This window comes from Pan troglodytes, chromosome 18 (assembly GCF_028858775.2).
Source record: "Pan troglodytes isolate AG18354 chromosome 18, NHGRI_mPanTro3-v2.0_pri, whole genome shotgun sequence".
In the NCBI taxonomy this organism is placed as follows: Eukaryota; Metazoa; Chordata; class Mammalia; order Primates; family Hominidae; genus Pan; species Pan troglodytes.
This window is the reverse complement of record NC_072416.2, coordinates 56106751-56228646: the sequence shown is the minus strand read 5'-3', so window position 1 is coordinate 56228646 and position 121896 is coordinate 56106751. Positions and strand designations below refer to the sequence as shown.

The following is a 121896-nucleotide window of genomic DNA, read 5'->3' as shown; positions in this document are numbered from 1 at the left end:
TTCAAAAACTGAGCGCACCGTGTAACCTGCACGTGGTTGAAGAAACAGAACATTGCCGGTGCCTCAGAAGCCCCTCAAATACTCCTTCACTGTCACCACCACCCCCAAGGGTGAACGCTACCCTGACTTCCGAAGCGGACATTAGTGTTGCCTGCCTTTCTTTCTTTTTTTTTTTTTTTTGAGACGGAGTCTCGCTCTGTCGCCCAGGCTGGAGTGCAGTGGCACGATCTCGGCTCACTGCAAGCTCCGCCTCCCGGGTTCACGCCATTCTCCTGCCTCAGCCTCCCGAGTAGCTGGGACTACAGGCGCCCGCTACCACGCCCGGCTAATTTTTTTGTATTTTTAGTAGAGACGGGGTTTCACCGTGTTAGCCAGGATGGTCTCGATCTCCTGACCTCGTGATCCGCCCGCCTCGGCCTCCCAAAGTGCTGGGATTACAGGCGTGAGCCACCGCGCCCGGCCTGTTGCCTGCCTTTCTATTTATGATACCTAGAATCATGCAGTGCATTCTCCTTTGTCACTGGCTTCGTTCATTCAACATCATGTTAATGAGAGTTATCCACTTTGATGAAGGTTAATTATAGATCGTTCATGCTTGTTGCTGTACAGTATTCCATTTTGTTTATCCGTTCCACTCTTGATGAGTATCTGGGGAGTTCCCAGTTTGGGGCTATTGCAGTAAGCACTGCTATGATCACTCCAGTGTGTGTGTGTGTGTATGTCTTTCAGTGAGCACACAGACACGTCTCTGCTAGGTATACACTTAGGAGTAGAATTGCTAGGTCATAAAATGTTCCACTTTAGTAGCTGCTGCCAAATAGTTGTCCAGGGTGATTATACCAGGCACTCACCTAAAAAAAAAAAAAAAAAAAAAATCAGTGACGGGAGGTACTGTGCCCTCTTTCCCCAACAGTCAATCATTTGTTCAACCCATTTATGGAACTCAAATCTGGGCCAGGCCCAGGCCAGGGTGGGTAATTGGAATGCTCAGGTGGAAAGGCCAGGGGCTGGTGCTGGCCTCATGTGCCCTGAGATCTATTCCTCACCCTTCTCCTCCCCTGTGTCCGTGAGTGTTGTGGTAGTGGGTGGATGGGTGGATCAGGGGTCGAGGTTGGCGCCGAGCCCTTCAGGCTAGGTTTCCCAGGCCCCTGGGTCAGCTGGACGGTGCTGCCTAGAGCCCAGCAGTAGGAGAATGGAAGAAGCTTACAGGCTGTAGCTGCGTCTCTTCCATGGGGTGCAGTAGCATCACCTGTCTCCTTGTTCCTGCAGCCAGGCGCAGGAAAGTGGGGGAGGGGAAGGCAGCAGTGGCTTCCTACTGTCATGCCTCTTTGGTTTCCCCACTCTTCCATCACCTGAGTATCCAATTTCCTACAATCACCGCCAGTTTTAGATGCTTTTAGAAAAGTTTCTCTCTTTCTGGTTAGATGCTCACTGATCCTGGCAGGGACCACCAGGGCCAGTGGGGAGATCTCCAGGCAAAAGGCCAAGTCTCATTCACTAAGACCATTCCACTGGTGGTGGCAGACCCAGGGGGATGATGGAGGGCCTAGATAAGCTCTAGATTGCCTGGGGAGTCACCAAAAGGATGGCTGCCAAATAAGTGCAGTAGCTCCTCTCAGACCAAGGAGCAATACGGGGAGGCCGCCTTCTGTCCTGCTGGCTAAGGCTGCTCCCTCCAAGGCATCCCTCTGTTTGGTTCTGTGGACCGGAGATCCACGGGCCAGTCCTCAGTGTGAATTGCCTGGGATGGCTTCCTGGATAGACAGTAGCCCCAGGAGTGGAGAATGGCATCTTGGACCTCATGGTATTCCCAGTGCCTTATGCACAGTAGGTGATAATAATAACTCACATGTGAGCATTTACTATATGTAGGCACTGTTCTGAGCACTTCGCATGTCTTAACTTATTAAGCATGTATTGTTGTGATCCCATTTTACAAATCAAAAAACTGGGGCACAGGGACTTAAAGTAACTGATACCCAGTCAATATTGGTTGATGACAATAGCATCAATAATTAGTGTAGCAGAGTGCTTTAAAACACTGGCTTTGGAATTCCAAGGATAATGGTTCAAATCTGAGTTCTGTCCCTTGCTAGTGTGGAAACTTCTTTAGTTTCCTTCATTCTTGTAAAATAAAAATAATGATGCCCACCTGACCAGGTTCCTGGGAGGATTAAATAATGAATGAGCATCAGTCAAGTAGTATGTGTGTGCGTGTGTGTGTACATACATATATACATGCACACACATAACACAAAATTGTCCTTTACCACATGTACATTACACTTCAATTTTTTTCAGTTGTATACTTATTTGTTTATAATTAGTAATAACCCGAAAACAAGTCATAACCTTCAGCTTTAACAAATTAACAATTAGCTCAATTTATCTGATAAAATAATGTATATGATGAATTTGCCTATGATAATCTAGACCTTTGCCTCTAGTCATAAATTGCCCCTTTGGGGATCATATTAATAATCCCAGTGTATGAAATATATTTTTAACACTGCATTATTTTTAACTTTTTATGTTGAAATAGTTTCAGGTGCAAAATAGAATAAAGAATTGCCATACACCCTTTACCCAGATTCTCCAAATTCCCCAAATGTTAACATTTCACTACCTTCGTTTTATCATTCTTTCTCTGCTTCTCTCTCTCTGTTTTTTTCTGAAACATTGAAGAGTAACTTACAAATCCAATGACTTTTTATTCCTAAATACTTTGGTGTATATTTCCTAGAAATGAGGATATTTTCTTAAAAGATTATAGAAACCCAAAATATTAACATTGATATAATAGCATTATCTAATGAGATAACTTACTTAAATTTTGTCAGCTGGGCGCGGTGGCTCACGCCTGTAATCTCAACACTTTGGGAGGCCGAAGCAGGTGGATCACCTGAGGTCAGGAGTTTGAGACCAGCCTAGCCAACATGGTGAAACCGTGTCTCTACTAAAAAAAAAAAAAAAATAGCCGGATGTGGTGGCACATGCCTGTAATCCCACCTACTCATCTACTGGGGAGGCTGAGACAGGAGAATCGCTTGCACCTGGGAAGCGGAGGTTGCAGTGAGCTGAGATCGCGCCATTGCATTCCAGCCTGTGCAACGAGAGGACAAAACTCCATCTCAAAAAAAAAAAAAATTGTCAATTGTCCTACTAATATCCTTTAGAGTACAATAAATGAATGGATTTTTCTGTTCCAGGATTTTGTTTCGTGGTCATGTCTTTTTAGCATTCTTTGATCTGGAGCAGTTCATTGGTCTTTGTCTTGTGACCTTGACATTTTTGAAGAGTAAAGGCCAGTTATTTTTGAACAGTGCTTCTCAATTTGGGCTTGTCTGATGCTTCCTCGTGACCTGAGTCAGGTTGTGCATTGTGGGCAGGAATACCACCAAAGTGAAGCATCATTTTCAGTGCAGTGCATCAGGAGGCATTTGATATCTATGTGGTGATTTTCACTTTGATCACTTGGTTAGATGGTGCCTGCCAGATTTCTCTACTGTAAAATTACTGTTTTTCCTTGTAATTTATAAATATCTTGTGGGAAGACACTTTGAGTCTATGTAAATATCCTGTTTCTCATTGTACTTTCACCCACCTGTTTCAGCATTCATTGGTGATGCTTGCTTAAATACACTATGACAGCTGTCAAATGATGATTTTTCTAATTCCATCATTCTTTTACATTTCGTAGTCAGGATTCTACACTTATTTTTATCAGTATCGATAAAAAATTTTATGCTATAAGCTGTAATCTCTTACTACCATTATTCCATTTGATGCTCAAATTGTGCCAAATTGGGCCAATGGGAGCCCCTTCAAGCTGGGTCCTGTGTCCTTTTGACATGTTCCCATCATTTTTTGTGTACTCACTTACTTTTGGCAAGCTAGATGTGCATCTGTATTTCCCTCGTCCAAATCTGGAATCAGCCATTTCTCCAAACATTCCTGGTTCTTTTTGGTAGAGAATTTATACCTCAACTTTTAAAAAAGGAAGAAGCATGAGGAGGAGGAGGAGGAAGAGGAGGAGGAGGACTAGGAGGAGGAGGAGAACGAGGAGGACAAGGAGGAAGAAGAGAAATGCCCAAATTAAGAATTATACACATTGCAGTATATTTTAAGTGTTTACATTTTATAAAACCAATGGTTTTTAACCACCCCCCACAAAAAGTGATGCAAGTATAATTGTGTTCCCCCATAAGATAGTTAAAACAAAAGCCTATGTTTGAGGTTCTTCTTGAATGTGGGTTTGAATAACTTCTCTTCTTCCCTGTCACACTCCATGATGGGCCTATCCTAGGGATACTCAAATGGGGAGGTATAGGGAATTCCACAGTGTCACGGTGAACCTCAGGGAGCTCTGCTTGAGTTCTCTGAACCCTGACTTTGACTTCCAAACCCAGGCCAGCTTTAAAAAGGTATCTGTTTTATATACTGGTATATTGGGATTTTGAATTTTATTTTATTTTATTTATTTTTTGAGACAGGGTCTCACTGTGTCACCCCAGCTGGAGTGCAGTGGCAGAATCATAGCTCACTTCAACCTCGGACTCTTGGGCTCAAGCAATTCCTCCACTGTGGCCTCCTGAGTAGCTGGAACTATAGGCACGTGCCACCACTCCCAGCCAATTTTTTAATTTTTATTTTGTAGAGATGGGGTCTTGCTATGTTGCCCAGCCTGGTCTCAAGGGAACTTCCTGGCCTCCTGGCCTCAAGGGAACCTCCACCTCAGCCTTTCAGTCACTGGGATTATGGTCATGAGCCACCATGTCTGACCTGGTGTATTGGGATTTTACTTTGTTTTGCTTGGGGAAGTTTGCAGGGAGCGGGGTGGGGAAGGTGGTTAAGAAGGGCCAAGACATCTGATTTCAAATCTTGGCTCTGGCAAGTGACTTAACATCTCTATGGATCAGCCTCCTCATCTGTAAAATGGGGATGTGGTGCCTCTGGAGGATCTTGCAGAGGGTGACATTATTCAATGCAGCCACTGGCACGTAAGAGCTGTAGATATGATGTTGGTGGTTGTCATGACTTCACATAAAGGCTGTGGCCTTTGGAGACGTCTACCCATTCTTAGATTCATCGCTTAAAATGATCCCTGAGAACCCCCACTACCCCCAGGGATTGTTGTTCACAAGTATCTCTCATGGCCCAGACCTGCAAGACCTCCATGCTGACCTGACGTTAGTCAAGCACTTGTATGCGTCTGTGCATCAGGCATCTGTGTCAGTCAGGACACTTTCTGGTGCAAATGACAGAATTCCAACGCCTGTCAAGTTAAACAAAACAAGGATCTATAGGCTCTTCCTCCACCTTCAGGCATGGCTGAATCCAGGGACACAATTAATGATGTCACCAAGTTACCAACTCTCTTCGTCTCTTCTGGGACTCAGTTTTCCTCTGTGTTGGCTTCACCTTGAGGCAGGCTCTTGTGCAGCAGCAAGATGTTCGATGGCCACGGGCTCATATCCCACCAGCTGTGCAACCCCCAAAAGGAGAGAGTGGCTTTTTCCCAGTCTGCAACTGTCTCAGGACTGATGCTTATTGGTCTGCTTGGGTCACGTGCCATCTCTGAACCAATCCCAGGTCATGTTCTGTGCTGGATCACTTCTGTTTGCCTCTCGATAGCCACTCTCCACCTTTTCCACCCTGCTCTGTGCCTTGGGAGGGCGACCCTTAGAGATGACAAAAACAAGCTCCCCTGCCTTCTGGGTTAAGTTGGGTTGAGCAAATGGGAGGCACAAGAAGGAGACTGGAGGGCAAGAAGAGTAAGGTCAGAGTGTGCATTTTCCAGCTACTTCTCTCCCATGTCTCCATGCGCTGGCTGTGTGTGTCCACTGAAGGTCGCAGCTCCTGCTAAGGTGCTTTCTTCATACAGCACCATTCTTCATGGGTCCAGTAATCCCTCCCTCCTTGCCCCTTCAGATATGGGAGGTGATGGCTTCCTGCTATTATTGCAAGACCCAAGACAGTGCACCAACTCTTGTTTGTTTCCCTAAATCCTGCCTTCACCTTAGTAAAGGACCCTATATAACACTCTCCTCAGTGACAGAGTTGAATGTGCCACCTATGTCCTGCTAATACAAACGCTCGCTTCTGGAACACAGGTGAGGTCTGCCTTAACGGACCACAAAAAGAAGAGACAGAACAGTGCTACCGGAAAGAGAGCATCAAAGTGCTTTGTAAACCTCCAAGCATCAGACCATGTTGTGGGTCAGTATGGAAAGTCAGAGTCCTTTTTTTTTTTTTCTGAAACAGAGTCTTACTCTGTCGCCCAGGCTGGAGTGCAGTGGCGTGATCTGGGCTCACTGCAACCTCTGCCTTCCAGGTTCAAGCAATTCTCCTGCCTCAGCCTCCCAAGTAGCTAGGACTACAGGCTTGTGCCACCACACCCAGCTAATTTCTGTATTTCTCTTTAGTAGATACGGGGTTTTACCATATTGACCAGGCTGGTCTTGAACTCCCCACCTCATGATCCACCCACCTCGGCCTCCCAAAGTGCTGGGATTACAGGCATGGCCACTGCGCCCAGCCTCTTTTGTTTGTTTGTTTGTTTTTTGGGGTTTTTGTTTTGTTTTGTTTTGTTTTGTTTTGAGACAGTCGCACTCTGCCATCCAGGCTGGAATGCAGTGGTATGATCTTAGCTCACTGCAACCTCCGCTTCCCAGATTCAAGTGATTCTTCTGCCTCAGCCTCCCGAGTAACTGAAATTATAGGTACGCGCCACCACACCGGCTAATTTTTTGTATTTTTGGTAGAGATGGGGTTTCACCATGTTGGCCAGGCTGGTCTCGAACTCCTGGCCTCAAGTGATCTCCCCACCTCAGCCTCCCAAAGTGCTGAGATTACAGGCATGAGCCACCCAGCCTGGCCCAGAGTCCCTTCTAATCTTGGTTTCATCCTCCTTCCTCTGAGCTTCACCAAATGATGGAACGAGGAAGGGAACTGGGTTTGGAGTCCCCTCTCTCTTCTATCTCCCTCTCTCTTATATTTCCCACTAGCTGTGTGACCTGAGCAAGCTTTTCTGAGCCTCTCTTAAATGAAGAAGCATTGCCTGCTTCCCCCACATGGTTGTGAACAGAATGAGGTAAAATGATGGCCACGGGGAAGGATGCTGGCATCTAGAGTTCCCTGGTCACTGTGTGTTAAAACCTCAGGACTTTGTGACACTCTCAGGTGTCCCCTTCCTTCTTGTTTGTGTTTCCTCTTGTTTCCATTGTGGCTACGGAAGATTCTAGTCCTCTGCCAGCCACTTTCTGCATGACCTTAGAGAAGACCACCTATACCTCCCATCCACTCCTCGCCAGTATGTTATGAAGATCAAAAGTGATAACACACTTTCACGGTCTTTCTGTCTCACCCCAACCTGCAGGAGGCCAAAAGCTCCTTGAAGGCAGGGATGTCATCTCTTTTGTCCCCTGTGTTTTCCCCATGCCAAGGAGAGAGCAGCACAGACCAAGTGCCCAATAAGCAGGTGCTGAATAAACCAAGCCAAACAGAAATCAAGAAAGACCTGGTCATTGTTGTTGTTTTACTCCTGGATATTAAAAGCAAAATGTGCCGGGCACGGTGGTTCAGCCTGTAATCTCAGCACTTTGGGAGGCCGAGGCGGGTGGATCATCTGAGGTCAGGAGATCGAGACCAGCCTGGCCAACATGGTGAAACCCCGTCTCTACTAAAACAAAAATTAGCTGGGCTTGGTGGCGCACACCTGTAATCCCAGCTACTTGGGAGGCTGAGACAGGAGAATCACTTGAACCCAGGAGGCAGAGATTGCAGTGACCTGAGATCGCACCATTGCACTCCAGCCTAGGCAACAAGAGCAAAGCTCAGTCTCAAAAAAAAAAAGCAAAATGGAGAAATGTAAAAACAGGGTTACAAACTGCCCAAATGGCCAGCCTCGCCGTGGGTGATAATAATAATATCACCTACACTACAGGCTTGTTTCAAGATTGAAATGAGATCATGTATGGAAGGCACTGGGCACGGTACCACCCTGCAGCCAACGATGGGCGGATTCTCTGGGAAGGAGTGACTTGGAGGACCAGCGCCTGGCTGAGAGGCCAACATGGGCTGAGCATGTCTCTGTCCCTGCCGGTCTGGCACTCGCTGCTGAGTTAATCGTGGATCTCAAGGAGGGAGGCTGTTGTCTTGGAGGAAGTTGTGTCTCTCTGTTTCCCTCAGGAGGGACACTGTGGCTGATAAAAAGGCAAAGAGAGGCTGGGTGCGGTGGCTTATGCCTGTAATCCCAGCACTTTGGGAGGCCAAGGTGGGGGAATCACTTGAGGTCAGGAGTTCGAGACAAGCCTGGCCAACATGGCAAAACCCCATCTCTACTGAAAATACAAAAATTAGCTGGGTGTGGTGGCGCATGCCTGTAATTTCAGCTATGCGGGAGGCTGAGGCAGGAGAATTGCTTGAATCTGGGAGGTGGAAGTTGCAGTGAGCCAAGACTGCACCACTGCACTCCAGCCTGGGTGGCAGAGTGATACTCTGTCTCAAAAAAAAGCAAACAGAGACTCTGGGTTGGGCTGAGAGGACGAGAGGACACTAGACTCAGCTACTAACTTGAGCATCTGATGAATGATCTAATTTGTCTGGGCCTCAGTCTCCTCATCTGGAAAACGGAGATATTTACACCAGTTCCATCTACTTCACAAGTAGTCCTGGGGAGCAAATTTTAAAAATGGCTAGAATTAGGAGCTCCTGGAAAATATAGGATCCCTAAAGAAGCTCAAGGGATCATTAAAACCTTTCCCTCCCTCCAAAACACACTTAGGCCCGAGGGCCCCCAGAGCCTCATTTCCAAGACTCTTCCTCTACTTTCCGCCATCCCTTCCTCTCACCCTTTGCTCTAATCAATGAACCTTGCACAACTTCCCCAGGCTGGCTGCAAGAGAACTCTGTGCAAAGGCCTGGATTGAAATATCCCTGGTTTCTATTGATCTGGAAGGGACTCCTCCTCTAGGATTGCTGAAACAGGGCACCCCGCAGGCGACAGCTCCGCAGGCAGCTCCTGTGAAGGGAGGAGAGGAGCCATCTCCACCCTCCTGGAAAGTGAGTCACCCTATCAACATGCCCTTCTGACATCACAGCTGGTTCTACCAGATCCCCCTAGAGCTGAGGCCTGCCCTTGCCAAGCCGGCCCTTGCCAACCCTGGCCCTCCTCCCTTCTCTGGAATCAGAAGCAGAAGACACAGACGGACCAGGCCAGAACTATCAGGACCCCAGAACCCCACTCTATTCAAAAGTCTTCCCAATGATCACCTTTGTGAAACAAAAACAATGATTACTGAATAACACAGAGTAAAAAGAGAAAATGTCCCCTCCCTGCCCGCCATCCCGGTCCACGCACCCAAAGAAACCATTATTAATAGCTCAATGTGGAAACATTCCAGATTTTGTCTAATGCATATTCAATGTTTAAAATTAACATTTAATTTTGCAACTAATACAGAAATCTTTCTTTTTTGAGGAAAAAAAAATGAAGCAGAGCAAAATCTGCTTTGACCTTTACCCACCACCTGAATCCACTCTTGCCACAGCCCGTGGGTTATCTTCACCCTTCTCTATGTGCTTTTATGTGTACATATGTCTATGTCCATGGGAAATAGAAAGCTGTATTTTGTGTACATGTGTTTTATATAAATGCTGACATATATCACACCTATTATTTGCCAGTCCCAGTCACACTGAGTCTAAGGATCTCTTCAATGTTGGACATACATAGCTACCTTGCTCTAAGCATGTCAATGGTATTCTTTTACATAAATATATCAACATTTATTTATCCTTTCCTTATTGATAAATATTTAGGTTGTTTCCAATTTTTCTTAGATCTTTTATAAAAATTTTTTTCGACTTTGACCAAATTCATTCATGTTCATGGTATTAATAAGTCAAATAATACAAGGCTTATAGAAAAAAATCAGTAATCAACCCCCAATTACATCCACTTCCGAGTCCTGCTCTGGTAAGAAAACGATTTGCCACTTTCAGGCCAGGCACAGTGGCTTAAGCCTGTAATTCCAGCACTTTGGAAGGCCAAGGCAGGCGGATCACCTGAGGCCAGGAGTTCCAGACCAGTCTGGGCAACATGGTGAAACCCCACCTCTACTAAAAATACACACACACACACAAAATTAGCCAGGCATGGAGGGGTGGGGTCAGGCACCTGTAGTCCCAACTATTCCAGAAGCTGAGGCAGGAGAATCGCTTGAACTCAGAAAGTGGAGGCTGCAGTGAGCCCAGATCATGCCACTGCACTCCAGCCTGGGGGACAGAGCCAGACCCCATCTCAAAAAAAAAAAAAAAAAAGGGAAAAGAAAATGACTTGCCACTTTCAGCTGTTTCTTCTGGTACTTACCTCCATATTTACAAATAAGATGCTAATGTATGATTTCTTGATTTCTCAACCTTAGACATGATTGATTGCCTTCCTACTGTGGTGGAAGTGGATTTAATGCTTTACACTCACCACCCCACCAACTTGTCTGTCAATTATTCCCATATAATAGTTTTCCAGTTAAATCAGTATCCCCTGTTTACATTATTGTAACCATAGAACTACTTTTTCCTGCCAAACAGTGGTTCTGTACTTTTTAACTGCACATCGAACCATACAGGGAGTTTTAAACAATCTCAGAGCCCAGCCCACACCCTAGATCTAGTCAACCAGGCTGTCTGGGAGTGGGGTCCAGGTATCAGGATGTTTTGACACTCCCAAAGGGATTCCAATGTTTAGCCAAGAGCAAGAACCACTGTTGCTAAGCCACGTATGATTACATTGTTTTCTTTGTTTAATATTTCCTCTGGGAAATATTTTTTTACACCTGCTTAGATTTCTATGTTTCTATCACAAATTCTTTTAAAACTCTCCAACAGAAGTGTAAAACCCCTCTGGATGCTATTGTCTACACTGTCAAGCACAACATCATTTAGAAATTCCATTTCCCACAAGGATGCTCTGGAGCCATCCTACTCCACTACAGAAAGCTCATTCTGTCTGTGTGGCCCACCCACAACTCTCTCTCTTTCTTCTGTGTTGCTTTCTGTATTTCCTGGATCTCTTATCTTTCTCTTTCTTGATACTCTCTTCTTTTTGGTAGAGCAGATCCTCTAGTAGCTTTCTGAGAAAGGGTGCATGGGAGTATATTTTTTGAGACCTTGTATGTCTGAAAATGTTTTTATGCTACCCTCAAACTTGAGGGACTGAGACTTCGGCTTGGAATTCTAGAATTCTAGAGTTGGAAATTATTTTTGCTAAGAATTTTTGAAACCATTACATTTGGGCTCCCATTGTGTATTTGGAGAAGTCCAATGCCATTCTCATTCCTGATCTTGTGTATAAAGCCTGTATTGTCTTTACAGAAGTTCTTGGGCTGTTCTCTTTAATTTGTGTAGTCTGAAGTTTTGTGATTATGTGACTCTATTTTATTCATTTTTCTGGGCATTTGATAGTTCCTTTCAACCTGAAAGTCATGTTCTTGAAAAATTTTTTTTAGACAGCGTCTCACTCTATCACCCAGGCTGGAGTGCAGTGGCACAATCACAGCTCACTGAAACCTCCACCTCCTGGGCTCAGATGATCCTACTTTATCAGCCTCCTGAGTAGCTGGGACTACAGACGTGTGCTACCATCCCTGGCTAATTTTTATTATTTTTAGTAAAGATGGGTTTTTGCCATGTTGCCCAGGCTGGTCTTGAACTCCTGGGCTCAAGCCATCGGCCTGTTTTAGCCTCCCAAAGTGCTGGGATTACAGGTGTGAGAAAAAATTTTACGAATTAGTCTTATAACAATTTTCTGTACCCCGTATTTTCTTTTTCTGAAATTTCTATTAGTTGTACCTTGGGCCTCTTGGATATTTTTCTTTTCTATTTTTATCTCTTTCTATTTCTCTTCTTATCCTACTTTTGAAGGATTTCTTTAACTTTTCCTGCCTCAAACTCCCATGGAATATTTTATTTCTACTTTCACATTTTTCATTTACAAGAACTCTTTCTTGTCTTCTGGTAGCTTCTTGCAGCAGACATTGTTGGTGCCCTATCCACAAATCCTTGGCATTAGCTCCTGCATGATGCCCAAGGCTATTTTCTGTAAATATCTATGACTGTCTGCACAAGGGCTGTTTTCTTCCAAGTAGCATCCTCAGCCTGAGTACAGGACAAGCTGGAAGAAAGTAAGGTCAATTCCCTTAGAAGCAGTTAGTGGATTATTGCCCATTGATTGGGATGCTTCTGCAGCAAGTTCTACACCATCTCTTGGAGTTTCCTAGTAATATCAAGCTCCAGCTGTCTACAACGCTAACTGGCTGGATAGCACACCTTTTATTGGCTTCCCTCACTTCCCTATCTCACTTCCCCAATCCTCAACTTGTATTTTCTGTGAATACCTGCCAAAATTTACTTATACTGGAATCATTGTCTCAGAGTCTGCTGCTGGGGAAACCCAAACCAAGATACCCTGATATGGTTTGGATGTGCGTCCCCACCCAAATCTCATGTAGAATTGTAATCCCCAGTGTTGAAGGTGGGGCCTGGAGGGAAGTGATTGGATCATGGGGGCTGATTTCCCCACTTGGTACTTTACAGTGAGTGAGTTCTCATGATATCTGGTTGTTTAAAGTGTGTGGCATCTCCCCCATCTCTCTCTTGCTCCTTGCTCTGGCCATGAAATATGTCCCTGCTTTCCCTTCGCCTACCACCATGATTGTAATCTTCCCAAGGCCTTCCCAGAGGCAGAAGCCCCTGTGCTACCAGTATAACCTGCAGAACTCTGAGCCAGTTAAACCTCTTTTCTTTATAAATTACCCATATCAGGTATTTCTTTACAGCAGTGCAAGAATGGCTGCCCCTCCTTTTTAAAAGTAAAATCTTATTCTTGTCTTATGGATGCAATAGCTCATTATTTCTGTAAGAATATGAACTATAGTGAGATGTAACTTTTTTTTTTTGAGACAGAGTCTCACTCTGTCACCCAGGCTGGAGTGGAGTGGCCCAATCTCGGCTTACTGCAAGCTCCACCTCCCAGGTTCACGCCATTCTCCTGCCTCAGCCTCCCGAGTAGCTGGGACTACAGGTGCCTGCCACCACGCCCGGCTAATTTTTTGTATTTTTTAGTAGAAACAGGGTTTCACCATGTTAGCGAGGATGGTCTCAATCTCCTGACCTCGTGATCCGCCCGCCTTGGCCTCCCAAAGTGCTGGGATTACAGGAGATCTAGCTTTTTAAAAAGGCACACACCTGCTTCTATGCGGAGAGCTTAGCTTGGCCCATAATATCTAGGCTAATTTTCTGAGTCTTCTCTAGTGATAATTCTCCAGTCTCCTGCTGAGGAAGGATCTGTGCCTGGCTGGCAGCATCCTTAGAGCCAAGGAAGGGCTAGGGTTCACATATCATCCCCGTTTTTAGTATAGTGTCTCCCCCTCCCTTCTGCCATGTCTAGTGTCCTTTATTTTTTTGAGATGACATTTCGCTCTTGTTGCTCAGGCTGGAGTGCAATGGCACCATCTCGGCTCACTGCAACCTCTACCTCCCAGGTTCAAGTGATTCTCTTGCCTCAGCCTCATAAGTAGCTGGGATTACAGGCGCCTGCCACCACACCTGGCTAATTTTTTGTGTTTTTAGTAGAGACGGGGTTTCACCATGTTGACCAGGCTGGTCTCAAACTCCTGACCTCAAGTGATCCACCCACCTTGGCTTCCCAAAGTGTTGGGTTTACAGGCATGAGCCACTGCACCCGGCCTCTAGTGTCCTTAAGTCACATTTTTCTGTAGAACAAATTTCTGGCAAGGTCAGGAAAGGGTAGTTGCCCAGGCGCCCCAGATTTGAAAGGGGATCCAAGTGGTTATTCCAGTTATAACTGCTATGCAAAAAATCACCCCAAACTAATTAAAATAAAAACACCGATTTTACTGTCTCTCATACTTTCTGTGGCTGAAGAATTTGGGAAGGGCTCAGCTGGGTGGTTCTAGTTTGGGATCTCTCATGCTGTTGCAGCCAAACAATGATTGAAACTGGATTAGCATGCAGCTGGCAAAGCATCTATCTCTCTTTCTCTGAAGTCTCAGGTCTTCTCCATGTGGTTTCTCCATATGAGCTGTTTTAAGCTTCCTTACAGTATGGCAGTGTCAGGGCAGTCAAACTGTTCACATAGAGATTTATAGTTTTAGCATGAGAGTTCCAGCCTTGGAAATTATGCACCATCACTTCCACTGAATTCTATTGTTATAAATGAGTCACTTGAATTGAGCCTGCCTCAACTCAAGGGGAGGGGACCTAGACTATATCTCTCAAGAGGAGGAATGTCACAGTCACACTGTGGAATAGCATGTGGAATGGGAGATATTTGTAGTGGCTATCTCTGAAAAACACAATCTCTACAGTGGTCTCACCACCTCTTATATGGGGTTCCTAGTTTTACTTCTGTTTTCAAGCCCATTCCACCTCTGTCTTAGTCCATTTTGTATTGCAATAGCAGAATACTATAGACTTGGTAATTCATAAAGAAAATAAATGTATTTGGCTCACAGTTCTGGAGGCTGGGAAGTCCAAGAGCATGGTGCAAGCATCTAGTGAGGGCCTTTGGGCACCATCATCCATGACAGAAGGTGAAAAGGCAAGACAGTATGGGAGCAAGAGGGGGACAAACTGGATTTTACAACAAGCTCACTTTTGTAGTAATGAACCCACCCCTGTGACAATAACATTAATCCATTCATAAGAGCAGGGAGTCCTCATAACCTAATCACTTCTGATTAGACCCCACCTCCCAACACTGTTGCACTGGGGATTAACTTTCCAACACAAGGTCTTTGGGGGACACATTCAAATCATAACAACCTCCAACACATCATTCTGACTAAATTTCTGGCATTTGGGGTTTTAGTCCATAGATCTTTCTGTTTCTTGTGGGGTGACCCCTTGTACAGGTGTGCAGGTTGGGCAGCACACAGTGGAACCATATCTTAGGGGTGCCATTCACCTTGTAAACATTTTTGCTTTGTCCACTTATTATGATAATGTTCCAGCAGGTAGCAGTAAAGGGTGGGAGGAACAGCACATTATATCACTTTCCCACTAGATGGATGTCAAGCATCTAGAGGAAAGGAAGCCACTTCTCCATGCAAAGACTACAGGCTAACAGGTACACTGACTGCTGGTTGATATTTCCTTCTGCAGGCATTTTCAGCTCTACCAAACTCACCTGCTTTCCACCTTCCAAAAATGTGTTTAAAACTCTCATCTGCGGCCGGGCGCAGTGGCTCACGCCTGTAATCCCAGCACTTTGGGAGGCGGAGGAGGGCGGATCATGAGGTCAGGAGACCGAGACCATCCTGGCTAACACGGTGAAACCCCATCTCTACTAAAAATACAAAAAATTAGCCAGGCATGGTGGTGGGCGCCTGTAGTCCCAGCTACTCGGAGAGGCTGAGGCAGGAGAATGGCGTGAACCCGGGAGGCGGAGCTTGCAGTCAGCCGAGATCATGCCACTGCACTCCAGCCTGGGCGACAGAGAGAGACTCCGTCTCAAAAAAACAAAAAAACAAAAAAACACCAAAACCAAAACTCTCATCTGCTATTTTCCTGTCTCTGCTTCATTTTGTTTCTTTTGTGAGTTTATACCTTTTTAGTTCATTGACTCTGATTTTGGTTGGGCTTTGGGAGGGGGCAGACAAAAATGAATGCCTTCAATCTATGAAGTGAAAGTGCCATGTTTTCCATTTTTCCCCTAGTGTAGATTGCTGCAATGATGCTTCCCTACACACGTGAGTATTCATACCCCTTTGTACAGTTTACTTTTACAAAAATGGATCGTGCTGTACATATCATTGGACGATTCGCTTTTTTTCACTTAATATATTCTGGACATCTTTCAATGTCAGCATATATAGATTTATCTTACTCTTTATGAAAGCTGCATAATGTTCCAAGGTAGGGACAGAAGTCCTATTCCAGAGGAGAGAAAAAAGAAAAAAGTACCCGTTCATCATTCCTTATCCCCCAGTGGGTGGGGATGACAGCAGGGCAGGCATCTCTGCTGTCAAGGAGCAGGATTTGGTGGGTGGGAATGGGTTGCACATAGTTTTAACCATATCTTTGCCTCTGTATTTACATAATTAGAGTTATAGTGTGGACAACTCAGATTCTGATTTTTTCCCTTTGGCTTTTTTCCTATAAACCATGATTTCTCAATTGTGGCACCACTGACATTTTGGACCAGATAATTCTTTGTTGCAGAAGCTGTCCTGTGCATTACAGGATGTTTAGTACATCATGGCCTCCACCACTAGATACCCACCACTTTCCCATTGGTGACAATAAAAAATGTCTCCATTCATTGCTTAATGTGCCCCAGGGAAACAAATCACCCCCTATTGAAAACCACTGCTATAAACTGATCTGAAGACCTCTTAGCCATCTACAACGCAGTTAGTAAAAACCCAGTTTTTACTTCTTGTGTTTCTGTCACAACTAGTTATTTATTAATTGGGGAGAACATACTTTCTCAGCACTCTATTCCCCTGTGTGCTCGGATACGGGTTTCATTTCTCTTAACTTACTCTTGAGTTTTGTTTCCTGTCAAATTTATTTGCTGGCTTTCTTTCAAAAAATGTCAAAAAACTCAAATGTAATACATATTTATTGTGGAAAATTGGAAGATACAGACAAGCTCAGGGAAGAAAACTTTAAAATTTCCTTAAACCCCCTCGAGATAACCACTGATAACATAATTTTGGTCATTATTCTTTTTTTTTTTTTTTTAGACAGAGTTTCACTCTTGTCACCCAGGCTGGAGTGCAGTGGCACAATCTTGGCTCACTGCAACCTCTGCCTCCCAGGTTCAAGCAGTTCTCCTGCCTCAGCCTCCCGAGTAGCTAGGATTACAGGTGCCTGCCACCACACGCAGCTAATGTTTTGTATTTTTAGTAGAGACAGGGTTTCACCATGTTGGCCAGACTGGTCTTGAACTCCTGACCTCAGGTCGTCTTCCCGCCTTGGCCTCCCAAAGTGCTGAGATTACAGGCATGAACCACCGCTCCCGGCCCCATTATTCTTATTTTTTAAGAGATGGGGTCTTTCCGTGTTGCCCAAGCTGAAGGGCAGTGGCTATTCACAAGTGCAATCATGGCACACTATAACCTCAAACTCCTGGCCTCAAGCAATTCTCCCATCTCAGCCTCTCGAGTAGCTGGGACTATAGGCACATGCCACCGCACCTGGCTAGGTGATTATTTTTGTAGCCTTTTCGTTTTTTTCTCTCTCTTCTTCTGTGTAGAATGTAAGCATCCATGTATACACACGCACACATTTGTATAAAATTTTAAGGAAAACCCTTCTTCTCCAGGTCCTAACATTGTAATGTCTCCCCCTGCTTTAAGTTCCCAGAGTATTTTGCAATCCCTTCTCATTTGTGCATCCAGGTGTCTCCACTTTATAGCTTAAGTTCTGGTGTCTATGGTGATTAAGGCCATCACTTATTGGTATCTTTTTTTTGAGACATAGTCGCACTCTGTCATCCAGGCTGGAGTGCAGTGGTGTGATCTCGGCTCACTGTGACCTCCATGTCCACGTCCCAGGTTCGTGTGATTCTCCTGCCTCAGCCTCCCAAGTAGCTGGGATTACAGGCGCCCGCCACCATGCCCAGCCAATTTTCGTATTTTTAGTAGAGACGAGGTTTCACCATGTTGGCCAGGCTGGTCTCGAACTCCCAACTTCAAGTGATCCACCTGCCTCGGCCTCCCAAAGTGCTGGGATTACAGGCATGATTATTGGTATCATTTTTGAAATACAGCAAATGACTCCTGTTCCCTTTCAAAGTATAACTTTAAGAACATTAAAAATGCAACTGTTATACAAGTGAGCATGCACCAAGATACATATAACTTGTTAATGGGGGACCCAGCAGTATGGTAAAGATTAGTGCAAAAGAGAATTAGAGGGAAAAGGGTTATATAGTCCATCAAGAAAGACACACTAAAATCAGTTTGTTAGGTTAGAGACAAAACTGATTAATAGCCAACAGGGCAAATAAAACGGTAACCTTTGAGGTTCTCTTTTCTACTAGACAAAAATCATTTGCATCTCTATCAAACAAAATTCTACAAATTAGCACATAACTTTATAGAATCTGGGCCCCAGTCAACAGTAAAGTTGAAGTCAAACAAAGGTACGTCCCTCAGATTATGAAACAATCCAGGAGTGGTCTGTTAAGCAATGCCCAGCGTGCACTGAAGTGACGCACAGTCTTCTTCTTGCCTTATTTGCCACGTTTGGGATCATTTTTCTCAATATCCCATAGTTCCCCAAGCACACTCTGCACAGTATTTCCCTAAGGGAAAGTGGACAAGATTTCTGTGGTTCCTTGTCATCTCTCATCTTCCTCTCCTCTACCCACACTCTAAGAAGGTGAGACCAGTCCCCAGGGACCTGGGTATTTCCAATTAGTTACTGCACCTGGCCTGGCTTCCTCTTCCATATGGCCTTCCTTCCTTCCTTCCTTTTTCTTTCCTTCCTTCCTTCTTTCCTTCCCTCCTTTTCATTTCTCTCTCCCTCCCTCCCACCTTTCCTTTCCTTCCCTCCCATCCCTCCCTCCCTTCTCTCCTTCCCTCCTTCCCTTCCTCTTTTTCTTTCCTCCCTCACTCCCTTCCTTCCTATCTTTCTTTTCTTGAACCTTCCCTTTTTTCCTTCCTTTCTTCCCCTCTTCCCTCATTCCCTCCCTCCCTTTCTTCCTCCTCTCCCTTCCTTTCTTTTCTTCCTCCTTCTTTCTTCCCTCCCTCCCCTCACTCTCCTCCCTCTTTCTTTCTTTTTTTTTTTTTTTTGGTGGACTCTGGCTCCGTCACCCAGGCTGGAGTGCAGTGGCACAATCTCAGCTCACCGCAACATCTGCCTCCTGGGTTCAAGCAATTCTCATGCCTCAGCCTCCCGAATAGCTGGGATTACAGGTGCATACCCCAACGCCCAGCTGATTTTTGTATGTTTAGTAGAGACGGGGTTTCACCATGTTGTCCAGGCTGGTCTTGAACTCCTGATCTCAAGTGATCTGCCCACCTCAGCCTCCAAGTGCTGAGATTACAGGCGTGAGCCACTACACCGGCCCCTCCTTCCTCCTTCTTATTCTTTCCTTCCTTCCTCCTTCCTTCATCCTTCTCTCCCCCTCTGTCTCCCTCCCTGCCTTCCTTTCTTCCTTCTTCCCTTCTTACTTGCTTTCATTTTTATGAATATATAACTTTCATGGAGATATAATTCACATACCAAAGGGTACAATTCAATGGGTTTTTTTAAGTATATTCACAGAGTTGTGCAATCAGTTTTAAAACATATTCATCACCCTAAAAAGAAACTCTATACCCAATACAGTCAGTCCCCATTTCTGCCCAGTCCCCAGCAACCTATAATCCACATTCTGTCTCTATGGATTTGCCTATTCTGTCCATTCTGTGTAAATGGAACCATACAACATGTGGGCCTTTTGTGTCTGGTTTCTTTCACTTAGCACAATATTTTCAAGGTTCATCCATGTCATAGCACGGATCAGTACTTCATTCCTTTTTATTATCATATAATAGTCTATAGGATAGATATACCAGGTTTTATGTATCCATTAATTAGTTGATGGGCGGGCATATGAGTTATTTTCACTCTTTGGCTATTTTGAAAAATCCTGCTATAAACATTAATTACAAGTTTTGGAGGGGACTTATGTTTTAATTTCTCTTGAGTATAATATACCTAGGCATGAAGTTTCTGGCTCATGCGGTAACTGTGTTTAATCTTTCTAGGAACTACCAAGCTGTTTTCCAAAGTGGCTGCACCATTTTGCATCCCCACCAGCCCTGAATGTATAAGGGTTCTAATTTCTCCACATCTTGTTAACACTTGTTACTATCTATCTTTTTTATTACAGCCATCCTAGTGGGCTAGAAGTGGTATCTCATTGTGGTTTTGTGGCCTTGCTTCTTAAACCAATCTTGCACAGACACCAATTTTGCACACAATCGGAGGTACCCAGCACCATGGCATCAGGTTATAAATTTCCATTCATAGATTAAGTCTGATCAATGAGTGAAGACTGCCTTTCTGAGCCATCCCACAGGTGGGGGGTCTCAAAGGGGTATGGCCGCTACACCAAGCCCTGCCCACCATGGGGAGAGAATCTAGAAAGATGCTCTTTTGGCCACATCAGGATCAAGTTCTTGCAGTAAATAGCAGCAGTAAGTGCCATGGTTTGTAACGTGAGGCAGTAGACAGAGGAATGCAGGCTGGCCCTGGGCTGGGCCCCCTCAAGGAGGTCCCAGGTCTCCCTATGGTGTCATTTGAGGCCTGCCCAAAACAAAATGACCTCCTTCACCACCTTGCCATACTGTCAGAGATTCCACCACATTCCCAGAGGTAAGTAAATAAGTTGCCACCTTTTTAAAGTGTGAATCCTTCTGGGAGGGGTAAGCATCTTGCAAGAAGTCCATACCTTATTGTGAATTAGCTTATCAGATAGATGCCAACCCACACCCTGCAGGGACAGGACTCAGAGGAAGTGGGAGTTTTGAGTCATTGGGAAGGGTGGGAACAGGATATGAGGGAGCTCTGGTAGAAAAGGGGCAGCAGTGCTCAAGAGGTGACATTTCAGGATGCCAAGATGGGGCCAGAATTGGGTCAGTGGGGCTCAGGGAAGGTTTTCATCTTCATTCATCAATGGACAGTGGTCATGATTCATTTATTCTATGTCACACATTGTGCTAAGTGCTTTGCATACAATTTTTCTATTTTATTTATTTAACAAACACTTACATAGCACCATGTGCCACCACCTACCTCTCAAACCCCACATGCCACATCTTGTTAGCTTCCCCTAAAATATGATTCCCGAATCTGAGCATTTCTCACCACCTTCCCAACCATCCTCCTCACTTTCCTGGTTTCCTGCAGGTCTCCTGGCTGGTGACTCTGCTTCCACATTTGCAGTTAGAGCAATCCTTTATAAAGCAATATCTCTTCTGCATTCAACATGTGCCAATGGCTTCCTATCTTGGTCACTACTGTAGTCCTTACAATAGGGTGCTACTTGAACCATCCCTCTTACCTGGCTGACATTACTTGCCTACTGGCTCAGCCACAGGACTCCTGCTTTTCCTCCGACACACCAGCATGCTTCTTGCAGGGCCATTGCAATCACTATCGTGTTCTCCCTAGAACATTCTTCCCCCAGAATCTGCCTTGCTGATGCCTTCACTTCTTCAAGTCTCAGCTTAAATGTCACCTTCTCAGAGAGACCTTTCTTAACACTGCCTCCTCCATCTCAAAGAGCCCTGTATTGCCAGCTTGCTCACTGTCAGAAAAGAGGATTACAAATATAGAAAGAAAACTAGAATGAGTTCTGTGGTGTTAGATTGGAATTGGAGGCATGAAATGTACTCATAGTTTTCAATATACACAAATAAATACAGAAATAAATAAATGTATAAATGTGTGTCTGCATGTATATGTTATTGAATGTATACATACATGCATTCTCTAGCTCAGCCTGGGAGCAGCAATAGTTCAATAACAATGAGCACACTCATGCCCTGATGTTGGCTTCTAAACACTAGTCTCCACTAAAAGGAATCAGGATCCCTTTGAGCAATGGTTGATTCCAGGGCTGGAACAGGAAAAGTAGAAGATGAACCAGGAGCAAATTTTGTGCCAAAAACAAGAAAGCGATCAGAGGACGATAGGACAGGTAAAAGGGATTCAGGAGCCAGTTGGAAGGGGCTCCGACCAGCAAATAGAAATGATTTGAGCATCAAAATAACTCATGATAATAATGGATTATAACTCATTGAATAAAATAGATATCCATGAGTCCATAATAATATAAATAACTGCTGGGCCTGGTGGCTCACCTCTGCAGTCCCAGCACTTTGGGAGGACAAGGTGGGTGGATTACTTGAGCCCGGGAGTTCAAGACCAGCCTGTGCAACATACAAAGACCCCCATAGCTACAAACAATTTTTAAAAATTTAGCCGGGCATAGTGGCAAACGCCTGGGGTTCCAGCTACTTGGGAGGCTGAGGTGGGAGGATCACTTGAGCTTGGGAGGTCAAGGCTGTAGTGAGCAGTGATCGTGTCACTGCACTCCAGGCTGGGCAACAGAGCAAGTCTCTGTCTCAGAAAACAAACAAAAGGCTGGGTGCCGTGGCTCACGCCTGTAATCCCCCACTTTGGGAGGCCAAGGAGGGCGGATCACGAGGTCAGGAGATTGAGACCATCCTGGCTAACACGGTGAAACCCCGTCTCCACTAACAAAATACAAAAAAATTAACCAGGCATGGTGGCAGGCACCTGTAGTCCCAGCTACTTGGGAGGCTGAGGTAGGAGAATGGTGTGAATCCGGGAGGCAGAGCTTGCAGTGAGCCAAGATTGCGCCACTGCACTCCAGCCTGGGCGACAGAGCGAGACTCCATCTCAAAAAAAAAAAAAAAAAGCAAACAACAACAACAAAAAACCAATAATATAAATAATTAAATAGAAAGTTTGATGAGGACTAGGATAAGTACATAGTTTTCAAAATGCCTTAACCCTTCTTTTCTAGGTCTTTGTAGTCAGAACTTTTTTTAATAAAAAAAATTTAAACAAAGAAAATACCTCAGTCCCAAGTATGAATTCATTAAAAACATAAAAAGGGCCAGGCACAGTGGGTCACGCCTGTAATCCCAGCACTTTGGGATTTGGTGACATTTAATATCCCCTGAGGAGGGCAGATCACAAGGTCAGGAGTTTGAGACCAGCCTGGCCAACATGGTGAAACCCCGTCTCTACTAAAAATACAAAAAAATTAGCTGGGTGTGGTGGCAGGCACCTGTAATCCCAGCTACTTGAGAGGCTGAGGCAGGAGAATTGCTTGAACCTGGGAGGTGGAGGTTGCAGTGAGCTAAGATCACACCACTGCACTCCAGCCCGGGTGACAGTATGAGATTCTGTCTCAAAAAAAAAAAAAAAAAGCATAAAAAGAGTCACTTTACAGTAAAGAAATCTGGCATACACTACCCTGATAATCAACTGATTGAAGTTAATATCTTCAGTAATGGGACCAAGAAAACTGTATGCCACCTGGTAGGATGCAATGAGAAGAACACAGCTTTATTTCTGTGATATTTCTGCCAGAGATGCATAATCTGAATCTAATTATGAAGAAACATCAGATAACCCCATTCAGGAATATGTCACAAAATAACTCACAAATAATCTTCAAAAAGACACTAAAAAACTGTCATAAATGGAAAGAGATTTTTAAAAATGACCACTAAATGCTGCACGTGGTTACTGAGGGGATCTTTTTGCTCTAAAGCAGTAGTCCCCAACCTTTTTGGCACCAGGGACTGGTTTTGTAGAAGACAATTTGGGGGTGGGGGGATGATTTTGGGATGGAACTATTCCACCTCAGATCATCAGGCATTAGTTAGATTCCCTTAAGAAGGCTGGGCGTGGTAACTCATGCCTATCATCTCAGCACTTTGGGAGGCTGAGGTGGGTGGATCACTTGAGGTCAGGAGTTCGAGACCAGCCTGGCCAACATGGTGAAACCCCGTCTCTACTAATAATACAAAAATTAGCTGAGCATGGTGGTGCACACCTGTAATCCCAGCTACTAGAGAGGCTGAGGCAGCAGAATCGCTTGAATCTGGGAGGCGGCGGTTGCAGTGAGCTGAGATCACGCCACTGCACTCCAGCCTGGATGACAGAGCGAGACTCCATCTCAAAAAAAAAAAATTCCCATAATGAGCATGCATCCTAGATCCCTTGCTTGTGCAGTTCACAGTAGGGTTTGAGTTCCTATGAGAATCTAATGCACCATGATCTGACAGGAGGCAGAACTTAGGTGGTAATGTTTGCTCACCTACCGCTCACCTCCTGCTGTGCAGCCTGGTTCCTAACAGGCCATGGACTAGTACTGGTCCACAGCCCTGGGGTTAGGGACCCCTCCTCTAAAGGACATTATTTGGGCAAATGACAAAATTAGGATAGACCCTAAGGATTAGATGGTCATAATGTATAGGTGTTGACAGAATGACACAATTCTGCTAATCAGGACAAGCTCCTGCTTCACTGAAAGATGAATCTCTCAATGACACTGACGTCCAGTGTGGTGGCAACCACTGCCGTCTTTTCCTAATTGTCTTTCTCTACTGTCATCTGTGTCTCTTCCACTTTCTCTATGGAGGGATTGATCATACCTTAGGCGTGTAGAGTTTTGATCTTCTTGGGATTGATTGTGTTTTCTGATCATCCATGGGAACTTCTGCTATACTCTGTGCTCTCATGGGCATCAGAGCTGACAAAGGGCCCATCACTAATGTAGCAGGATGAGCCCCGGACAAAACCCCTCAGACACTGGGTTAAAGAAACTGGCTTTATTTGGCCGGGAGTTTCCTCACTGGCTTGGGAACAGGCAGGACTAGGATCCAGGGTTTCCATGTCATCCTCTAGTCAAACAGGAAGACTTCTGCAAGCATCCAGAATAGTGTGCTTCCTAAAACAAAAAGTAGAGCTTGCATGTGCAACTTCATTTAGTTTCATTTAGTTTTTCTTCAGGATAGAGAAGCTAGTGTCTGTCGGGGGATAGTAAATGTCACCAAATCCCAGGCTCAGAGTCTTCTGAACAGAAGGCCTAAGGGGAGGAAGAGTAGGGGCTGGAACACAGGAGGAAAAGTCCAAACTCAAGAGGATTCCTCCACATGTTTTTTGCCTGCAACAATCAGAGCAGCTAGCCTTTCTGGGGAGCAAATGTTCCTGCTTCAAAATAACAGCAACTGTAATGTGACTAGCACATGTCTGATTTCCACTGGTGACAAAGTCACAGGTACTGCTAATACTGCCATGTTTTGTTTTGTATTGTATTGCTTTTTTTTTTTTTTTACTATATCCATAATGGGAGAGAGGAAATGCTAAATTTTATTTAGAGATTGGTGAATAATGACATAATTTTTTGTGTCTGAATTTATGAACCCACTGAGTTCTCACTACTGACCTAGGTTGAGGACCTCTGGTTTAGTGTGTGCGGAGTCTAAAAGCCCAGAGATCACTGTAGGAAAGGCCCCCGGCGGAAAATCCAGGGAGGAGCTGGCTTAACTCAGGACAAAGGCTGTGGGCACCCAGACAAGAGTGTAGATGGGAGTGGCCATCTGGAGAGGAAGCCAGTTGCACTTGGTTGGGGTTGGGGAGTGGTGGGGGGGATGTGGGAGCTGTTGGTGATTCTGGGAAATTTGGTTGGGCTAAGAGATACTGTGGGCCGGGTGCAGAGGCTCATGCCTATAATACCAGCACTTTGGGAGGCCAAAGCAGGAGGATCACTTGAGCCCAGGAGTTTGAGACCAGCCCGGGCAACATGGCAAAACTGTCTCTGCATAAATTGGCTGGGCATGATGATGTGCACCTGTAGTCTCAGTTACTTGGGAGGCTGAGGTGGGAGGATCACTTGAGTCTGGGAGATTGAGGCTGCAGTGAGCCATGATCGAGCTACTGCACTCCAGCCTGGGTGACAGAGCAAGATCCTGTCTCATAAAAATAAATAGATAGATAAATACATAAATAAAATAAAGAGATACTATGGAAGAGCAGTTTGGCAGGAAAATGATGAGTGTTTTTGAAGTTTGATGGCTTTGCCAGGGTCTATGGGAGACTGTCACTGCAGCGTCAGCCCACTCCCCTCCAAATGCCCACTCCAACCAGGCAGAAGTGGGTGTGTCCACCAGGAAAGTACTGTTTGCCCTTCAAAGTAGCCCCTCCACTTTTGTATCTCTTGAAACTCCAGGATTAAGGCTGCATTCACCAGGCTTCTTAGTCCTTTTCCTATTTAAGATTTAAATCCCTTTGCAATAGCTGTTAGTTAAATTTTAGTCTAAAGAGATTAATTCATCCTTCCCTGAGAATATTAGAAGAGTTTCAGTTCACTGAGCTTCATTTGGGGGGTGGGGGGTGGGCACCCCCCACCCCCCAAATGAAAAAAAATGTGCCCTTTTCTCCAGCCAGGCAAGACTGAATAAGAGGGCTCCCCCACAGGAGCACCAGCAGAAAATTCCCATTCCTCTGGCTCTCTTGCCCAGGACAGGCTCTGGCACATTCCCACCATCCCCCTCAGGGGCATTCTCTGGTTGGAGGACAGAGTGGGTCACACGGTAAGGATGACTAGGACAAAAAAGAATAAGAAAGTTATATTCCTAAGGAATTTATGTGCGCATGTTACCAGGGGGAGTGCAGCCAATTTGGCCTTAATGTATATATTTTATTCACCTGTCTGGTGCCTCAAAGAAACCCCAAGGTAAGAGTCCAGCACTCTGGTAAATTAAACTAAATTTGGCCTGCGGACATCTCCGTACTTGAGTCTTTATACAATGAACTGCAACCTACCTTGCAGGTAAACCGACTGAAATCCTAACTTAGGAGTCTACTATTGTAACAAACAGCTGAGTCTCAGCCAATCACAGCAGCCAAGCTTCAGTCAATCACAGGCACCCCACTGATCAGACCACGTTCAAATAAGGCAAGAGCTGAGCTGTAACCAACCCAACTGCCTGTGTACCTCATTTGTTTTCTGTCCATAAATGTTGCCTGACCACAGTCAGGTCAGAGTTCTCCATGCCTATCCTGGTTCTAAGGGCTCCCTGATTCTAGAATCGTTCTTTCCTCAATTAAACTCTGCTAAATTTAATTTGTCTAAAGTTTTTCTCTTAGCAATTCCCCATAAACTCCTTGGATTACAGAGAGAACTCAAGACCCTACGTCCCTACCCTCTGTCCTTTCCTAGCTGGTGTAAAGCCCCCATTAACCCACAAGTTCTTGAGGGGAGGATTAGGATGGTCAACAGCCTGAAAACCTTGGTTTGATTCCCCCCAATTATGAAAGTAAAATCTATGCTTCCAAGACCCCAAAGCATGTAACGCATTTCCTTCCAGTTCTTTTTGTATGCATTTGTTACATACCTGAAAATTTATCCAAGTGTAGGTATAGGCCGGGTGCGGTGGCTCATGCCTGTAATTCCAGCACTTTGGGAGGCTGAGGCTGGCAGATCACCTGAGGTCAGGCGTTCAAGACCAGCCTGGCCAGTGTGGTGAAAACCCCGTCTCTACTAAAAATACAAAAATTAGCCGCACATGGTGGCAGGCTCCTGTAGTCCCAGCTACTTGGGAGGCTGAGGCAGGAGGCTCGCTTGAATCCAGGAGGCAGAGGTTGCAGTGAGCCAAGATTGTGCCAATGCACTCCAGCCTGGGCAACAGAATGAGACTCCGTCTCAAAAAACAAACAAACAAACAAAACAAACAAACAAGCAAAAAAACTATAGGTATGCACTGGTGTCCTGCTTTGAAACAAAGCAAAGCAAAACAAAATAATAGGTTGTATCATCCATTCTTATTGCATAGAAAAAGGCCTGGAAGGATACACACCAAACTGTGGAAATGTGGAAGGCAAAGAAGGACAAGTTTCACTTTTTATCTGACTGACTCTTGAATTTCTTGAAAAATATTAATGTTAAAGAAAAAATTATTCATGGCACTTTTGTTAAAGAGGGTAAGGCAGACTTTATCCAAATGAGGGTCATGGCGACAGGTATAGGGACCACTGCAAGGGGTTTTGCAGTGAGTGACAGAGACCATACTCAACAGCTACTCCAACAAGAACACGTGGGTATTTATAACTAAGGAACAGAGTCGGGGTCAGTGGACAGAAAGTTACTAAGAGGACACATCAGGGACAAGGGGTTTCTGGCTAAATTGACTTGATAGAGTTATTGCTGAAGGCAGGCCAGGGTGATAGGATACTGAAGGTGATCAGATGGCAAAGGTAGTGATTTTTTGCTCAACCGATTAGCAGCATTCTTGCTCAAAGTAGATTCAACAAGGACGAGAGGGAGGTCCAAGATCAAGCTTATTATAAAGGACTCAGGAGCCTGAGTAAAGTTTTCATCAAAGGAGACAGTCTTTGTTATTAACCATGCACTACTGCAGGAGTTTCCCATTGCTGCTGTAGCAAATTGCCACAAACTTAGCGGCTTTAAGCAACACAAATTTATTCTAAACGGGTCTCGTTGGACTACAATCAAAGTGTTGACAGGGCTACAGTGCTCCTCTAGGGGAGGATCCGTTTTCTTGCCTTTTTCAGCTTCTAGAGGTGATCTATGTTTCTTGGCGCCACCCCCCTTCCGTCTTCAAAGCCAGCAATCACATCATTCTGACCACGGCTTCATCAATACATCTACTTCTCTGACATCCCGCCTCTCTCTTTCACTTTATACGGACCATGGTGAGTATATTTAATCAACCTGGATGCTCCGTGATGATTTTCTATCTCAAAATCCTTAATTTAAGCACATCTGCAAAGTTTCTTTTTCCATATAAGGTAACATATTTACAGATTCTGGGGAAGAGTAAGTGTATATCTTTTTTTTTTTTTGAAATGGAGCCTCATTCTGTTGCCCAGGCTGGAGTGCAATGGCACAATCTCGGCTCACTCCAACTTCCACCTCCCGGGTTCAAACAGTTCTCCTGCCTCAGCTTCCTGAATAGCTGGGATTACAGGTGCATGCCACCACACTCAGCAAATTTTTGTATTTTTAGTAGAGACAGGGTTTCACTATGTTGTCCAGGCTGGTCTCAAACTCCTGGCTTCAGGTGATCCACCCACCTCAGCATCCCAAAGTGCTGGGATTACAGGCATGAGCCACTGTGCCCGGCCATAAGTGTGTATCTTCGAGGTGGGTGAAGGACGTTATTCTGCTTACCACAATTACTTGTACAACTTTTTTTTTTTGAGACGGAGTTTCGCTCTTGTTGCCCAGGCTGGAGTGCAATGGTGCAATCTCAGCTCACTGCAACCTCTGCCTCCCGGGCTCAAGTGATTCTTCTGCCTCAGCCTCCCAAGTAGCTGGGGTTACAGGCGTGCTTCCACCATGCCCAGCTAATTTTTTGTATTTTTAATAGAGATGGGGTTTCACCATTTTGGCCTCAGGTGATCCACCCATCTCGGCCTCCCAAAGTGCTGGGATTACAGGCGTGAACCACCACACCTGGCCACAAATTTTTAACACGTATTTATTTATTTATCTATTTATTTTTGGAGATAGGAGCTTACTCTGTGATTCAGGCTGGAGTGCAATGGCATGACCATTGCTTACTGCAGCCTCGAACTCCTGGGCTCAAACAATCCACCTGTTTCAGCCTCCTGAGTAGCTAAGGCTTGCACCAACATACCCAGCTAATTTTTAAAATTTTATTGTAGAGTTGGGGTCTCTCAATGTTGCCCAGGCTGATTTCAAACTCCTGGCCTCAAGAGATCCTTCCACCTTGGCCTCCCAAAGTGCTGGGATTACAGGCATGAACCATCATACCCAGCTCTCCTATTTAAAAATCTTGTGTCCTAAAATTTTTCCATTGCTAAAAATTCCTCATAATCATGCTTTTTAGTAATGCCTAATAGTTCACTGTAGGGAATGTATCACAATTTATTTAGCTGGTCCCCCAGCTTGTGATATTTACATCATTTTACATTTTCGTGATTAAAGATAATGATTATCATGTGGAACGTCTGTGGGCCTTTGCATGACATACTGAATCAGAAAGGGGTTAAGGAAAGTGACGTGGTGGTCAGAAAGATCAGAGTTCGAATCCAGGCTCTGCCTCAGTTGGTCATTGTCATTGGAGTCTTGGTTTCCTCCTCTGCACAAAGGGGACCCTTACAAGAGCTCCAACCTCATAGATTTCTAAAAACAGCTATGTTGAGATAAAATGCACATAACATAAATCCACCCATTTAAAGTCTAAATTCAATGGTTTTTAGCCATGTACGGTTTTGGCAGGATTCAATGATGTAGAATCATTATGTGAGTGATGAACACACAAATTGCCATCATGATTAATAATTCTTTGTTCATAATTTTCATTTTTTTTTAGGCTAGGTTCTTGAGAAGTATCGATGCAGGATAAAAGCCTATAAACTTCTCAAATGTTTTGAAAGTAGGCTTGTGAAGATAGGTGGCCTTCAGTGGGATTTTAAAATGTGCTTTTGTTTTTTGGATTTTTGGTGTTTGGATAGAATTTGGGGGCATTGGAGGTGGTATGAAAGTGTTGGGTTATTTGATTCAAAATACCCTCTTTCATTCCCTTTTGTTGCACCACTGAATTATACTCACCCTCAAACTGCACACACAGAGTAATGAGGGGAAGTCACTTCTAATTCACGGACCCTCCCTGCCTGGCACCTCCCCCGCAGAGTCACCACCCTATCCCTCTTCATACCCAAGTGAGACTCCTTCAGTGAGGGTTGCGTGAGTACCATTTCCAATTGCCCACCTTAACTCAAGCCAAGCCAGTTTCATGGCGGGTGGGCAGAAATGAGAGGCAGGGGTCTCTGCCAATTCCATGGGGTGCCCACCCAACCTCCCAACAAACCACAGAAACATTCCATTTGGCTGTGGGTGGACTGACTGCAGGTTTTAGGGCTGAGTTAGTATGGTGTCAGCCAAATCCAGGAGTGTGTTGCACCAGAGTGGTGTGTGGGTGAATCCTCAGGCATCCCGCAGGTGTGGGAGCAGGTTACGTGAGATGGGTGTGGGCTATGTGGTGAGGGATGAGAGGAAGGTGCACGGAGGGTGGGTGGGGTCAGAGGTGGGTGAGGGTGGAGGTGAGGAATGAGGCCCCAGCTGAGGTTGGACATAGTAGTTAAACCAGTGGTTTGTAATCATTTTTGGGTCATGGCCTCCTTTGAGAATCTGATGTATGCTAAGGAAAGAATGGACACACACACACACACACATGCACACACACACACACAAACCCACAAATTCTGCATATTGTGTCAGGGGTTCCCAGAACTCGGGAAATTCATCCAAGGACTGGCATTAAGAATCTCTGGTCTGCTCTAGTTCACAGGGACTTGTCAGAAACAAATCCTAAAGCTGCATTAAGAGCTTGAGGATATTTATGTCTTCTAGAGTGAAAGAGATTTAGAAAGGTTTGCAGGTTCAGGAATTAAATTCCAAAGTCCACTTTTTCCATTAATTTTTTTTTCTAGTTTTTATTTTGAAAATTTTCAAATTCTACCAAAAAGTTGCAAGCTCATGTACTGTTCAACTACATTCACTAATTATCAAAATTTTCCCCCAATTCCTCCCCACTCTATGCATGCTTATGCTCTCAGAAACCCACATTTTTCTGGAGAACAATTTGAGACTAAGTTGCAAATATTGATTCTTCATCTCTACACACTTGGCATGTAACTCCTAAAATTATGGGATTCTCCTGCATAACTAAATACAATGATCATACTCACAAACTTTAACATTGATACAATATAACGTTGTGTAATATACATTAACATTGTGTAATATACATCCTATATTCAAATTTCCCCTGAAGTACCCTTCTATTAGGTTGGTGCAAAAGTAACTGCGGTTTTCACCATTACTTTCAATTGAATTTCAATAACTTTTGCACCAGCCCAATATGAGCTGTATTCTTTCTCTTTCCCTCCTTTCCTTTCTACTTTAAAAAAAAAATCCAGACTCTAATTCAGGATCATACACTTCATCTAGTTATGTCTCTCAGTCTTCAGTAATCAAGAATACGAATCCAGGGTTTCGTTTGGTTTTGTTTCTCCTAGTGACATTGACTTTTTGAAGAACCCAGGCTAGCTGTTTGGCAGAATGTCGCCCAGCTTGGATTTGTCTGATGGTGTCCTTATTATTAGATTCAGGTTAAATGTTTTGGCAGGAGGACCACATGGGGGAGGTGTCCCTTCTCAGTGCATCACATCAGAGGATCAGTTGGTTCCCTACTGATGAGAAGTTTGGACCATGGGTAAGGTGGTGACCTCGTTTCCCCTTGGTAATTCCTAAGTCATCTGTGGGGTAGCACTGTATTCACTGAAGGTCTCTGACTGTGGCAAATGCTGGGAGAGTCAGTGGTGAGCGCCCACACTCTGTCCTTGCTCTTGTGCTGTTTTTACAAGGGAGGGGACAGACAGTAACCCAGGAAACAAATAATGACAAGATATGCAGTTTGATGAAGGATGTGGATAGGGTGCTGAGATAGAGAAGTATCAACTCTAGAGAAAGTGATCTTTAAGGTGAGACTTGAGCTGGGGGCATGCCTGTAGTCCCAACTCCTCGGGAGGCTGGGGTGGGAAGATCGTTTGAGCCCAGGAGTTCTGGGCTGTAGTGCGCAATGCCAATCAGGCGTCCACACTAAGTTTGGCATCAACTATGATGACCTCCTGGGGCTGGGGGACCACCAGGTTGCCAGGTGGCAAACAGCAGGTCAAAACTCCTGTTCGGATCAGTAGTGGGATCATGCCTGTGAATAGCCACTGCACTCCAGCCTGGGCAATATAGAGACACCCTATTTCTAAAAAAATACTACTAATAAAGAAAAAGGTGAAACTTGAATAGGAAAAAGGAGTCGCCCTTGGGAAGGTGGGGTGGAGGGGTTGGGGGTGGCTCCTAGTTAAGCTTGGAGGATAGAAGGAACCAAAAGATGGATGCACGGTGGTCTCAGGGAGGGAGGAATGATCAGAGAAAGGCCCTGGGCCTGGGAATAATCGTATTGAACACATAGTATCCTAATAGTGAACACCATCCTAAGTGTTTCACATGGTTTACCTTGTTTAATTCTCCTTGCAGCCCTGTGAAGTGAGAGTTATTACTGGTTTTATGCTGCAGAATCTGTGACACAGAGAGGTTGAGTAATTGCCCTAAGGTCACACAGCTTCTAAGTAGCAGTGCTGGATAGATCTGACTCCACAGACTGCTCTTAGCTGTGTCAAGGAGGAAGGCCCAGGGTTTCATCCAGAAAACAGAATGTGAAAAGGGACTGGAATGAAAGCAACCTGTACTGGGTGCAGAGGTGCTGTCGATAAAGGATGAGGGATGGGAAAGGAAGACAGAAGAAAGGCCTAGAAGATCAAAGGAGAAGGGTGTTCAGGGCTGCAGGCAGCACTGGAAGCCAGGCCAGCTCAGTTGACCACCTACTGTCGGCACATCCCCAACCCAGCCTGTCCCTTCAGGTCGGATTTGCAATTCTCCTGCTCTCCCTCCTCCTAAACACAAACAGGAGATTTACACTCTCAAAGTCTCTCCCCACAAATGACTTATTAATCACAAAGGGAAAAATTGTAACTTTGCAGTGGCACAACCTGGTCAATGCCAGCTTAACCAAGTGACCAAAGTGGATATTCAGGGAAGGCTCTGGAAGGGCATTTGGGGGAAGTGTAGAAAGGTTTTGTGAGGAGGACTCTGAATGACGGGGGTAGGAAGCCTTGGGGACTGAGGAGTCTACCCTAACAGGGCAGGGTCCAGAGGGGGAAGGAGGGGTATGTCTCGGGGGAAGGGAGAAGTATTGGGGTGGGGGAGGTTCTGAGGTTTGAGTGAGGCCCTGGGGAGGGACTTGACAGTTTGGGTGACAGGAGGGTCAGAATAGGGTCAGTATGGGATGTGTTGGGTGGGTAAAAGCTGGGTGAGTGCAGGGCTGGGGGTAGGGTCTCCAAGGACAGTGAAAGGGTCGAGAGTCGCGGGCGAGGGCTCTAGGGCAACGGCCAGTGGAAGGGGGGGCTCCTGTGGCGTGAAGTCAGGCCAGCCCGAGGGTGAGGCGATTTGGACAGTCCGACCTGTGGCGGCGGGAGGGCGAGGGTGGCGGAGGGCGCGAGGTAGGCGGCGGGGCGTGCCGGGGCGGGGCCGGGGCGGGGCCGGCACCGCCCGGCGGGTCCCCCCGCGCTCCAGGGGGCGCTGTGAGCCTGGGCGGCCCCAGGCCGGGCGGCGGCCGCTCCCAGTGAGCGCGGCCCCTTTTCCGGGTTTCCTCCGCCTCCTCCTCCTCTCCTCCTTCTTCTCCGCTGCCGCCGCCGCTGCCCCTTTCCCGGCCGGTGGCTGCCGCTGCCGGTGTCGCCGCCGCCGCCTCCTGGGGGCCGCGAGCCGAGCGGAGACCGCCGCGGAGCGCGAGCGCCGCCCGCCCCGCCAACCCGCCGGCCGCTCCAGGGCCGGGCCGGCTCGGCCGGCGCCCCCCGCGCCCCCAGCCCGCCCGCCCCCGCGGGCCCGGCCTGGCGCGGCCGCCCGCCGCCGCGCTCCTCCTCCTCCTCCTCCAGCGCCCGGCGGCCCGCTGCCTCCTCCGCCCGCCGCCCCGCGTCCCCCGCCGCGCCGCCGCCGCCACCCTCTGCGCCCCGCGCCGCCCCCCGGTCCCGCCCGCCATGCCCGGCCCGGCCGCGGGCAGCAGGGCCCGGGTCTACGCCGAGGTGAACAGTCTGAGGAGCCGCGAGTACTGGGACTACGAGGCTCACGTCCCGAGCTGGGGGTAAAGCCGTCGCCGCCCCCCGCCGGGCCCGCTGATCCCTGCCCCCGCCCGGCCACCCCCTGCGAACCGCACTCGGGCCCGGTGGTGTCTCCCGCCGACCCCTCCGCGGGCCCGCAGGGTGGCAGAGGTCCCGCTCTCGCACATGTCCTCGTCTTCCTCTTCCCTCCCCTTTACCCCCGTTTCGTCCCTTTCTCCCCGCTTTGCGCACCCCTTTCCCCCAAGGAATGCTTTTTTACTCGGGGAGAAGTGTGGGGTCCAGGGATCGACGCCGGGTGGAAGCCCTTCCTCACACTTCTGGGTTTCCACTGGGGTGGGAAGTCAACAGCTGTCCTTTGGAGCTATTAAAATGCCCTGCCTTTTAGGTTTTCTGAGATGAGGTGGTGGGAGGAAATTTCTTAAAGACGTCCAGATTTGTAAAACAGGCACTGTCTACCTTCAAGATGTGAAACGAGAAGCAGGTGCTGGGGAGCCGCGGGGCACAGGGGGCACCCTCTAGGCCTTCAGGACGGGTGCTTTGCTCGCCCCTCTGGATTGGCTCAGAGCGTTGCCTTCCTGCCCCATCTTCCCAAGTTAGGAGAGACCAATTAGGTTAGGAGCTCTGCAGAGTGAAGGGAGCCAAGATTATGTCGTGGCTTTCATTTAGGGAATGAGTTGTGACGTGATGTATAGACACTTCCAAGTGTTTGCCCGGTGGAAGCGGCTGAATGACGTGTACAGTGGGCATAGGCTTGGTTAACCCCCAGTCCTGGCATTTATGTGTGTGTCTTCCTTTTACAGTAATCAAGATGATTACCAACTGGTTCGAAAACTTGGTCGGGGAAAATATAGTGAAGTATTTGAGGCCATTAATATCACCAACAATGAGAGAGTGGTTGTAAAAATCCTGAAGGTGAGTGTCCTATGAGTGGTATGTAACATTTTTCTCCCCACAGGGCAAAAGTTTGTAAGGTACCCCAGTCACATTCTATAATGGGCAATGCAAGCTTGAATTTAATTTAATTTATTTGTTTAGAGTCAGAGTCTCACTCTGTCACCCAGGCTGGAGTGCAGATCATAGTTCACTGCAGCCTTCAACTCCTGGGCTCCAGTGATCCATCTCAGCCTCCCAAGTAGCTGACTACAGGTGCATGCCACCACGCCCAGCCATTTTTAAACTTTTTTTGTAGAGTCAGGGTCTGGTCATGTTGCCCAGGCTGGTCTTAAACTCCTGAGCTCAAGCAGTCCTCCAAAAGGACTCCTTGCAGGCCTCCTATAGTTGCTGGGATTAGAGGCGTGAGCCACTGTGCCCAGCCGACGCTCAAATTTTATTTATCTGATGTCCCTTCATTACTTCTTTTTCCACCCCATTTTCCCATGAACTTTCAAGAAAATGTGCAGACATCACAAATCTAAGTTCAAATCTAAGTTCAGTAAAGTGTTTGTTCTAAAATGTAAATTCCCTAAAGCAAAAATTCCAAAAGGGCTCCATTTGTTAGAAAATAAATAGGTAATCAAAAGACAGAAAAGCCATTCTCAATTTAAGGGCTCCCTGAGCACTGTGTTTGTTACTCTTGGTGCATGCTGTATGTTATTCCAGAAAGAAAGTTGGAAAAAATTGGAGCGACTTCAGAAATGTATTTCAAGCCCAAGTGGAAGCAAATTCCTTAGCGGATAATCACGTGTTTTCCTTTGGCAGTAAAGTTTCAGGTGGGATGGATATAGTGCACCAGTAGTGCTGAGAAGCCTTATTGGGAAGCCAGAGAGCCATTGTTGCTTATCAGCTAGTAAAAATATAGAAGAGTTCATGTATAATTACTAAAGTAATAATTGGAACAAAACTATCTTAATATATGGTTTAGCAATGAATTTGATAATGATATGACTTTTGTTATCTCTTTGATGAAGATGATTTTAATTAGCATGAAGGGTCAGCTAAATTTTCCTTCTGGTAACTGATTGTGTAGCTTTAATAATGTTTTATAGGGTATAGTAAAAAGTAGTTCTTAGAATCTGTGATGGGTCCTCGTTATTGCCGGATCATTTCATGTGGATACATGTCATTTAGTGAGAGATTGAGAAGACGGAAGAGTGATGTAAGCACTTTGCATACATGTGATTTCCAGTGTGGCCCTTTTGCAGAGGTTCTGTGGACTAAGAATGTGGTATTGAAAAGCTGTTTCTGTGTGCTAGGGCAGCTGGTATAGGTAATCCCTGTTCAATGTGAGGGGTCAGGCATATGCTTTCTGGTAATCATCTTTCAGAAAAAATGATTAACTCCATCACTCAGAACATCCTAGCCTAGTGATAAACGAGCAGAATTGCAGTAAAGAGAAAAAGCAAAGTTATTTGTGTTCTCAGACACACTGGGGCTGAGAAGTGAGGAACTGATGTTGAAGATACTGAGTGTGACTCCTCTCTTCCCTAAATATGAATTGCATTTATGAAGTCACAAGGTGGTTTTTTTTTTTTTTTAAGTCACAGGGAAATTACCTTAGAAAGCCATACATTAGCTGTATGTACATAAGCATAAGTTTTCAATAAGCTGCTTCAAATCTAAGAAATAAGCAAAACGTAAATTGAAATTAGGAATATCCATATTCCACTGCTGTATATTCAGAAGAATGAATTGCTGACTCTAAAGCAATTCCAGAAAAATGTCTGAACTTTTGTGCTATGGCAGCATTTTTAGAATAAGTGTACGATTTTCTGTGGTGCTTTTTTTTTTTTTTAAAGGAACAGCATTCAGGTGTGTGTATAAATACCAGCATGTTCATTTAGGAGAGCATCACATTGCTGCTTCATCATCCAAAGAGCTTTATAGGCTCTAGCTTTCCCCCTACTTTAAAGATTCTTGGCATATGTTAGGAAACCCAGTATGTAAGCTGCTGCAGGTTATCTTTACAAATGGGAGACCTAGGCACAAAGAAACTTACCTAATGTCATTATGTTGAATGACCATTAGCCAGAACTCCTGTTTCCTATTTCTTCATATCTCTTACTGTTCATTTTAGCACTGGATTGTAGGATCTGAACGTCGAGCACAGAAACAGGTACCAGTGTCCTGGAATCAGACTTGGGAGGCCCCTAGTTAATGAAATGTTTCTTGTTTCTTCTTGATGTTGTTTGTTTTCACAGTGCAGCCTAAACCACTAGTGAAAACTAGACTCACTTCTTTATGTTTTTTAAAGCCCGGTGGCATTTCTATCCAGATTTTGTTCCTGTCTGAAGGATGGGGTAATATATCACTAATGGCATTATTGTGGTTTTGTTGTTTTGTGAATTAAAAGTATTACTTTTTAAAAAGAACAGGGTAACAAGGTCTTTAGCCAAAGTTGTGTTTCTTCAAATAAGTTGAAGTTATGACTAATAGCTACTATTGTGGTGCTTGGTCATAGGAAATTAGGTCCTTAACAGACTACCAGCTCCTCATAACTTGGAAGAATCTAGAACAGCCTTCCTTTTTGTAAAAGCCTGCTGTATTTTAGCTGCAGGATTGTATTATGCACATAGTGACCAAGACAGAGGGTGGCTTTCTTGAGGACAAGTGGTCTTACTTTTGTAGTCAGTAACATTTCGTATCAGTTCTTTGCAATATATGTGAGAATGGGTGGATGATGAGTGACTACAGAGGAATTTTATATCATTTAATTTGCATTAGTGGATTTCCAGGTATGGATCAAAAATGAGCTGCTAAAAAGTTTTAGGAATTTAGAAACTGGTGAGCAAAATTTTACTGTCTATCCCCAAGTGGTATTCTGTGGCTAAAATCTTAAAACTTTCCAATCAATAGAGAGGTTGTATCTTTTTTTGACAAATTGTTTTGAGGAGAAAAGAGAAAAAGGAGGAGGAAAATGGTAAGCGTTTATATGGCAGGGCAGAAAGCTACATTAGTGCCAAAAGTTTCATCTTTTGATTTTGAAAAATCAGTTCTTCATTTCCTTTGTAGTACCTCTTAGAAAAGTGTACACAGAAGTAAAAGTGGCCACCTTTGACAACTTGTAGCATTTTATGAATACTGCCTGTGTGTGTAGATTTCAGTACTTCTTGGGGTCCTTGGGATCTTTCAAATTAAACTGCTATTTCTTGAATAAAAGTTAAGAGCAACACTATTTTTAAAAAACAGCATTTTGAACCAGTGCAAAATGACTTGGAAATTCCCATATAAGGCTTCCTCTTAGAGGTCTTATTTTATAAACAGATTGACTATCCATTTTCCCCCAGATATTAATTATTTAGCTTAAACAAAGGGTGGTGGTATTAAAATTTTGCTCTTTAAGCATGTTTAGCATACTTGCAGATATTTTTTAAGTTCTGTGTTGTCAGTAGGTAGTGTTAAAAGGATGGGCATTGGTTATACATCTTTGTTAGTAGCTTCATCGTGAGCTGGTGATCTTTATATTATATCAGAATGGTGCTTTCCTCTTTATTTCCTCTTTACTTCTCCTGTGGTAGGTTTTTTACCCTCCTAAATTTAGGCATGTGTATGAAGACATCTTCCTGAAACAACACATTAGTGGTATTTATCTAAGTTTTTGGTGCATTCTAATTTTCACTAATGTCTCATGGTATAAAAGTAGTGAAAACAGTATTACTAAAGTATTGCTAACATTAAAAATAATGTTAAAAATTATATGTGAACTAGGCCGTTTCCAGCATTGTACTGGGGAGTCACAGATTAAGAGTGTAGTTAACCTGTGTCAAACAGAATCGCAGAATGCGGGCACTTAGAAACCATTAGAACCCAGGCCCTTTTTACAAATCAACCAAGACCCAGAGAAAGGATGTATATACTCAGCGTCATGTAGTCAGGGGGTGGAAGCACTCGGTGTAGGACCTTGTGTACCTGTCATGAAGTCTTGGTAGATGCGAGGAGCATAATTAGGACATTAGCTGGATGTTTGACTTTGTGATGTACTGATCTGTACTGGAAGAATTGAGGAACACTCACCAGGAGTCAAATGAAGTTAATTCGTTTCTAATGATTTTTGGAGTTATTTTTCTCAAAGGAAGTGTTTGACTTTGGTAAGTTGCTAGTTGAAGTGTGGAATCCAAGAGTCCTCGAGGGCTATAGGGACCCAGGCAGGCGTTCTCTATGATTAGTATCCACAGCAGCATGTTTAATGCTTCAATGAAATGCTGCTTTATTCTCTTGAAGCCTCAATAAATAGTGTTTTTATGGTTTTTTTTTTTTAACCCATAGAGTTCCTCCAAGTCTCAGCATGATCACTTGGCAGATTTTGGGATTAATAGTTTAATAGTTTTATCCCTTTAATATATGAGTTTATTTGAGAGCAAACCACATGTGAAAAGAATATCTTGATATAGTGTGCCCATTTTCATGTATAAAGCAGGGCTCCAGATAGTTTCTAGAGTTTAATTTCAGGATCTGCCATCTCATCATCAGGGTGGTGTAGTGTAAGAAGTGCTGTAAATGAGAGGGCAGAAGGCTTGAGTTCCAGAACTAGCTTCTTCATTGATACCCACTTGACTGTTTTCTCATCTATGAAATAAGCATACATTTCCTGCTTAAGTCACAGGGTTGTTAGGAAAGTCAGATAAACTATAGATAGATGGGTAGAGAGATTGATTGTCATGTTTTAGTAATCTACAAAATGCTTTTCTTTCCTGAGAGAGTATGGCCTAGGAAGTGGTCTGCCTGGTTTCAGGTGTTAGTTCCAACTGTAGACGCTCTGTGACATCAAACAGTTACTTAAGTTCTCTGTGCCTTGGTGTCCTTCCTCAAGTAAAACTGTTAATAGTGCTCATCTAAGACGGTTAAATGTGCTTAAAACAGTGCCTGGCCTGAGAGATCAATAAAGTATAGTAGTAATAACGATATTACATTTGGGTCATGCGAGTGATGTTAGAGGCAGAACCAATAGTAGAAAGGGTTGTAGCGTTCTCCTAATGAGATTCAAAGGGTCTGCTCTATGCCTTGCCTTTAAAAAAAAAAATTGTGTTAAAATACATGTAACATAGGCTAGGCGCGGTGCCTCACGCCTGTAATCCCAGCCCTTTGGTAGGCCGGGGTGGGCAGATCACCTGAGGTCAGGAGTTCGAGACCAGCCTGGCCAACCTGGTGAAACTCCGTCTCTACTAAAAATACAAAAAATTAGTTGGGCATGGTGGCGGGTGCCTGTAATCCCAGCTACTCAGGAAGCTAAGGCAGGAGAATTGCTTGAACCCGGGAGGCAGAGGTTGCAGTTGGCCGAGGTTGCACCATTGCACTCCAGCCTGGGCAACAAAAGTGAAACTCGTCTAAAAAAAATAAAATAAAATAACATAAAATTTACCATCTTAACCATTCTTAAGTGTACAGTTCATTGGGTAATGTTGTGCAACCATCACTGCCATCCATCTCCATAACTCTTCATCTTGTAAAATGGAAACTCTATCCATTAAACAGTAACTACCTATTTCTCCCTCCCCCATTTCCTGGCAACAACCGTCTTACTGTTTCTATGAATTTGACTACTCCAGGTACCTCATGTAAGTGGAATTGTACAGTATTTATCCTTTTGTGGCTGGATTATTTTGCACAGCATAATGTCCTCCAAGTTTATCACTGTTGCATGCGTCAGAATTTCCTTCCATTTTAAGGCTACATAATTTTCCATTGTATGTATATACCACATTTTGTTAGCCATTCATCCATCAGTGGATGGGTTGCTTCCATGTTTTAGCTATTGTGAATAATGCTGCTTTGAATATGAGTGTACAAATATCTCCTGAAGACCCTGCTTCACTTCTTTTGGGTGTAGACCCAGAAGTGGAATTGCTGGATCATAAGGTAATTCTATGATTAATGTTTTGAGGAACTTTGCATAGTGGCTATACCATTTTACATTCTGACTGCAGTGTACAAGTGTGGCTGTTTCTCCACATCCTTGCCAACACTTCTTTTCTGGTTTTTTTGATAGCAGCTATACTGACTTGTGTGAGATAGTATCTGATTATCATTTTGAATTTATGCCTTGCCTTTTTAAATAATTTTTTTTAACTCCTGAGAGTAAACAATTACCCTCAAGGAGTAGATCATGTAATTGGGGTGATGAAACTTGAAAGATTAGAGGAAAAGTTTTCTGTGATGAAATAACATTGCTCAGATAATATTTTTATATAGGTCAAGTGCAGTGAGTTTTAGGGATGCCACCAGGGTAGTGAATTACGTGCCATCATCCAGGCTGAACTTTCTTTTTACTCTGTCCTTCTACATTCTTGGCAACCATTGTTCATTGCAGGTGATGAAATTAATATCTTGGTGGAGCAGTTGTTAGTTTGGTAGTAGAGTAAAAGTAACCCCAAATTTGAGAGCTAGGAGCTGTAGATATGTTCCTGCCTGTCTTGAATTTGTCAGTTCAGTTGTTCTTTTTTTCACCACTTTGTCTACTAGATTTCAAGTTAAAAAAAAATTTTTTTTATTGGTTTGGACAATAGCTAAACTGATTGAGTTTGAATCTTTTAAACAGATAGTCTCTGAATTGGAATAAATGAACCCCAGATGGAGACTTCTTCTAGCATGCAGAGTGAAATTGTGAGATCGTTGTGGAAATATATGTATTTTCTCCATTTTGTGTAACTGGTGGTGAATGGCTACAGGCTCTGGACAGGAGAGTCAAGGCATCCTTATTTCTGTAAAACTAGGTTTATTTTCCTTAGGATACCAACAATCCTCCCTCATAAATCCTAACTTTTTATCTCTGATTCACATTAAAAGGATCACTTTCAGCTCCTCAGAGCTCATTGGTTTAGTTTCTCGAGCATCTCTCCAGTTCAGAGGAATAAACTGAGGCTGAAGGGATCTACCTGTAGCTTAGTTTTTGATGGTTTGGAGGGAAGTGTCCTGGACTGTGGGTCTGTCACCTTCCTTTTTTATCATTTCTTGGTATTTTGTTTGCATGTGAGGACTCTAGCTGCCTTTGTAACTTGGGACTCCTTTGTGCCACCTTCAGAGTTGCCCTGCTATTCCCAGTCTCTAGTTTGGGAAGTTTAAGTTAGACACCTGGTGGGCAGCAAAATATGCTTCAGTTGCTATGCCAGATACCTTTAGATGTATTGAGAGAGAGGTTCATCTTAACTGGGTTGTCCAGGCCTGACCTGTTGCTGAATAACCGGAGACCAATGCAAGACTTTACATTGGGCAGCGTCATAAAGGCAACTAATGGGTTGTGCCTGTAAGGAGTTAGGAGTACTGTTAGAATTAGAAGAGGGTTTTTGGTGGATATAGGCCTCTGGCTGTGGGTTTTTTTCCTCTCTGTTACCACTCTTATAGATCTATAGCTGCTTTCCAGTATTGGATGACAAATTTAGAATTTTCTTATATTGAAAGGCATTGACTAAACTGGTAGCATTGGCTGAATTTATAAGTATAAGATAGCCAGCTTTGGCCGGGCGCAGTCGCTCACGCCTGTAATCCCAGCACTTTGGGAGGCTGAGGCAGGTGGGTCACCTGAGGTCAGGACGAGATCACCCTGGCCAACATGGTGAAACCCCGTCTCTACTAAAAATACAAAAAAATTAGCTGGGCGTGGTGGCACACACCTGTAGTCCCAGTTACTTGGGAGGCTGAGGCAGGAGAATTGTTTGAACCTGGGAGGCGGAGGTTGCAGTGAGCTGAGATTGCGCCACTGTGCTCCAGCCTGGGCCACGGAGTGAGACTCCGTCTCAAAAAAAAAAAAAAAAAAGCCAGTTTTTATTTTTCTTTTAACTTCTTAACATAATTTTGGACTTAAAAAAAGTTGCAGGAATTCCCATATCTGTTTCACCCAGACTCCTCAAATGTTAACATTTGCTTTATCCTTCTCTTTCTCTCTCATATACACACACATATGTGTACATATACACACACCTATATAATGACATTTATGTTATGTATTTCTTCCTGATGTGCTTGAGAGTAAATCGTAGTCATCCCTAAATACTTCGGTATGCATTTCCTAAAAATAGTTTCTTACATAACCCTACAATGCCATATTAAAAAATTAGAAGGTAACCATTGATGCATTGCTGTTAGCTAATCTACAGCTCTCATTCACATTTGCCAGTTATCCTTATAATGTTCTTTATAGCAAAGGAAAATCCCAGATTACATGATTATATTCAGCTGTAGTCATGTGTTACATTCAGTTGTCACATTTTAAAAGTCTGGAACAGTTGCTCAGTTTGTTTCATGAATGACATTGACGTGTTTGATCTTACAGGCCGGTTATTTTGTAGTGTGTCCTTCCCTGGCTACTTTTTAATCGGATTGTACAGTGCTTTTTTTCCCCAAAGTTTCGAGCTCCCTCGTTAATGAAAAAGGGACTAAGGAGTAAGGTTTCTAAGTGGAGTCGGGGAACATGCACAGCAGCCACATCTGCTCTCCTGGGAACCCTGGCACAGCGGGCGGAGAGCGGGTATCATCATGGCAGCTGGCTCACAAGGACGCAGCGAGAGCCCAGCCTGTCAGTCGAGCCCCCTGTTATAGGTGATGCAAGTGCTCTTGTTTCATAGTCCTCTCCTTCTCTGTTTTGTTATGTGTTCAAAGCTGTATCTTAGTGACCAACAAAAGATGAAGGTTTCTCTGGCATGTGTGTATGTTATATTTTCCCCCTCCCCTCCCCTTCCCCACCCCACACACAGGCAAAAAAAAGTCTTGCTTTATTATTTATTGGCAAATCCATTGGCCTCTCTTTGCCTCTGCTATTATAACAGTGTCTCAGTGATAAAATACTCTTTTTTCCTTAGTTACGTTTCTCCCGTTAGCCACACTTGGGAAACAAAAGCACTGTGGCAAGAGTATAGCACGCAGTCAGACTGCCCAGCTTCCAGCTTTGATTCCTGCCCCTCTCTGCCGTGGGCTCTGTGATCTTGGGCAGATAGCTCAACTCTGCTACATAAGGACTTTGTGAGGAATCACAATGACTTATTAAATAATAAATTACTAAAAATATGAAAATAACACTATCATTTATTAGGTGCTTACTGTGTTCTGGTCACCATTCTGAGTGCCTTATAAAGCATACTTGATTATGATAGACTTACTTTTTCAGAACTGTTTCTATTCTTCTTCAAACTCTTTAACTCATTTAAGACAAGGAGTAATATGTATAATGAGAGTAATTATTTTTAAAACCTTTAATCTTTCCAGCAGACTGAAAAGTTAGATAGAAGTGTTCAGTCACTGTTGTATCAGATTGATTTCTCCTTTCCTGATTCAACATTTCTTTCTTCAGGAATGGGATCTGTTGGAAAACATTAACTGGCTCTGTGCTGATTTCAGATTCTAGATATTAAGGAAATGGGAGTGGTGACAGGAAATGAGAGCCAGCAGCTGGGAAGCAAGTTTGTAACCTGATGTCAGTGAACTGGTCTTTCACTCCTGAAAGACAAAATTACATGTAACTCATTGGAAGAGCAGGTGTCTCACCATTTTGTTTCAGTTTTTCCATTTGTGAGTGCATGATATACAGCTGTTCAGAGCTATATTTTCCACTTGGCAGTTATCTAGTAAGCCCAAGTTTTATTTTTAAAGTGTGATATGGGTATTCAAAATTTTTAAGTGCCCTCAATGTAACTACTTAAAAGATCTTGACACGTAAGCTGTATGAGTCTGTAAATTATTTAACTTAATGTTAAAGGTTCTTATGGGCAAGCCCATTCTATTTCAGTTTTTTCAAATTTAGGCACACTCTTGAACACAACAGAGTGTACAAGATAGCGTACTATCCATCTGATTGGCTAACATTGTTTTAAAGTTTTATTTATTAACTTCAAAAGGAGTCTCACTTCTGATTACTCTTGTGTATTTAAGCCAGTGAAGAAAAAGAAGATAAAACGAGAGGTTAAGATTCTGGAGAACCTTCGTGGTGGAACAAATATCATTAAGCTGATTGACACTGTAAAGGACCCCGTGGTAGGTGCCAAATGGTTGGGGGAGTATACTAGTAGACCGGGGTGTGGATATGGGGGTTGTTTAACACACAGAACCTCACGTAATGATACAGTGGGGATGGTGGTGTTTGTCTTTAACTACTGACTGGTTTGAAAATCAGAAAAAAATCATGGTGACCCAGTGATAAAACAGCTACCACCACTGTGATGGAACCTAAAAGTGTACAGAGAAAAATCCCTTTTCTGGGTTTGTACTTCACTATTTTGATTCAGCCCACAAATGTTTGCTGAATGTCTCCTTTAAGCCCCAGCCTCTTTCCAGTTTTGAAAGTTCGTTACTGCCAATTTGTGTTACTCTACCTCACTTAAGTAAGCATGACATTTGAAAATCTGGGTTTACACAAGGAAAGAATGAATATCTCCACGTGGACACCTGGCATAAAGGCCTGAGCAGGTCCCAGCTCCACTGACCCTGTGAAGAAGTCTTCTTCTTTCCCTTAAATCAGCATATGCCATTAGGGCTCACGTCACATATGTAGATAGACTAAAATATTTTTGTCAGTGCTTAGTTTGTCGCCATTTTAAATGTGCTGTTTAATTTTGTTTTCTCTCCCTAGGGAGTAACTTAACCTTAGGTGTTTTTGATTAGCTAAGGTTGGAGACACCTCACCTCCCACTTTTGTACCCCTTCTTGTCCCATTGCTGTTCTCCACCTGCTCTACCTCAGATATTTCCCTGTTATCCTCCCATGATAGTTTTGTTTATTAAAGAAATAGGTTTTTGCTTCTGGCTGCTAAAGACATCCTCATAATAATATAGTAGCTAACATGCACTGAGTGCTTACTATGTGCTGAGCACATTCCAAGTGCCCAACTGTGCCATGTCACTCAGTCTTCACAACAGTCCATTGGGGTGGGTACCATTTATTCTTTACATTGTACAGATGAGTAAACCGTAGTTTGCAGAGGTTAAAAAATTCACTCAAGATTACACAGTATTGTTGAAGCATAAGGAAAGTTTTTCCTTCTGGACCCCGAGAAGACTGAGAAGGGAAGGGATGGTTGTATGTCAGATTGTAACTAATTGGCCTTTAAGATATCCTGTCCTTTTAGCACAAATTGATTTTATGATGACTAGTTCTGGACTGCCTCATGTTTGAAAATGGGCTGCATTAGAAATGAGTACCCATGGAAAAATGAGCACCGTGTAAAAATATGAATTTCAGAATAATTTTTAAAATGTGAGTCAGTATGTGGTATACCAGGAGCATCTTTGTTTTGCTTTTTCTTTTTTTAAGTTAGCAGAACTTAATTTGTTAAAGTATGTGTATGTTTTACATGATGTGTAAGACAAGTAAGTTGAAGATGACAAAAATCAACAGGGACCCCTTGTCTATTAGAAGGTCAGGCTTACTCCACTATTCTCCTGTTGAGAGAAGTGGTAATATTGATGAAACCCTTACAGCTTCGGGCTGGTGAAGAATTTTTAATCATGGCTGCTACTGGGGCTGCTGTTTGGACTCTGAGTTGTCCTCGCAGAGATCTGCATGCTGCCCTGTGGCCTGTTTCCTAGGTAACTTTCACATGGTTCTTGAGCAAAAGATTTCTAGATGTTTTTTTTTTCTATAACCCCTTAAGTCCCTACTTTCTCCCAATTTTGAAAGCTTATTACTGCCAATTAGCGTTATTTTACTTCAATTAAGGAATCCTGTTATTTGAAAATCTAGATTTACACAAGATGATATTGAGCACTTTTGTACTCATTGGATTAAAGATTATAGTGCTTTAAAAATATTTGATTATATATGAGTTTTTAGGAACAGGTCTGCTTGATGAGACAATCTTTAATGGTCTCTAGCCAAGGCAATAATATTATAGTATAGCTTATTGATAATATCACGGATGGTTATATTTTCCTTTTGGACCCCCAAAAGACCTATGATACATTCCCACAACCTATGATAATTCTGTCAAGTGCAATTCTGGCTTGCTAAACTAAGATGAAAATGTGTCACTTTTTTTGTATATGGCAGACTGGAACACTGCAGGGTGTAAATCCTCACATAACCTTTGAAGATTGGTTAAGGCCATTGGTAGGTTATTTGGAGAATACATTCCTCTTAAAACTTTTTATTCTGAAATTTTCAACCATTTTCAAAAGTAAATGAAAAATGTAATGAACTTCCTTCACACATGACCCAACTTTAGCAGTTAATCAGCTGTGGCCAACCTTGTTTCATCTATACTCCCACCACTTCCCACCTCCCACTATCCCCAGTTATTTTGAAGCAAATTCCAGACATCATAAAATTTCAAGAGAATACTTTTCTTGACAGGCTGTCCCTGATGAGTGAATCCCTGTGTTATCTAAGTAGGATTTGGGGATGGGCCATTTTGGCAGAAGCAGATTACATTGATTATTGTTTGGGTACTTAAAAAGCATTAATATTCTCTTTTACAGTCAAAGACACCAGCTTTGGTATTTGAATATATCAATAATACAGATTTTAAGGTGCGTATGCTTTTCTTTCTGGCATGGGGTTAACGGGGTGAGGGGGAGCTGGTGATAAATACCGTGTACTCCAGAACCCAAGGGGCCAGGGCTGTCATTGGTGAGAGGAGGAAATAACAAATTGGGTTCCTTAAGGCATGAGTGCAGGATGCAGAAAGTGGCTAGGGTTCTTGCATTAGGTGAAATTACTTAATCACCCTTTGCCTTGCCTACTCCAGGAGTAGCTGCTCGGCTGGGTCTAAGCTAATGCCTCATCTGTAACGCTCCTGTTTTAGACAGCATAGCTTTAGTTGTATGTTAACTTTGCCTTTTGTATGAAATCTTACTTTGCCGAGAGGAAGGGATAGACCGATACAAGGCCCTTGTGAAAAGAAGCAATGCATTGGATTCAGTGCTGTCAAATAACAAGTGTGTGTTTGCGCACGTGACGTACAAAGAAATGATTCAGAAAAACCAGAGTCAGTGCTTTAGAAGAGCCCTATCGGGTTTTTTACATTTTCTTATAATGTAAATTATTTTAGACATTGAAGTGTTCTTTTAAAATCATGGTTTTAAACTCGTGTTTCATAAAATTTATTGTTCAAACATTAAAACCTTAATATCAAGGTTTTTGGGGTTAGGCATACTAGACATGGTGGAAACCCTTTTTTAGCGTGTAATTTAAAAACCAATATACAAACAAAATAGTAGTGTTGATTTTCAGGGGCATTTGGAGAACTTGTAGTTGATTGTAACTCTGTCAGTGAATAAGAGACTTGTGATTTTGTTGTGACAGGAGCTAGAGACAAAACTAAATCAGCAGTTAAAAGATGTTGGTATCAGGACGGATGGTTCTGGGTGAAAGTAAGAGAACCTTATTCTCACACTTTTTTTTTTTTTTTTTTTGAGATCGAGTTTCGCTCTTGTCACCCAGGCAGGAGTGCAATGGTGTGATCTTGGCTCACTGCAACCTCTGTCTCCCAGGTTCAAGCGATTCTCCTGCCTCAGCCTCCCAAGTAGCTGAGATTACAGGCATGCACTACTACCCCCAGCTAATTTTTTTTTTTTAATTTTTAAATTTTTTTTAGTAGAGACGGGGTTTCACCATGTTGGCCAGGCTAGTCTCAAACTCCTGACCTCAGGTGATCCACCCACCTCGGCCTCCCAGAGGGCTGGGATTATAGATGTGAGCCACTGTCACGCCTGGCCTAATTTTTCTTAATCACTCTAAAATGACTAAAACAAGGTTAATTAGTGAAAAGTAAGCAAAAGAAGATATTTTGATTTATAAAACAAGGAAGTTTTATGTGTAGTATAGCACTTTCCCACATGTGACAGATTTTCTTGTTAATGTGACTCCTTACAGGTGAAATTAGCAGTGAACTCTAAAAAGCAGGGTGTGAATTTTTTCATTCAGTAGCATAACAGCGCTTAGCTGGTAGGGTACTATGCTGATAGGTGTAGCTGATCCTATGAATCACCCAGGTTTATCCTGGTATATGTGAGTGGGAATGTGTGTGCATGTCTTAGAAAACCAGATAGGCTTTAATGAAACCAAATATTTTCCTAATGCAAAAGTTGAAACCTTATCTGAATGGAACTTTGTAGTGTAATTCCCCAAGTTTTAAATGCCTGGGCTTCGTTAATGAGTTTTTACCAATTGTCTAGCTACATGTGTAAAATTTCACCTCAGCATTTTGTGGTTTTGTTTTGTTTTTTTTGAGACGGAGCCTCGCTCTGTCGCCTAGGCTGGAGTGCAAAAGCGCGATCTCGGCTCACTGCAACCTCCCCCTCCCAGGTTCAATCAATTCTCCTGCTTCAGCCTCCCAAGTAGCTGGGACTACAGGCGTGCACCACCACGCCTGGCTATTTTTTTTTTTTTTTTTTTTTGGTATATTTAGTAGAAACGGGGTTTTACCATGTTAACCAGGATGGTCTCGATGGCTTACCTCGTGATCCACCTGCCTTGGCCTCCCAAAGTGCTGGGATTACAGGCGTGAGCCACCGCACCTAGCCCATTTTCTGTTTCTTAAAGTGACATCTGCTCTGTTGATTTAACAACTGCTGAAGATCAGTTAGTGGGAATTCTAATTTCTTAGAGAAATTCTCTCTGGGGTCTTAACCCTCAAAGGGGATGTTTCATACATTCTCTTGTAGCTTTCTTTAAAGGGATTATGGGAAATTAATGTTTTTTTGAAGCTTGCATATCTGAAGTCATTTTTATTTTGTCCTGCCAATTAATGTATTTGTTAGGGTATAGAGTTCTAGGTTATAATTCATAATTTCCTTGATTTTGAAGAGATTGTTCCAGTATTACCACTGAAGCCATTCTAGTTTCATCTTATGTGACGGTTTTGTTTTTGTTTTTTTCCTCTGGAAGCTTTTAGGATTTTCTCATTTCCAGTCTTCTGAAATTTCACAGTGACGTGCCTTCATATGGGTCCCTTTTATCTTTTGTTCTGCATACTTGCTGGGCTTTTTCCCCTGTGTTTTGGAAAAATATTTTTAATGTTCTTTGATTTTTCTCCCCTTTCTTCTTTGTTCTCACTTTCCAGAACTCATTCAAATGTTAGACTTCACATCTTACAGCTCCATTTTGGTCTTGGAACTTTTTAAAATAGTATCCTGTTCTTTTATGTTTTATGTAATACCTTCTATTTTCTCACTAAGAATATTGTATTTTTTCCCTTCATACTTTTTCTGTATTTTTCTTTGTGTGTGAGTTTTTGTTATTTTGTTATTCAGTCTCTGAAATATCATGGTTTTTGAATGTCTGCTCATTGCTCTAAAGAACCATCAGCCCCTGTCTCAAGGATGCAGGCTTGGCTGCTGGTATCTTAGCCTCAAGTTGAGGAGAACCATGGGGAATGTTGTGCAGACTTCACCTGTATCCACTTTTCAGTGTGGCATCTTAAACTCATTTTCCCGTTTCCAGTGCACTCTGTTTCCTCTCTTAAACCAACATTGGAGGTCCCCCGTCCTGAACCTTTCTGAGGTTGTTCAGTTTGAAGCTGTTTGCTTTTGGCCTTTCGCTGTTGGCAGAGACATGTTTTCTAGCTTCACTATGTTGTTTCTCCTATCTTCTTAGTTCTTACGATTTAATCTCCCTGCTCCTTTTACGGTTATTTTAGAGGAGTTTCAGGTAGAGCAGAGGTGTTTGATCTGCCTTGTTTAACTGGAGGTCCCCTTTGAATGTTCAAGCCATGACATTTTAATCAAGAGATCATTAAATATCAGATGGCAGATGTGTATTTTTGAAGAGCAAATCATGGCAGGAAAATTAAATTCTTTTCCAGATAGTATGGCAGGCCACAAACAGAAAATCATTTAGTTCACCGTCGTGATGTCCTTTAGTCTTTTTATTTTGTCCTGTGCCCATCTTATTAGGAAAGTTTGTTTTTTTGTCTTTTTAATTTTAGTGTAAAGTATATTAATAACTGGTTTTAAGGTTATCACCCAGAGAGTGTTTGTCCCTCATTAATACCAGGGTGAATTAACAGTGATGCAGCCCGCAGCCCATTCTTTTCAGTATTTTATATTTGTGCAATGGATTATAAATTTTGATCTATAATTTTATTTTGTCATAGGGTCCTTCTCTAAGTTTGCTATCAAGGTTATACTATATAAGATAGATTGGGTAGCTTTTCCTCTTCCTATTCTCTGAAAGTTTATGTAAGATAGGTATTATATGGATAGATGTCTTTCAAGGATGGGAGGAAGACTTTGAACTATACTTTCCTTTTTAAAACATAAGTTAAAGTTTATCCAGGTTTTCTGTCTCTTCTTGAGTCTATTTGGATAATATATATTTTATTCACTTTCAATTTGATTGACAAAGAATTCTCTTAGGACTTAAAAACTATATTGTTGACTGGTCACACACACACAAAAAAACTCTGGAGTATCTGTAGTTATCCTTTCCTTCACATTTTAAAGTAGTATTTGTGCCTTTACTCCTTTTTAAATCAGTCTTGCTAGAGATCTGTCGTTAATCTTTTAAAAGAACCAGCTTTTTGGTTTTATTGCTCAGTTATTGTTTTTGTTTGTTTTTCTCTTTCTGCTCCTATCTTATTTTTCTTCTTCCTTCCTTCAACTTTGTTGGGCTTTCAGTGGTTTTCTTCTTCATTTCTTGAGTTGAATTAAACTCATTGGATTCTGTTTCTCTTTTTCTTTTTTTTTTTGAGAAGGAGTCTCGCTGTGTTGCCCAGGCTGGAGTGCAGTGGCGCAGTCTTGGCTCACTGCAACCTCCGCCTCCTGGGTTCAAGTGATTCTCCTGCCTCAGCCTCCTGAGTAGCTGGGATTACAGGCGTGTGCCACCATGCCTGGCTAATTTTTGTATTTTTTAGTACAGACGGGGTTTCACCATGTTGGTCAGGCTAGTCTTGAACTGCTGACTTCATGACCCACCCGCCTTGGCCTCCCAAAGTGCTGGGATTACAGGTGTGGGCCACCACGCCTGGCCTTGATTTTGTTTTTCTTGACAATACATGTGCTTAAGTTTGTACAACCCTAAGCGTCATTTTACGTGTATCCCATGGTTATGGAACTCACTTCTGGATAGTTTTCAAACTAGAAGTGCAAACTGCAACATTGTGAATTTGCATTTTTCTCCAAAGACTTTTTACTTGGAAAATTGGAAAGAGTAGCACAATCAGTATATATTCTTCACCTAGATTTACCAGTTGTTACTGTTTTGCCACATTTGCAGTTATTTTTCTCCCTGTCCCCTAACCCTGTCTTTTCTTTCTTTTTTTTTTTTTGAGACAGAGCCTCGATCTCTCACCCAGGCTGGAGTGCAGTGACCTGATCTTGGCTCACTGTAACCTCCGCCTCCTGGGTTCAAGCGATTCTCCTGCCTCAGCCTCCTGAGTAGCTGGGACTACAGGCGTGCACCACCACACCCAGCTAATTTTTTGTATTTTTAGTAGAAACAGGGTTCCACCATGTTGACCAGGCTGGTCTTGAACCCCTTACCTCAGGTGATCTGCCCACCTTGGCCTCCCAAAGGGCTGGGATTACAGGCTTGAGCCACCATGCTCAGCCTCTCCTTTCTATTTCTATTTTATCTTTTTGCTGAGTCATTTTAAATTAAGTTGCAGACATCATTATGATACGTCACTTGTAAATACGCTAGCACTGAAACTAGGCTGTTTTCCTATGCAAACCGCAGTACTCTTAGTATACCAAAGAAATTTAATATTTATACAATAATGCCATCTAAGATAAGTTCATACTCAAAAGTTTCTCTATAATTATTGTTTCAGTAATGTTCTTTATAGCTGTGTGTTTGTGAATGTATGATCCAGGATCCAGGTGAATTTTTTAAAAATTTGATTGCACTATGTTCAGAGAACGTGACCTATATAATGTTAATTATTTGGAATTTGTTGATGGTTGCTTTGTAACTTTAGTACATGATCATTTGTTATACCAAGTGTGTTAATTTAGTTCAGAATTATGGCCTACTAAGTTTTTTCCTTGTATTTCACTTTATGGTAGAGGTATTGGTTTGGTCAGTTTCTCCTTAAAATCAGCAGTTTTTATGCTTCATGTATGCCAAAACTGTAATAAAGATATTTTAGAACAAGACAAAACTTCGAAACGAATGAATGAGAAAAGTCAGTCTCTAAGAGTTGGAATGAATAATTGTAGCAACCTCCCATACTTAAAAGTGTCTCAGGCCAGGTGCGGTGGCTCATGCCTGTAATCCCAGCACTTTGGGAGGCCGAAGCAGGCAGATCACCTGAGGTCGGGAGTTAGAGACCAGCCTGGCCAACATGGCAAAACCCCATCACTAAAAATACAAAAAAATTCGGCGGGCTATGGTGCACGCCTGTAGTCCCAGCTACTCAGGAGGCAGAGGTAGGAGAATCACGTGAACCCGAGGGGGCAGAGGTTGCAGTGAGCAGAGATCTTGCCATTGCACTCCAGCCTGGGCAACAGAGTGAGACTCCATCTCAATTGAAAGAAAAAAAAAAGCGCCTCAAGAGAAGCTAAGGTACTATTTTGAAATACAAAAAAAAAAAAAAAGATTTCGATAAGACACTCCAAATGGGCTCCATCCTAAGAAGCTGGTAGAATCATATTGATATTTGGAGGATTTCTAAATCACTCACATAGAGGTAAATCACCACTTAGTAAATAATGTGAGGCCTTGTTAATTCTGTTAGAGGTTGAGTTTACAGACTAAACAGTTTCCTTAATTGGAGAAACAAATTGTACTTTTATATTATGTCGTGTATGTTATTATAGGTCGTTAACATTGTTTTGTCATTTCCTTGTAGGAAAATAAGTGACATTTTCAGGGGATTCGTAATAACTTTGATCTGCTTGATTAAAGATTTATTCTACTTCCTTAAATTTCCAAAAACGTTGACCTCGGTTTTATTCTGGAACTTAGAGGTTACATGTAAACAATTCTTAAACTGGTGACTGCTACAGTAAATACCTCTTTTGCTTGGACTTTATATATCCCACCACTTTTTCTTCTCTCTACACATGACAGGGATTTATGGGCATAGACTGAGCTGTGTATATCAGGGAATGTGCACACACTGTGTGGCTTGAGAGTTTGGTGTGTTGGTGATTCCCACATCTGGCAGGTGACCAGAGCTGCCTGGGAAGCTGTCTTATGAAAGTGTGAATCTTCCTGAAGGTCATGGTTGGGAATGGGGTCTTCAAATCTGTGGCTCATGGTGATGCAGCTGAATCGCACTTGGAGTCTAAACAGCTGTGTGTATGCCTACGGTAGCAGTGAGGCCCACCTGTGGCCATGCCTTTGTGGGTGTCTGTGGTTTTACACCATGGAGGCCCTCCTCAGACTTTTTGGAGCTAATTAAAAGGCCCAGGAAATTTCCACCTTTTAAGTCATTTATTTTTTGAAAATGTAACCAAAGCTGACTTCCTGCCAGCATTTTGCAGTGGATTGTTTAATAATGTTCTCCCCGTAGCTGGCTAAGAAGAAGGGAGAGAAAGTGTGGTTCTTGTGAAGTTTCTCTTTCTAATGTGTCGTGGACTCTTGGTACTTCTGTTTCTTGGAAGAGTGTTTCTGTTTTGTTCCATTGACTGTGAACATTGTAAAAACATGTATGCAAGACAGAGCTGCCATACATGGTGTTTGGTGTATGAAGCACTTGCTTTTCTGCTGTGTGAGGACTTCATATGTGGTCGGAGTTCAGTGTAGGAAATGGGTGTGGTACTGAGTGAGTTGTTCAGTGGGCCCTTGGCATACTTGGGTGGTGGGGAGAGTTCAGAGATCTTTTATCACCAAATTTGATGACTCTGCCACCAGCCACTGTACCCATTTCTCCCTGTTGTATATGCCACGAAGCACAGGGAATGTTGGCATGAGACTCTTGGGGTCTGGACAAAGCCCACAGCAGAATGAGGAGTCACCTTGAGAACCTGAGGTTACCACCAGTCCCTGTGTGAGGAATGTTAACTCTGGGGACATTGTGTTCTTAATGGTGTCCTGTGCACAGCCACATTGGAGAGTCAGTGGCATGGAGATAGAGAAGGGAGGTATCATTGTCAGCTCTGTAGAAAGCAGACAGGTTGGTTTTGGCTTTACAGGCTAAGATGGAGTGGGGCTAGAGAGGGAAGAGTGGAGGCAGCAAACACGGGCTTGTTTTGTCAGAGTTGTGGACTCCTGGGGGTACAGTGAAGAACAGAGCTACAAAAGTCGGAGGAAGCCAGACTGTGGACCCTGCATAGTCTTGAATTTTGGGCCCAGGCGGTTAAATGTTACAGATGTAGTTTGGTCTCCTCCTACCCGGAGATCCTGAGAAGTGAGGGTGAATGGCAACCAGTCACTTGGGACTTTGTAATATCTTAGTCCTAAACACTAGTGTACAACTGGTGTCTTTGAATTAAATTGTTAATGGTTTTTGTAGCTAGAAATACTGTGTTGGCAGTCCAGAGACATTTATTTTTATGGCTTACACCATTTATACAGATGCATGGTGTAGGTACCACATGATGAGGGAGGCCTTCCACAGATAAAAGTCCTAATGAGATAGCCCATGTTAGTTTTCTGGAAATAAAATATTCCAGCCCTCTAAGGGTTAGAAAATTAGATCTTTTCTCTTTCATAGCGTATTTATTGACTTGAAGTTCAATTTAGCCTAGTCTCTGTGAGTGATTTCCTTAACTCACAGAGGAGGAGCTGCTTTGACACCCAAGAGATGGCATCTTAAGCCTGTCTTTACATTCAAGCTGTCAGTGTGCAGCCAAGTCCTGGCTAAGAAGCCTTCTTGCAGCAGAGCTGGGAGAAGAACAAAAAGCTTGGGTGTGTGTTATGTAGCTGAAGCTCTCCTGAGCAGAAGTGGTGGCTTGTTGGTGTTGTTCTGCCTGAATGGGGGTCAGCTGTAGCCAGGGCCAGCCACCCAACCCCACAACACCATGTACTGGCCTGTGCATTTCATTCCCTGCGCTGCCCTGAGGTTGATGAAATCAAATATTTTTCCTAAGCTGGCAGGGGGAATTACTCTTACCTAAAGGGGGAAGCTTGAGAAAGCAAAGACCTCGTATTCTTAGAAAATGTTAAATTTGGTTCTTGGCAAATTTGATTTTTTTATTAAATTTTTTTGAACATTATATGTGGATCAAAAATATAAAATGGTAGACAGTGAAAAGTCTCTTTTATTCCCCTGTGTTCCAGCTGCCTATTCCTTTACACATGTATACGTGAAACCAGTTTTTATTACTTCTGTATCATTTTTGCAGATACAGAAAATATGGATGTATAGTTTTATTTTCCCCCTTATTACACAGACACATTATATACACTGTTCTGTGTTCCCTGGAGAGATTCCCTACATTGCTTGAGTCTCTCTTTCAATAGAAGAACAAGAGAAGTTTAATAAAGGTGTGCTTCTTAATTTTATAGAAAGCATGGCTTGGATTGATGGGAAAACAGATTTACATGGATTTGATTGGATATCAAAGATAATGAGAGTTCCTGACAAGGGTTTATGATGCTTTTAATGAAGCTTGTAGCATTAATGTATTCTGACTCTTAGAAATTTTTTAAAAACTCCCAGTGAGTGGGTCTTTGGATTATCAATAATGAAAACTTCCATTTACCTATCAGTTTGGCCAGTGATCATTTTTGATACCCCTGTCTTTTTTCACTCCTAAGACGTCAGTTGTTGCCTGTGAAATGTTCTTTTTTTCCAGTCTGGAATTGGTTTCCGGGGAGCAGAGGGTATAGATTTTTTTGTAAGCTCTTGCCATCTGCAAATGCTATAGCACCTCCTTTTTCCTTATTTTTCTTTTTTGAGAACAGCCTGTGTCGCCACTGTTTTACCACAGTAGCCCATGAAGTTCTTCAGAGCTCTGCCATCCACTCAGAACTCACTTCTCTAGAGTATACTGTGGTGTTACAGTGGGGTTAGTTTTCTTGATGTTCGGTAAGAATGTGAAGACAGACAACTTAGACTTCACAATGGTGTAATTTTGGTTAATAATTGTAATTGGCAAAATCACAGAGCATTAAATAGGAAAGATCTGAGTTGGCTTAAATGTTTTTCTCTCTTGGAATTCCTTCCTTTTCTTTCTTTTTTTCTTCTCTTCTGATGATTAAAATATAAAACCTTCATCTTTAGTCTTCCCATTTATTTCAGATCAGGTAGTAAAAAAGTCATGGGATTCCTTAGTCACTTAAGTATCAAATAAGCTTAGAGAATAGCCTGCACTTAGGATGACAAGATGCAGTGAGACTAAATTAACTTTCTGTTTTCTGGAATCTGTTTCAGCAACTCTACCAGATCCTGACAGACTTTGATATCCGGTTTTACATGTATGAACTACTTAAAGTAAGTGGTGTTCATAAACCATTAATTTTTTTCAGGCCTGTTCATTAAAAGATAAGTTTTTGAGAGAACAGAGTGAACTTAAGCAGAATGTTTCTTGATACCCAGAGGATTTAGTGAAGTTTTTAAACTTATATTGAGGCCTCCATCGAGGAATCTTCACATAGAAACTTTCCAGTGGAACTGGGAAAAAAGTGGCCAAGTCAAGGGGTACCAGGGACATTATACCTTAGAACCTCCCATAGCTCTTCTTGGTCCATATGTTTTCTCTTTGCTGCTTTATTAATACCTACTGTGAATGTAACAAATCACCCCAAACTTAATGACTTTTAAAAAATGATTATTGTTTCTTATAATTGAGTTAGCCAGGTGATTCTTTAGGTCTCAGTTGATTTGACTGGGGCAGGATGGTCCAGGATGACCTCATTCACAATCTAGGACCACAGCTGGGGCAGCAGGGATAGCTGAGGTCTCATCCTCCAGCCCGTGAAGTTCATGCTGCTTCCCATGGTGGTCCTCCTGGGGTTCCTAGCAGCAGAGAGGGGGAAATCTCAATGTATAGGCACTTTTCAACCCTCTACCTGTGTCATGTTTGCTAATAACCCTATTGGCCAAAGCAAATCACATGGCCAAGCCTAGCTTCAAAGCGTGGAAAAACCGACTCCACTCTTGATGGGAAAAGCATTGAATATGTAAGCATATTATAGAGAGACATGCCTACAGGGGTGGCAGGCATTTGCAGCCATCTTTCCTTGCCATGTATCGTCATCCCCTTCTTGCATGAGTCTTCCTACCCTACCCCTGTAGCCGTGGCTCGTTAATGCAGGGAAAAGTGATGGGTAGAATGTCTAAGAGACTTACTAATCCCAAGCACAATGAAATTTGAAGAATTACTGGTTGGTGGAGGAATGATCATTTTGTTTGTCTAGATAAGCACTTAAAGGAATGCTCAGTTTGTAAAATGGAATACACCCATGGGTCCTAGACTTTTGTGTCCTGGATCACTAAGAACCTAATGAAAACTATGAACTGCCTCCAAAAATGCATGTATTAATATGCAGTCTTGTGAAAAGTTTTAGGGTAGTTGTAGATCTTAAGAACAGTTCTGTGAAATGAATGTGTTTTTATAAGAACTTGTACGCACCACTTTTTATTAGAGAAAGCTGAGGCGGTGGATTTAAGGTTCACTCTTAATGGCTAATGGGTCTTCCTTTTTGTCAGTAAGATCAGAAACACGAAAAAGGTCGAGCTTGATTTATCCCACGTTTCTCCATGTCTTCTCTAGACTAAAATTGAAGCATTGGTGTGGATAAAATTTGCAGTGCCATGATCCTGTGAACTGTCAGGCTAGCTCCTTTCCTGGAAGTGCTTCCTGAGTAATCCCATGCACTCTCACCCCATGAGAGCTACAATTCAGATCTCACAGTTGGTTATTTTTAAGTAAGATGGTTTGAGATTTTGTGTTATTTAACCATCAGCCAAAGCTAAAGTTGTATAAGCTAGCCTGCCCTTAGGTCCCATAAAGACATCCAACTAATGCAGGTCTTCCCAGGTGGACATGTGGGTGTCACTCAATGTCTGATGTCCTTTCTGCTTTCTGGAGGTAGCAGCTAGGCAGTGAGGACATATACTTATTTTTGCTAATGAGATGTAGAATCCCAGATGAAACTTGAAAAACGTCTTTCATGCTTAATGGTCAGAAACTGTACGAGATTTTAAAACTGAAATAATTCCCCAAAGAATTTCAAAGCATGTCAGTAACTCCATAGGGAGTCCGAGTAGGAAACTTGGCAAAAGAATTAGTTACCTTACTGTATTTGTTCAGCCTTTGCTTTCATTGAGTATTTTTCACATGCCAGGTATTGTGGTCTTAATTAGTTTATTCCTTTGGACAAAGAGTAGGCAATATAGCAGAATCAAAACTTGGTAAATTTTCTCTTTGAAAAGAAAAAACAGGACTGGGGAAGACTAAATATTTAACTCCTTTGAAAATGTAGAAGCAACTGAGGCTGAGGGCTGCAGTGTGATGACTCGGTGACCTAACCTGATCTCCTGATTCAGATTCAAGGAGGTCTGCCCTCACAACCCCTGGTTTCATAAAGCACTGCCACAAAGGCACTTTGGAATCTTGCTACAGTTATTATAAAACAGAGGGAAAAAATTGAAGTAGAATGTAAGTGAAGTAAATAAATCTTAAACGTACTGTCTTTTGGATGTTTGTGTATGTAAAACTCTCACCCAGATTTACACAGGACGATGATATCCAGTATAGTTAGTAACCACTGCCCATAGGTAGCTATTTAAATGAAGTAAAATTCAAAATTTAGTTGCTGGCCAGACTCGGTGGCTCACGCCTATAAATCCCAATGCTTTGGGAGGCCAAGGCAGGTTGATTGCTTGAGCTCAGGAGTTCAAGACCAGCCTGGGCAACGTGGCAAAGCCCCGTAGCTACAAAAAAAAAAAAAAAAAAAAAAAAAATATATATATATATATGCATATATATGCATATGCATGCTCCAGGTGTAGCGGTGCATGCCTATGGTTCCAGCTACTCAGGAAGTGGAGGTGGGAGGATCCACTTGAGCCTGTGAGGCAGAGGTTGCAGTGAGCTGAGATCATGCCACTGCACTCTAGCCTGGGCAACAGAGCAAGGCCCTGTACAAAAAAATAAAATAATAAAATAAAATTTAGTTCCCTAGTCACACTAGGCACATTTCAGGTGCTCAGTGGCCTCATGTGGCTAGTGGCTACCATACTATAGAGTGCAGGAATAGAATATTTCCATCATTGCAGAAAGTCCTATTGGACAGGGCTGGTAGAGGATATTGTGAACATCCTGCAGGGCTCTCTTGTGTTCTTCTGTTCAGTGTCTCCTCTGAAGATTATATCTTTATATGTATCCCCATAGTTTAGTAGTGCCTGTTCTTTGTTCTTGATCTTCAAATAACAAGCATTCTTTCTTTTTTTTTTTTTTGGAGACAGAGTCTCTGTCGCCCAGGCTGGAGTGCGGTGGCATGATCTCGGCTCACTGCAACCTCCACCTCCCGGGTTCAAGCAATTCTCCCGCCTCGGCCTCCTGAGTAGTTGGGATTACAGGCACGCACCACCACACCTGGCTAATTTTTGTATTTTTAGTAGAAACGGGGTTTCACCCTGTTGGTCAGGCTGGTCTCAAAACTCCTGACCTCGTGATCTGCCCGCCTTGGCCTCCCAAACTGCTGGGATTACAGGCATGAGCCACCACGCCTGGCCATAACAAGCATTCTATATTGTATACTCTTGGTTCAGGGAAAAGCACAGATCGAGGGAGCTTATTCCTGGAATGCTAATCCTAGGGCTCATTCTCTGCCTTGTGTACTCCTCCAGCATGAAGAAGTCCATTCCAGTGTCCTCGAGAGTCTAGTTTATTGCTTCTTATCCAGGTCAAGCTTGTCCCCCAGGGGACATTGGGCAAAATTCGGAACCATTTTTGGTTGTTAAAACTGGAGAGGGGCTCTACTGGTAGGTAGAGGACAGGGATTCTACTTGAAGAGTATTTCATTGACCTTGTGTAGGATTCAGGTGCTTGTTAAGATTAGCCAAAGGTCCTGAATTTGAAGTTTATGAAGATAGTTATTATGTTAGGCAAGGGAGATTTAGAAGCAAATTTTTACATTAAAAAAATGGAGCTTAACAATCTAATAAATGATTGAAAGATTTGAATCAGCATTTCTCCAAAGAAGATTTAGAATGGCCAGTAGACACATAAAAAGATGTTCCACTTCATCACTCATTATGGAAGTAAAAATCAAAACCACATGGAGATACCACTTTACACCCACCAGCAAAGCTATAATCAAAAAGTTGAACAATGACAGGTGTTGATGAGAATGTGGAGAAACTTAAACCCTCAGGTTGCTGGTGGGAGTAAAAGTGACGCAGCCACTTTGGAAGATAATTAGGCAGTTTCTTAAAAGTTTAAACACAAACTTAGCATACAACCCAGCACTTCCACCCCTAGGAATCTACCCAAGGGAAATGAAAGCATGAGTGGAAACAACCCAAATGTCCATCAACTAGTAGTGGAATACTACTCAGCAAGGAAAAGCAACTTGGATGAATCTCAGAAACAGTATACTGAAGGAAAGAAGGTAGACAAAGCACTATACATGTATGATTTCATTTTATGAATGTACAGAAAAGGCAAATCTATCCCAGCAAATAGCAGGTCAGTGGTTGTGGGCAGGGCACGGAGGGGTTGGGACAAGTTAGGAAAGGGGATTGACTACAGACAAGCTCAAGAAAAATTTTAGGAGTGATGGAGATGTTCTAAAACTGGATTGTGGTAATGGTTGCACAGCTCTTTAAACTTATGAAAAACCATTATATACATAAAATCTTATCTGCATATCAATCATCTTACACAAAGCAATTTTCTCCCTTGGAATAATCATGTAATGATAATTGTTTTTTTTTTTTTGAGACCCGCTTTGTTGCCCAGGCTGAAGTGCAGTGGTGCCATCTCGGCTCACTGCAACCTCCGCCTCTCAGGTTCAGGCAATTCTCGTGCCTTAGCCCCACAAGTAGCTGGGACTAGAGGTGCCCACCACCTTGCCTGGCTAATTTTTTTTATTTTTAGTAGAGGTGGAGTTTCGCCATGTTGGCCAGGCTGGTCTTGAACTCCTGACCTGAAGTGATCTGCCTGCCTCCGAAAGTTCTGGGATTACAGGCATGAGCACCATGCCTGGCCTCATAATGATAAGTCTTAAAGGCTAGCTGGCTCAGGGATTATATTAAGGAAAATACTAATGCTTGGTCATCTAGAAAACCCACGTGGGACCCTTATGTACAAAATAAGCCATGCTGAAAGATGTATTTGAATGTCATTCTTCATGTCCACGTAGATGCTGGTCTGTCCTTTGAACCATTATGAGAGGTGACTCCACTGAGGTTCCAAAGTCTGGTTTATCATCCCACACACACACCACCCCCCTCCCCACTGCCCGCCCTTCTTGCCCAGGCTGGAGTGCAGTGGCACCATCTCAGCTCACTGCAGCCTCCACCTCCCAGGTTCAAGCAGTTCTCCAGCCTCAGCCCAGTCGAGTGGCTGGGATTACAGGTGCGCACCACCACGCCCAGCTAACTTTTGTATTTTTAGTATAGCCGTGTTGCCCAGGCTAGTCTCGAACTCCTGACCTCAAGTGATCCACCTGCCTCGGCCTCCCAAAGTGCTAGGATTACAGGCATGAGTCACTGTGCCTGGCCTCATCCCCCCCTCTTTTAAAGAAATCTTCCTCAGCTGGGCACAGTGGCTCACACCTGTAATCCCAGTACCTTGGGAGGCCGAGGCTGGCGGATCACGAGGTCAGGAGATTGAAACCATCCTGGCTAACACGGTGAAACCCTGTCTCTACTAAAAATACAAAAAATTAGCTGGGCGTAGTGGCAGGCACTTGTAGTCCTAGCTACTCGGGAGGCTGAGGCAGGAGAATGGCGTGAACCCGGGAGGCAGAGCTTACAGTGAGCCGAGATTGCACCACTGCACTCCAGCCTGGGCGACATAGCGAGACTCCATCTCAAAAAAAAAAAAAAAAAAAGAAATCTTCCTCATAGCCCTTGCCATTCCCTTCATACCCCCTTTCTACCAGCTGTAGTGTGCAGAGAGAGCAAGGGGTGCCTTCTGAAGCACGCTTTTTTTCTCTTTCATTACAGGCAGCAAACTGCCCCTTGGGGGACTGTATTCAAGTCAAGGTGTCACAAACAATAAGACTATGCTTGAGTTGGGGGATGGTAGAGGGGTTGCTTACTATTATCTGTGCTTTCTTACCTAATAGGCTCTGGATTACTGCCACAGCAAGGGAATCATGCACAGGGATGTGAAACCTCACAATGTCATGATAGATCACCAACAGAAAAAGGTACCATTACAGCCAGGCAGCAACAAGCTTGATTAAAAGGCTTAGAGCAGACCAAAAAGCTGCCCAGTGCCATGATGGTTTCTGTAGACCCGGTGGGTTTTTTGGCAAACTTCCGTTACTGTGATTTCTCCCATCTCCATTGTTGATTTCTACTTTGTATAGCGTAGTACACAAGGAAAGTAGACGGTTTAACTATAGTAACTAACTATAGTCACTTGTTTATTTTGGTCATAGTTTTCTGGAGGGCCTCAGAAAGAAATTACAGCTGGTGGTTTCTGCTTCATTTCTTGATGACCTGCAGACCAATCTGCCTGGCCTTAAAAGAACACTTGGGTCCCTCCTATTTTTGATATCCAACTCTGTTGGCCCTAATCAGTGAGTAAATGGATCATCTAGTATTAGACGAATAAATCATTAGAGCAGTGCTTCAGTCCTGGAGTGGGATGTGTGTCCCCAGCCCTTTCACTGACGCCTGGAGCTTATAACGAAAAGCTATGAATGATGGGAGAATGTGTTACCAAGTGTAACTGCCTACAGTTTCTGAGTGTAGGCAGAAAAAAAGGTTGAGCTCTGTTGATCTAGAGAGAGGGATGAACCAGGATAATTTAAAATTTTTTCAAAAAGCATTTCAAGTGTTCTGCTCTAAAAATGACCTCTTGCACGATTGCTGAAAATGTAATTTTTAAGCCAGTGCACCTGCTCACATTTTTTGTGTGGCCAAATGATTGTTACCTAATGTGATGTGGCCTTGTTCTAAGGCATAGGCATCTAGAAACACTCCTTTCACGTTTTTTTCTGTCCTATTTGTAGCTGCGACTGATAGATTGGGGTCTGGCAGAATTCTATCATCCTGCTCAGGAGTACAATGTTCGTGTAGCCTCAAGGTACTTCAAGGGACCAGAGCTCCTCGTGGACTATCAGGTAAACTTATTAGCAGAGCTATTCTGGGTTATTTATACTTGCTTAGGGCTTTTCTGGTTTGCTGTTTATCTAGTCAGTTTGAATACACTCAAAACCCAGCCATTATTTCACCCTAAAATGCTGATTTTAGTTTTTTCTCAGCTAGTTTTTTGGGGGGACAGAGAAGTTTTTAAATCTAAAATATCTGCAAAGGTTAAGACTAGAAATTCAGATCATTTCTAGGAGCCAGGAAGTTAAAAAAATTTTTTTTAAATAAATTATCTATGGCCATACCACCCTGAACACGCCCAATCTCGTCTAAAAAAGAAATTTATATCAGAAAAATGGATTTCTAATACCCTTGGCTAATGGGTTGTCCTTATTGCCTCAGATGTATGATTATAGCTTGGACATGTGGAGTTTGGGCTGTATGTTAGCAAGCATGATCTTTCGAAGGGAACCATTCTTCCATGGACAGGACAACTATGACCAGGTGAGCAAATGCTTTCTGGTTCTTATTTATTTGGGGGTGAATGCCAAAAAAATAGCATCCTTAGATAAGAATACTATCCTTGAGCCACTAAATGTCACTCAGTGTCTGCATATGAGCTTTTCTTCAAGATAAAGATTGCACAGAATTTTGTGTTTACCAGGTCCGCAGAAGTAGAGGCAGATAATGCCATCTATGCCAAACTTCCAAAGTGAATCTGTGAAGAAGTCAGGCACCTCCTTGTCTAATAAAACTAGATTTTAGTCATTAGATTGTGATGCCCTGTACTGGTCCACCTCTAGAAGATTATTATCATAAGTTGTATTATTTTAAAGGCTGTTTGGAAATTTGCATTCATGTGAACTTCTTGTCCTTCGGTCTGTCTGCCTGCCCTGGACTTGGGTTTGTATCTCATTCCTAGAGGTTTAGTGGTGTGGAAGTCTTCTGATTCCTTGGTGCAGTGTCCTCACGGGCTCACGGTGTGTTCTGTGCTCAGTGATTTGGTCAGTTTGTTTTGTGTTTCAGCTTGTTCGCATTGCCAAGGTTCTGGGTACAGAAGAACTGTATGGGTATCTGAAGAAGTATCACATAGACCTAGATCCACACTTCAACGATATCCTGGGACAGTAAGTAAGAGAGAGAGAGAGAGTGCTTTACCTTACCCCGTTTCAGAAGTGGAAAGGTTAGCCAAAATCACTTTCTTTTCCCATTCTAATTATAGTAAAATGGAAATAGCCCTCTTTTTTCCTATGCATATTTTCTTTTAACTTATTGAGATATTTGGACTTTATGTCTTTTAATCATTTTACTTCTCTGAGAGATAACCTATTAATAGAAAAGGTAAAACAAAAATCATAATGTTATAGAAAAAAGTTTTCTGGTACAGCAAAAGCTTATTTTTAATGGCCAAACTTGGAGAGCAATGATTCTTTGAATAAGAGACTTAGTTTGTTTTTTATTATATTTTATTTTATTTACTTCATACCTCTTCAAGGTGGAGAGACTTACAATTTCTTCTTGTTCTCTGTAATGGATTTTCTATACAATAGCAAATTTTAAAGCACATTGAGTTTTCAGGTACAGTGCAATAATGTTGAGAAGTAAACATTTTGTTAACAGTTTTCGAACAGTATTTTATGGAACCTCCCTGTTTTTGAGGCTAGCCCTGGGAAATATATCTGCTGACCAATAAAAATTGCCCACTCTTCTGCATGCCACCCAGAATTGACTAAAAGTCTACAGCATAAAAAATAATCTAGAAAGGTTCCACATATTCTAAATGAGATATAGAAGTTTTACCTAGTTGTGTTTTTCTAATCACAGAGCACCATTGTGTTTCAGGATGCTATGCTGTAACTATGGGGCAGTAGGGCAGGCACCAGTTAGAGATTTAACAAGCTTGTAATCAGTACATTATTCTGAGATTTTGTTGGCTTTAGCCCTAGTAGATAAGGATTCTTGTTGAATTTAGTCTCTGGTTACTAATGCTTCATTTTTCTTCTCAGACATTCACGGAAACGCTGGGAAAACTTTATCCATAGTGAGAACAGACACCTTGTCAGCCCTGAGGCCCTAGATCTTCTGGACAAACTTCTGCGATACGACCATCAACAGAGACTGACTGCCAAAGAGGCCATGGAGCACCCATACTTCTGTGAGTCTCCAGGGACTGTGTTCAGGGAGTAATTCGTTCAAGAGAACAAATCTTCCACTCTTTGTCTTTGAGACCAGTCAGGAGAATTCTAGGGTATTTGGATTGGATTATTCCTAGAATTTGGCCTCATTTATTGTAGATGATTGAGACAACTTTGCAGATCCGTTTCTTGATCACCACAGGTGTTTGCTTATTCACTGAATGTATCTCCCTGGAGTTCAAGCTGTTTGACTACTCCCTGTTACCCTGAGTTAATAGATCACAAGTTTCTAAAATTTGTTTTCAAACATACATATATTTGTGTGGAAACCTAACTGAAGATTATTTCTCCCCTCAGAAAACTAGTAATTAGTTAAAAGTAGTAAGATAACTATTATATGTTTTGAAAGAAGGAGATGAACAGATGGATGGACGAAAGGAATTTGAGGAAAGGGAAGTAGGTGTGGAGAGGCCTCACTGAAATCTTGACTGAACTGCTCACTTAGAAGTGTGTGCGGATTCACTTTGCGTGTTTGCTTATTCTTCTGCATGTGTATGGTTCTTTCCACTGATAACGTGTGTTTCAAATAAACTTCCTGCTATTATCAGTCTCCTTCCTGGGGAGCAGGGAGGTTGAGAGACTTACCTCAGTTCGCTTTCTGAATCAAGATGGAAACGTTCAACCCTTAAAGTCGTTGTCTCTGGCTTAACAAACATGCTGTCTTTCCCTCTCCTTTGATTTCCTCTGGAGATGAACTAAATTCTTGCCTGAAGAATGTGTCGCTGTGGTCTTGAGCCTGTGGCCCGTATGCATAAGGGAGACCGCAAATGGAAAAGCCTTCAGCCTTCTAGACCTCAGCCCCAGGAAACTCAGATGTCCCCACCCCAGTGTCTGGCACAGAAAGCTGTTTTTACCCAAGTTAGATAAAATTAGGAATACTGATGTTTATGACATGTCATTAATGATCTTTCTGCTTTTCTGAATATATGTCATACTTCAATTTAAAAAATTTCAAACTACGGTTGCTTAAAATGGATAGGTCTTCTGATGGCTCTTTTTACTCACCTTTCCTTTGAAGTGCTTGTTATTCTACATGCTTTGAAGAAATTAGGGGTTAGAGATGATATTAATATTGAAAGAAAATAAATGTAGAAATTTGAACAGTGGGAAATTAGGGTTTCTATGCCTCTTAGCATTGAGTCTGTACTCCGAGGAAGTGTAAGAGTTGACTGCAATAACAATTTCCCTGATCATTTTTCAGTGTTTGGTTTTTATATGGCTGGAATTCCGTGATTTCCGTCTCTCCTGTTGCCCCCCTGACCCTGGCTTGCCCATCAGTCTGTCTCTCTTTCAGTTGAAAGGGTGGGTTTGCCATGGGCTTCTCTCAGCACTCACCACCCTGATTGCCTGACTTTCCTCCTGCTTTCTTGCAGACCCTGTGGTGAAGGAGCAGTCCCAGCCTTGTGCAGACAATGCTGTGCTTTCCAGTGGTCTCACGGCAGCACGATGAAGACTGGAAAGCGACGGGTAATGCGGCATTGATGCTTGCCAATAAAACCAACCAACCAAACACAAACCTTGAAGGAAAACTACAGTGTGATAAAAAGAAATTCTTATCATTCCTTCTAAATGCAAAGAAGAGTAAAGACCTAAAAGTCTGTCAAAAAGCAAGAAAGAAACTCCCCAGTGCTAGTCTCCAGGGAGCTGTCACTGTGGCAGCATGGGGATGCACCTAGTTCAGGATCTGAAGGAGCTCTGCCTTTGGAATGCATGGGAGATAGAGACTCGGAGTTGTTGTACATTTACCTTTGTTTAACAGGGCACCACTGTTGAATTAACCCATTCAGTCAACAAGCTCTGAATGTCTGACTTCCTATCTATTCCATTGTGGTCTGGGTTTCCTTTGGTGAAATTCAGGCTCAAGTCTTAGCGAAATGTCAGCAGTCTATACTGACACACCAGCCTCATTTACAAAAAGGAGATATTAAAACAGTGACAGTATTTTTTTTTAAGCTCTTTACAAATCCATGTTTTATGTATTTTTTAATGACATGAGCTCTCCAGGAAATGTACCTCATCCCCGCAGTTTTCCTCCAAGTGGATTCATTTGGGAGCAAACTGCAGTCACTTTCACAAGAGTCCTCTTTGATGTCAGGAGGGATCACGAAACCTTGCAATGCCATGAACTGGTCCATGGTTATCATCAAAAGTTCCATGCTAAGTGCATAACTTGGAGCTCACTATAACCTTTGTTGATTTGCCTAACCATAAAATCTTGTTGCTATTTTTTTGTTGCTTTTTCTTTCTTTTTTTTTTTTTTGGCAGCCTTGTAAGGAGAACTTCACCATTTCCCAGCACATCCCTATGTGTGCGCCTATTTTAATGCACCTCTCTGAAACAGAGACCTTTTTGTTCACAACCATAACTAAAGCTGGAAAGTCAGTCTTCAGGCAAGGCAAAGGAGGAAAACATCCCATTAGAATTTTTTCAGGAAAGACTTACCGAAAAAAATCTCTCTCTCCCACCTCCTTTTATCCCCATGAGACACAGTTTCCCACTGTAATCAGGGTAATATGCATTTGTAAGTTCTGATATGTGATACATTTATGTGATGGCAAAGATAAGTCTGTCTTGCATGCAGGTACTAGAGTTGTGTGGGCAGGGTCATCTGAAACTCAAGCAACTCAGAGGAATATACAAGGGGCTTGGGGAAGAAAATGGTGCTCCCGGAGCAAGTGTTGGATCCATTGTGCAAACCTTCATGTTAGCAGAGAAAGCTAGAGTTTGTTTAAACAAAAATAGGGCTGATTTCATTTTGGGGACTCAAGAGCAACATGGTTTGTAGGCAGTCCCCTCACCCCAGCTGCAGGGCCATGCCACAGCTGTGGGGACTTCACACACCTAGGCTAGAACTAGAGGTGTCTACCACATCACCCTTTAAGATTTCTTTATTAACTATTTAATAATGCCATACATTTTTATAAGGTTAGATGTTTGTTTGAAACATTTGTTTACATTCCATATTCCAATAAAATCTTATTGGTATTGGTAGCAGATCCTACTCTAAATGTAGATTGTATTTTTGTCATTTGGTCTGTGGGAACTTAAAATACAAATAAAACTCTTCTCTTATTATAGAGTTGAGTTTACAGAGTAAAAAATAAATAAGATCCCAAAGTCAAGGAATGCATTCAGTTAAGGTTCTCATACCAATGCTGCCTGCTTGCATTGCACATTCTGTATACTAATGTAAACATTTGTTCTACCTGAAAATCAAAAGCAAGATGTGAGCTCTTTGGCTAAACCTGTATTGATATGTCAGGCAGCAAAACTCAGTGTTTGAGATTATCAAAAGCCTTCTAATATGCCCTTATAGGCAATCCTGAAGCATTGGTTATCATCAGGGAGATGTGCCACTGCGTGTCTTTCCTGCTCCCCCTCCAATCTCCTTTATCACCCCACTCCTCAGCCCTCCCTTTTTTTTTTTAAGTTGCCTGTCTGGACCAGGCAAGAAGAGCCTACTGGAGGGTCTTGGTGAAGCGGTAACTCCATTCCTTTCCCTTGGGTCCCCCAAAGGTAATAAAAGTACCTGGAGGAGAATAGTCAGGTGATTGACCTCTGACGGTGATGTAGGTGCAGACACCGCCTGCCTGCCTTGTCCTGGGGTTTTGTAACTGCAGCTTTGACACAGGCATTCTTCCTTTGAAGCACACAGCTTGCTTTTCCAGCACCTAGACTTTTACCTCTCTTCATGCCTTAGACTTAGACCATAATTGGGCTTGAAATGCTCACCCCTTCCTGGGTCTGGTCTTGGCACCTAGGCCATTCTTTTCCAAACTGAAGTGAGTCCAGTTTCAGACCATCTCTTTTCCTGTCTCCAGAAACCATTTTTGTTTCCAAACCTAGCTCCCCCGAAATTTTAAGACTATTTACCTAGATTCGGAGATGGTCTTGGAGAGTTCCAAAAGGGGTGTGTGTGTGTCTGTGTGTCTAATATTTAGACTAAACCATGGTAAATGTACGCACCCAGTATCCTTTTCAGTTAGCATATTCTTTCTTAAACTCATCTCAGTACTTTTCATTTGTTTGCTTCATTATCTTAAACAGGTTAAAAGTGCCTATGATAAGGACTTAATTATTTCCTAAAGAAAAGCAAAAAATGTGGGGAACAGGGTAGTGTTACACTATCATCTCAGGTACTGCCTATGTTCAAGAACATAGACCTGGTATGGTGAGAACAAAAGGTTCCTATGCCAAATCCAGATGGCTATATCATTTGTTGGCTACAAGTGAGCCTGACTGCAAGGTTTGCTTCTGCTGAGAAATCCCATGGTGAGAGTAGAACTCATGAAGTGCTGAGTCACATTTGCACCTCTGGTGTGGTGGCAGTTCACTCTCCCCTGGATGCTGTCAGCTGGCCTTGCTTTCGTCCTATCCCTGTAGGCAGGGTAGGTGGCTGGGTAGGAGAAGCTATTGAGTGTATGACGCAGACCAAGCTTTCCTGGGCCTTCTCACCAACTAGAGAAGCGCTGATGTCGTTCATTGAGGCACTTAAACACCAGTCACTCAGCCAGGCCTCCTCCCAGACATTCTGTAACATGTCAGCACTCACAAGGTTTAAAGCAAATGTGTTCCCTTGCAGAGAGGAAGGTGCTCTCAGACTGACAGATTAGAGGAGACAGACAAACTCGTAATCCTTGGGGACTTGAAGAGAGTGGCTAGGGGAAGGGCTGTTAAAAGAAAAGGGACCAATAAGAAAAACCATCTAAAGGTAGCTCTTGAGGAGGAAATTAACTTCTTGAGGGGATAAATTAGAGGGTACCAAGTTTATGTTCTGGAATGTACCCTGGGGAGGGCGCTGCCCACTGGATTGGTCCCAGTGGACTGAAAGGTGGTGCTCTCGAGTCAGGCGCTGAGTCCCAGAGAGAGTTGGGTGCCGTGGGGCTCGTGGTCTGTGCCTACTCAGGGAAATGACTTAGGTTCTCCCAGGTGCTCTGTTGATAAGGATGGAAGCAGAACTACTTTGAGACACAAGCAACAATTGGAAGAGTTTTTTTATATGAACTGAAATAGATCTAAGAGAGCCCGGTTAACAGTTTCCTTTAATACCAGTTCAGATTAAATGGTTACTTTAGGAACCTGTGTTACTGTGTGAGCACCCACAGAAACAAGCAAACTTATTTCCTACAAAAAATGAGGGGATAATAACCGATCAGAGTCACAGTCGTTTCAATATAAACCCTTCCGAAAGCAAAAGCAGGGACCACATGAGCACACAAGAAGCCAAAGTTTGTCAGTGATCTTAATAAATTAAGACTGAGTAACATCCTGCCTTTAGAAAAAAATAACCCCGAGGTGGAGACCAGGGCAGGGGAGGTGGCGGAGAAGCATCGGGCCAGATCAACCGTTAATAACATGCTTCTGAGCTATGTGGATGTGTAAATGAAAACACCCCCAACTAGGTATTGTAGAGGCTGGAAAAAGATGTGATGGGATTATACAGGTGATGCATATTTTTGTTTTGAGACTCAACAATGTGCTACAAATGTGATACTTAACCCTGAACTGCATGTATTGGGGATTGTTTTTTAAAAAGAAAAAAACAACTTTGAATCAATAAATTAACAGTTTTTCACTTGCTGGCTCTTCTTGCTGTAAATGGTGACTAAGAGGTTGGGACAGAAATCTTGACAACTAGTGGAAAACTTGGATAATCTTCAAGGACCATGGAGCCTTCTGTTTCCTTCTGTTTGCAGAAAAGCAACACTGCCTGGGTTGTGATCCTTTACAAGTGACTACTTCAGACACAATTGGCCACCTCTTTGTATCACTGGATGACTGATGTATGATTTATGTGCTGCTGCCCTTAGAGGGAAGAAAAATGCCATGTTAAATCCTGTTTTCTTAAATAAAAATGTTGACAATAACCAGCCTTCCCAAGTGGGAGACAAACCATTGCTATGAGGACCTTAACTTGTATTTCCTGTCTCTTTGGGGGAGAGGGGAGGGATAAACCTTGAATTGCAAAGATGTGTGTTACACCTTGATGTGAAAACTTTCCTTTGGCAGAAGTGGGGCTAGAGTGGTGTCCTGTTGGGAGTGTTCCGTTTTTATGTACTTGCTTCTGAGTCGTGCCACTCAGACACCTGCCTCTTGGGATTGACTGTTTTAGTGCATGACTTTAACCTTGTGGCCTGGTGCTCTGCATTTGTGAAACACTCTCCCTAGCCCCATTCCTTGCAGCACATGCTATTATTTGGCAGGTGGTGGTATCTTTAATTAGTGTGCTTTCTTTAATTAGTGTGCTTTCTTCTCACTGAGCCTCTGAAGTTGGGTGCTTGGAATCAGCTGAAGTGTTTAAAGGCAAATATAGTCATTTCTTTCTTAACCTCATGCACCATGCAGCCCTTCTCAAATCAAATACTATGCAGTGGAACCCTTCCTTTACCCAGAGAAAGTTTTCATGAAATGATTTTGTGTGTGTGACAGCTTCCCAGGTGCATAGTCCTTCCTCAGTACTGTAGTGCTGTTCTGGGAGGCACTGCTTCTAGAATTCCACTGCCGGCATCTCACCACCCACTTGCTATGCTGGACCTGGAAGGAGAAATGAGGTTTTCAGGCCATGCCAGGCAGCTAGCTGTTTCCAGGGGAGAGTTAAAAATATTTGAGCTCACTTACTGCTCTTTGTTTATTAGTGGACTCAGCCCTTTCTCTGAGTAAATACAGACCCCGTCTTAGTCCTAAGACACCTCAGGTAATCAGGTCAGGTCTGAGGGGGACCTAGAGCTGACTGCTGAATTTGTAGCTTGACTGGCACAGAATGGTCAAGAGGCTCTGAGGCTTCTCCATCAGCACCCTGGACCCGAGGGATGGGGTAGAGTGGAAGACCTGGTCACAACACACGTGGTGCCCAGAGCATCCGTCCTGTGACAGAAGGCCGTGCTAGAGACCATCTCTGTCATGATAATCAGAAGAGGAAGGCAGAGGGTACTGTTGGAAACCTGAACTCAGCGAGTTCTCACAGGGTTCTCCACCAAGTGGCATGGGAGGGCCGAGCTTGCATTCTAGCACAGGCCCTCCTACACGTGGAGGCCTCCCCTCGCCCGCTCAGGTTGATTAATGACATCTTTCCCTCCTCCCGTCTCTTTCCCCAGGTCTGTTGCGGTTCTCCCACTTTTCCATAAGCAGAACAAGAACCAAATCAAACGTCTTAACGCGTATAGAGAGATCACGTTCCGTGAGCAGACACAAAACGGTGGCAGGTTTGGCGAGCACGAACTAGACCAAGCGAAGGGCAGCCCACCACCGTATATCAAACCTCACTTCCGAATGTAAAAGGCTCACTTGCCTTTGGCTTCCTGTTGACTTCTTCCCGACCCAGAAAGCATGGGGAATGTGAAGGGTATGCAGAATGTTGTTGGTTACTGTTGCTCCCCGAGCCCCTCAACTCGTCCCGTGGCCGCCTGTTTTTCCAGCAAACCACGCTAACTAGCTGACCACAGACTCCACAGTGGGGGGACGGGCGCAGTATGTGGCATGGCGGCAGTTACATATTATTATTTTAAAAGTATATATTATTGAATAAAAGGTTTTAAAAGAAACGTATGGAGAGTTTTCAGTATGGAAAGGGCCGTGAACTGAGGCCTGTGACTCAGGACGAGACAAAAGCGCATTCGTGCCAGGTTCTAACCAGACGAAGCAGGGGAGGTCCCTGGGGCAAGGTGGGCCAGTTTTCATTTTTGTTTTTAAACAGTCTTGCTCTGTCATGGAGGCTGGAGTGCAGTGGCGCAACCATAGCTCACTACAGCCTCGGCCTCCTGGCCTCAAGTGATCCTCCTGAGTAGCTGGGATTACAGGTGCATGCCACCACACCTGACAAGTTTTCTTAAGTTTTTTTTTGTAGAAATGGTCTCGCCACGTGGCCCAGGCTGGTCTCAAACTCCTGACTCAAGTGATCCTCTCTCCTAGTCCCCCTAAAGTGCTGGGTCTACATAGAGGTGTGAGCCACCACACTCAGCCAAGGAGGGCCCGTTTGTAAGGACTCTCTTCCAGAGCTGAGTGGTGTTAAGAGGTACACAGTGAACCAGTCCTAGGAATGGGGACAATATGGATGGCTGAAGTAGACTCAGCCAGGAAAGTGGGGCTTTGCCTTGAACACATTCCAACTGGCCAGCATCCTCCCTGGCCTCTCCTTCAAATGAGAGTCGCCTCCTGTGAATGCAGGAAGATGCCTTGGCCCTTTCTTGGTTGCCCCTTTGCTCCCATCTCCACATTTCATCCCATCTCAATCCTGTCCCCTCAGCACCTGCTACTGAAGAAAGGCCCCATCTTGGAGGCTGGTTGAGTTTGCTGTCCTGAGGCAGGAGAGGGGTCGAGGTCTCTGATCTGAGGGCTGCTTTTGACCACACATTCTGAAGCACCCATGAACTGGAAGGAAAAGCGGACACTCAGGGAGCTAGAACAGAAGCACTGGTTGTATTTGTTAAATGGGAGAAACCCAGTGCTACAAATGAGACTTCGCTGGCTCCCATGGTCCTCAGCTGTCCTGGCACAGTGGTGCCAGGGCAGGTGAAAGCAATGGCCATGACCTTGTTCTGGCTGCTGGTGTGTGTCCTCCGACTGCCTGTAGGACAGCAGGAGCTATGGGCAGATCTAGACACCCAAGCCACTGGATGGCGCGCCAGCTAGGTCTCCACAAAAGCAACTTGGTCCACACAACATTCTCTGTCCTCTGCAGCTAGTTCTGGCCCATGGTGGGAACCTAAGTGTGGATGTTCACAGTTTTTGAAGTGACTATGGAGGAAAGCAAAGAGGCCCCTTTCAGGGCCACCACAGCATCGTGGTGTCCTTTGGACCAGCTTCTGTGGCATCTAAGCTGTTGCTCAGGTGTGGGAGCTTGAGACTGGGCATCCCCCCTGGACACCAGCAGGTGAGGACCCATAGGCCACCACCTGTGGGACACTGAGCAGATAGACTTGGTGCTTTCCAGCCCCATCACTGGCCTAATTTTCTCAAGCTGGCTGTCTCTTGGGGCTCTTTGTGACTCAAGGCTGTGCAAATTTCTGTGAGTCTCCCAGATCTCTGGGACTGCATCAAAATACCTGGTTATTTTGTTGTACCTTGTAGTACCTAGGAACATGCTTCGTGCGTGCATGTTTATCTCCACAGCACGTATCTGTGCTACTTAGCGTGACTTACTGCCATCTCAGGTCTTCTCCGGACATGGAGGGTCTTATTCGAATAGAATCATTTGATTGGCTTGCATCTTTAGATGTCAGGTAGAACTTGGAACCATAACTCCCTCCTCCAATTTCCCCCCTCAACCAAGGCTCTCTTTAACTGCTCCGTGTGGAAATCATGTTTCACAAATAATTTTCAGTTTTGTGGGTGATTATGGTTGGGTTGAGAAAGTGTGTGGTTGTAGAAAGAAGAGAAAGGAGGTGATTTTTGAGTAGGTTGTTTTGACTTTTGAAAGCAGGGGACATGTCCTAACACCTGCTACCACAAAAACTGTCTTCAGCTCCTCCTCAGTGTGCTTGGAGATTCAGAACATCAGCTCTCATCTCCCAGTGGTCCTGGTTGTGTTCTAAACAATATTGATTGCATTTTCCCGATTACCAAAATAATATATGTTTGTCGTAAAAACAAAAAAAAATTCAAATGCTTACAGAGAAGTAAATAACGAAAGCCCCGGCCCCCAGCCACACACACACACACACACACACACACACCCCCATGCTCACAGGAAAGCTTCTTCCTCTCTTAGAGATAATCACCATTAAATTTTGTGTATATCTTCCCGGTTTTTTCCTATGCACTTACTATTTTAAAATTATAATTTTCATTTTTACATAAATGGTAATCAGACTATGCATTCTTATTCTGCAACTTGTATTTCCACTTAGTTGTGAAAATCTTACTGCATTAGCGTGTATAAATCTACCTCACCCCTTTTTGTGGCTGCATGGTTTACCATTGCGTGATACACCACAGTTGAATCAATCTGTTATTGATAGACTTTGGATTGTTCCTGATTTTTCAGTATTACCAGTATTGCTGCAATAAACAAATTTGCACATACATTTTTGGACAATATGTATGTGGAATGAAATCTTTAAAAATAATTATGCTATATGATGTTTTTGGAAAGGGTATTCTTATGATTCTGGAAAGCAGCCTCCCAGCCCTTCCCTCACTGGTGCAGGCTGGAACTGTGATGACTTTGGCCATGGGATTCTTGCAGGCCTCTATCAAGCACGTGGGGCACAGGCACGGTATCTGCAGCCTCTCAGCTTTCTAGAGGACTACAGAAATGTTTGAGACCTGAATAAAGAAAAAGTGTTGGCTCTAACCTAAGAAAGTTGAAAGTAAATATTAATAAGTGGAATTAAACATCTTAATGTACAACCTTGTGAACGTCACTCATTAAATTCAATAATTGCTTTTAAAAATATCTTTCTCTTAAATTAGTGAGTCACAGAATTGTCAGATAATTTCAAAAGCAAATTCTAAGGATTCTTCTCAAAAATCACAGAAAAAAACATAAACATGAAAAATGGTTGCATTTTAATGTATTTGAAATGCCATGGGAAAGAATTCATAAGTAAGCACAACGGCAGGGCACGGTGGCTCATGCCTGTAGTCCCAGCACTTTGGGAGTCTGAGGTGGGAGGATCGCTTAAGGCCAGGAGTTTGAGGTTGCAGTGAGCTATGATCACGCCACCACACTCCAGCCTGGGTGACAGAGTGAGTCCCTGCTTTAAAAAAAAAAAAAAATGCATGCTGAGGACCAGCATGTTTTAAAATAGCTCTGGCTGTAAGGGGCCAGGTGTTAGAATGGATGAACAGTCTTTTTCAGAATATTATTCTACAGGCTGTTAAAATAATGTGCATCTTAAATGCATTGTGCTAAGCAAAGAAGCCAGATCCATGTAGAACAGATCTGTGGTTACCGAGGGTTAGGGATGACTACAAAACATGAGTATGAGGTAATTTTGGGGGATGATGGAATTGTTCTGTGTCCTAAATGTGGTGGTGGTTATATGACTTGGTGCCCTTGTCAAAACTTTACACCTAAAAAAGAGTACATTTTATTGTATGTACACTTAAAAGTTCATTTTGGGACAGGGTCTTGCTCTGTTGCCCAGGCTGGAGTGCAGTGGTGTAATCATAGCTCACTGCAGTTCAACCTCCTGGGCTTAAATGATCCTCCCACCTCAGACTCCTGAGTAGCTGGGACCACAAGCACACACAACCATGCCTGGCTAATTTTTTTAAAGTTTTTAATAGAGACAAGGGCTTGCTGTGTTTCGCAGTCTAGTCTCAAACTCCTGGGCTCAAGCGATCTTCCTGCCTCACCCTCCCAAAATGTTGGGATTACAGGTATGAGTCACTGGGCCCAGCCTAAAATTCATTTTTTAAATAATAACATGCAGGGCCTCACAGACTCCCATTTAGACTCCACTCTCCAATGAGCAGGAACGTCATCTGCACACCGTGACTCTTCCTGATAGGCTCGAGGGCTATCACTGCTGGGGCTGGGATACAGTTGTCCTTTGCCAGCTAGACACTCCAGTCATTCAGGGCACCCTTCCATCTTTGCTCCCAGCTAAGGGATACAGCTCCTCACCTCACTGCTATACCTCCGCATCCCCATCCCCACCAGAAAAGAGATGCAGGGAGTCAACTCTGCCTTCCAGTGTGTGGCAAGCCCCTCGTGTCTCCAGGGCAGATGTTCTGAATTTTTGGGCTTGGACTAACACGAAGAGGCACTGTCCACTGGGTATTGGCATCTGACTAGGGCTTTTGTGCACTGAAAGGGATGCTTACAGTTACTAGTGTTATAAAAAATAGTTATTAAAGCTGTACATTTAATTTGCCTCATGTCTTTAAGATCAGTTTATAAATCTAGCTACAACTAGCTACAAACAAGTTGATTTTGTATATAGATAGAAATGCTTAATCTTTAATGTTCAATTAGTTTGAAACTTAATGAGTTAAAATGAAAAAATTGCTTGCACGCCTAATTTAGTTTCGTTGGCCATTTTAAACTCAATTACACATTTAAACTGTTTGATTTGCACACACTTCCAATAACTAATATGAAAGACCTAAAATCTGATGAAATCTTCCTGAGCATTGAAATACTAACCTAAATATACACTCATAAATTTAATACGTTAAGGTCTTGTAAACATTCATTATTTATCAACTTGTTAAAATTTTCTTTTTTTTTTTTTTTTTGAGAGTAGTCTCGCTCTGTTGCCCAGGCGGGAGCGCAGTGGCGCGATCTCAGCTCACTGCAAGCTCCACCTCCCAGGTTCACGCCATCCTGCCTCAGCCTCCAGAGTAGCTGGGACTACAGGTGCCCACCACCACGCCCAGCTAATTTTTTTGTATTTTTAGTAGAGACGGGGTTTCACCGTGTTAGCCAGAATGGTCTCAATCTCCTGACCTTGTGATCCGCCCATCTTGGCCTCTCAAAGTGCTGGGATTACAGGCATGAGCCACCGAGCCCGGCCTCAACTTGTTAAATTTTCTTAGACATTTTAAAATTAAAACCACAGATCTAATTTCAAATTCCTTTAAGCATTTTGAATTAAATTCCAAGTGTCTGATCCTCTAAGACATTAGGTCCTCTTAAATATTTCAAATATTTTAACAGTATCACCATAATCGGAAACATTCTTCAGTATAACCCAGATTACTGAGATCATGGGTTGGATTTACTTACCACAATCTGTGTGTGTTTTAGCACTCACCCCACCAAGGTGACATACTCTGCCTCAGCTCAGGACTGCAATATGTTAATGGTTAGAGATTCTGGGCCAGGCACAGGACTTGATACTGCTTCTGTAATGGTTCTACCCAAGCTGGAAGCTAAACATCTTGGAGTAATGGGTTTTTTTCTTTTTTCTTTTCTTTTCTTTTTTTTTTTTTTGAGACAGGGTCCCACTCTGTCGCCCAGATTGGAATGCAGTGGCGCAATCTCAGCTCACTACTGCGTTCAGCTCCGAGGCTCAAGTGATCCTCTTGCCTCAGCCTCCTGAGTAGCTGAGGCCACAGGCATGTGCCACCCCGCCCAGCTAATTTTTTCTATTTTTGGTAGAGACAGGGTTTCCCCATGTTGCCGAAGCTGGTTTTGAACACCTGGCCTCATGTGATCCACCAGCCTCAGCCTCCCAAAGTGCTGGGATTACAGGTGTGAGTCACGGCGCCTGGGCAGTAATGGGATTCTTAAGACAACTTGTATCTTGCTTCTGGTGCATTATTTTACCTTTTGCACAAGTTTTAACTGCCTGATTTGCATCAGTTGAACTTCTGCACCCACTGCCCAGGTTGCTCTTGCTTTACTGCCTCATTTGATTTTCCTCCCTTTTTATTATTATTTTTGTCTGACTATGCCATTCTTTTAAAAATTATTTTCGACCAGGCACAGTGGCTCACACCTGTAATCCCAGCACTTTGGGAGGCCAAGGCGGGCGGATCACGAGGTCGAGAGATCGAGACCATCCCGGCTAACACTGTGAAACCCCGCCTCTGCTAAAAATACAAAAAATTAGCTGGGCGTGGTGGCGGGCACCTGTAATCCCAGCTACTTGGGAGGCTGAGGCAGGAGAATGGCGTGAACCCGGGAGGCGGAGCTTACAGTGAGCTGAGATCGTGCCACTGCACTCTAGCCTGGGTGACAGAACAAGACTCAGTCTCAAAAAAAAAAAAAAATTATTTTCATGTAAATTTTTTTTCTTGTCACTCAATTGGATGGCTAATCCATTCTAATATTGACAGCAGCAATTTTTTTTTTTTATTTTTTATTTTTGGAGACAGGGCCTCTGTCACCCAGGCTGGAGTGCAGTGGTGCAATCATGGTGCACTGCAGCCTCGACCTCCCAGGCTCAGATGATTTTCAACCTCAGCCTCCCAGGTAGCTGGGACTACAGGCGTGTGCCACCACGCCCAGCTAATTTTTTGGGTTTTTCTTTTTTGTTTTTTGAGATGGAGTTTCGCTCTTGTTGCCCAGGCTGGAGTGCAGTGGCGCGATCTCGGCTCACTGCAACCTTCGCCTCCCGGGTTCAAGCCATTCTCCTGCCTCAGGCTCCCGAGTAGCTGGGATTATAGGCATGCATCACCATGCCCAGTTTAACTAATTTTGTATTTTTAGTACAGACGGGGTTTCTCCATGTTGATGAGTCTGGTCTTGAACTCCCAACCTCAGGTGATCCACCTGCCTTGGTCTCCCAAAGTGTTGGGATTACAGGCATGAGCCACCACGCCCGGCCCTGTATTTTTTTATTTTTAAGAAACCATGTTGCCCAGGCTCGTCTTGAATTCCTGGCTTCAAGCAATCCTCCTGCCTTGGCCTCCCAAAGTGCTGGGATTATAAGCGTAAGCCATCATGCCTGGCCTGACAGCAGCAGTTTACTAGCAAGGTTTTTCTTGTACAAAGGAACTTCAAAAAGTTTGTGAAAAATTGAATTTAAAGATAAAAATTAAAAATATGAATTTATTTCTCAGCAGAATCTTCATCAAGTTCAAGACAATTTTGTAAGTGATATCAGGCATTTAGTTCCTCCTTAAAGAACTGAGGGAAGCTGGGCACGGTGGCTCATGCCTGTAATCCCAGCACTTTGGGAGGCTGAGGCGGGTGGATTACTTGAGGTCAGGAGTTCGAGACCAGCCTGGCCAATATGGTGAAACCCCGCCTCTATACAAATACAAAAAAATTAGTCGGTGTGGTGGCACGTGCCTGCAATCCCAGCTACTCAGGAGGCTGAGGCAGGAGAATCACTTGAACCGGGTGGGTGGTGGTTGCAGTATTGAATCTGGGGGGCGGAGGTTGCAGTGAGCCGAGATTGCACCACTGCACTCCAGCTTGGGCAACAAAGTGAGACTCTGTCTCAAAAAAAAAACAAAAAACAAACAAACTCAGGATCCTGAGAATTTAACCATGCCAACGTAGTCTTGCTTGCTTGCTTGATTTATTTATTTATTTATTTAGAGACGGAGTCTCCCTCTGTTGCCCAGGCTGGAGTGCACTGGCATGATTTTGGCTCACTGCAACCTCTGCCACCTGAGTTCAAGCGATTCTCCTGCCTCAGCCTCCCAAGCGCTGGGATTACAGACGCGTGCCACCATGCCCGGCTAATTTTTGTATTTTTAGTAGAGACAGGGTTTCGCCATGTTGGCCAGGCTGGTCTTGAACTCCTGACCTTAGATGATCCACCCACCTTGGCCTCCCAAAATGCTGGGATTATAGGCATGAGCCACCATGCCCAGCCTCATTATTAACTGAAGAAAAATGGGTGCCCTTTAAAGAATTTGTCAGATTAGGAAACAAAAAGAAGTCAGAAGGAGCTAAGTCAGGACTGTAAGATGGATGCCTAATGATTTCTTGTTGAAACTCTGCAAAATTGCCCTTGTTTTTCATGAGGAGTGAGCAGGAGCATTGTGGTGGAGAAGGAGTCTCTGGTGAAGCTTTCCCAGGCATTTTTCTCCTAAAGCTCTGGGTAACCTACTGAAAACACTCTCATAGGAAGCAAATGTTATCATTCTTTGGCCCTCCAGAAAGTTGACAGCAAAATGCTTTGAGCATCCCAAAAAACTGTTGCTATGACCTTCGACTGGTCTACTTTTGCTTTGGCCAGACCACTTCCGCCTCTCGGTAGCCACTGCTTTGTGCTTGTCTTCAGGATCGTACTGGTGAACCCATGTGTCATCTCCTGTTACAGTTTTTTTTTAAGAAATGCTTCAGATTCTTGATCCCACTTATTTAAAATTGCCATTGAAAGTTCTGTTCTTCTCTATAGTTGATCTGGGCAAAGCAGTTTTAGCACCCATCAAATGGAAAGTTTGCTTAACTATTTTTCATAATTTCTTAATTTTTCAAAATTGTGTAAGCTGAACCAATTGAGATGTTTGTGCTGTTGGCTATTGTTTGTTCGTTTGTTTCTTTCTTTCTTTTTTTTTTTTTTTTTTTTTGTGATGGAGTCTTGCTCTGTTGCCCAGGCTAGAGTGCAGCAGCACGATCTTGGCTCACTGCAACTCTGCCTCCTGGGTTCAAGCAATTCTCCTCCCTCAGCCTCCTGAGTAGCTGGGACTACAGGCGCCTGCCACCGCGCCCAGCTGATTTTTGTATTTTTAGTAAAGGCAGAGTTCCACCATCTTGGCCAGGCTGGTCTCGAACTCCTGACCTTGTGATCCACCTGCCTCGGCCTCCCAAAGTGCTGGGATTGCAGGCATGAGCCACTGCGCCCAGGCTCTTTTTTTCTTTTTTGAGACAGAGTCTCACTTTGTCACCCAGGATGGAGTGCAGTGGCAAGGTCTCAGTTCACTACAGCCTCCGCCTCCCAGGCTCAGGTGATCTTCCCACCTTAGTCTCTCGACTAGCTGGGACTACAGGAGGCGTGCATCACCATGCCAGGCTAATTTTTATTTTTTTGTAGATACAAGGTCTCATTATATTGACTAGGCTGGTCTCGAACCCCTGGGCTCAAGCAATCCTCCCGTTTTGGCTTCCCAAAGTGCTGGGATTACAGGTGTGAGCCACTGTGCCCAGCTGTGTTTTCATTTTAATTGGGGAAAATGCATAGTTACTGAGAGAAAGTTACAAGAACAACACAACGTAGTAAGAGACCACAGAGTTTTTGTGGGCAGGCAAATGGGCTCAGTGAGCCTGGATTCCAAGCTGAGGAGGGTCTCTACGGACTGGGTGGGTCTGGAGCTGCAGAGACCAGGAGACACAGAGCCTGTGCTGTGCCTTCAGTGGCCAGGAGCCCCAAGCCTGTGATTCTGATTCACTGATTCAACACATACTGCATACCCACTTAAAAGTGCAAGCACTAGGCTTGAGTACTGGGAATACATCTATAAGCCAGACAGACCAAATTCTTCCTCCCAGAAGCTCAGAACTGAGTGATGGGCAAGACAGATAATAAGCAAATAACTGTTTAGACTGTCAAGTGGTAATGAGTGCAATGAAAAAGAATCAGGCAGAGCAGTGGGAAGACAAGTGTCGGTAGGGTGTGGAGGGGGTGCTGTTTTTGAGACTGGGTTGTCAAAGACATCCTCTCCGGTAAAGCAGTATTGTGGGCTGAGTAATATCCCCCCAAAATTCATGTCCACCCAGAACCTCAGAATGTGACCTTATTTGGAAAGAAGGTTTTTGCAGATGTAATTAGTCAAAGATCTCAAGATGATGTCATGCTGGATTTCGGGTGTGCCCTTAATCCAATGCTGAGTATCCTTATAACGAGAGGAGAGGACACAGAGAAAAGGTGGCCACATGAGATGGAGGCAGAAATTGGAATGACACTGCCACAAGCCAACCAGATTGGAATGCCTGGGGGCCACCAGAAGCCAGGAAGAAGCAAGGAAGGACCCTGCCCCAGAGCCTTCAGTCAACACCTTGATTTTGGACTTCTTAGCTTTCTGCACTGTGAGAGATTACATTGCTGTTATTTTACGTTTAAATTTTATTTTGAATTAATTTTACTTTAATTTTATTTTCAGTCTTAGAAGTGTTGGGAAGTGCTCTCCCCTCTCCCCTCTCCCCTCTTTCTACGGTCTCCCTCTGATGCCGAGCGGAAGCTGGACGGTACTGCTGCCATCTCGGCTCACTGCAACCTCCCTGCCTGATTCTCCTGCCTCAGCCTGCCGAGTGCCTGCGATTGCAGGCGCGCGCCGCCACGCCTGACTGGTTTTCGTATTTTTTTGGTGGAGACGGGGTTTCGCTGTGTTGGCTGGGCTGGTCTCCAGCTCCTAACAGCAAGTGATCCGCCAGCCTCGGCCTCCCGAGGTGCCGGGATTGCAGATGGAGTCTGGTTCACTCAGTGCTCAATGTTGCCCAGGCTGGAGCGCAGTGGCGTGATCTCGGCTGGCTACAACCTCCACATCCCACCCGCCTGCCTTGGCCTCCCAAAGTGCCGAGATTGCAGCCTCTGCCCGGCCGCCACCCCGTCTGGGAAGTGAGGAGCGTCTCTGCCTGGCCGCCCATCATCTGGGACGTGAGGAGCCCCTCTGCCTGGCTGCCCAGTCTGGAAAGTGAGGAGCGTCTCTGCCCCGCCGCCATCCCATCTAGGAAGTGAGGAGCGCCTCTTCCCGGCCGCCATCCCATCTAGGAAGTGAGGAGCGCCTCTTCCCGGCCGCCATCCCATCTAGGAAGTGAGGAGCGTCTCTGCCCGGCCGCCCATCGTCTGAGATGTGGGGAGCGCCTTTGCCCCGCCGCCCCGTCTGGGATGTGAGGAGCGCCTCTACCCGGCCGCGACCCCGTCTGGGAGGTGAGGAGCGTCTCTGCCCGGCCGCCCCATCTGAGAAGCGAGGAGACCCTCCGCCTGGCAGCCGCCCCGTCTGAGAAGGGAGGAGCCCCTCCGCCTGGCAGCCACCCCGTCTGAGAAGTGAGGAGCCTCTCCGCCCGGCAGCCACCCCGTCTGGGAAGTGAGGAGCATCTCCGCCCGGCAGCCACCCCGTCTGGGAAGTGAGGAGCGTCTCCGCCCAGCAGCCACCCCGTCCGGGAGGGAGGTGGGGGGGTCAGCCCCCTGCCCGGCCAGCCGCCTCGTCCGGGAGGTGAGGGGCGCCTCTGCCCGGCCGCCCCTACTGGGAAGTGAGGAGCCCCTCTGCCCGGCCACCACCCCGTCTGGGAGGTGTACCCAACAGCTCATTGAGAACGGGCCATGATGACAATGGCGGTTTTGTGGAATAGAAAGAGGGGAAAGGCGGGGAAAAGATTGAGAAATCGGATGGTTGCCGTGTCTGTGTAGAAAGAGGTAGACATGGGAGACTTTTCATTTTGTTCTGTACTAAGAAAAATTCTTCTGCCTTGTGATCCTGTTGATCTGTGACCTTACCCCCAACCCTGTGCCCTCTGAAACATGTGCTGTGTCCACTCAGGGTTAAATGGATTAAGGGCGGTGCAAGATGTGCTTTGTTAAACAGATGCTTGAAGGCAGCATGCTCGTTAAGAGTCATCACCACTCCCTAATCTCAAGTACCCAGGGACACAAACACTGCGGAAGGCCGCAGGGTCCTCTGCCTAGGAAAACCAGAGACCTTTGTTTTTATCTGCTGACCTTCCCTCCACTATTGTCCTATGACCCTGCCAAATACCCCTCTGCGAGAAACACCCAAGAATGATAAAAAAAAAAAAAAATCTATCTATCTATTTAAGAAGACATAGATATAAGAAGATATAAAAAGTAGATATAAAAATATCTAAGAAACAATTTAATATAAGACCTCTATGGAGTAAGTTTTAAAGCATGAAGACAGATGATGACCTTAATAAGAAATAGAGAGGGCCGAACACAGTGGCTCACATCTGTAATCCCAGAACTTTGGGAGGCCGAGGTGGGCAGATCACGAGGTCAGGAGTTCAAGTCCAGCCGGACCAACATGGTGAAACCCTGTCTGTACTAAAAATATAAAAATTAGCCAGGCATGGTGGCACGTGCCTGTAATCCCAGCTACTCAGGAGGCCGAGGCAGGAGAATCGCTTGAACTGGGAGGCAGAGGTTGCAGTGTGCTGAGATCGCACCACTGCACTCCAGCCTGGGTGACAGAGTGAGACTCCGTCTCAAAAAAAAAAAAAAAAAGAAATGGAGAGATAGTACATATTTTTTTCGTAGGGATGACAATATTATAAAGATGTTAATTCTTCCTAAACTAATTTATAATTACAATGCAATCACAATCAAAACTAGTTAAATATTTTTGAGAAAGTCAGCAAACTTACTGTAAAATCTAAATGGAAGAATCAGGTCTGTGAAAATTAGCCAAATTAGACTTGAGAAAAAAGAGAGAGATTCGCCTGTCAGATATTAAGACACGCTATAGGCCAGATGTGGTGGCTCACGCCTGTAATCCCAGCACTTTGGGAGGCTGAGGTGGATGGATCACCCAAGGTCAGGAGTTTGAGACCAGCCTGGGCAACATGGCAAAACCCCATCTCTACCAAAAATCACAAAAATTAACTGGGCGTGGTGGGCTGCACCTGTAGTCCCAGCTACTCAGGACTCTGAGGTGGGAGGATCACTTGGGACGGGTAGACAGAGGTTGCAGTGAGCCAAGAGCGCACCACTGCACTCCAGACTGGGCGACAGAGTGAGACTCTGTTTAAAAAAAAAAAAAAAAGACACTACAAAACAATACTAATACAATCTAATAATCTGGGTCTTATTGGTGTAACAACTTTTAAATAGACCAGTGGACTAGAAGAGAGTTCAGGAATAGATACATTGTATATATGGAAACTTAATATAAAATAAAGGTGGCTTCATAAACCATTCAGGAAAAAATAGTTTACATATGACATTAATGAAACTGGCTTACTCTAAGGAGAAAAATAAAACTGATTTCCTACATGCGACATGCAAATACTATCTTTGGAAGGACTGAAACATAAATGCGTAATATAAATCTATGCAGTTAATATGCAAAGGTGACCTAAGGGTGGGTAATAACTTCTTTAAACCTCTAAGTACAAACCATAACACAAAAAAGAAAGGAAATAAATAAAAATTAAGACTTCTGTTCAATGAAGACATTGATAAATGAAATTAACAATTGACAGACTGGGAAAAGATGTTTGCAGTGTCTAAAACCAACGAGGGATTCTTAATACCTAGACATACTATTTACTATTGCAAATCAGTAAGGAAAAGAAAGGTACCTCAATAGAGACTTGGGCAAAGGATACCAAATGGCAATTTTAAAATAAAGAATGGGCGGGCACTGTGGCTAATGCCTGTTATGCCAGCACTTTGGGAGGCCGAGGCGGGCAGATCACTTGAGGTCAGGAGTTCGAGACCAGTCTGGCCAATATGGTGAAACCCAATCTCTACTAAAAAATACAAAAACTGGCCAGGCGCGGTAGCTCATGCCTGTAATCCCAGCACTTTGGGAAGCCAAGGCGGGTGGATCACCTGAGGTCGGGAGTTTGAGACCAGCCTGACCAACATGGAGAAACCCCGTCTCTACTAAAAATACAAAATTAGCCGGGCTTGGCGGCACATGCCTGTAATCCCAGCTACTCGGGAGGCTGAGGCAGCAGAATCGCTTGAACTCAGGAGGCTGGAAGTTGTGGTAAGCCGAGATCACGCCACTGCACTCCAGTCTGGGCAACAAGAGCACAACTCGGTCTCAAAAAAAATAAAAAGTACAAAAATTAGCCAAGCATGGTGGTGGGCACCTGTAATCTTAGCTACTCAGGAGGCTGAGGCAGGAGAATCATTTGAACCTGGGAGGCGGAGGTTGCAGTGAGCTGAGATTGCACCATTGCACTCCAGCCTGGATGATAGAGCAAGACTCTGTCTCCAAATAAAATAAAAATAAAAGAAAGAAACTTAAATGCCTATGAGGATATAAGCCAGCATGTTAGTAATCAGACAAATGATAAATAAAATGAATTGTCATTGTATACCTATCAGACTGGCAAAGTTCAGAAAGTGAAATAACATCCATTATTGGTGGTTGGATGTGACTGCAGAGATCCTCATGCATTGCTAATGTGAGTGTAAATGGGTACACTATTTTGGAGAGCCATTTAGTCACATTACACGTTGTATATGCATAGATGAATACCTAGAAATTCTGTTACTGCATGTGTATGCAAAAGAAATTCTTGGCCAGGCGCGGTGGCTCACGCCTGTAATCCCAGCGCTTTGGGAGGCCAAGATGGGTGAATTACCTGAGGTCAGGAGTTCGAGTCTGATCAATATAGAGAAACCCCGTCTCTACTAAAAATATAAAATTAGCTGGGCGCGGTGGCACACGCCTGTAATCCCAGCTACTCTGGAGGCTGAAGCAGGATAATCGCTTGAACCCAGGAGGTGAAGGTTGCAGTGAGCCAAGATTGCGCCACTGCACCTTGCACTCCAGCCTGGGCAACAAGAGTGAAACTCTGTCGAAAGAAAGAGAGGGAGAGAGAGAGAAAGAGAGAAAGAAAATTCTCATATAGGTCCTTAAGAGGACAGGTGTAAGGATGTCCATTACTGCAGGCATGGACAAATAAAATGTGGTTGGGGCACACCTGGAAAACAGAGCAGCAGTTACAAGCAATGGACTAGATGCACACTGGTACAATGGATGGATCTTAAAAGCCACAGTGCTAAAGAATGTGCTCAGTATGTGTCTATTGTATCTATACATATGTAAATATTAGAGATGGGCTAGAGTGCAGTAGCTATTCACCATCTCCATTATAGCAGCACTGCAGCCTCTACCTCCTAGGTTCATGGGATCCTCCTGCTTCAGCCTCCCCAGTAGCTAGGACTACAAGTGAGCCCTGTGCCTGGCTTTTTTTTTTTTTTTTTTTTGAGTCAGAGTCTTGCTCTGTCACCCAGGCTGGAGTGCAGTGGCATGATCTCGGCTCACTGCAACCTCCACTTCTCAGGTTCAAGTGATTGTCCTGCCTCAGTCTCCCTAGAAGCTGGGACTACAGGTGCCCACCACCACACCTGGCTAATTTTTGTATTTTTAGTAGAGGTGGGGTTTCACCATGTTGACCAGGCTGGTCTCGAACTCCTGACCTCAAATGATCCACCCACCTCGGCCTCCCAAAGTGCTGGGATTGCAGGCATGAGACACTGTGCCCGGCCGGTTTTTTTTTTTCTTTGTAAAATGTGTGCTGCTTATTTTTATTTTATCTTACTTTTTTGAGACAAGTCCCACTATGTTGCCCAGGCTGGTCTCAACCTCCCAGGCTCAGGCGATCCTCCTGCCTCAGCCTCCCGGTTAGCTGAGACTTACAGGTGCCGCCACTGCGCCTGGCTCTGTCTATCTTAAAACAAAACTTCCATGAATGTCTGTATGTATTTTTTAACAATTGGATGAGGAAGGGGAATGAATTAAGTCAAATGGATAGGTGAGGATGGCAAGACAGGAAGACATGAACAGACAATACACAAAAGTACACAATTATTTCTGAATAATGGCATTATGAGTGATCATAATGTTATTTTGCACAGTTTCCTCAATGAACTTAATATTACATTACATTAATCAGAAAAAAGTAAACTTGGCCGGCCGCGGTGGCTCATGCCTGTAATACCAGCTCTTTGGGAGATGGAGGGTCACAAGGTCAGGAGTTCTAGACCAGCCTGGCCAACATAGTGAAACCCTGTCTCTACTAAAAATACAAAAAATTAGCTGGGCATGGTGGTGGGCGCCTGTAGTCCCAGCTACTCAGGAGGCAGAGGCAGGAGAATTGCTTGAACCCAGGAAGCGGAGGTTGCAGTGAGCCAAGATCGCTCCATTGCACTCCAGCCCGGGTGACAGTATGAGACTCTGTCTCAAAAAAAAAAAAAAAAAAAAAAAAGAGAGAAAAGAAAAAGAAAAAAAAGTAAACTCACATAAAATAATTAGACTCAGAACCTTTCTGAAGGGGAGCAATCACAATCTTTATTTTCCTCTATGATTATTGTTTATTTGGTTTTCTAGTTCTAGACCCAAAATTGGTCACTTTTTTCCTAGAAAATAATTTATCTCATACAGATTTTCAAGGGGGTAAAGTTGTGTGTAGCATTTGAATAATCATCATAATAACTCTTCTATAGTCAATTCTTTCTTTAATATGTCTGCTTTTCTTAACTGGAATTTTTGCCTAAGATATTTTTAACAATTTAATAAAAATCAAGGGATACATTGTTCATCAGTCTAAGGTATAGCCTCTCCAGAAATCATCCAAAAATGACAGTTTCATATAAAAAGTTTTTGACTTTCTACAGTAATAAGATTCATATATTTTCTCACTATGTCCAGAAATTCTGGCTGGATTATTTAGGGGGCTGATGTGAGGACTGAATGAGTTAATACATGCTAAGGTGTTAATATATAGTGCCTGACACATAGTAAATGTTCAACTTACTGCTATAGTGGACAAAAACTGCTAATAATGATGATATTAGCTACAGACTCCTTTTCTATCAGCCATACCACCCAGCACAGGCCTAGGCAAAAAATACAATATTTAGGTAGATGCTCAGTGACTATGTCAACATTTGAGATTTCCCTTTACACTCAAAATTTAGCTTACTTTATGTGTTTTCTAAAATATTCTAGGTATTAATTAATTTATTAATTTATTTATTTTGAGACGGAGTCTCACTGTCACCCAGGCTGGAGTGCAGTGGCGTGATCTCAGCTCACTGCCAGCTCTGCCTCATGGGTTCACGCCATTCTCCTGTCTCAGCCTCCCGAGTAGCTAGGACTACAGGCGCCCGCCACCACGCCCGGCTAATTTTTTGTATTTTTAGTAGAGACGGGGTTTCATCGTGTTAGCCAGAATGGTCTCGATCTCTTGACCTCGTGATCCACCTGCCTCAGCCTCCCAAAGTGCTGGGATTGCAGGCGTGAGCCACCGCGCCCAGCCGTATTAATTTTTATTTTTATTTTTCAGAGACTGTGTTGCCCAGGCTGGAGTGTAGACCAGCCTGAGTTTGAGACCAGCCTGAGCAACATAGTGCAACCCTGTCTCTACAAAAACAAAAAATTAACGCAGGCATGGTGGCCCACGCTTGTAGTCAGCTACTCTGGAGACTGGGTGGAAGGATAGGCTGAGCAAGGGAGGTCGAGGCTGCAGTGAGCCATGATCGCGCCACTGCACTCCAGCCTAGGTGACAGAGCGAGATCCTGTCTCAAAAATAAATAAACAAATAAATAATAAAATAAAAATCAGCTGTTGGTTCAACTCAACTTTCTTAATTTTGTTTATGAATGTCTGCCTTATCTTAATGTTCAGGATTATTTATTTGAGACCGGGTTTCGCTCTGTCGCCCAGGCTGGAGTGCAGTGGCGTGGTCTCAGCTCACTGCAGTCTCCTCCTCCCGGGCTCAAGGGATCATCCCACCTCAGCCCCCCAAGTAGCTGGGATTACAGGCGCGCGCCACCACGCCCGGCTGATTTTTGTATTTTTTTGTAGAGGAAGGGTCTCGCTTTTTTGCCCAGGCTGGTCTTGAACTCCTGGACTCAAGCGATCCGCCTGCCTCGGCCTCCCAAGGTGCTGGGATTTCGGCCGTGAGCCACCGCGCCCGGCCTAATCATGTTCGGGCTTTCTTATTTTCTAATCAATGTATTTAAGGCGATACATTTTCCTCAGAGTGTCGCTTTGACTGCATGCCACAATGTGAATAATGACAGGCAGGGATGTATATTAGGCGCTTATCACAGTTAGTGCTGAATATTGGTTAGTTCCCTTTAACCTTATCCTGTACTTGGCCGACAAGCATTTGTTGGGCGTCCGCCCGACGCCAAGAAGCTCTTTTTCAAAGCCGCTTTCCCTGCGCAGCCCCTGTTCTCCCGCGCGGGCAACTACTCCCGGCCTGGCCGTCTCGCCCCCTCACGTCACTCACCGCCCCGCCACGTTCTCATGACACCACGCAGGTGCCAGCAACAAACTCCAGAACCCTCCGTGCCCTTCCGCTTTTCCAAAGGCATCTCTGGGACGACGGCAAGAAAAATAGTTCCTTGACAACTGAGCGCTTTTCAGGAGGAGGCGGGACCAGGCGGGACTTACAGGCGGAACGAAACGGAAGTCCGTGGTCCTGGTAACGGGATTGGGCCCCGCGCTCCCGGGGGGCGGGCTCAGATGGGCGGAGGGATTCATTTTAAGCAACGGGCGGCCCTCCGCCTCCATTGAAGGCGGGGAAATACCGCGGCGCGGGCGGTAGTTGCTGTGGTTTCCGTTCTGAGCTCGCAGCTTAGGAGCTGAAGATCGCGGACTTAGCGTTCCCGCGTCCGAGTCCGGCCATCAGTGGCTGCAGATCCGGAGGTCAGGAGCTCAACCACCCTTCTTCGGAACAGGGCCGGCCTGCTGCTGTGCCTTCGACGCTCGGTGCCTGTATCTACTCCGGGGCCTAGGTCGGCTCCGGGGGCGGCTTAGGAGAAGGCCGCCGGCGAGATGTTCAAAAACACGTTCCAGAGCGGCTTCCTCTCCATCCTCTACAGCATCGGCAGCAAGCCTCTGCAAATCTGGGACAAAAAGGTCGGGCTAGGGGCGGCGACGGGGCGGGGTGGAGGGGCTGCACCCCCTCCTCGTCCGGGGGCTGGGGACGGGGAATGGTTGTGTCGAATTGGGGCCTGGGAGAGGCCGAGAGGACGCTGCTGTGCCTTGTCCCCAGCCTGGCGGGACTGGGGCGCGAGGTGGGGGCGTCGTGTAAGCAGCGGAGGTGGTGGTGGGGGGGGGGGGCGGTGCATGTGGGTGGGCGTGGCTGAGATCTAAGTGTCCTGCAGCTGTGGTGTGGTTAGGACCGCGACCCTCGCTGCTGTCTTGACTTGGTCGGTCAGTCCATTCTTTTGAGCCACTGTTTCCCCACCAATATAATGGGGTTGATGGTGCCCATCTCGTAGCATGAAATGCACGAACTTATTTGAAGGAGCTTTGGGGATGTAAAGATGAAAGGACCTGCTATTCACGGATTCCAAATATTTACTGATATCCGTTTTTGTGCCAGGCACGGTGCTGGGCACTAGACACGGAGCCTTTGTTCAGGCACCCTTACAGAGGAGCAGACAGAAAGACTCCGGCCAAGCCAGTGATGTTTAAATTGCATTCATTTGCTCCCTTCCTCCCACTGATCCCAAATAAGTCAGAATTCAGTGGCCCTTGGCACCTGCTCCACACTCACTGTGACTTGCCTGTACTATGCCCTCGGTGCCTGATTTCTCCATCAGGAAAACTGCAGAATGCTGACAGTCAAAGTCTTGTTTGGATTAATAAACTCAGAGCCAAGTACAGGCCTCATCTTTATTCAGGCATCCACTAGATGATATGTGTTTGGCCCCACGAGATGATGAATCTATTTTTTGCAGATGTGAAGAAAGATCTAGCTGTCTATGAATTGGTCTGCATTTTATTACTTTGGTATTTCGTTCTTCATGCAAATTCCCAGGCAATCAGCTGTACTATTTCTTGAATATAAGTTACGGGAGGCACTCCAATGTGAAATTTAAGTCATATTCTTAGTACTGCTCTCTGGGAGAATGGCGAGTGTGGGTATGCCGAATGCTGCTTTTTAGAGAGATGCATGTGGAATAATCTCAGTAGGATTTATTGGTAATGAAGCCAAGAATTTTGAATTTTATCTTGGAACACGTCTCTGTATTCCCTTATCCACACATGAGAGCTCTTTATGAGGGCCACATGAAGTTGGGAGAGAACATGAGCAGCTTTCTGCCTGTCACCACTAGGGAACTCTGCGTTCTGAGGGCAGCTTTTAGGATGGTGTGTTACTTTCATAAGATAGTTGAAAAATCTGAATATAATGAAGTTGGGCCTTTGTGTATGTAAAATCTGCCCATCTCTTCTCTTTCAGATGATTCTATCCACAAGCTAGAGCTAGTGCCAGAGTACAGGAAAGCAGTTCCTTAACGTTGCTGCGTTCCTGAGGTTTTTAGTTTCATGTATTTTTTCACAATGGAACAAAGCATTGTAAACTGTAAATTGCATCTGTACAAAGAGAGCCCAGGGTGCCTGGGAACTCTGTAAGGAGGTTGGCTTCCCAGCTGTCACTTGACTCAGTTATGGGCTGTCAGAAGGCATGAAGAGAGGGGGGCCCTCTGTGCCAGTGGAATTTGGAAACTGAATTGTAACAAAGTGTCAGTATAAGGCAATTGAAATCGAGAATGGGACTTGACCTAGGAGGAGAGGTTTTCAGAGCAGATAGAGAACTTACTAAAGCTGAAAGAATTCCAGTAGTAGGGAGGCCTCAGAATTTCTGTTACGAAACTTGTATCAGTTTTCCATTTTAACCCTTCTGGGCTTGATCTTGTGTGCTGTGTTTTATTTTTCAAATGCGGCTTTTTGAATAGTCAACATGTTTACCCAAGAATATAAAAGCATAGTAACCATGGTGCACCGTGTCCCTTAACAACGCCACTAGAGGTCGGATGGTACCCTAATGACATAAACACGTGTGAAAACATTGTTAAATCGATTGGCACGGTTACTTGGAGTAAATTAAACAGACATTTTGGCAAAACCTTTAGAACACTCATTTCAAGCAAAATCTTCACAACGGTAAAAGCTAATTTTGTGTTTCTAACTCTTCTTATTTAGACTCAATTGAAAAATATTTAGAATTGAGGATTTTTCCCCTCTTGGGGCAAGGGAAGGAAAGAAAAGAAAAAGGAAAGTTTGGGGCCGTATCCCTCAGCTTTGTCGTGTGTGCTTTTTCTCAGCTATGTCTGCATAAAGTGCTGGAAATTCAATCCAGCAGGGGGAACACTGGGAATTGATGTACTTATCAAAGATTTATTGAGCGACAGCTTAGTGACAGGCTTTGTGTAGACTTGGGAAGATAGAGAAAATATTTTTCCTGCTGCCAGGGACTAAGGCAAAGTTGTAATAGGGACAGAGTTTGTGGGGAGGTGAGGACTGTCTACATTTAGCTAGACTAAATGACCTTGACTTTTGCCAGTAGGTGTATATTGACTGTGGTACCTATTTATAGTTATTTTTATTTCAGAAAACTTTATTGTTTTCTTTCATGAGTATATATAGAGAGAATTTCTGTTCGGTTTCTATGAAGAATCTTGAGAAATTTGGTTTGACTTTTGTTTAGGCTCTGTCTGCATAGAAGTGAACGCTGTGTTCACAGTACCAGTGAATTTGCAAGCTTCCCTTTTGTGAAGACGGCTTGTTCATTAGTGTTTGTCACACCGGCAATTTATTTGACTCTCTGAAGCTCACAGCCCCTCCCCTCCATCTCATCCTTCCAATCTCAACTTAAACATTCTTTTCATTGAGAACTTGAGTTAAGCCTCATGGGTGTGCCTGTGGCTGGCAGTTTTCTATTGTAGATCGTCCACTGGACTGCAGGTTCCTTAAGCAGAAGAACAGTACCTTACCGAAAAACCTCAATGCTAGGGCGTGGTCAGACACCTTGGATTTGCATCCTGGCTGTGCTGTGTTCCAGTTGTGTGATTTTAGCTATGTCCTTAACCATTCAGTTTTCTCGTCTATTTCTCACGGTTATGAAGATTCAATGAAGCTGTATATAAAGTCCTTAGCAACAGAGTTACAGTATATGCAGTCATGCACCACATGATGGCGTTTCAGTCAACGACAGACCTTACACATGACAGTGGTGCCATAAGATTATCATGGAGCTGAAAAATTCCTGTCGCTTAGTAACATAATAGTTGTTCGTTAAGTCAAATGCATTACTCGTGTTTGTGAGTAGGTGTAAACCAACCTACTGCACTGCCAGTCATGTAAAAGTATAGCGTATACAATGATGTTCAGTGCCTAACACTTGATGATAAATGACTATGTTACTGGCTTATGTATTTACTATACTCTTTATCATTATTTTATTGTATTTTATCTTTCTGAGACAAGGTCTTGCTGTTGCCCAGGCTGGAATGCAGTAGTGCAATCAGGGCTCACTGCAGTCTCCATCTCCTGGGCTCAAGCAATCTTCCCACCTCAACCTCCCAAGTAGCTGGGACTACAGGCCCTCACCACCACACCTCACTAATTTTTGTATTTTTGTAGAGACGGGGTTTCTCCATGTTGCTCAGGCTGGTCTTGAATTCCTATGCTCAAGCAGTCCTCCTGCCTCAGCCTCCCAAAGTGCTAGAATTACAAGCATGAGTTCCCGTGGCTGGCCTTATAATTTTAGAATGTACTCCTACTTAACAACAAGAACAAAAAGTTAACTGTAAAATAACCTTAGGCAGGTCCTTCAGGAGATATTTCAGAAGAAGGCAGTGTTGTCATAGGAGATGACAGCGCCATGTGCATTATTGCTCCTGCAGACCTTCCAGTGGGACAGCATGTGGAGGTGGAGACTGTGATTGATGTTAATGATCCTGACCGTGTGTGGGCCTGGGCTCATGTGTGTGTTTGTGTCTTAGTTTTTAACAAAAAAGTTTAAAAAGTTAAAAACAGAAATAGGAAAAACCTTATGGAATAAAGATATATAGAAAGAAAATATTTTTGTGCAGTTGAACATTGTGTTTTAAGCTAAGTGTTATTACAAAATAGTCTAAAAGTTTTTAAAATTTTTAAAGTTTATAAAGTAAAAAAGTTCCAGTAAGCCAAGGTTAATTTATTATTGATGAAAGAAAAATATTTTTAATAAATTTAGTGTAGTCTGGCCAGGCACAGTGGCTCATGCCTGTAATCCCAGCACTAACTAAATAACTAAAGCACAGTGGCTCATGCCTGTAATCCCAGCACTAACTAAATAACTAAATAAAATAAATGTATTGTAGCATAAGTGTATTGTGTTTACAAAGTGTTCAGTAATGTCCTAGGCCTTCACATTCACTCACCACTCACTCACTGACTCAACCCAGAGCAACTTCCAGTCCTGCATGCTCCACTCATGGCCAGTGCCCTATCCAGTTGTGTCACTTTTTATCGTTTATACAGTACTGTACCTTTTCTATGTTTAGACACACAAATACTTACCATTATGTTACAGTTGCCTACAGTATTCAGTACAGTAGTATGCTGTACAGATTGTAGCCTAGGGGCAATAAGCTATACCATATGGCCCGGGTGTGTAGGATGTTGTACTGTCTAAGTTTGTGTAAGTACACTCTGATATTCACACAGCCATGGAACTGCCTAATGAGGCATTTCTCAGAACGTAATCCCATCCTTAAGCAATGCATGACTGTAGTTAGTACTTTATAAGTAATGACATATAGTATTAAATATGGCAGGGACTGAGGAATTTGCTCAAAACTAAAATAAGATGTTTGAACCTAGCCCACCATCCAGATTTCTAGGAATAGGAAGTACTGTAAAACCAGACTCCTGAAATGAGAAGAATTTAGTTGTTGCACCGTGGCTCGCCCAGCCCTAAGCCCTTAATGTGGCTCTAAGGCCACATAACACATGCTCTGGCACCTGCTTCACTTGTTCTCCAGGCGGGACTCACTTCACCCGGTTCCCCCTCTTAGTAGTAGCCTCCTACTGAATTGAAGGAAGTCCTGTTCTCTCACCTTCAAGCTTTTGCACTTCCTGGTCCTTCTGCTGGGTGCTGCCCCTCACCACCCCACAAGCCTCACTCCCATCTTTTCATTAGGCTCCAGTCACAGTTCAAAGGCCTTTCTCAGAGTGACCTTCCTTGACTCTTCAGGGTAAGTTAATTTACTTCTTTCTTATCACACTTGACATTATTAGCTTCTTAAGGTCTGTATTCCTGGCTATACAGTTTCCTGATAGAAGTTTTTGTAAGTTTCTAAACCAACAGCTTAGAAGAAATTAGGGGTTTCTTTAATGTTACCTTGACATCTGGGACCAGCAAATCTTATATTTATTAAAAGACTCTTACGTTTAATGTAAACATTACTTCTGGTTGTAAGGAAAATACCAGGAGGTTTTGTTCCCACTTATACTTGTGTAAAACATGCTATAATTTTCAGTCTTTTTTTTTTTTTTTTTTTTTAGACAGAGTCTTGCTCTGTCCCCCAGGCTGGAGTGCAGTGGCACGATCTCGGCTCACTGCAGGCTCCACCTCCTGGGTTCACGCCATTCTCCTGCCTCAGCCTCCGGAGTAGCTGGGACTACAGGCGCCCGCCACCACGCCCAGCTAATTTTTTGCATTTTTAGTAAAGATAGGTTTTCACCGTGTTAGCCAGGATGGTCTCAATCTCCTGACCTCGTGATCCGCCTGCCTTGGCCTCCCAAAGTGTTGGGATTACAGGCGTGAGCCACTGCGCCCAGCCAATTTTCGGTCTTAATGGTAGTATCCTGGCCGGGCGCAGTGGCTCACGCCTGTAATCCCAGCACTTTGGGAGGCCAAGGCGGGCTGAGGTCAGGAGTTCAAGACCAGCCTGACCAACATGAAGAAATCCCGTCTCTACTAAAAATACAAAAGTTAGCCGGGCATGGTGGCACATGCCTGTAATCCCAGCTACTCGGGAGGCTGAGGCAGGAGAATCACTTGAACCCGGGAGGTGGAGGTTGCGGTGAGCCGAGATGGTGCCATTGCGCTCCAGCCTGGGCAACAAAAGCAAAACTTTGTCTCAAAAAAAAACAAGATAGTATCCTAAAAGTACATGAGATGAGATTGCATTAATTCATGAAAACGCCTTTGTCTGTCTTTCCTGTCACCCTGTCTTTCTCTCAGCTGCTGCTGTTTCTCCCCTACTCCAAGACTAAATATTAGACCAGAGTCTTCTGCTGTTGTTGCTGGATAGTGTTAGATTCCCATGTCCTGTTCTAATTTTAAAAATAAAGTCTCTCTTCAGAAAAAATTTCCTACATTCTAGTTTTTAGTTAGCACGCCTTGTTGATAAAAATTAAATTGGTGCTGTTTTCAGTAGTAGAATTGAGTGTATTTGGACATAAAGGTGGTAAAACTTTTTTTCTGACTTGGAGAATGTTCTTCATTATTCTGAGTCAGGTTTTACTGTAATTGAACGAAGACATGGTTTTTTGGTTTTGTTTTTCTTTTTTTTTGAAACAGAGTCTCGCTCTGTCACCCAGGCTGGAGTGCAATGGCACAATCTCAGCTTACTGCAACCTCCTCTTTCTGGATTCAACCAATTCTCCTGCCTCAGCCTCCTGAGTAGCTGGGATTACAGGCATGCGCTACCACGCCCAGCTAATTTTTTTGTATTTTTAGTAGAGATGGGGTTTCACATGTTGCCCAGGCTGGTCTCAAACTCCTGATCTCAGGTGATCCGCCCACCTCAGCCTCCAAAAGTGCTGGGATTACAGGCGTGAGCCACCGCGCCCGTCCGAAGACATGGGTTTTAATTACACTTGCCTTTTCTTAGCTGTGCACATAATTGTCCTTACGCTGACTTAGGGGTTGTTGGTGTATGCCCAGAGTTGCTTGTCTGCTGTCTGGATAGCCCCTGTCAAGTACAGCGAAGGGAGTGAAGCCTTTGACCCTTGGAGCCTGGGAGTCTGAGTCGGAGCTATGCTCAGTTCTCCCCACAGGGGTCTCCCTCTGCCTAATTTCTGTGTGGGAACCCAGCCCTTAACCCAGTGCAGGAACTTTCCTGCTGAAATGGACAGCTCTAATGGTTTAATGTAAATTAGAGCATGTGTCATTAAAGCTAGGATGCCAGATGGCTGAGGGTTCAGCTGCCTGCCAGGCTGAGTGGGTGGGGCCAGAAAAATGAAAGTTGGGGGAGGGAATGGCTACAACTCATGTTATTTTTAAAACAGTCATAGAAATACAGCATCCACCAGCTCCCTCCCTATCCCAGTAGTAGTATTTTTTTTTTCCCTCAGCTTGACCCACCTCCCTGAGGCTTACATTGCGGGGAGGGAGAGAAATCGGTGTTCTTTATTAGTTGCCCTAGCAACCATGGAAAGCCTGGGAGAGTGATTGTAAGACTGGCCTGAAGCTTTGGTCACCTCTGTTGTCTGCAGAGGCAGAGAACCATTATGATCTGTAATTGCCAGTAACTGGATTCTGAAGCTCTTTGAGTATCTCCAGCTCATGGGCAGGGGAGGGGAAATTAATGAAATAAAACAATATTGGCTTTAGATTTTTATTTATTTATTTATTTATTTTGAGGAATAAAGCACTCATAGGCCACACTTTGATAGTGGGAATGTGTCATGAATGAAAAAGAATTAACAAATCAAAAACAGTCGGCTCTTTGTGATCTAGAGAGGGACAGAACATGTTAAAACCTGCTTCCGCCATGAGCAATAAATGCTGAGCAGTTCATTTTATCTTCATCCCAAAGCCACGCCTGCCCAGTGACCTCTGAACTGGAAGGAGCTAAGGAAAGGACGTTGATACTTTCTGAGACATGTATCTTCCTGTATGCTGTTGTCAGAAGCTGGTTTTAGGAGACGGTTGCTTTCCTGGAAGACCTTTATAATATTAGGCAATGACAGCCACATGGCCAGGGTGGTGGGGAGCCTTTGCCCCAAATTGCCTGTCGCCTCTACCCTTTGATCCTAGTTTTAGAGCCTAGAGAAGAGGCTTTGGGAAATTACCCTCTAATGCACATATCTGATTGATCGCCCTTACCACCTCCACGCTACTCTTTTCCAGTGAGTTTGTATTTGCAGCCCTTTAAACTTAATAAAGGAGAAAAATCACAATTCACTAACAAATCCACTTAATTTGATTTCAAACCTCTGGAGACTTTTCACATGGGGATACTTGTGTTTTTCTTCATCGGGGGTTAAACAGTCTCTTGGGGAAAAGCTCTGTTTAGTTTGTCTTACCACCAGCCAGGTTCAAAATCTAGGGAGACTGATGGGCATTCCTTCAACAAAGTTGCCTTGACCCCTCCAAGTTCCCTTGTTTTGTGGAATACATTCATTCATTTTGTAAAACTTAAATTTGTGAGTGTGTTTGTTATCTAGTAACACTGGGAGAAAAAGAAATCTCTTTAGTAATTTATTGAAAATCCAGCTAAAAGTTAGCTTGCTTGCCTCTGGGCAGAAGTGCAGGAATACTACAGTCTGTCCAGCTTCCAGCCTGCATTGGCTTCTGTGTGCATTGTACAGCTTTGTTTTCTTCTGTAAAGACCTGAATAGGTCATATCTGCTGGAGTTCCAGGGAAGTCGTAAACTTTGAGATGGGCAGAAGGCAGATTCCCTAACATTTTCTCCCTGTGAGATCTGGCTGGTCTTTCTGGAACTGAGGGAGGCCTCTTGTTGACTCTGGCCAGAGAGAGCTTGAGGGATGTGAAATTTGAGGGCATGCTTTAAATAAGGGTGGATCAATAGCAACATGTTGCTTTTTAGCAATAGCAGTTTTCAGGCCCAAGTTACTTCTTAATCCTGTCAATTTAACTGTCTATTTGATCTTTGCAGTTTGTCCCGTTTTAAAGAATGGTTATGTTATTGAGAATAATTAGTGGTGTGTTATAAAAGTAGTGTTTGCATCTTGTTGGAATACTGCCAGCTCTTATCAGTAGGGCTGCTCGCATTAGTTGGAAATGATTTCTTCATTAATTCCTTCTTCACTGAATCTGCCTGGTTTTCCACAGAAAATATAGGAGGAATATTGCCACTTAGGTTGGGAACATTAGATGGCGAATGAGGTGGGCAGTAGTGGCGTGTTCTGCACAGACCCAAGCCTTTGTGCTCTTAATCTCCTTGGAAAGGGGCCCAGAATTCAAAGCAGGAGGGCATTGAACATTGCCAGCTTTGTTTGAGAATCGTTTCAATGTGACGTTTTGTGTCTTGAGAGCCTAAGAAATGCTCCATTGGCAGCGATTGGGGTCCCGTCTAGCCCAGTATTCTGTCTCTGACAATGGGCACCCATTTGTGGAAGCATTCTTCATGCTGGCGGCCCTGTGGGCTTTTTGATATGCCCCAGCATCTCTGGCTTCCTATAATAGTCCACGGGGGATGTGTTATCCAGGAATTTTTAAAACCCTCCTTGAACCTATTCATATGTGCCAGCTCTTAGGGTGACAGATTCCAGAAGTCAGCAAATATTTGAACGCTTAGTTTATGGCTAGCACTGTGCTAAGCATTGTCGAAGATAGAAATGATGCTTCATAACTGGTCTTGGCTCTTGCTTGAGCTTATTCTTTTTTAAGGAGACAAGACTTGGTTGCAGTTGTGGAAAAGGTGGGCAGTGACATCAGATGTCACCTTTAGAACACCAGGCAGACCATGAGTGGATCAGACTCACAGTGACAGAGCTCACAGAGACTAATGTCTAAAAACAGAAACATATTATTAATAATTTATGTTGAAAAATAAAACTACCAGACCCAACACTGATTTATCCCCATATGCAAGTCTAATAGCCAAATCGTAATCAGCAGGCTGATGAGTGAACAAGAGGAGCTTTAGTCAGTGTGATTGAGTCATTGATTATGGCAGCCTAACACAGCCCTTTCCACAAAGAAAGACCGTATGTTTGTCTTTCTGATGTCTCCTGTTCTAAACCTAGTTGATCTTTTTCATATGTTATTCCATTCAGCCCTAATAGTCCAGCCTTGTTTTTTTGTTTGTTTGTTCATTTTTGAGACAGGATCTCACTCTGTCGCCCAGGCTTGAGTACAGTGGCACAATCACGGCTCACTGCAGCCTCGACCTCCCAGGCTCAGGTTATCCTCCCACCTCAGCCTCCTGAGGAACTGAGACTATAGGCACGTGCCACTACACCTGGCTAATTTTTTGTAGAGATGGGGTTTCATCATGTTGTCCAGACTGGTCTTGAACTCCTGAGCTCAAGCTATCCTCCTGCCTCGGCCTCCCAAAGTGCTGGGATTACAGGCATGAGCCACTGTGCCTGGCCCCAGCCCTGTTTTGAAAGTGCCTTTGCATTATCTCTGTTCTGTCCATATTAGTTGCTTAAAAGTTTAATGCTTGAAGATAATCGTTCTTTCCTAAATATTTTGAGAGGAGGAATCTGTATTGAGTATTGATTCCTCCCCATCATCTACCTCCTACATATGCAGCAAACAATACAAAACAATGTAGGATGAGGTGCTAAATTATGTCGTCTAGACAACATGAGCCAGAAAAACAAATCAGAGAAAAGAGAGGTCAGTGTGGGCTGAAAATGCTAAAGAAGGCATCTGTGTGTGGCACAGATGGGAATTGAATTCCTGCTTTAAAAAATAGAAAATTAGGGAAAAGCAGATAGGGAAGCATGAAGCAGGATAACTCCAGGGGAGGAATGCTTTCACTTTTTGTTGCTGCCCTCCTCAGTAACACTCAGCTTTTCTTTGGCTTTTCTGGCCAAAGAAATATACAAGGCAGGACGGGCGCAGTGGCCCATGCCTGTAATTCCAGCACTTTGGGAGGCCAAGGCAGGTGGATCACAAAGTCAGGAGTTCGAGACCAGCCTGGCCAACATGGTGAAACCCCGTCTCTACTAAAGATACAAAAAAAAAAATCAGCTGGGCATGGTGCTGCACGCTTATAATCCCAGCTACTCAGGAGGCTGAGGGAAGAGAATCGCTTGAACCTGGAAGGCAGAGGTTGCGGTGAGCCAAGATCGCGCCATTGCACTCCAGCCTGGGCGACAGGGCGAGACTCCGTCTCAGAAAAAAGAGAAAAGAAAGAGAAAGAAAGAAATCTACGAGGCAGTATGAGGCAGTGGAAAGGCTGCTGAATCCTTAGTCTCCTACTTAGGGTTTGGCATTTGCAGTTCCGGGGTGCCAATGTCCACATTTGTAAAATGCAAACAGTATCACCTGCCTTGTTGTTTTTATTGTGTGAGGCTTAAGTGAGAAGGGAATGTGTGTGATATTCCTGGTGCATAGTAGGCATTCAGTAGATATTAGCTGAATCTAAATTGAGTTGATGTATTTGGGGAGAAGTTTCCCCAGATTTAGGGATTGCCAAGTTACCTGGGATTCCCTTGGTGGTTGGTGTGACCCTGTCTAGAGGTAATAGCTTGGCTTACTTACATATAAGCTTCAGTGTGCTGTGTCACAAATTTCTTTGTACGCCTCTTGGGCTACCGTGGTTTTCTTTAAATAGTCCTATTCAGCCTTGTCAGATATTTCAGTACTAATCGAATTTTCTTTCTTGTAGGTACGGAATGGCCACATCAAAAGAATCACTGATAATGACATCCAGTCCCTGGTGCTGGAGATTGAAGGGACAAATGTAAGGTAGGTTGCCACCTCTGTTCTCCCAGAGACATCATATACTAGGGAGGCAGTACGTCATAGAGGTTAATAGCACAGACTGCGGAGTCAGAGTGCTGGATGTGAGTCCATCTCTGCCACTTAGAGCTTACCATGGGCAAGTTACTGAATCCCCCAGACCTTAGCATACTCATCTGTACAATGGGCAGAATAATAGTACATTTTCCTTATAGGGTTATTGCGAGGAGTAAATAAATGAATATATATAAAACACGTAAAGCCTTGCTTAGCACATAGTAAGCACGATGTCAGTATTAGCTATATTATTAACCAAAGTGTGTGTTGGGGTGGGGAGTGGGCAGTGTTGTACAGCTCATCCAGTGGGTGGACAGTGTGGTTTTCAGTGCCATAGAGGTCTCAGTTTTGGTTTTCTGTCATTCGATGGCTCCCCTGGACCAGAATTGAGGTCTTCTCTCACTGGAGGAGCTTCTAAGATCCACTGTCTGGCTTTGTTTTTCAGATATTTTATTGCTGCTGTCTAGTCCTGTGTTAAGCTTTTGTTTCTGGGTCCAGCGTTTGTTAAAGCAGCCGCTGACTTAGGGCTGAGGGATTCACTGGGTGGCGTGTCTGAATCTTTTAGATCTGCTTTCCAGTGTATCCTCTTGGACCGTGTGTTATTGTTGTGCATACCACAAAGGAAGAGAGTCCAGGAGTGTGTTTATTAGTATTTCCTCTCTCTACAGCACCACATATATCACATGCCCTGCAGACCCCAAGAAGACGCTGGGAATTAAACTTCCTTTCCTTGTCATGATTATCAAAAACCTGAAGAAGTATTTTACCTTCGAAGTGCAGGTAAGTATGTGTACATGAATGTGTCCACTCTTGGCTATACCAAAGAGATAGCCTTTGAACTGATGGGAAAAAGTGGCCCTACAAAGTATCTTTATCCTTTTGCATGTATTCTTTTCTGCTTCTAGTATAAGCCCAGTGCAGTCCTTGTTATGTAAATTTGATATTAGTAATAAAATTTAATGCCAGGTTTTTAAAGAAACAGCACCTAGAAAACCTAGTAATTTCAAAGTGTCAGAGTTAGTGTGGTATCCATTTGGGGAGTGATTATTTAATAGTGGGTGGCTGTTCTGTTTTAGTATTTCTGATTTTTCAAAAGGAAGAACATTTATATACTCTATGGTCTGAGAGCCTGCTGACTGTGTTATATGTCATAAGCAGCTGGTGTTGTCTTGGCAACAAACAAGATAAACTTGCTACTTCCGGGCCATCTGCATGCAGTGTATGACCTGTGTCTGGTCTGTTTATTTTCCTCTAAGTCTCAGCCTTGGGAAAGCAAGCTGTGGGAATTCAGGTCCTTGGCTGGACAAGGTTGTGTGCTTCTTCCAAGACAGAGCTAGTGTGATGCTTCTTCTCTGTATTTCACAGGTACTAGATGACAAGAATGTGCGTCGTCGCTTTCGGGCAAGTAACTACCAGAGCACCACCCGGGTCAAACCCTTCATCTGCACCATGCCCATGCGGCTGGATGACGGCTGGAACCAGATTCAGTTCAACTTGCTAGACTTCACACGGCGAGCATACGGCACCAATTACATCGAGACCCTCAGAGTGCAGGTACTGCTCCTTTCCCAGATAGAGCCCTGGGTTGGGGATAGGGCACACTGCGTCTAATATTGGCTTGTGGCCCACGTAGCAGAACAGTGTGGGTTTCTGGCTTCAGTTGCCACACTGTCCAGGGAGCTTTGGCCTCACAAAGGTCCAGGAAATATTCAGAAGTCGGGTCAGGTATAGAGGTGAATGCAGCAAGTAAGACCTCCCTCTTGCCAGAATCCATCCCTAAGACAAGCCAAGGAGATGCCGGAGATGACGCGTTTCCAGTCCTGGAAGAGGGCCTCTAGAAGATTCAGGAAAAGGGGGAGAACAGTCACATTTCGCCTCTCAAAAGAAGCATTGCCTTGACAGATCCATGCAAATTGTCGCATCCGACGGGTTTACTTCTCAGACAGACTCTACTCAGAAGATGAGCTGCCGGCAGAGTTCAAACTGTATCTCCCAGTTCAGAACAAGGCAAAGGTAAGCCAGTCTTCCCCAGAGGAAGGCCCACCAGTGAGTGGGGGGAGCTGTGTTCCTGGAAGGTGCTCTGGTCTAAGAATTCAGCTGCAGAGCCTCTCTGTGTTGACACTTTGGGGTGCCTTTATATCGCAAGATCTTAGGTCTCCTTCCAGCACTGAATCAGGAATGCTCCTGTGAAATACTCTGTTACTGCTGTTTCCCCTCTCCACGGTGAGAGGGGATGAGGCACTTCCTACTACTGGCTCACAGAACTTCAGAAAATATCTTAACTTTTTTTTTTTTTTTTTTTTTTGAGATGGAGTCTTGCCCTGTTGCCCAGGCTAGAGTGCAGTGGCACGATCTCAGCTCACTGCAACCTCTGCCTTCCAGGTTCAAGGGATTCTTGTGCCTCAGGCTCCTGAGTAGCTGGGATTACAGGCGCCTGCCACCATGCCCAACTAATTTTTAATTTTTATAGAGACGGGGTTTCACCATGTTGGCCAGGCTGGTCTCAAACTCCTGACCTCAAGTGATCCGCCTGCCTCGGCCTCCCAAACTGCTGGGATTACAGGCGTGAGCCACCGTGCCCAGCCCCATCTTAACTCTTAATCAGCCCAAAAGTATTATCAGCTGATAGGTCCCTGCTAACACAAGGGTGGGTGCTTCCCTGCCTGTGTGCTGCAGATGTGTGTCCATTCTCCACAGTCACTGTCCACTCAAGTGTCACCAGAGGCAGGGGGCCTGTGACACTGACCATCTATTTTCTAGTAACTTAAACTGATGCCACTTCTCTGTTTTTTCCCTTCAGCAATAACTGGAATTGTGACTCGAGGGATAGACCCTGGATGTGACTCTTCTTTTTAAAAGGAAACTATGTGGAGGACGATGCAAAAACATATTTATCTTAGTTTGCTCTGCTGTAGTTCTGTTATTTATACTTGGTGTTGCTTGTCATGGACACCGGTGAACATGCCGTAACTCTGTGACTGCATTGTAAGTGCAGTGGGGGTAAGCAGTCCTGTGAGTGGCGCATGAACGCTGGAGCTTATTCCGCCGCCTGCCCCAGTGTGGGGGGAGATACCTTTACCATGAACTTACAGAATTAAAGATGGCCCATAAGGAATTCCAGACCAATATTTCTTCCTGCGGTTTATTCTATGTTTTATATATTATCTAAATATATGTATATGCTGTGTCATACTCATAATCTGGAAATGAATAAAATGATATATTCCTGGTTTGTAAATTTGTTCCTAGTTTGTCTTTTTTCATGGTGATGTTTCTGTTTCCTTTGTGATATGAAAAGAGAACTATTTCCATTGAACATCTTATACGTTTCATGCTGTGAAATGCCTTGTATTAAGTATCTAAAGAACAAGACATATTATGCAGCTGACCCTTGAACAGCACAGGTTTGAACTGTGCGGGTCCATTTATATGAGGATTTTCTTTCACCTCTGCCACCCCTGAGACAACAAACCAGTCCCTCCTCCTCTCCCTCCACCTCCTCCTCTTCCCCTCCTCATCAATGTGAAGACAACAATGATGAAGACCTTTATGATGATCCACTTAATGAATAGTAAATATATTTTCTCTTCTTTATGATTTTCTTAATAACGTTTTCTGTAGCCTACCCTATTGTGAGAATACAAAATACAGTATGTAATTCATACAAAATACGTGTTGAATGGCTGTTTATATTATCAGTAAGGGTTCTAGTCAACAGAAGGCTGTAGTAGTTAAGCTTTGGGAGAGTCAAAAGTTATACATAGATTTTTGCATAAGGGGGTCGGTGCCTCTAACCTCTGAGTTGTTCAAGGGTCAACTGTATAAACTGGTTCAGAACAACTTTAAAGACTAAATGGGAAAAAAAAAAAATAGTATGTGACCAGTGGAATCATCTTGCTAGGGGTTGGGTCCTAGGTTGAGCTTAAGACAGAATGACATAGTCTAAGTTGCACCTAAAGCATTGGAGCAGATCACCATTTCTCTATTTGAGTTCCCACTGAAGTACTACTGGCCTTGAATGTAGGGACTTAAAGAAAAATGTTTCTTTTTTTGAAACGGAGTCTCACTCTGTCGCCCAGGCTGGAGTGCAGTGGCAACATCGCAGCTCACTGCAAGCTCCTCCTTCTGGGTTCACACCATTCTCCTGCCTCAGCCTCCTGAGTAGCTGGGATTACAGGCGCCCGCCACCACGCCCGGCTAATTTTTTTCTATTTTTAGTAGAGACGGAGTTTCACGGTGTTAACCAGGATGGTCTTGATCTCCTGACCTCATGATCCGCCCGCCTCGGCCTCCCAAAGTGCTGGGATTACAGGTGTGAGCCACTGCGCCCGGCCAGAAAAATGTTTCTTTAAACGCTGGAATCGCATGAGGGAACTGGAACCTTACACCACTTTTCCCACTGTGCTTATTCTGGGCAGATGCCTGTTGAGTGGAATGACACTGGCACTATTGCATGCTTTTTTCTTTTTTTCTTTTCTTTTTTTTTTGGTTAGGCACAGATGAATTTGCAAAAGTTAAGCACTGGATATGATACAACTCTACCACATGCAACATTTCTGAGGGGAAAGCAATTTGAGGGCAGAGAAAAGCACTTATCAGCATCCCCCTATTAGGTGGTGTCCTATATGATCTTGAAGGACACACAACTAATACAGTGATTACCTGGGCAGAATGATTTTGTTGTGTTTTTTTAAATCACTTGCCTACTTTCTTCTGCTATTAAAAAAAACAATGTTTTTGGCCAGGCGTGGTGGCTCACGCCTGTAATCCCAACACTTTGGGAGGCCAAGGCAGGCGGATCACTTGAGGTCAGGAGTTTGAGACCAGCCTGGCCAACATGGTGAAACCCCATCTCTACCAAATATAAAAAATTAGCTGGGTGTGGTGGCGCGCTTCTGTAATCCCAGCTGCTTGGGAGGCTGAGGCAGGAGAATTGCTTGAACCTGGGAGGCAGAGGTTGCAGTGAGCTGAGATAGTGCCACTGTACTCCAGCCTGGGTAACAGCAAGACTCTATCTCAAAAAAAAAATTTTTTTTTGAAAGACATTTTTGTAATAAAAATTTCAAAGTTAATGCAAGAGCAAAAGGCTATTCCAGATTCTGTGCCCTCCCCAGTCACTCCCCGGGGTTTGCTGTCATTGCACAGACTGGAATTGTGGGCACCTGCCATTTTGACTTTGGTTAGAGGTAAAAACATTAAGTTCTGGGATTTGTCATTACCATTGCTGCCTTCTGAGAAGTTAAATGGCAGGAAGCACGCTTTCCCCACATCCGTATCCTCCAGAGTATGCTGTGGGGAAGCATGGCCAAGTCTCTGAGGAGGCAGGGGCTACAGGAGGTGGAGAAGTGGAGGGGAGGGTGCTCCACAGCTACCTGATGAGACAGTTGTCAAGTGCCTGAAACTCAGGTGGGCGCAGTTAAGACAACTTTCCCCTTTTTCCTTCTGCCAGTGACCAGCCTGGAGCCACCTTCTGGAGGATGCTGCCCCTCTCCTTTGAGTCCCTAGTCATCAGCATCACAGAACACACCCCCTCAGCCCAGGTGACAGAGCCTGCTCTTGCAGGGCCAACTCTGGTCAAAACTGAACGTCGTCCTGCTTCCCTGTGCTTAGCATGTCAGCATCCCCCTGTTAGGCAGTGTGCCTGTCTCCTTCACTTTCTTGCTTACAATAGGAATCCTCAAATGGCTGAGTGGGTGGAGGGGTGGGCAATAACCAACAGAGTGTCTAGCCTCTGGCCACTGTCTAGTGAAATCTTCCCTCCAATCCAGACTCGATTATGGCATGAAAGATGCTTTTGTGGTGACAAGAAAACTGCGTTAACTTCTCATCTCTTCTGGGTGCCAGGATATCAGTGAAGTGCTCCTGGGGGTTCAGAGCAACACAGGGAGGCACTCTCCTCCACACAGAGCCTCTTTCACCCCAGGCACTTGTCAGACCGTGTCTGGGGATTACCTCACCACCCTGTTTGGGGTGGTAGGCGGTGACTTCCCAGATGCCTCACATACCCATCCCAGAGGAAGAAGGAAGCGAGGGGCCCCGGGGGTGATGAGAGGTATTATCTGAGCTGGCCCCAGGCCAGGGTGAATAGTGGTGTCATGACTGCACAGCCCCTTGCCTGCAGCTTTCCAGCTCCCCAGGAAGACGACAACCTCCAGTGAGGCTGAGGGAAGAAGGAATGACAGGCTGCTGGGCTGAGGCGCCCTCATGGAGTTTGGGCCTGGGTGATCTCGGATCACGGTAATTGGAGCAGGCAGAATTGCATTATCCAGCTCCTTGGAAGTCACAGTGTGTTTTAGAAGGAATTGCCCTCTAAATGAGAGAGTGTTAGTTAATTGGCATGAACTTGGAATAGCACACAGCCGTTCCCAACAGGGCTGATTCTGGGGGAGAGTAGATTTACTCTGGCCCTTAATTGCCCCTGGCCCGTTGATTGCTTCCTCTATAGCCAGGCTGGAAGACTGGCCGGCGCCACACCAGTCAGCTCCTGGGGCATTTCTGAAGGTTGCAAGAATCCCAGAGAACAACCCCAAACCGATGTCCCTAGCCCCTCAGCGGCTTCAGCCAGAAGCCCTAAGTGTCAGGAAATTCACTGAAAAAGATCTTGCAGCTCTTGTCTGCATCCCCATCCCCTCATTTTACTGATCAGGACACTGAAGCCCAGAGAGGGATGGGCTAGCCCCTCTAGAAACAACGGGGTGGAACGAGGACCCCATGCTCCTGAGGAGACCCATATGCCATCCCTGTCCTCTTTTGTGTTGGCATCCCCTTGCATCAAGCACTGGAGTCACCTCTGCCCAGCAGTGAGGGCTGGCCTGCCCAGTCACTATGTGGTCACATATTAGTTGAACACCAGGGTCTGAGGCTGACAGTAAAAATCTCATTTGTGTTTAACCAGGGAATCATAAAAGTAATACATGCTCATGGTACATTCATGAGCTCATGGTTCAAAGAATATGAAGGGCTGGGCACGCCTGTAATCCCAGCACTTTGGGAGTTCGAGGCAGGTGGATCACTTGAGATCAGGAGTTTGAGACCAGCCTGGCCAACAGATGAAAGCCCATCTCTACTAAAATACAAAAAAATTAGCCGGGCTTGGTGGCGTGCACTGCTAATCCCAGCTACTCAGAAGGCAGAGGCAGGAGAATCGCTGGAACTTGGGAGGCGGAGGTTGCAGTGAGCTGAGATCGCACCACTGTACTCCAGCCTGGGCAACAAGAGTGAAACTCCATCTCAAAAAAAAGAGAAAGAATATAAAGTAACATATAAGTCCCACTTCCCATTTCTGAAATGACAGCACCCGAATGTATTAACAGAATGTAGTTGCCCTTTCTTCCTGCACCCAGCCGCCTAGCATGAACAGCTTTTTCAGTTTCCTGATCGCTGTCATGTGTGTTCTCTCAGGAGCCTGGGAAGGCCTGGCACTGCAGATGACTTCTAAGGACAATGGAGACCCACGCAGTACATGGCAGTGCTTTTCAGAAGGCAGCATGCTTTCATAGCCGTTGCATGTGGCGCCCTTGGGATCCTGTCTGGAAGGTTATATGTGGCGCTGCCCCCATCTATGGACAAGCACAGAAGTTAAATAGCTCACAGGGGCTGCATGGCTCACATGGGCCAGAGCTGGGAATAAAGCCTAGGGCTTCCTGCTAGAAGGTCAGGCTCCTGATGTTGAGCACAAGTGTCTGCTCATAAGGCATCTAGAATAGACTTGAATAGGCCGGGCACAGTGGCTCATGCCTGCAATCCCAGCACTTTGGGAGGCCGAGGCAAAAAGATCAACTGAAGTCAGAAGTTTGAAACCAGCCTGGCCAACATGGTGAAACCCTGTCTCTACTAAAAACGTAAAAATTAGCTGGGCATGGTGGGCACCTGTAATCCCAGCTACTCAGGAGGCTGAGTCAGGAAAATCGCTTGAACCCGGGAGGCATAGGTTGCAGTAAGCCAAGATTGTGCCACTGCACTCCAGCCTGGGCAACAGAGCAAGATTGTCTCTAAATAAATAAGGATAGACCTAATTGGTTGGAGGGCGGGGGTGCACAATGTACCTTTCCCACAGGAAGATGAATCTACTGAATTTTAATTCATATTCTTAAATTATGTTGCTGGGCCAGGCACAGTGGTTCATGCCTGTAATCCCAGCACTTTGGGAAGCCAAGGCGGGATGATCACCTGGGGCCAGGAATTTAAGACCAGCCCAGGCAACACACCGAGACCCCATCTCTACAGAAAATAAAAAACTTAGGCAGGCATGGTAGCATGCATCTGTAGTCTCAGCTACTGGGGAGTCTGAGGTGGGAGGATCACTTGAGTCGGGGAGGTGGAGGCTGCAGTGAGCTATGATTGCACCACTGCACTCCAGCCTGGGTAACAGAGCAACACTCTAAAAAAATAAATAAAAATCCAGCAAATTCAGAGTCCTTGGCCCTGGCCTATTTAAAATGCATATTTCTGGGACCCAGCTTATTAAAATGACAATTGTCCCCACCCCAAGAGATAACATTTTTATTCTCTCTCTCTGTCTAAAGCCAACCCAGAAATCTGCATCTTAATACCTTCTCCTGGTGTTTTTTGGTGATTCTGTCATCTGAGTGGCTCCACATTGGAGTGAGCGGGTGGATATGATACATCTGAGCGTAGAGAGGTCAGACACTGCTGGGAGAGAAAAGAAACGTAAAACACCGCCCTCCCCGCCCCCACCCGCCACCCAGGCACATCTGCAGATTGCAACCTCCTCCTACCAAAAACAAACAAACAAAAGAACCCTTAAGTTCCTCCTTTTATACAGAATTCTAATATGTCATTGACGTCTCCATACATTTTCCATAACCTGAAAGTGTGAGGTCCTGTAATGCAAACCACGAGTGCCTCTGGGCTGTGATAGAGGCACTCCAAATTGCAAATCCACAAGACGTTGAACATCTGGATAGAGCATGAGCCTTGGAAAAATCATGCCTCTTGGTATCCATGGTGTCTGAAGCGAAGCAAAGCAAAACAGTGTGCCAGGGGTGGATACGGAAAGGGATTGAACAGAACCCCTTGTTAAAGGGGTATAAAAGGTCACCAAGCTCCTCTACTCTTCTATTGAATGACAGCAATAAATATCAATATAAGCCTCCATGGGTTCTCTCATCACTTGGGTATCCCCCAGCCCCTGTTTCCATAAAGTCTTAAATTGTAAATCCTGGTATTTTGGAGGGAATACAGTAAAATCAATAAATACAGTAAAATCGGGCCATAAATACACTAGCCTTTGGGTTCCAAGTCACTCTCCAAAGCTCCTTCCCATCCTCCAAGACCGTCCTCATGTTTACTTGAACCTAAAGCCTCTTTACAAGCCTGAGACCTCTTTTCTTGGTATTAGAAACTGACCTAAGCCCCCAGCAGTAAAAGGCAGGGAGAGCTGTAGTTCTCATTCCCTCCACCTGACGGCTGGTAGTGTGCTACAATGAAAGCAAATCTCAGCCCTTAAGGAAGGAGAAAAAAAATTATTAGTGAGCATGCAAAATAGGTTCATACCACCTACACCTAAAGCTCAGTGGAAGTGCATGTTTTAGGATGTATGATGATATGGTTTGGCTGTGTCTCCACCCAAGTCTCAAATTGTAGCTTCCATAACTCCCCTGTGTTGTGAGAGGGACCTGGTGGCGGGTCTTTCCCATGCTGTTCTTGTGATAGTGAATAAGTCTCATGAGATCTGATGGTTTTATTTAATTATTATTATTATTATTATTATTATTATTATTATTGAGACAGAGTCTTGCTCTGTCACCCAAGCAGGAGTGCAGTGGCATGATCTTAGCTCACTGAAACCTCCGCCTCCCAGGAGTGATTCTCCTGCCTCAGCCTCTGGAGTAGCTGGGATTACAGGTGCACACCACCATGCCTGGCTAACTTTTTTTGTAGTTTTAGTAAAGACGAGGCGTCACCATTTTGGCATGGCTGGTCTAAAACTTCTGACATCAGGTGATCCACCAGACTTGGCCTCCCAAAGTGCTGGGATTACAGGCATGAGCCACCATGCCCTGCTGGTCTGATGGTTTTAGAAAGGAGAGTTCCAGCCGGGTGCAGTGGCTCACACCTGTAATCTCAGCACTTTGGGAGGCCGAGGCAGGTGGATCACCTGAGGTCAGGAGTTCAAGAGCGGCCTGACCAATATGGTGAAACCCCGACTCTACTAAAAATACAAAAATTAGCCAGGCATGGTGGCAGGTGCCTATAGTCCCAGCTACTCAGGAGGCTGAGACAGGAGAATCGCTTGAACCCAGGAGGCAGAGGTTGCAGTGAGCTGAGATCGTGGCATTGCACTCCAGCCTGGGTGACAGAGCAAGACTCTGTATCAAAAAAAAAAAAAAAAAAAAAAGAGTTCCCCTGCACGTGCTCTCTCTTGCTTGCCACCATGCAAGATGTGACTTTGCTCCTCCTTTGCCTTCCGCCATGATTGTGAGGCCTCCCCAGCCATGTGGAACTGTGAATCAATTAAACCTCTTTCCTTTATAAATTACTCAGTCTCCGGTATGTCTTTATTAGCAGCATGAAAACAGACTAATACACATGGACAGCAGGATGGGATGAGAGAGCAGTACCAGGCAGGAATTCCTTCTTAAGTGTGTGGGTGGGTGGGAGTGGGGGGTGAGTCCTGCAGGAGTTCTGCACTAAGATGTCCCAAAGCTTTTACAAGCCTGGGCTCACCCAATTCTTATGCCCCATTGTAATGGCGACAGAGGTACCTATATAACATTTCTAGCCAGTCATTTATTTTGAATTTGACTCATTTCACTAATGGAAAGGTATTGCTGAGATCCCTGTACTAATGATAGGGGAGCAGAGGTTCATTCCCAGAAGGCTGTGATCACTTTGGTCAGTGTGCTGGCAGAGGGGCAGGAGGGAGATGCTCTGAACCCAAAGCCCCTTTCCTAACTCCATCCCAAGGCCACCACCACCCCAGGAAATCCCAGCAACCTCAAATAAGGATGTGGAGGAGGTGGAGCTTCCTGAAGCTTCATGGCATTCAGTGACACAATCTTTCCTGCCTTGTCTGTAAAACTGTAACAAGGAGTACAGGGGCCATGCAAATCCCCCTGCAGACAGAGGAGGGGCCAGGCTGCTGGCAATTTTCTTCCTTTCTTCCTTTCTTCTTTTCTTCCTTTCCTCCTTTCTTTCTTTGTTTTCTTTCTTTCTTTCTTTTTTTGAGACAGAGTCTCACCCTGTCGCCCAGGCTGCAGTGCAATGGCGTGATCTCAGCTCACTGCAACCTTCGCCTCCCGGGTTCAAGTGATTCTCCTGCCTCAGCCTCCTGAGTAGCTGGGATTAGAGGCGCGCACCACGCCTCTAATTTTTTGTATCTTTAGTAGAAATGAGGTTTCACCATGTTGGCAAGGCTGGTCTCGAACTCCTGACCTCGTGATCTGCCTGCCTCAGCCTCCCAAAATGTTGGGGTTACAGGCATGAGCCACCGCACCCAAGCGGTTTATGAGCCATTAAAACACAAAGTAGATTTTTTTTTTTTTTGAGACAGAATCTCGCTCTTGTCACCCAGGCTGGAGTGCAGTGGTGCCATCTCGGCTCACTGCAACCTCCACCTCCTGGGTTCAAGTGATTCTCCTGCCTCAGCCTCCCAAGTAGCTGGGACTACAGGCACTCGCCACCACGCCCAGGTAATTTTTTGCATTTTTAGTAGAGACAGGGTTTCACCATGTTGGCCAGGATGGTCTTGATCTCTTGACCTTGTGATCTGCCTGCCTTGGCCTCCCAAAGTGCTGGGATTACAGGCATGAGCCACCACGCCCGGCCAAAACACAAAGTAGATTTTTAATTCATGCCATCTAATATGGTAGCCATTAGCTGTGTGGCTACTTAAATTAAAATTTATTTTCATTTATTTATTTATTGGAGATGCAGTCTTGCTCTGTCACCCAGGCTGGAGTGCAGGGGCATGATCTCGGCTCATGGCAACCTCTGCCTCCTGGGCTCAAGTGATTCTCCTGCCTCAGCCTCCCGAGTAAGTGGGTTTACAGGCGCCCGCCACCATACCCAGCTAATTTTTGTATTTTTAATGGAGACGTGGTTTCACGATGTTGGCCAGGCTGGTCTCGAACTCCTGACCTCAGGTGATCCTCCCACCTTGGCCTCTCAAAGTGCTGGGATTACAGGCGTGAGCCACTGCGCCCAGCCTTAAATTAAGATTTTATTAATTAACTTTAAATAAAATTTAAGATTCAGTTCTATCATACTAGACACATTTCAAGTGTTCTGTAGCTACACATGGCTGGCGACCTCCACATTGGGCAGTGCAGGTAAAGGCAATTTCTACTGGACAATGCTGTTTTAAATGCTTGCGTTGAATAAAATGAGATGTTATCACTACCACCAAAAAAAATGCAATGTAGTATAATGGTGACCTTAATAAGATGATTTGAGCAGGCTTCTCAAACATTAATGTGCACAGGAATCACCTAGGGATGTTATTAAAATGCAAATTCTTATTTTTTTTTTGAGATGGAGTCTCACCCTGTTGCCCAGGCTGTAGTGCAATGGCATGATCTTGGCTCACTGCAACCTCTGCCTCCCAGGTTCAAGCAATTCTCCTGCCTCAGCCTCCTGAGTAGCTAGGATTACAGGCACCTGCCACCATGACTGGCTAATTTTTTGTATTTTTAATAGAGACAGGTTTCACCATATTACCCAGGCTGGTCTCGAACTACTGGCCTCAAGCGATCCACCCTCCTCGGCCTCCCAAATTGTTGGGATTACAGATGTGCACCACCACGCCTGGCCTTAAAATACAAATTCTGACTCAGCAGGTCTGGGATGAGACCCTAGATTCTGCATTTCTAATGAGCTCATGGGTCATACCCACGCTGCTGGTCCATGGACCACTCTTTAGAAGGAAGAGATTAGAAGATTCATTGAAAAACAAGAGAGCCAGGCATGGTGGCACATGCCTGTGGTCCCAGCTACTCAGGAGGCTGAGATGGGAGGATCACTTGAGCCCAGGAGTTTGAGGCTGCAGTGAGCTCTGATTGTGCCACGGCACTCTAGCCTGGGTCATAGAGTGAGACCTCATCTCTAAAAAAATCAAAACAGGCGAGGAGCGGTAGCTCACACCTGTTATCCCAGCACTTTGGGAGGCTGAGGCAGGTGGATCACCTGAAGTCAGGAGTTCAAAACCAGCCTGGCCAACATGGCAAAACCTCATCTCTACTAAAAATATAAAAATTAGCCAGGTGTGGTGGCGCATGCCTGCAATCCCAGCTACTTGGAAGGCTGAGGCAGGAGAATCGCTTGAATCTGGGAGGTGGAGGTTGCAGTGAGCCAAGATCGCGCCACTGCACTCCAGCCTGGGCGACAGAGTGAGACTCTATCTCAAAAATAAATAAATAAATAAATAGATAACACTTAAGGTGCATTATAGGCATTGAGCCTCAGGAATGGGGCCCGAGTTGAGACCTATGTGACGAGTGACGCACATTACCTTCTTTGGCTTTGACAGGATGCCTTGGCCACTGAGTAACCTCACTCAGACACGATGTCTCATATCAGGCCTGTTGTGAATGACAGGCCCAGCACAAGAGCCCTTTTGCCACACTGATAGGCCCTGACAGTCAGGGACAGCTCCCCTGCCCTCTCCCACGTTGGGGCCTCAGGAGGCCCTAACTCCCCGGGGACCGAGGGGGCCTGCAGTGACAGCTGCCTGAGACAGCTCTGCTCAGACGCTGAGCTGGATGCCTTGTTTCAGCCTCCCCTTTATTTCCTGTCTTTTTTCAAATGTAAAAATAGGAAAGCACAAAGTACCCTCATTCCCACGACCCCAAATTACCATTGTTAGAATTTTTCATGCACCGCTCAGTTCTGTGTATGTCACTATAGTCTGTCAATTTGTTGACCCCCCAATGAATGCGGCCTCTTAGTATTCATGTCTCGCCTCATGTATTTCCCCTTGAGCTTGGGCTGGCCCCATGACATGCTTAACTACAGAACGTGGCAGAAGTGACATTCCGTGCCAGGTCCCAGCCTAAGCCATCAGGAGGCCTAGCAGCTCCTGCTTTTGTGTTCTCAGAAGCCCTGAGCAGCCACATCAGAAGTCTGGCTAGCATAGGCCGGGCATGGTGGCTCACACCTGTAATCCTAGCACTGTGGGAGGCCAAGGCCGGAGGATCACTTGAGCCCAGGAGTTTGACACCATACTGGGCAACATAGGGAGACCCCTGTCTCTACAAATAATTTTTAAAATTATTATTTTTTTTTACAAAAATTAGCCGGGTGTGGTGGTGTACTCCTGTAAGCCCAGCTACTCGGGAAGCTGAGGCATGAGAATCGCTTAAACACAGGAGGCAGAGGTTGCAGTGAGCTGAGATCGCTCCACTGCACTCCAGCCTGGGTGACAGAATGAGATTCTGTCTCAAAAAAAAAAAAAAAAACGGCCGGGCGCGGTGGCTCACACCTGTAATCCCAGCACTTTGGGAAGCCGATGCGGGCTGATCACGAGGTCAGGAGATCGAGACCATGCTGGCTAATATGGTGAAACCTCGTCTTTACTAAAAATACAAAAAATCAGCTGGGCATGGTGGCGGGCGCCTGTAGCCCCAGCTACTCGGGAGGCTGAGGCAGGAGAATGGCATGAACCTGGGAGGCAGAGCTTGCAGTGAGCTGAGATTGTGCCACTGCATTCCAGCCTGGGTGACAGAGCAAGACTCTGTCTCAAAAAAAAAAAAAAAAAGTTACCCAGGTGTGGTGGCATGCACCTGTAGACCCAACTACTTTGGAGGCTGAGGTGGGAGGATCACTTGAGCCTAGGAAATTGAAGCTGCAGAGAGCTGTGATCGTGTCACTGCACCCCAGTCTAAACGACAGAGTAAGACCCTGTGTCTAAAACAAACAACAAACAAACAAAAAAAGAAGTCTGGCTACCTTAGACTTACCCTAGAGATCATGTCAGGAGACCACAGGGAGAGGCATGTGGAGAAGAAGAGGGAGGCCCGGCTTCAGCTATCTGTGAACACAGGTACACGGGTGGTCATCAGCCAGCCCAGCAGAAGGACTGCCCAGAGAGTTCAGCCAAAAGGGAACTGGGCATGGTGGCTCACGACTGTAATCCCAGCACTTTGGAAGGCCAAGGCGGGTGGATCACTTGAGATCAGGAGTTTGAGACCAGCCTGGCCAACATGATAAAACTTCATCACTATTAATAAATATATATATACAAAAATTAGCTGGGCGTGGTGGTGCACGTCTGTAATCCCAGCTACTCAGGAGGCTGAGGCAGGAGAATCACTTGAACCTGGGTGGCAGAGGTTTACAGTGAGCCGAGATTGCACCACTGCACTCCAGCCTGGGTGACAGAGTGAGACTCCGTCTCAAAAAAAATAAAACAACAACAACAACAACAACAACAACAAAACAAGGCCAGGTGTGGTGGCTCACACCTGTAATCCCAGCACTTTGGGGAGGCCGAGGTGGGCAGATCACCTGAGGTCAGGATATTGAGACCAGCGCCAACATGGTGAAACCCTGTCTCTACTAAAAATACAAAAATTAGCTGGGCATGGTGGCATGCGCCTATAATCCCAGCTACTTGGGAGGCTGAGATGGGACAATCGCTTGAATCTCGGAGGTGGAGATTGCAGTGAGCCGAGATTGTGCCACTGCACTCCAGCCTGGGCAACAAGAGTGAAACTCTGTTTCAAAAAAAAAGGGAAGAATTGGGAGCAAATACGATGGTGGTGGTTTCAAGCCATGAAGTTTCAGGTGCTTCCTCAGATAGCAGCTGATTACAAAAACCTGAGTGGCTCAGGTCCCAGAGGAGCACCCAGTCCCCTCGTCTCAGTACCTGCCCCTTCTCCTCAGACCCCAAGTGTCCTTGAGCAAGGAGAGGAAAAGATACATTAAGGGACAGTCTGGAGAAAGCAGGTAATATTTATTCATTTATTAATGTGTATCTCATCTCAGTTCCTAAAAGGATATGAGGTTTACCAAAAGTGCATATAATGTGAAGTTTTCCTTTTTTAGAGACAGGGTCTTGCTCTGTCACCCAGGCTAGAGTGCAGTGGCACAATCACAGCTCACTGCAGCCTCAACCTCCTAGGCTCAAGCGATCCTCCCACCTCAACTTCCTGAGTAGCTGGGACTACAGGCATGCACCACCATACTCGGCCAAGTTTTTTTAATTTTTTTTTGTAGAGATGAGGTCTTGCTCTGTTGACCAGGTTTGTCTTGAACTCCTGGCCTCAAGCAACCCTCCCACCTCACCCTCCTAAAGGGCTTTGATTATAGGCAGGAGCCACGTCGCCCAGCCGATGTTTTCTTAAAGCTAGAAGGATGAGGGGGAGGAAAAAGGCTCAGTAAAGGCAGGAAGGTCAAGGGCTACCTGCCAGGTGGAGGTCTGCTTTGATGCCACCTCTCTTCATATGTGCTTGGGAGGTGGCCTGAAAATGTGGCCCTGAAAACCCTTGTGACCCGGAGGGAGAAAGTGATCAAGCTTTCCCAGGAAAGGGACAGGGGTGTCATCCTCACCCAGGGAAGTGTTCCCCTCTAGAAATACAGTTAGAGAGAGTGTGGGGGTGGGTGAACTGTGTGATTCTGGACTTGGGGTGGTGGTGTGGAGGAAGGCTTTGTGGAGGAAGGACTAGGAGGTGTGGCACCAGGCTGTGGGGGGAAGGAGAACCAAGTGGAGCGAATCAAGAGGCCCAGGCTCAGGACAGCCAGCTTTTGGGTAAGCAGGAGCACGTGGTTCCCTCCCATCGATTTCCAGGCTGCAGCCCCAGGCTTGGAGGTAGGCGGGTTCCAGCCACACGTGGGCCAGGCTGGGGTGCTAGGGTAGGGGAGGCTGCACCCTCCAGATCCCCTCTTTCACCTTCTCCAGCTCCAGGGGGAGAGGAACTTTTTCCAGAAGACAGGGCAGCCCTAGACACAGGCTCCTCACCCCACGTCGCTGCCACCTGCTCCAGCTCCGTGGGCTTGGGGCTGTGGGTGGGGGGTTCTCTCCTTCCATCCCCAGCTCTAATCCCTTGCAGCTGTTGTCCTTCTGGGGAAGACAGTTGTGTCAGAGTGGAGGGGAGTAGTTATTTTGAGTTGATCACTAGCTTCCAACTGGGACACATGGATGGCCTTGTCGGGCCCAGCAGTGGGGTGAGCCTGACGAGGGCAGCCCACATGGCCACAGGAGTTGCTGGGGAGCAGGAGGCCACCCTGGCTGCAATGGGGGCTGCAGAGGATAGAGACGGGCCAGGGAGGCCAGAGGCCAGAGGTGTGAAATGTCGGAAATAGATCTGGTGTCCTGAGCATGGGATGGTAAAGTGGGCACAGCTCCCCTCACTGGCCCCTGTGCCACTGGCAACAGTGGAGAAGGAAAAGAGGTCCCTGAGACTGAGGCTGGGCTGCTGGGGGAGGGTAGTGTCTCTCCTCGTAAGGGGCTGGCTAGGCAAGGGTGGTGATTGTCCCCCTCTTCCAGGCAGGCCCTGCCCAACACCTTCTTCCGTCCAGAAGGCAGGCTTAGTGGAGGCCTTACACCTCTGATGGCGCAGGATCATTGCAGGGCAATGAACCAATGGATGTGCCCTTCTGAGTGGGAAAAACCAAGTGGCTCAGTGGCTCAGCCCTTCCTTTCAGGGCGTGATGACTTGGAATAAACCTGGCTCCAGTGCTTACCAACCTGAGCTCTGAGACCTGAGGATGTGACATGAACCTCACTGTGCTTTCCTGTTTCACAGAAATGGGAATAACAGCCACGTGCACCTTCCTAGGGCATGGCGGGGATTCACTGATAGCAGATGGAACAGGCTTGAGGCAGGAGTCAGTCCACAGTGAGTGTTGTCATGGTAACTGTAGTTGTCATTGTCTTAGGGTCCTCATGTGGTCCTTGTGGTTGGCCTCCTTCTTGGGCCCCCAACTGTGTCTCAGCTGCATAGAAGGGTTTTATGGCGAGGAGAGGAGAAATGAAGAAATCTTCACCAGATG

At 44.6% G+C, this 121896-nt stretch overlaps 2 protein-coding genes and 1 long non-coding RNA gene across 6 annotated transcripts; 2 read left to right on the top strand and 1 right to left on the bottom strand.

The window, feature by feature from the left end:
* Window positions 1–24380: 24380 nt before the first annotated feature.
* LOC134808816 (uncharacterized) lies at window positions 24381–34835 on the bottom strand. Its single transcript, XR_010152625.1, has 2 exons — window positions 34747–34835; window positions 24381–24514 (listed from the first exon to the last, which is right to left on the bottom strand). It is a non-coding gene; the product is annotated as an uncharacterized LOC134808816 (long non-coding RNA).
* CSNK2A2 (casein kinase 2 alpha 2) lies at window positions 33840–73988 on the top strand. Of its 3 annotated transcripts, XM_016929942.4 has the most exons (12): window positions 33840–34313; window positions 35091–35202; window positions 45085–45186; window positions 47625–47675; window positions 57410–57469; window positions 63280–63363; window positions 64174–64284; window positions 64655–64756; window positions 65279–65379; window positions 66259–66407; window positions 67821–67914; window positions 73542–73988. In XM_016929942.4, exons 1-11 carry the CDS (start codon window positions 34210–34212, stop codon window positions 67895–67897), a joined length of 1053 nt encoding a protein of 350 aa, XP_016785431.1. In that variant the 5' UTR covers window positions 33840–34209; the 3' UTR covers window positions 67898–67914; window positions 73542–73988. The 3 variants fall into 3 exon arrangements, with proteins under 3 accessions (XP_016785431.1, XP_016785432.1, XP_016785433.1); XM_016929943.4 differs by lacking the exon at window positions 63280–63363 and having other exon boundaries at window positions 34137–34313; XM_016929944.4 differs by lacking the exons at window positions 45085–45186; window positions 47625–47675 and having other exon boundaries at window positions 34138–34313.
* A 15775-nt stretch (window positions 73989–89763) lies between these two features.
* CFAP20 (cilia and flagella associated protein 20) lies at window positions 89764–107182 on the top strand. Of its 2 annotated transcripts, none has more exons than XR_010152624.1 (6): window positions 89764–92359; window positions 103814–103893; window positions 104613–104724; window positions 105310–105498; window positions 105712–105957; window positions 106745–107182. XR_010152624.1 is itself a non-coding variant. In XM_511001.7 (6 exons), the coding sequence occupies exons 1-6, from the start codon at window positions 92276–92278 to the stop codon at window positions 106748–106750; spliced, it is 582 nt and encodes a 193-aa protein (XP_511001.1). In that variant the 5' UTR covers window positions 89764–92275; the 3' UTR covers window positions 106751–107182. The 2 variants fall into 2 exon arrangements, 1 of the variants encoding a protein (XP_511001.1); XM_511001.7 differs by having other exon boundaries at window positions 105847–105957.
* Window positions 107183–121896: the final 14714 nt, after the last annotated feature.

Coding starts and splice junctions, on each gene's coding strand:
- CSNK2A2 (XM_016929942.4), top strand. CDS start 34,210: ATGCCCGGCCCGGCCGCGGGCAGCAGGGCCCGGGTCTACGCCGAGGTG. Junction 34,314..35,090: donor GCTCACGTCCCGAGCTGGGG/GTAAAGCCGTCG, acceptor TTCCTTTTACAG/TAATCAAGATGATTACCAAC. Junction 63,364..64,173: donor TAGATCACCAACAGAAAAAG/GTACCATTACAG, acceptor TCCTATTTGTAG/CTGCGACTGATAGATTGGGG.
- CFAP20 (XM_511001.7), top strand. CDS start 92,276: ATGTTCAAAAACACGTTCCAGAGCGGCTTCCTCTCCATCCTCTACAGC. Junction 92,360..103,813: donor TGCAAATCTGGGACAAAAAG/GTCGGGCTAGGG, acceptor TCTTTCTTGTAG/GTACGGAATGGCCACATCAA. Junction 103,894..104,612: donor ATTGAAGGGACAAATGTAAG/GTAGGTTGCCAC, acceptor CTCTCTCTACAG/CACCACATATATCACATGCC.